This window comes from Hypanus sabinus, chromosome 9 (genome assembly GCF_030144855.1).
Source record: "Hypanus sabinus isolate sHypSab1 chromosome 9, sHypSab1.hap1, whole genome shotgun sequence".
In the NCBI taxonomy this organism is placed as follows: domain Eukaryota; kingdom Metazoa; phylum Chordata; class Chondrichthyes; order Myliobatiformes; family Dasyatidae; genus Hypanus; species Hypanus sabinus.
This window is the reverse complement of record NC_082714.1, coordinates 45,373,593-45,517,771: the sequence shown is the minus strand read 5'-3', so window position 1 is coordinate 45,517,771 and position 144,179 is coordinate 45,373,593. Positions and strand designations below refer to the sequence as shown.

The 144,179-nt window shown below is 42.8% G+C and overlaps 2 protein-coding genes across 2 annotated transcripts; one reads left to right on the top strand and one right to left on the bottom strand.

The window, feature by feature from the left end:
- Window positions 1-30,135: 30,135 nt before the first annotated feature.
- On the bottom strand, window positions 30,136-46,690 carry mrps34 (mitochondrial ribosomal protein S34). The gene is made up of 3 exons (XM_059979596.1): window positions 46,236-46,690; window positions 32,724-32,766; window positions 30,136-30,507 (listed from the first exon to the last, which is right to left on the bottom strand). Exons 1-3 carry the CDS (start codon window positions 46,551-46,553, stop codon window positions 30,212-30,214), a joined length of 657 nt encoding a protein of 218 aa, XP_059835579.1. The 5' UTR covers window positions 46,554-46,690; the 3' UTR covers window positions 30,136-30,211.
- Window positions 46,691-46,741: 51 nt separating this feature from the next.
- pla2g10 (phospholipase A2 group X) lies at window positions 46,742-96,856 on the top strand. Its single transcript, XM_059979597.1, has 5 exons — window positions 46,742-46,819; window positions 79,902-80,055; window positions 82,728-82,890; window positions 90,741-90,847; window positions 94,885-96,856. The coding sequence occupies exons 2-5, from the start codon at window positions 79,965-79,967 to the stop codon at window positions 95,043-95,045; spliced, it is 522 nt and encodes a 173-aa protein (XP_059835580.1). The 5' UTR covers window positions 46,742-46,819; window positions 79,902-79,964; the 3' UTR covers window positions 95,046-96,856.
- Window positions 96,857-144,179: the final 47,323 nt, after the last annotated feature.

Below are 144,179 nucleotides of genomic sequence, written 5' to 3'. Positions count from 1 at the left end.
GGCCTGACAGACTCAATGAGCCCCCTGATGCCCTATCCCGGGGAACGTGTGCTAGCACACAGCTCGACCAGCTGTACGCCCTTCATGCAGATCTTTGCCATCCGGGGGTCACCCGATTTTACCATTTCGTGAAAGCCTGGAACCTGCCGTACTCCCTGAGGGACATCAGGACAATGACCAGGGACTGCCAAATTTGCGCTGAGTGCAAACCACACTTCTACCGTCTTGACACGGCGCAACTTGTCAAGGCCACCCGCCTTTTTGAGCGACTGAGTGTTGACTTTAAGGGCCCCCTTCCCTCCACCGACCGCAATGTCTATTTTCTCAATGTTATCGACGAGTACTCACGGTTCCCCTTTGCCATTCCCTGCCCCGACACCACTGCCACGTCCGTCATAAAAGCCCTGCGCCAGCTCTTCACTCTGTTCGGGTATCCCTGCTATATCCACAGTGATAGAGGGTCCTCGTGTATGAGTGACGAGCTGCGCCAGTACCTGCTAGCTAGGGGCATTGCGACTAGTAGGACCACGAGCTATAATCCCCGGGGAAATGGACAGGTGGAGAGGGAGAACGCCACAGTGTGGAAGGCCACACTTTTAGCCCTTAAGTCAAAAGGGTTGCCGGTCTCTCGATGGCAGGAGGTCCTCCCTGAGGCACTCCACTCTATCCACTCTCTATTGTGTACGTCCACCAATGCCACCCCTCATGAACGCCTATTCTCTTTTCCCAGGAAGTCTGTCACTGGGACCACTCTACCAGTTTGGCTGACGTCCCCGGGGCCAGTGCTGCTCCGGAAACATGTGAGGAGTAATAAATACTCCCCGCTGGTCGAGAGGGTTCACCTTCTACAAGCGAACCCCCAGTATGCCTACGTGGTCTTACCTGATGGACGGGAGGACACGGTCCCCGTCCGCGACCTGGCGCCCGCAGGTGCAGCAGACCACTACCCTGAACACTCTCCGGTAACTATGAACCCTGTACCCGAGGTGACAGCGCACTCACCAGGCCCTACACAGCCTCCTCATGACACTCATATACCGGGCATTTTGTACGCATATATACCAGGCACCTCGCACATGCATGAGGGATCACTGGCGCCTAGTGGGCTGGAACCAGCACAACCTCCATCTCCTGTGCAATCACCGCCACCGCCAGTGCTTCGTAGATGGCAGCGACAGATTCGACCACCTGATAGACTTAACCTGTAAGAAACTTCGCCACATAGGGACTCTTTTAAACAAAGTGGGGGTGAATGTGGTGAACTACGTGTGCCTGTCTGGACACGCCCCCTGCTGACTGCTCCTGTGGCTCCTCCCACAGACCCCTGTATAAAGGCGATTGAGGCCTGTGCCCGGCCTCTCAGTCTCCAGGATGTAGTATGGTGGTCACTCACTGTGGTTCCTTCTTCCAGTCAATAAAAGCCGATATCTCGCCTTACGTCTCAGAGTGAGTTATTGATGGTGCATCAGGATGGTAGCACTGTTCAACAGTAGAGGGCAGGTTAGAGGCTGGATGGTGATGCAGTAAGACCGTGGGAAGATGAACACGTTCTATGTGGACTGTATCGACAACGACTGAGGAAAGCAGATATGACAGCAATAATCAGATAAAGATTAGCTTTGTCTGTCACATGTGCTCGAAACATACTGTGAAATGCCTGACTTATGTTGGGGATGTGCTGGGGTCAGCCCACAAGTGTGTCCAAGCTTCCGGAGCTAACCTAGCATGCCCACAACTCCTTAACTCCAACTCATGAGTCTTTGGACTGTGGGAGGAAACCCATGTGGTCATGGGGACAATATACAAACTCTCCACAGACTGTGGCAGGAATTGAACCCTGATTGTACAGCTGGTGTGCTCTAAAGCATTGCGCAAACTGCTACACTATTGTACCACCCCACTACTGCATGCTGTCATGCCATCCTATTGTCATAGGATGTTGGCCAAAGAGAGACAACTGAAAGAACCTTGAAACTGCATTGTGTAGTAATATATTTTGATGTTCTGGTTTCAGTGAAGAATGAAGTATGATTGAGAACTTTGGTCTTTAGACCTGTTGCACAAGGTTTGTGTTCTCTGTCCACAGGACTGACTGGCTAAGGAGTGGAGAGCTCCAGACATGGTCAGCGGTGTCCAATGTTGTATACGTATCACACACACACTTTCATAGTTTTAAATGTCCACTCATGTCCTATGCCACCCATGGGAACTCATTGTGGTTGTAGCCTTGTGTAGGCCTTATGGGACCTTTTTCTGCATGATTTCAAGTGACCATGAGGAATTTCCCAGAACCCAGCTAGGCAAAGTTCTCTTCATGGTAGACAATTACCTAGTTCTTGTTCAACACACTAACATAGAAACATAGAAAATAGGTGCAGGAGTAGGCCATTCGGCCATTCGGCACCGCCATTCAATATGATTATGGCTGATCATCCAACTCAGAACCCTGTACCTACTTTCTCTCCATACCCCCAATCCCTTTAGCCACAAGGGCCATATCTAACTTCCTATTAAATATAGCCAATGAACCGGCCTCAACTGTTTCCTGTGGCAGAGAATTCCAGATCTATTGTCTAGATCTACTCCTACATTCATTTAATACTCCATTCAAAACTTGCAGTTCTTGCCAGCTCAATTCTCTACCCACCACTCTGTCAGTCTAAGTACAAATTACACCATCTAACAACCACAAACTCTGATATCCATCTCTCCAATTACTATTTCCCCTGATCCTACCCTATTTTGAATAAAATAGCTCAGTCACATTGAGCGAACTACTCTCTCCCACAACTTCTACAACTAATTGTAAGTAACAAGAGAATCACTGATGGACTAAAGCTATCAAGGTAAACGTTGCCACCCTATAACAGACATTTAATTAGTTCTTTTCACTCTATCTCTTGACCTGAGAATGAAAGGGTTAACATAGGAATCCTGTACTTGCTGGAATTTAAAAGAATGATGTGGGATCTCATTGAAACCTATTGAATTTTGAATGGCCTAGATTGAGTGGACATGGAGAGGATGTTTCCTATAGTGGGTGAGTCTAGGACCAGAGGGCACAGCATTAGAATAGAGGGACATCCCTTTAGAACAAGGATTATTTACCCAGGGAGTGGCGGATCTGTGAAATTCATTGCCCCATACAGCTGTGGAGGCCAGATCATTGCGTATATTTCATGAGGAGAGTAATAGGTTGTTGATTAGTTAGGGCATCAAAAGCTACAGGGAGAAAGCAGAAGAATGGGGTTAAGAGGAATGATAAATCAACCCTGATGGAATAGCAGAGCAGATTCAATGTGCAGAGTGGTCTAATTTTGCTCCTATGTCTTATAAGCTTATGGTCTCTTTTCTAATGCTTAAAATTAAAGCCACTTGAGTCTCACGTGTACAGTTCTGATAGAGGGCGCTGGCCATTTTTCCTTTACTGAAGGAGTAATGATTAACTTGCTGAGCAATCCAGCACTTTCTGGTTTTGCTTTAGACTTCCGACATCTGCAATTTTTTTTTCACTAATACAGGAGGATACACCTGTAATATTTTGAATCAATACCTAACATAAGAAACTGAAATTTCAGGGATATGGCATGTAATGTCTACTGTTGTACATTACTGTTTACAGATCAGCTGGTTTGAGCAGCCATGTTTAAGCTAATTTTATTAAATATTTAGTATCAGTCAAATAAGAGTGTCAATTATGTAAAATCTCTCTCTTTACATCAGTCTTTTGAGGTTTTGTACAAGTATTTCATGTGACACACTACAAGATATTCATTGATGAAGTTACTTCCCCTGATGTGTGGGTGACTGCCAGAAGGGAGGTGGTCTGAAATGGTACACAGGCTTCACCTTGTCTGGAAACACACTGGAAATTTGAAGTGTGGATCAGAGGTGCCAAAAACACAGATGGACTTGTTTGTACATCTACCATTCATGCCAGCATATATTAATTTCTTTTTAAGTCTGTAAATCAACGCCACAAGCTGTTGACCATTCAACTTCCAACATTTCTGACAATAACTAGACTGGACCTGGCTGTTGTCGCTTTTGAAAATTATGCTTATAGTTTTTTCTCATTAGGTTTTTTTTAGAACAAGTCTGCAGAATTTAAGTGAACAGTATCAAAGTGATGGTTTCCCCTACAGTTGTCTGTTCATTAACTTTACTGGAATTGGGGGGGAAAAAGAGGCTCCATCTGCAACAATGTTACTTTCATACTTTATCAATGTGTAAATTGAAACCTTAGCTCAAATCAATTTTAAAGCAATACTAAAACATTCGTTTTGGAAGGGAGGAGTCGTGCAAGGAGTGTTTGATTCATTAATATATGCTGTTTTGTGTGGAAATAATGTAAGTGTAGATATGGGGATGTCAGTCATAACACTGTGTGTTTCTTTGAGCTATGTATCTGAAAGAACATCGGAAAATTATTTAATGTTACCTTGAACCTGATCCATTCAACAATATTGTGTCTAATCTTCACCATCCATTTTCTTATCCTGCCCAACATTGTTTACAATCTAAACATCTATAAAATCCAAGAAAATAAAGTAGGAGGAGGTCATTTATCTTGTCAAGCCTACTCTTCCTTTCATTAGGGTTATGGCTGACCTTCTAATTCAAAATAATACGCACGAGGTGTTTCAGTGCCATCTCCGGCTCTATAACCATGATTTGTCTAGAAATCTAATGACCACAGCTACACGTCCAAAGAGAGCAAATGTTTGATTTATATAACTGTTAATACTCTGAAGTAGGGTCCGCTAAAGGAACCAAAAGAAAAATAGCAACACTTATGTGGTATGTTAACTAAATTCTCAGAAATATCTCAAAATAGTTCACAATAAATTAATTGTATTGCGGTTTAGACTTACAGACCTTGGCGAAATGGCCCTTTTTCCCGCAGCTGGAGCAGGTCACTTCTTGAGCCGGGCAGCGTTTTCGGGGGTGCTTTTCGAATCCGCAGAAGTAACACAGTTCGGGCTTTCGCTTGGCCGCAGCCGTGGTCAGGTTCGGGGAGTTCGTGGAATCGCGACTGGCAGCAGCGTTGGCGAATTCGCTCGAGGGAACCGGTGGCGGCGGGGTCTGAGGTGTCAACGGAACCGGCGCGGAATCGCACAGCTGGACAGCATCAGCGTTGTGCAGAGCAGCCTCCAGCATGTCGGCTATCTCGATCGCCGAGCATAAGGTAGGATTGGCATATTCCAGCAGTCACTGGCGCACATACACTGACCTCATTCCTGTAACAAAGGCATCTCGTACTAGCAGCTCCGCATGCTGTTCCGCCCATGAGCGTTTTGCAGTCACAAGTTCAGACGAGTGTCTGTAGGGCTCGGAGAAACTCGGTGCTCGACTCTGCAGGCCACTGTCGTCGCGTAGCTAAGCGATGTCTTGCGTAGACGGTGTTCACCGGCCGCAGGTACTGTCTTTTGAGGGCTATACATTACTATACATTGTTGTTAAGGACCTTTGGATCATTTCTGTTATTGAGGCTCTGTGTTGTGCACTTTACAACTCCTTCAGGATGTTATTCCTTGCTTTCAGGAATTGGCTAAAAGTGGCAAGGCCATTCAAGTTGTGGCAAGGGCATGATTGGAAGCATGCAAGCCAGAGTTCAAAGGCAAGAGCTGCTTCAGGGTCTTGCGGGTCCAAATCCAATCTTTCTGGATGTAAAATGGTTTCCATGTTTTAAAACTTCCAGTCAATAAAATTGATGCACCATCAATAGCTCACTCTGAGACGTAAAGGCGAGATATCGGCTTTTATTGACTGGAAGAAGGAACCAGCAGTGAGTGACCACCATACTACATCCTGGAGACAGAGAGGCCGGGCTCAGGCCTCGATCGCCTTTATACAGGGGTCTGTGGGAGGAGCCACAGGAGCAGTCAGCAGGGGGCATGTCCAGACAGGTATATGGAGTTCACCACATGACCGTTGTTATATAATTTGCATGCTACATCATCACATCAAGAGAAGGCAAAATGTTGACTGACAAACAAGAGAACATCTGCGGATGCTGGAAATCCAAGCAACATGCACAAGATGCTGGAAGAACTCAGCAGGCCTCCACATCTTTTTCTCTCCAGTCCTGATGAAGGGTCTTGGTCCAAAATGTTGACTGTACTCTTTTCCATGGATGCTGCCTGGCCTGCTGAGTTCCTCCAGCATTTTGCGTGTGTTTCCAAAATGTCGTCTGTTTATTCCCCTCCATAGATGCTACCTGACTTGCTGAGTTCCTTCAGCATTTTGTGTTTGTGGGTGTTGTTCAAGATTTCCAGCATCTGCAGAATTTTTTGCTTCTGAAAGTGGCTTATTGCCCCTTTGTTAATTGATGGATGTGAGATTTGATTGGAAATGACACTATGATCATTTTTCTTTCTTTTTGTTACAAGTCCTTCAATACTTTATGTTTATTTTGCAGAAACTTTCTTTATTACAACCCTTATATTTAACTGTTTTTTTCCTTTAACTCTGTGGCCCAACTTATCTCTGTTGATAATATAGTCCCATTCAATGTATCTAACCAACCTTACTATACATTGTTGTTAAGGACCTTTGGATCATTTCTGTTATTGAGGCTCTGTGTTGTGCACTTTACAACTCCTTCAGGATGTTATTCCTTGCTTTCAGGAATTGGCTAAAAGTGGCAAGGCCATTCAAGTTGTGGCAAGGCCTGTAAAAGTTAACCACATCATGTGACAGGTACATATCAGACAGGGAAAAGTTGGATGTTGTTATCCCTAAGTTTGCATATTGAAATATATGCTATTTACAGCACTACATCAGGCCAACCAGATCAACTGGTTAATGCCTTCTCCCACCCTGATTGGACATTCAATTTACTCCTCCCTCATCAAGCCTGACCCCAAGTTTTTCAAATCAACTTTATGCAATCACAACTTTCTGAGCCTGAGTTCTATATTTTCAACACAGTGCAAAGAAATTCGTCAAGCCTTTTTGGCACTTTCTTAATTAATCCAGTTTTCAGTTCACTTTTACATATTGCATTGCTTCTTTTAGTGATTTTAATGAGCAGAATAAGAATCAGAATCAAGTTTAATGTCATTGGCATATGTTGTGAAACTTGTTATGTGGCTGCAGTACATTATAATATAAATAATAAAAATTGTAAATTATAGTAAGAATTATATATATAAAGTTAAACACGAAGAGCAAAAAGAGAGAAAAAAAATTACTGAGATAATGTTCATGGGTTCAATGTCCATTCAGAGATCTAACGGCAGAGGAGAAGAGGTATCCCTGAAACACTGGCGTGTGCACCTTCAGGTTCCTGTACCTCCTCTCTGATAGTTGCAATGAGAAGAGGGGATGTTCTGGGTGAACAGGGGTCTTTAAGGATGAATGCTGCCTTTTTTGAGGCATCACTCCATGAAGATGTCCTGATGCTGGGGAGCCCATGATGGGGCTGATTGTGTTCACAACTTTCTGCAGCTTATGTAGTGCCCCCCCACCCCCATACCAGATGGCGTTGCAGCCAATTTGAATGCTCTGCACGGTACACGTGTAGAAACTTGCGAGAGTTTTTGGTGACATAGCAAGCCTGCTAAAATTCCTAACAAAATATAGCTGCTGTGGTACCTTCTTTGTAACTGCATTGATATGTTGGACCCTGGATAGATCCTCAGAGATGTTGACACCCAGGAACTTGAAACTGCTCACCCTTTCCACCTCTGAAGATTAATGTGAGTTTCATCATCTTACCCTTTCTGAAGTCCGTAATCAATTCCTTGGCCTTACTGACATTGAGTGTGAGGTTGTGCTGTGACACCGCTCAACCAGCTGATTATATCTCACTCCTGCACGCCTTCTTGTCACCATCAGAAATTCTGCCAACGACAGTTGTGTCACCAGTAAACTTATAGATGGCTTTTGAACCATGCCTAGCCACACAGTCATAGGTGTAGAGAGAATAGAGCAACGGGCTAAGCACACATCCTTGAAGTGTGTCAGTGTGGATTATCAGTGATGTGGAGATGTTATTTCCAATCTGCACAGACTGTTAGGAAGTCCAGGATCCAGTTGCAGAGGAAGGTACAAAGATCCAGGTTTTGGAGCTTTTTGATCATAACTGTAGGAATGATTGTGCTAAACACCGAACTGCAGTCAGTAAGCAGCAGCATTGATAATTTTGTAATTTGGCACCTTGCCCTTTCCACATACTTAAGTGTTACTTGATCTACAGAAACAATGCTTTAACAATAAACTATCCTACAATATTTCGTATCTGACACCAAAAACAAGATGTGATACCAAGCCACCAAGCAAAAGAAGATGATTTGAGCTAGAATACTAGTGCACAGGGCCCAGGCAATTAAAGTTCATAAACCTAGCTCAGCCTGAGTGCAATCAGCAGCCAGTGATTGACTGAGAGCTGACTCCTTTCTTTTAGGAAAGGCTGTATTGATTGGCCAAGAACTCCAGAGCCAGCAGTGAATGGATGAATTACCAGCTCCCAAACACCAGTGGGTGGATGGTAGGGGAAGAGATGCCACATCAAGGTTGGAGAAAGTGTGTTTGGGTGCAAACTCCATCTGAAGATGTGCTTTTGACTCTCTTCCTTTGACAGTCATGTCCTCATGCTTTTCACACCCTCCCTGGCTCCCAAGCTGAGGGAACAGTGAGCACACTCCAGAAATCAACTTATTGACACCCAAACACAACCCAGGAGAAACAAGCAAACCCAACACTCCCCCACAGCACCCAAGGGGACAACCAGGTGAGTTTCAAATGCCACCTTACCTGAAGAATGAAGAGGAGCTCACAAAGAGATAGTGAGGAAAGGACCAGCTTACGAAGGATCTTCACCCCAGGAATTCTCCACACGATGTTATTGACTAACCAAGAGGCACAGAGGATGAGGAGTGAGAGGGACCCTGCTGGGAAGAGAAGCAAAAAGTGTTCTGGACAGACATGATCAAATTCAGCATTCCCCATGAATACCATGTGACAGACATGCCCTAATCTGAAGGGCACACCATCTTAAAACAGCCAGAGCATCAGTCAGAAGCTGGAAGGTATAGTAATCGTTCAACTCCTGTTTGGCTCTGGCGGTAATGTCTGGGAAGACCCCTCACTTTAAACAACTTGTTTCAAGAGTCAGAATCTATTCCCTCACCAGGTTCGTCCATGTCACCCTGAGGTCCAGTGGAGAGAATCCTTGCAGAAGGTAGGCTCATTTTTATATGTCAGAGTTCTTGGCACTCTCCTGTAGGCTCTTAAGCCAACTTGGCAGTACTGAAAGACAAGGGTGTATGAGGAAGACAATTCGGGAGGCCAGGAAAGGGTTAACCATAACCACCATCCACTGCAACTATTGGAAGCATCCTAGAAATTAGGCTACTCCAAGCAACAGCTGGTGAAGAAGATCCACAGAGTGTGGAGCTCCCACCCTGCACACCTGAGGTCCAAGCAGAACGATGATTGTTGGCGGATGCGAACAGGTTGCTCAGCCTGGTATCCCCTGCTAAGTCTAGAAGGTATTCCAGACTGCCTGGGTGTGGGTTATCCACTTATGAGGATGGAGCTTAGAGCAGCTGAGGGGTCAGATGTTGGATTGTCCGACTCAAGCAGATGTGGCCAAGAGTGTCACGTTGTTGCTCAGGCAGGGAGAGAGCCTCAGCCTATCTCCAATCTCCCAGACTCTGGCCATACTCTCTGTCTGGAGGTACACTGACTTAACCCTGCACCCCGTCTGGAATTGGACAACATCCCACTCCCTGAGCCTGTGGAGATGATATGTGAACACATCCATGTCCAAAGGCCCTGAGGTCGTTAGCTCTCACTCAGGTGCTAGAGCAGCTGAAGAGCTTGAAGGCCGCAGCTCCAAGCCTGGAGTAAACAGTGCTCCCTAGACCTCGACTCAATCACCTCCGCTGAGGGTTGGTTTTGTCGTGGTTTCTCGTGCCCCACAAATGATGACGTGATGCAGAAGATTCTTCAAGAAGGGTTAAACTTTAATTTGCAAATCAAAGCTGAGACAGTCATTGAGCTAGTCGCTGATTGCCCAACGATCCCCGGACACAGCACTTTTTATAGCAATCTCCTGGTTTAGTTGCATTAGCATATGCAATCTGTCTACAGTTGCGTACCACGCGTACATCCGCCACTATTGTTTCTACCCATTGACTTAATCATGTTCTAATCTACATCTCTTAGCTACCTCTCATTAACACAATGTCTTCTACATTCTTAGGATTTTATTCTCCTACTAAATTGGGTACATACATAGCAAGTAGCAAACTCAGATTTTCTAATCTACATCTCTTAGCTTCCTCTTATTAAAACAACATTGTCTTCTACATTCTTAGGATTTCATTCTCTAGCAAATAGCAAGTTGCAACTTTTATACTCCACTATTGGTCAGAAATCATGATACCACTTGCTAGTGAGTCCACCAGCGGAAGGTTCCACTTAGGGCCCAACCAGTCCATATTGTGAGCAACATGGGGCTAGGAGCATGAAAGCAAAGGATTCTCATTATTTTGGCTCTCCTGGACCGAAGCACTGGACTGACCCACCCCTAGTGCTTCACCTTGGGATCACTCAGCCTGCTCTGTGCTAGGCTACCAAAGCAGCATCCGTGCCTGGGAAGGTAGAGCTGGACAGGTTACAGGTTAATCTGGAATGAGAAACCAGAATGGCTCAAAGGATATGAAGATCTGGACACAGTGCCTGAAAGGCTGGTGGAGGGGAGGGGTCAAGGAGGGGGGGGAGGGTCAAAGCTACAATTGAGCAATGTTCCCACTCTTTGAGTGCCAGCAAGGGGGTTGCTGAAGGATCTGCAGCTGCAGCACAGGATCTGGAGTTGACCCAATGTGGAAGGGCAATTGAGGTGGTGATATCGTACAGACAGACCTTGCTCCTCCACGGAGGACACTCTCTGCCGTAGATGCTCTCAGAAGGTGGTCCTCACTCCAGCAGCAGTTGCTCCCTCAATTTACCCACAGGACCTGAGCCTCTAGAGGGCTTTGATCAGGAGGGGACATTGGGAGGAAAAATGAAGGGACTTCTATATTCTCAATTCCAGACTCCCGTGACCCATGTGTTCAGTACATCAGCTGAAACAACTGGAACTTGTGATTGATTTGAGCTCCCATTGGGAATCCAAAGGCAAGGGGCCCCTCTGAAAGTTTCCTTGGGGGTGAACCAGGAGGGAGGGAAGGGTGAGAGGGAACAGGCATGAGGGTGGCTATCCAGCTCTAAGCTCATGACTACAGGGCAGGAATGCACTCAACCCATGCCATGAGCCCTGGTACTCAGAGAAGGTGAAACTCCCTGGGTGTGTCAGTCCCAGGGGCCCAGATGTCCCCAGTAGGAATTTTGGAGTGTGCTATGGCGGGTCCACAGTGGGGAGGAGGGTGTCACAGGTCCTTTAAGGGGCCATTTGAGATCTGTGACTGCCCTCACTAAAGTGGAACCCACCCACAATGTGGGTAGCTCTGAGTTGGGTCAGGTCTGATAGGGTGGTTTCCCCGCAAGTGAACTGGTGCCAACAAGGCCCCAAGCTGAGATGGTGCCACCAGAGAGCACGATGAATGCTCTTGGTGAAGGACACACCGAATTCTAGCACCGGTGGGAACAGGTTCCTCAGATTTAGCTAGTGCCAGACAGATCTGTTAAAAACACTGATGCTGTTGCAAATTGGGCAATTGGGGACTCTCAGGAACTGTGAGGAAAAACAGTGTCCCTGTTATAGGGGTCTGAGGCTGCTTCTTTCTCTTCCCAGTTCCCCTCTGGTATTCCAAAATGCTTTCATCTTATCACAAATATTAACTGAAGATTTTTAAATGAAGCCTCATTGTTCTGAATATCAATATAGAGTACCAATAACCAGCAAAGACCTTTAGAATGTTTGATCTGGTCGTCCCCCTGTGTTTCCACACAGAAGTAAGTAGTATTTGGTTTATCATTGGCACGTACACTGAGGTACAGTGAAAAACTTTGCTTTGCATCATCTCATCAGAACATGTACAGTATATATTACAAAGGTAAAGCAATAACAATACAGTTACAGAGAAAGTGCAGGCAGACAATAAGGTGAAAGGTCATGACAAGGTAAATCATGAGGTTAAGAGACCATCTTAACATACAAGAAGTCTGCTCAAAGACAAAGGCATACAGAATTTATTCAAGAAACACAATAAAAGGTGAAGAAAAAAACACGAAATGCTGGCAGAACTCAGCAGGACAGACTGCATCTATGGGAGGAGGTAATAACGACATTTCGGGCCGAAACCCTTCATCAGGAGTGAAGCACTTATTGTTGCCGTGGACCTACAGTAAGTGACACAATGACACAGCTAGTCAAGACTCTGCGTCACAGCATCAGAGACATGGGTTCTGTTCTGACCTTGTGTGAAGTTTGAATGCTCTTCTTGGGATTGTATGGGGTTCAGCTGGAGCTCTGTTTTCCTGCAACAATCCAAAGATGTGTGGCTTAGTAGGTTAATTAATCTCTGTAAGTTGCCCCTTGTTTGTAAGTGTAATCTAAGGAAAAATGATGCGTGTAGGAAAAGCAGCCATCCAGAACAGTGGATGCTCCTAACTCCTGCCTGTAGAAAGTGGAAAAGCCTTGTAATGTAAGGAGGTGATCCACATCCTGCCCGATCTCAAACCACCAATCAATATGTAATTAATATGTTCACGTGGCCACTCCAACCAAACTTCCAATCAATGACGACCTCTTGGATGTTACTGACAGGATACTCGGTGATGTTTATACCATTGACTATCAGGAGTCGGTATTTATTTTTTGGAGATAGTAATAGTGCATGAATATAAATTGATACTTGTCAGCCTGTGCCTGAATGTTGGCCAAGTCTGGCTGCATGCAGGCGTAGGGTGGTTCATTGGCTGACGACTGAGGAGTGGAATTAAACATGTTTCAAACTGTATATCTCACCTTACGATAGACGTTTTCCAAATAAGATTAATAAATCCGTTTCCCCATTGCAGTTCTGGATAATCCCAGCATGATTGAGCTCTGTTATTAGACTCCAGGAGTGGAGCAACAGATGTGCCAGTAGTTATCACTCAGTTCATACAAACTTTAAGGCAAGTAATTCAAGTCCCCTTTCCTGTTAACTGTTAAGCGCCATCAGCTCCCTAAGGAACCACTGGCCTCAGCCAGCTTAATTGGTTTTAATATTGCATAATTAACTTTGTCTGAAAATATTATACAACTTTTTCTTTAAAATGAGATGCATATTATTCAAAATGACTGTTGCTCTCTTCAATTCAGAATCTGGAAACTTCAACAAATGACTCAATCCGTTTGAAAAATCTTTAAGAAAATTAAGTCAAGGAGAAGGATTCTAGATAAAGTAACAGTGTAATGTTTAAATATAATTTACAAAGGATTGGCTTAGATTTTTTCATGTTCCAATCTTACGAGGAGTTAACACTAATGATTATCTGCTTCTTCAGCATTTTCCAAAGAAACTCTCAATACTTTAAAGACAGTCCTGATGCTTTTGAAGACTGCAGAGAGATGAGGTGGAAACATAAAAATTCAGTGACTCAGATGAATTAACAAACGCATTACCAAAAGTCCAATCTAGATCCCAAATCAAGATGTAATGTCTGAAAAGGATTAGGAAATTGAGACTCATTCAAAACCAAGATCTAAGATAAGGCATGTTAGATAATTCAGAGAAGTCAGGTTAGAAATCTCAAAAACACTTAAATTGTACCTTAGCACTGAGGACTTCTTTGGAAGACTGCCCCGCCTTTGAGGTTATGAAAAGTTTTTCCTTCTTGCTTGGCCATGGAATATTTTTGTTTCTCTGGTGAATTTATTTCATCCAAATTGTAACAACTTAGAATTGGTCTCTATTTTAGAACTGCAAGTTATAATTCCAGTCTGTCTGTGTAGATTTCTGGCCCTTATAGTCTGAGTCTAGGCAGATTAAGTTCAGTTCTGGAGATAGTGTTTCCTGATTGTGATCTAATGTAATCCTGGCTGTGATTTAATCAGCATGAGCAGCTGAATTTTATTATGGAACAGAAACAAATATCCTTTACATTGGAAAAGACTGAATATTCTCCAATATCCACTGACCAAAACCTTTTGGCTAGATGGATACAGGTACTTCAGTCATTCTAACACAAGAAAATGTGAAATGGAGTATTGCTTCATTTGCACTTCTCTAAGTTTGTTTTTTTTTCATTAACGTATCATAACTCCACTAATACTATAAGACTATGGTACCAATACTCTTGAATTACTGTATTTTTTTATTCAGTAGATAATTCAGAAAAGAATGTTCCACTTAGTAAGAGGTTCTACACCCTATTCATTTATTACTGGAGTATTAGAACATATGGAAGGCAAATTATCTTAACAGTTTCTGATCCGCATACATCACGTTAGTGTTTAAAATCAAGGGTAAAATTGCATTATAGTTCACCTTTTTTAGTTTTTCCTCCTAAATAACATTTAGTTTACCAGTGACATATTTATGGTATAGAACAAAATGTTGTGGTAATACAGTATGTAACGGAAGGCTTCTCGTGAATTATTCAAAATAGAGTACACATTACTGATGTTGAAACTCAAAGTTCTCCCAATATGCCTCGTTTTATCAAATGGTGCAAGTTTCCCATTATAGGGATTTTTATCTTCTTATACATTAGACCTAAATGGCTAAAAGTAAATCAACATTTCATTTAAGGTTTCTCGTGAAGTTCATTTCCATTGATTCAAGATTCAAGCACACTTATTACCAAAGAATGTACATATAAGTCAAATAACCTTGAGATTTGTTTGCTCATAGGTAGCCACAAAACAAGAGACCTAAAAGAACCCCAATTAAAGAAAAAAGGAAGTTCAGAATCAGAATCAGGTTTATTATCACCGGCATGTGACATGAAATTCATTAACATAGCAGCAGCAGTTCAATGCAATACATAATCTAGCATAGAGGAAAAAAATATAAAATAATAATAATAATAATAAATAAACAAGTAAATCAATTATGTATATTAAATAGATTTTTTTAAATGTACAAAACCAGAAATACTGTATTTAAAAAAAAGTGATATAGTGTCCAAAGATTCAATGTCCATTTAGGAATCAGATAGCGGAGGTGAAGAAGCTGTTTCTGAATCACTGAGTGTGTGCCTTCAGGCTTCTGTATCTCCTACCTGATGGTAACAGTGAGAAAAAGACATGCCCTGGGTGCTGGAGGGCCTTAATAATGGACACTGCCTTTCTGAGACACCACTCCCTAAAGATGCCCTGGGTACTTTGTAGGCCAGTGCCCAAGATGGAACTGACTAGATTTATATCCTTCTGCAGCTTCTTTTGGTCCTGTGCAGTAGCCCCTCCATACCAGACAGTGTTGCAACCTGTCAGGATGCTCTCCATGGTATAACTACCGAAATTTTTGAGTATATTTGTTGACATGCCAAATCTCTTCAAACTCCTTATAAGGTATAGCCGCTGTCTTGCCTTCTTTATTACTACATCGATATGTTGGGACCAGGTTAAATCCTCAGAGATCTTGACAACCAGGAACTTGAAGCTGCTCACTCTCTCCACTTCTGACCCCACCATGAGGATTGGTATGTGTTCCTTCATCTTACCCTTCCTTTCTTTCTAAATCTTTTTATTAATATTAATAATATGGACAGAATACAGATGATATATTGATAAAGAAATTACCAACATACACATTCCATTACATATGAAAAAAAAACATACATAATAGTTACAATATAAATGAGTTTACCAAGACATAAGCCATAAGATATATGTATGGACATAGTAAATCTAAATATTTCATAATGTATAATATAAAAAAACAGAAAAAAGAAAGAAAAAAAAAACAAAAAAAAAATTTATATAATGCAGAACTAACTAATCTAATCTAATAACTATAGCTAATAAGTAATATAAAAGAAAAAAAAACAAACAAAAGAGAAGGAAAAAAAAAGTGGGCTGTTTATAATATCTCACAAAAATAAGTATTCATCAATGCCGTCACTTCCGGTCCTCTCAAAATCCATAAGCTAAAAGCTAAAAGATATTTTTGATATTATATCTGCGGTTTTGAATATTGATTTACAACCTCATCCTTTTACCGCAATTTTTGGTTTACCAATGTTAGATTCACAGCATTTATCTTCTTCAGCCCATCGAATGATTGCATTTCTAACTTTGATGGCTAGAAGATCTATATTGTTGAATTGGAAAGAAATTGATCCTCCCACTGTATTTAATTGGTTCTCTCAAACTATGTTATGTTTAAATTTAGAAAAAATTAGAAGTGGTACTTTTGAGACTTCTATTAAATTTGAAAAGTTATGGAGACCATTTATTCAACATTTTCATATGATGTAATATGACCCTTCGCCAAGTACATTTGATTTCCCGTCTTACCCTTCCTGAAGTCCACAATCAGCTCTTTTGTCTTACTAACGTTGAGTGCCAGGTTGTTGCTGTGGCACCACTCCACTAGTTGGCATATCTTGCTCCTGTACGCTCTCTCGTCACCACCTGAGATTCTACCAACAATGGCTGTATCGTCAGCAAATTTATAGATAGTATTTGATCTATGCCTAGCCACACAGTAATGTGTATATAGAGTTTAGAGCAGTGGGCACCAGTGTTGATTGTCAGTGAGGAGGTTATGTCATCCCCGATCCACACAGATTGTGATCTTCCAGTTAGGGAGTCGAGGATCCAAATACAGAAGGAATTACAGAGGCCCAGGTTCTGCAACTTCTCAATCAGGATTGTGGGAATGATGGTATTAAATGCTGAGCTATAGTCGATGAACAGCATCCTGACATAGGTGTTTGTGTTGTCCAGGTGGTCTAAAGGTGTGGACAGCCATTGAGATTGCGTCTGCTGTTGACCTATTGTGGCAATAGGCAAATTGTAATGGGTTCAAGGCTCAGACGAATGGTTACTTTATTTCAAATAACGATTCCTAAAGTAGATAATACTAAACAAGAAACAGAAGGAAAGCCTGGTATTATGAGCCAGCTGGGTGAAAGCAACAAGCATATAGCAAGCTGAAACATCTTGGAAAATAGCCAAACTTCCAAAGCAAGTCAAACTGAGAATGCCAGATCTCTAATGCAGGATCCGAGTGTAATGCCTAGGGTAAAGATATGGATTATAACACAGGATACAAAAAGAGAGAGACTGAGAGCAAAAAAATTGACTGTGTCTTTCAAGTGGGTCATAAACTGTGATCTTCAAACAGAGGTTAGAGCAACTGTACAGGAAAATGAAATCTGCAGGAGGAAAGGTGAGGTGAGTAGAGGTTAATTACAAAAATGTACTAGTCAAATTAGCACGGTACTTCATGCAAATTCACTTAAACGAAAAAGTGCGCAAAATTGATTCTGAAATTGTTTATTTGATAAAAATTTAACGTCCATCTACTTTACTTAGTTAGGGCAAACTATCCAATTACATTTTTAAAAAATTCCCTAAGAGAATCCAGTTTATATACAATTACTAGTCAACTAAAACACAGCCATCATTCAACGGCAACTTGTGGAGTCAGTTAGTGGGGGGTCTTCCCTCAGCAAACTTCATTTGACGGAACACCATCGTGTAAATGATAGGAGCTTTGGGAGAAAAAGAAAGAAATTGAGCTCAGTATGAGCAATGCATGGTCACCAGATGTGGTGATGTGAACGATCTTACTTGAAGATAAATACTGATTGTTCACTCAAGATTATAATAATGTATTCAGCCTGGAAAAAAATTAAGTCAGTTAATCAGAAAGTCACCAACAAATATAAAGATTGCATTTAACTAAGAATTACTTAGGTAGTATTATCAGTTAATATCTTGATTAAAGTCCCTTGAGCAATTATGTCAGTAGCTAGAATTATTTTCTTTCTTCTCTGGTACACTTGAGAATAGTATCAGTTCAAAAATAACTTGCAGAAGAACAAACTTGCTGCATACTGAGTTAGTGATTCTTAGCACGACTGGTAGTAAGGTGGTATATCTGAGTTCAATGAAGCATCAAGAATTTAAAAACTTAGCAATCAAGCTCATTAGATTATTAGGCGATGCATGTTGAGATGTAAATACAAGTAGAAGTCAATCAAACTTACCAAAATGAAATAATCTAACATTAGGTCATGGTTCTCATCAACTGAATTTGGCCACTTGGATGGGTTATGCAGCTGTTAATCTGATGATGGGGATAATTTTTGTATATGGGCAGAACCATTTAGTGAGAGCAATTTGAATGAAAAATGAGCTGACTCTCGCAGAGATGCTGCATGAATTCAAATTAGAAGCTTGAACTTCAGCCGGCCATTTGGCTCCAACATTCTTATTAACTCTGCGAGTGTTTTCAGCTCAGATAGTATTCTTCACATACATACATTGTAACTTTGTTTCTTTTTTAAATCTATTTTGGAATTCTCCTTTAAGGTTATTTTGGATTCTGCTTCCATTATTTTTCCTGGTAGATTATTCCTTATTCCAACAACATTTTGTACACATGTGCTGAAATATTACTCATCAGGCTCATCCATCATTCTTTCAATGTCCATGAATAGACGGCATCGACTCTACAGACCCACTTATAGTGGAAATACATACTTTATTGTCGTTTTTAATGCTGAAATGTTTTGTAATCTCAATTGAAACATCTTTGTTGTAATTAATCCTTGCTTATGCAATCTCTCCACCACTAAGTATACTTTATACCTGAATTATCTTACAAAGTGAAGCATCTTCACATTTCAAGAATTTGAAATTTGCTGAAATAAATTACTCAGATTTCCAGTGGTTAACTGTTGCCTAACCAGTGAAGTGCAAGCAGACAACTTTCAACATCTACAAGTCATATATCGCTAAGCCAAACATCATGTTTGCTCATTCATTCAATATTTGGAATGTGCACCGTTACTTCTAAAGATATCTGATTTTCAAAACACAAGCTTATGTGCTTTGAAAGGTTTTTCCATGTATATGTTGTATTATTATCACCTGCAAAACTAGTAGATGCAAAATTACAGGATTACTCATTTAATTGCCTTCTATTGGAAATATTCCAGAGTTCAGTCCTGTGAAAAATCTGACCATTTTCTTAGAAAATAAAGGAAACTAGATAGATATTGTGGAAAAAGGTTGAAAATAATCTTTAATGTCATGGAAATTCTGAATTGATCCCTGGAGAAGGATCTGGCCATAATCTTGAGAAGACCTCTCACAACTACCATTGGTCTGTTAGTTAGCTGTATAAGGGGCAAATCTGATGGAGATTGTGGGTTCACGTTGGATGCCTGTTCATCTGATCAAGATATCATTAATTACAACAGTTAGATGGGGTGGAACATAGGCAGCCCAAAATGAATCTACTGGGAGGTTAATGGTATCTAACTAGCCCTAATTTCCTCACTGATCTGAAACACTTTATCAGCTGTGGCATATTAAGCTCTTTGCAATACAAATATGGATGAAACATCAGTGGGGCTTCACTCAACAGAGTCAATGAATGGAAATTCAAACTCTATTTCCTGTTTCCTAATTTGCCTAAAGTCCCATTTACTCATCACCTGGCCTTTACTGAGCTACACTGTCTTCAAGCAGAGTGCTACTGTGACTCTAGAGTTCTGATCTCCATTCTCTCAACCCTCCCTATCTTTCATCTCCTCTAATCTGATAACCTCTGAAAACTCTGCAATACTCAAATTTATCCTCTTCAAACTCTCAATCTTAATCATACCATTGATTAGGTGGTAGGTTGGAGATACATCTCTACCAAAGGAGGTATAAGGCTTTCGTTCCCTCCACCAGCCTGCAGGTCACCCTTGGGCATGGTGTGGCACCTGCTTAGAACACCCACCCACCCCACTCTGATCAGTGTCAATAAGATCAAGGAACTGTTTGTAGGCTTCAGGAGAGGGAAACCAGACGTCTATAAGCAAGTAATCAACAGAGGATCAGAGATGGAATGGGTCAGGTAACTTTAAATTCCTGGACGTTACTATCTTAGAGGACCTGTCCTGGACCCATCATATAAATATAATTGCAAAGGAAGCAAGGCAGCACCTCTACTTCCTCAGGAGCCTGCGGAATTTCAGCAGGTCATCAAAAACCCTGGCAAACTTCTATCGATGTGTGGTGGAAAGTGTGCTGACTGGCTGCATTACAGCCTGGTATGGTAACACCAATGCCTTTGAGTGTAAAATCCTTCAAAATGTAGTGGATTTGGTCCAGTACGTCATAGGTAAAACCCTCCCAACCATTGATCACATCTACATGAAACATTGTTGTAAAAAATCATCATCATCATCAAAGATCCTCACCCCCATCCCAGGCCATGATCTTTTCTCACTGCTGCCAACAGGTAGAAGGTACAAGTGTCTCAGGACTTGCACCACCAGATTCAAGAACAGTTACTAACCCCTCAACCATCAAGCTCTTGAATAAAAGGAAATAACTACATCTATTTAAAGACTCCGTTATATTGTCGTTCCATGCTTTTTAAAAATTTATATCTGTACTTGCACAGTTTGTTTACAGTTTACAGATCCCGATGTTTACAGTTTACAGTTACTGTTCAATAGACTTGCTCGGTATGCCTGCAGAAAAAGAACCTTGGGGTTGTATGTGGTGACATGTATGTTCTCTGATAATAAATTTTACTTTGAACTTTGAAATGTTCTGTAACTGCCAGTTCAGTTACTTGCCCTACATTATTTCCCAAGAGGGGGTCCTCTAATGCGCCCTCACAAGTAAGGCCATATTGACTCAGGAAACTTTCATAGACATTTCACAAATTCCACTCCATCCAGTCCCTTAACATTCCAGGTAGTCAAGTCAATACTGTGAAAATAAAAATCTCCCACTAATACAATCCTATTATTTCTATAAACCATTAGCAATTTTTCTAAACACCTGCTCTTCAAGTTCCTGCTGATTACTGGTGTGAGCAGTGGTAGAATTGGGAGGGCAGAGATCTATAATACAACCCCTCTGAAGTTATATATCCCTTCATGTTTATAGGTTCTGCCCATATGGCCTCACCGGGCAATTCCCCAAGAATGTTATCTAAGTACTGCTGTCTCATTTTCCCTTATCAAAAAGGTTACAGTTCAACATTGCTTGCCTGTACCACTGTCACACTTGCAGCTTCTGTACCCTGAAATACTGAAGGTCCAGTCCTTCTCTCAGCCATGTTGCTATGCAGATTTCACGTCTGACCTGTTAAACCTCATGTGTTGAATTAAATACAGTTTATCGGAGTGTTCCTTTCCCTCCTTTTACTGTGCCCTTGGTTATCCTGATGACTGAATTTGATTTCACTGGCTATTGCTTCAGCCCATGCTCCTGCTTAGAGTTCAAACACTCTGCCAATTTAGTTTAAATCCTTCCGCATATCATCAGTAATTTTCCCTGAAAGGATATTGGTCCTTCTCTGGTTCAAGTGCAACCCAGCCCTCTTGTACAGGTTGCCTGTACCCCAGAAGAGTTTCAGTAGTCCAAGAACCTGAATTTCTGCTGCCTGCATCAGCTCCTTAAACAGAAATTCATCTGGTCTCTCCTGTTATTTCTGACCCGAATAGTACATGGCAATGGGAGTAATTCAGAGATCACTACCCTCAAGGTCCTGCTTCATTTCTTATCCAACCCCCTAATACTCATTCTGCAGGGCCTCATCCCTTGTTCTACCTAAAGAGACCATAGGACTAGAAAAGCTAGGAGAAGAATTAGGCCATTTGGCCCATTGAGTCTGTTCTGACATTTCATCATGGCTGATCCATTTTCCCTGTCAGTCTCATTCTCCTGCCTTATCCCCATAACCTTTCATGCCCTGACTTATCGAGAACCTAGCAACCTCTGACTTAACTACATCCAATTATCTGGCCTCCACAGTTCCTGTTGCAACAAATTCCACAGATTCACCATCCCCCGGTTAAAGAAGTTCTTCCTCATCTCTGTTCTATATGCACATCCCTCTATTGTGAGGCTGTGCCCTCTGCTCCTAGACTCCCTTACTATAGGGAACATATCTACTCTATCTAGGCCTTTCAACATTTGATAGGTTTCAATGATATTTCCCCACCACCCCCCCCAGCAAGTAGAATTCCAGCAATTAAATTCCAGCAAGAACAGGCCCAAGAGCTATCAAACACCCCTCATATAGTAATCCTTTCATTCTCCAGAATCATTCTTCTGAACCCCCTCTTAACCTTTCTTCACTAAGGGGCCCAAAACTGCTCACAGTACTTCAAGTGGAGCCTCATCAGTGCCTTATAAAGCCTGAGCATTACATCCTTGCTTTCATATTCTAGTCCTCTTGAAATGACTGCTAACATTGCATTTGCCTTCCTCACCACCAATTCAACCTCCGAGTTAACCTTAAGGCTATGCTACACAAGGACTCCCAAGTCCCTTTACTGCAAACATGGCCACAAAGCCATCAATTCTGTCATCCAACTCATTGACATACAATGTAAAAAGAAGAGGACCCCCAATACCAACCCCTGCAGAACACCATACGTCAACAATGGCCAACCAGAAAATTACTATCTTTATTCCCACTCTTTGCCTCCTGCCAATCAGCCAATCCTATACCTATGCTAGTATCTTTCATGTAATACCATGGGCACTTTTCTTGTTAAGCAACCTCATGTGAGGCAACTTGTTAATCATCTTCTGAAAATCCAAGTACACAACGTTCACCGATTCTCCTTTGTCTATCCTGCTTGTTATTTCCTCAAATAATTCCAACAGACTTGTCACTCAAGATTATTTCTTAAGAAAACCATATTAAGTTTGGCCTATTTGATCATGTGCCTCCAAGTACCCTGAGACCTCATCCTTAATCATCGACTCGAAAGAGTGGAATGACTTCGGCAATGTTCCAGTCCCCTGGAACTATGCCATAATCTAGTGATTTTTGAAAGATTATTGCCAATGCCTCCACAGTCTCCCTAGCCACCTCTTTCAGAATCCTGTGGTGTAGGCAATCTGGACCAGCTAACTTATCCACCTTCAGACCTTTCAGCTTCCTGAGCATCTTCTCCCTGGTAATAGCAATTGCACTCTCTTCTGCCCTCTTGAACTTCTGACATACTGGTAGTGTCTTCCACAGTGAAGACAGATGCAAAATACTTATTTAGGTTGTCTGCCATTTCCTTGTCCTCCCATTGCTATCTCTCCGACATAATTTTCCAGTAGTCCGATATCTACTCTCGCCTCTTTTTATAGATTTGAAAAAACATTTGGTATCCTCTTTAATATTATTGGCTTGCTTACCTTCATATTTCATCTTTTCCTTCCTTTTGGCTTTTTTAGTTGCTTTCTGTTCATTTTTAAAAGCTTCTCAATCTAACTTCTCTCTAATGTTTCCTCTATTATATACACTCTCTTCTGCTTTTATGTTGTGTTTGACTTCTCTTGTCAGCCACAGCTGCATCATCCAGCCTTTAGAATATTTCTTCTTTGGAACAAACTGCACCTATCTTGGACCTTTTGAATTTCTCCCAGAAACTCTAGCCATTGCTGTTCTGCCATCATCTCTGCTGGTGTTCCCTTCCAATCAACTTTGAACAGCTCCTCGCTCATGCCTCTACTCCACTGTAATGCTGATGCATCTAACTTTAGCTTCTCCCTCTCAAATTTCAGGGTGAAGACTATCATATTACGATCACTGCCTCCTAAGGGTTTCTTTACTTTAAGCTCTCTTATCAAATCTGGTTCATTACATAACACCCAATCCAGAATAACCTTTCCCCTGGTGGGCTCAACCATAAATTGCTCTAAAAAGCCATCTCACAGGCATTCTATGAAATCCCCCTCTTGGGATCCAGCACAAACCTGATTTTCCCAATCTATCTGCATATTGAAATCCACTAGGAATGTCATGACATTGCCCTTTGGACATGTATTTTCCATCTCCTGTTGTAGTTTATAGCCCATATCCTGGGACTCTTCGGAGGCCTGTATATAACTCCCACTAGGGTCATTTTACCCTTGCAGTTCCTTAATTCTAGTCAAGGATTCTACATCTTTCGATCTTATGTCGTCTCTTTCTAAGGATTTGATTTCATTTTTGTTTACAACAGAGCCTTCCTCTGCCTTCCTGCCTGTCCTTTTGATACAATGTGTACCCTTGGATATTAAGCTCCTAGCTATAACCTTCTTACAGCTATGACTCAGTGATGCCCATAACATTATACCTACCAATCTCTAACGATGCTATAAGACCTACCTTATTTTAAATACTACATGCGTTCAAATATAACACCTTCAGTCCTAAATTCATCGCTCTTTTTGATCTTGTCCCCATGTTACTCTGTAACTCATCCCACTTACTGCAGTGTTGCCCCTGTCATCTGCCTGTCCTTCCTGACACACTGCACACTGCACCTAGTTGTATACTAACTGCCCCATCCTCAGGTTAATTTACGTTCTATGAGTTATATCGCTTGAGTCTATGTTCCACCCCATCTGAGATATTTTCAGTGATTGTTGTCACTTTCATGGCAGATGTGGTAAATTGTACAGCACAAACTAAATGTGGAACAGAAATCATCAATGCAAGTAGATTTCCTGATCATTTGCTTTTGGAGCATAGTGAGTTGAGTAATAATACTTTGTGCTCTGTACTCAACCAAAAAGCTAAGAAATCAGGGAAAGTTGATCCCTGGTGGATGGATGAATGTAAAAGAGCTGAAAAGAAAGAGCGGAGTAAAGCATTTAGGAAAGTTAGGCAGTTTGGAAATTTTGGTAGGAAAGTTTGGAATCGGATTTTCTTTGATGTAGAGAAAGTTTATGATATGTTATGGACACACTGGTTGCTGCTTAAACTTGAAAAAAATGGGAATAGGTAGTAGAACTGGATTCGAGATTTTTTATGCGACAGGAAGTTATAAGGGTGGGAACAACATTTGCCAAGGATCATAATAGGCAATGGGACTCCCTACAGACTGTGTGTAGCCCACTCCTTCTTAACATTACAATTAAAGATATTTTCTTAAATGTTCACTCAGACATTTCCAAATCCTTATCTGCTGATGATGATGCAGTGGGGAAGAGAAACAGGAATATAAAGATCAGAAAAGGAAAAGAAAGGATGGCATTTGTATAAAATTCAGAGGATGGTGGGAACTTAACTAGAAGAGGATTATAAAGTTATAGTTATGTTTACGTATTGGTCATACTAAGTTGAGTAATTGTTCAGAACTAATGTGCATGATACGGGCATTTGTAGGAAGTGCACTTGCCAAGAAACGGTGCAGCATATATTGTCTGAATGCAGTTATGAGGTGCAAAGGAAACATCTAATTACTAAATTGGGACAGACAGGATTTAACATGGAAAGTTTGTTAGGCTATTAGTCTTTGTAATGTATATGTGCATTTTTGACTTCCTGAAAGCCATTAGACTTTTTGATATTATTTGAGTTTTTTATGGGGAGGGTGGAATTTAATGGGCATTTTGCATGTCTCTTTGCCCCACACTCCAACTCATAGCTGGTTGTAATGCACTTTATGTTGATCTGCCAACTACCATTAAATGTTACATCAAGAAGCTCTGCTGTTCGTTTTGCTTATTAGTTCAGATTCTTCTGATAACCGATAGTAGATTAGGACACCCATAAAAACATGTTCAAAGTCCTGAGTATCTGATGGGGTGCTTTCCAGGGTGTTGCAGATTTTACTCCACCGTTGACCTTCTTGTGGCAGTTTCAACTTCCCCAAAATGTGGGAGTGCTAGCTAATGCTGCAGCTTTATAAATCTCTAGTTACGCTGCCTCTGGAATATTGTATACAGTACTGGTCACCTCATTATAGGAAAGACATTGACGCTTTGGAATGGTGCAGAAGAAGTTTACCAGGATGTTGCCCAGACTAGAGGGCACGTGCTATAACAAGCGGCTGAACAAACGGTTTGTTTTCCCTGGAGCAGTGGAGGCTAAGAGGAGATCTGATAGAAGTTTATAAGATTGTGAGAGACATAGATGGAGTAGAGACAATATCTTTTTCCCAGTGTTGAGATGTCTAATACCAGAGAGCATACATTTAAGGTGAGAGGGGGTAATGTCAAAGAGATGTGAGGGATAAGTTTTTTTACACAGAGTGGTGGGTGCCTGGACTGTGCTGCCTGGGATGGTGGTAGAGGCAGAGACATTAAATATGGACATTGTGCAGGCAGAAGAGATCAGTTTCGTTAGCAATTTGATTACTAATTTGATTGGTTTGGCGCAGCATTGCAATTTATTATTTCCTGTGCTCTATTGTTCTATGCTCTAATGAGAAAACTGCATTCACATCAATGGAGGTGCACAGCTACAAGCAAACAAGTAGAGAATAATTAGCATTCTTTTAATTAATTGAGTTGATTTAAGTAATTTAAATAGTACTCCGTAACTTCCGCCACCTCCTACGGTATCTCACCACAAGACACATCTTCCCCTCCCCCCCCCCCCCCCAATCTCGGCTTTCCACAGGGATCGCTCCCTACGTGACTCCCTTGTCCATTCGTCCCCCCTCACCCCTCCCTACCGACCTCCCTCCAGGCACTTATCTCTGCAAACAGAAGAAGTGCTACATCTGCCCCCACACTTCTTCCCTCACCACCATCCTAGGCCCCAGACAGTCCTTTCAGGTGAGGCACCACTTCACCTGCGAGTCAACTGGGGTGATGTACTGTATCCGGTGCTCCCGATGTGGCCATTTATACATTGGGGAGATCTGCCGCAGACTGGGAGACCGTTTCGCCGAACACCGGCGGTCAGTCCTCCAGCAGTGGCGGGATCTCCCTGTGGCCACACACTTCAATTCCACAGACCACTCCCACTCCGATATGTCTGTCTATGGCCGCTTCTACCGTCAAGATGAGGCCACACGCAGGTCGATGGAGCAATACCTTATATCCCGCCTAGGTAGCCTCCTACCTGCCGGCATGAACATTCAACTCACAGACCTCCATTGATACTCCTGCCCCCCCCCCCCACCCCATCCCTATCTATAATTTTAGTCTGGTTCTCTTTCTCTCTCTTTTTCCCCCTTCACTATAATCTCCCCCCAGCCCTACCTTTCTTTCTCTTTTATTTCCCATAATTTTCCACCTTCTCCCTAGCACATTTCCCTTCAGCCTATCACTTCCCAGCTCTCTACTTCATCCCTCCCCCCACTTCTTATCCCCCTTCGACTATCCCATTTTACTTCACTCCTGATGAAGGGTTTTGGCCCGAAACATCGTTACTACCTCCTCCCAAAGATGCAGTCTGGCCTGCTGAGTTCTGCCAGCATTTTGTGTTATTAAATAGTTTAGTAGCTATTTTGCAATTTATTATTTTTCAAAACAGTAACTCGATTATTTTATGTTTAGTTAATTTTAATAGTGCCTTTAGTTTTCAATATTTCTTAAAGTCAAAGGCAGCACAGGGCTGCATTGAGTAGAGTTACTGCTTCATTAGCTCCAGTGACACAGGTTCAAATCTGACTTCAGATACTGTCAGTGTAAAGTTTGCCCAAACCCCCTGTGACTGCATTTTCCAGGGAGCTTTGCTTTATTTCCACATCCTAGAGACAAATTGGTTGTTGAATTAATTGGCAACAATAAATTGCTCCATTTTGAATTTGTGAGGGGTAGAATTTTGCGCATTTGCTGGAAATCTGGGGAGAATAAAATGGGATTAGTGAAATGAGTGCTTGATAGTTGGTGTAGACTTGGTGGTCTAGTAAGCCCGTTCCTGTAATGCATGACTCTGTAAGTGGAGATGTCCATGCATTCAGAAACTCCCACATATTATTGACATGCTTGACAGCTGGCTGATGAGCCTTGATGCAGCATTTCAACCTGAAACATCCATGATTCCTTTCCTCCCACGGATGCTGCTAGACCTAAGTTGCTCCAGCACATCGCTGCTCCAGTTCCAGCATCTGCAGTCTGTTGTATCTCCAGTTATTCTGAATATGTGGCTTGGACAATTGTCAGTTGTCCTGCAGTGAATAGTGCTTGTTTAATCTTGCTTCTTAATGAGATATGCTCTGCAATGAGAGCTAAAATGGTTTTGCAAAGACCAATTGCTGTAGTACGTAGTGAGTGCAAAAGGCATGCTACATTAGGAAATTCTGGGCTGTTATTGTCTTCTGTTGGGAAATATTGTGGAAAAAATATATAGTTCAATTCATCAGAAGTGGAAACTGCAAAAGTTCAGGTTGGTCACTGTAGTCTAAAACTGTTCTCAGATTAGATTTAAAACTGACTTCATGGAGAAACAGACATTTTAATTTATGAGACAGCTAGGCTGTAATTTTTTTCTTTTCAATCCATTCACGTATCCCTAGGATGTCCAATGCTTAATATACTTGAGCTTTGCTTTCTTGAATATTGTTATCTCTGTAGTCAATATATTCCCACAGGTAGAGAGTTTCAGGATACTGACTGAAGGAACAATGATATATTTCTAAGCCTGACTTTGACCAAAGCATCAACGATGGAGCCAGATTGTACATGGCTTGGGAGGAATTTTGACATTACTATGCACTTTCTGCCTGTGTCTTCCTACTTTTTCAAAGTTCAAAGTATTTAGTTGTATCTTTTCCTTTGAGAACCACCAGCAAGTTGCCACTCGTCCTCAGTAGCGCCATCTTAAACTTGGAAGAACCCACAGATTCAGGTGCGGTTATAAAATTTTCAGGGAGTAACTGCAGTGCACAGCAATAGCCGGCAGCCATGAGGCACTGGTAATGAAGTGAATGGTGATCTAATTAAGTAAGCTGTTTTGTTCTGGATGTTTTCGAGTTTCTTTTATGTTATAAGGATGCATTCAATGAAGTAAGTGGACAGTATTCTACTGCTTTCTTAAGGTTTGTAGATGATGAAAAGACTTGAGTGAGTCAGTGATTTGTCACAGAACTTCCAGAACCTTACTTGCTATAGATATTTGACTTGTCCAGTTACAATTCTGATCAATGGTGATACACAAGATGCCTATCATAAGGTGAAGGGTGGCGATGATAATGCTGTTGAAGGCATTGAAAAGGTGAATAGATACACTTTTATTGAAGATGGGTTATTGGCCCACCTTCACCCCCACCCCCACCATCTGAGCTGAATTTTATAGGAGCACCATTGAGAGCGTACTGATAAGTTACATCTCCATCTGGTATGAGAGCAATTGAGCATTGGACTGGAAATCCCTACAAAGCACTGTGAGAACAACTCAGAGGGTCATAGGGGTCTCCCTACCATCCATCGGGACATTTATTAGGAGCGCTGTGTCTGCAAGCCCCTTAGTATTATTAAGGATCCCACCCATCCATCCAGCATTCTCTTTGACTTTCTACCATCAGGCAGAAGACAGACGCATAAAAACAAGAACAGTTAGAATGAGAAACAGTTATTTCCCCCAGGCCGTCAGAGTTCTGAACTCCCTGCCACATCGTATTTGAAGTGTCACTGGCTAATCTGTTCTGTACCTTACGATATTTAATATTAATGCACTTTTGTTTGCTTTTTATGCACAATTCATCTGTAGATTTTATCCTTACCTTCATAAGTTATCATGTACTATGTGTGTTGTGTATGACTGTGCTTTACATCCTGGTTTAAAGAAATGTCTTGTTTCTATATACATTATATGGTTATATAATGTATATATTTAAATAACAAGAACCATGACTTCATTTTTGGTGCATAGGGTTACAAACTGGTTTCTTATTTGAAATAAAGAATGAAACCATACATTGCAAGTATTACCAGATATCCCAATTTCCTGATGTTATGATGCAGTTATTGTTCAATGTCCTGTATGACTAACATTGTTAAAAACATTACCATTTTTTAATATTATAGGTTCCAGCTTTTGGACAGCTGGAACAGAGTTATAGCTCCATCTAGTGGAATCCAAAACCTATGACTACACATGTAGAAAATTCCTCCCAATTCTTGAAATGGCAAATACACTGCTTTCCAACTTCATTACAAATCTTACTTCCCAGTCACTGGTTTCATCGTTGCAACCATCATAAACTGAACCAAATTGTTTTCCCATAAGTAAGTATCTAATTCCAATGTTCTAGGCATATTGTGTGTGGTGACTGTTTGGTGATACACTTGTCCCTTTCCTGCTTTCAATGTCATGCATTCCATTTAGAACTTACACCTTGACACAAAATTTAAACTTTATTAAACATTACTAGCATGTCCATTAGCAAAAAAAAATTGGCATTTTAGTCCATTAATATCTCAGAGTGATATAGTTTTATTAGGTTGTTTCTTCAAGTCCAAAGTTTTAAAATAGTCCTTTGGAAAGTGACGAGTTCTCTGCAGGTCAATCATGGGCTCCTCTCCTGTAGGTTCCCCCATTTTCTCTCTCTGAGCTAGTATCATGGCACGGAGCAAGGGAGGATAAGGGACATAGCGGACAGTCACCTCAGGAGTTGGGATGAAGCTCTTGAAAGCTTCTTCCTCGTGTTTCGGTATCAAACGCCAATCATGATACATGACTTTGTCCATTTCTTTAACGGTGTCCTCAGTCTTCCCTAGATGTAAGAGAACAAGAGATTTAATCCACTTCACTGAACACAAGAATCTTAATAGGATAAGTTGCTCAAGCCCAAAAATTAAACACTGACTCTATCAGCTATAATATTAAAAATAAGTATATTAACGTAATTCTTCATGTTTTCTGAAACACTGCTTTTGTCCTTTAAGAAAGTTACTGCTTTGATGTCTTTACACTTTTCCATCCAACAAATAACTCCACTCAAAATACGAACATAGAATAGTACAGCACGGGAGCAGGCCATTCAGCCCACGCCATTGTGCCAAATCCCCTAAAAAAACAGATTTTTAAAACTTCCAAACACTAATCCTTCCTACCCACACAACATCCATCTTCCTCACATTCATGCGCCTAGCTAAACATCTCTTAAAATCCTCTAACGTATTTGCCTCTACACCATATCAAGCAGCGCATTCCAGGCATCCACCACCCTCTAAGTAAAAACAACTTACCCCTCACATCCCCTTTGAACCTACTCCCTCTCACCTTCAATGTATGCCCTCTGGTATTACCCATTTCAAACCCAGGAAACAGATGACTTTTGTCTACTCTATTGATGCCTTTCATAATCTTGTAAATCTGTATCAGATCTTCCCTCAGACTCTGGTGCTCCAGAGAAAACTATCCAAGTTCATCAAACCTCTCATGGTAGCACCTGCCCTCTACACCAGGCAGCATCCTGGTAAACCTTTTCTGCACCCTCTCCAAAGCCTCAACATCCTTCCTATAGTGGGGTGACCAGAACTGTACGCGATACTCCAGATGTGGCCTAACTGAAGTTTATAAAGTTACAACATGACCTTGTAACTTTTGAACTCATTGCATCAACTAATAAAAATAAGCATTCCATCAGCCTTCTTAATCATGTCATCAACCTGCGCAGCCACTTTCAAGAAGCTATGAACTTCGATCCCAAGATCCCTCTGTTCAGCAACACAGTTAAGGATCTTGCCCTAAACAGTGTACTGTCTCTTGTCATTTGTTCTACCAAGGTGCATTACCTCACATTTATTTGGGTTAAACTCAATCTACCATTTCTTTGCCCATATCTGCAACTGATCTGAATTGTGCTATATTCATTGCCGGTCTTCTACACTATCCATAACTCCACCAATTTTGGTATCATCCAGGTTATTTATATTCATCACAAACAGCACAAGTTCCAGCACAGATCCCTGCAGAACACCACTAATTACAGACCTGCGGCTTAAATAAGTCCCTTCAACCATTACCCTGTTTTCTATGTGCAAGCCAGTTCTGAATCAAAACAGCTAATTTGACATGGACAGCATGCATCTTAATCTTTTAAGTTAGTCTCCCATGAGGGGTTTTGTCAAATGACTTACTAAAATCCATGTAGACTACATCCACTGCCCTACCCTCATCAATCTCTCTCATCGCTTTGTCAAATAACTCAGTCAAGTTGGTAAGATATGACCTGCCCCGATCAAAGCCATGCTGGCTCTCCCTAATTAGGCTAAGGGTTTACAAATGCTCACATCTTATCCCCAAGAATTTCCTCCAGCAATTTCCCTACAACTGATGTGAGACTCGCCGATTTCCCCTCATACCCACCTTAGATTAAGCACTCATCTGTCCGCTGGGACCTCACCTGTGGCTAGACAGGACATGAAGATACTGCATAAGCCTCCGGCAATCTCATCTCTTGCCTCCTTCAATAACCTAAGGTAAATCCCATCAGGCCCTGGGGACTTAAACACCTTAATAATCAATAGGAGGCCCAACACTTCCTCCTCATTGACCTCTAATCACTCTCTTGATTTGCTCAAAGGTAAATACTTTACATGCCCCCCTCATCAGTGTCTCACAATGTGCAGCCCACATCTCAACCAGGAGACTTCTCATTAATCCACACCAAAGATTCTGAAGATGCTGGAAATCTTGAGCAACACACACAAAATGCTGGAAGAAATCAGGTGACTAGCCAGTATCTATGAAGAGGATAAACAGTTGACGTCTTGACCCAGAATGGTGACTGTTTATTTGCTTCATAGGTGCTGCCAGACTTGCCAAGTTTCTCCAGTATTTTGCCCTTCTCATTCAACTCTCTCCCTTTTTGTATCTTTTGCATAAATCCCTCCCTCTGTCCGTCCGCTCAATCTGCATCTTCCTGTACATAGTTGCAGAATAACATGGTTTTACAGTTCTCATTAAAATGTGTCAAAATTTTACCTCTGAATGTTAACACTCCCCATGCTTTTCCATGGTCCAGATCCTGTAGGGAGAAACAAAACTTAATTGCAGTAACAGCAACAGTTTTAATTCTTTATTATTAGAATATCTTCACAATTATTTGCAAGGCACCAGGTAGTAAGAGTTATGTCAGTGGAAATATTAATTAAAAACTAGGAAATAAAATCCAACAAGGCAGAGGGAGATTAGCAGAAATAAGTGTCGTCAATCACCCTTTTCACTTTCTATAATTTACTCTCAGGTTCTGCTTGTTTTGTTCAATATATCTATCCCCCATGCTTGCATGCACATAATATGAAAACGAATCTAAAACTTACAGTAAAAAGTGTGATTTGGTTTTCAGTTGAAATACCATCTCAGTAATAACTGAAACTTGGAGATCAAATATTCTGAAGAAATACTACTGACCCAAGACATCAACTTTTCTTCGCAGCTACTTGCTGACCTGTAAAATCCATCTTTAGTAGTCTATTTCTGTTTAAATGCTTAATTGTATCCTTTCATAAATAATAGCTGGAAATACTTGGCAAGTTAGGCATTATGTGCAGAGTGATAGACAGTAATGTTCTTCCATTAGAACATCCAGCAATTTTGCTGAATAGGGTCACTTTAAATATTTTTATAAATGGAAGTAAAATATGCTGACTGTACATTCTGACAAAATAAGTTATTCTTGAAGTATACAACATTTTTTTTTCACTGCAGTATAGAAAACTCTTCAGGAAGATCTTATCTGCTAAGAGTTCATTCCATTAACACTGTTAGTCACAGCGTGTATATTTTCTGACTATATACTGAAATAAATTCAATGACATTGCCGGATAATAGTTTATCAAACAGAAATCTGAGGAAGCTAGGTTTCCAGTCGTTGGAAATGAACAAACAGGATGTGAGAGGAATGCTACATCAATTCTACCAACTACATGTTGATGTATTTGTTGACTTATGTTATTATATGCAAATATATCAATATATAGAAGATAGAATTGATAAAGCATTCCTCCCACATCCTTCTTTTAGCTGCTCTATCTTGAAAAGATGTTTACAATTACATAAATCAGTGTTTCAAGATCGAGCTCTGCTGAAATGTTAATTCATGAAAATGTTGAAAAATTATTAATTTACAAAAATGACTTTACTTCATTAATCATGATAACCAATATGGCAAGATCCTTGCTAGGAAAAGCTTATAGCAGGGGTCGGCAACCTTTTTGCCTCCGTGGGCTGGATCGCGTATTAATGAGCGGACAGTGGGCCAGATAAATGCCATAAAAAATTTGAAATATGGGAATTATCCATTTAAATACAAATGTTTAAATGTTTTCCCTCAAATTAATGAATAACACATGCTAGAAAATCATTTGTGCTTAAGGTTGCCTACCCCTGGATTTTAGATATGGGCTCTCAGGTAGGAATCTTGGTCAGCATGGACCCAACGGATACTCTTAATGCTCTGTGTAACTTTATGACTATCACTATTCAAAGGGGATGGTTGAAGATGAATGGGAACGATCAACACCACCAGTGCTATTGTACTAATTCTCAAGCTCAGATTCTGCTAGCATGGAATTTATAGGAAACAATCACCTTGGCCTATGTGGAGACAAGCACTTGGGCATTACAACTCCTAGATAAACAATGAAGGAAAAAAGTCTGGGTCTCTCTCAAGAGAAAGCTGAGGAACAACTTACGAGTTCATGAAATTATAAAACCCTTTTAAAAGAATGGACAATGCAAGTTTCTATTTGCAAAGATGGGAAAGGAGGAAAAGTATACTTGAAACACATCCATAGAAGACAATAGTCACAAAATCTAATGAAATGCATAAGAAAATTATCTACTCATGCTAGTGAGAAAATTAAACCTGCAGCTGAAACAAAGGAACAATAAGTTAAACTGATAGAGTTACATGTTGAAGATGGGAGGTGATTTCCACTAAATTTGTTGATGCGTGCTTGGTGTACTAAAATTTCATTTTTGCATAGAGTATCATACATATTCTATGTTTTAAACAACTTTTACCCCATTCAAAATCTTATTGTTATGGTTAACTAATGAAAACATAAAATGGATTTCTCCATGTTTGCACCCTTACAGGTGGACAGCAAAAACAATTAGGTCATTGAGACACAGTTCAAGTTGTTCAGAAGGGAATTTATGTCAGATTCTTGAGAGAAACCATCATTCATTTTGCAGGTACTGAGAAAACACTTCAGATTCTAACAAATTTTGTGATTGGCAATGTATCACCATGTTAATTATAACCACTGCAAAATCATGATGGAATGAGTAGTTCTGTTAAAATGCACAATTACTGCACATCATTTCAACAAGGTTAAGCAGTTAATAATGTAACAGAACAAAGATGTGAATACCTCAACTCAGTTTTATCCTCCCCGGTTTAGTCCCTTCCTACCTACTTCTGTGATATTTCACACGCTCTTGATCTATTAATGATTTCAAGTCCCTGGCCCTGATCGTCTCATTTTCACTATGGATGTCCAGACCCTATACACCTCCATCCCCCATCAGAAAGCCCTCCAAGCTCTCCATTTCTTTCAGTTTCCCTTCACCACCACTCTCCTCTGCCTGGCGGAACTGGTCCTCACTCTGAATAATTTCTCCTTTGGCTCCACCCACTTCCTTCAAACAAAAGGTGTAGCTACTGGCAAGGGTCCCAGCTGTGTCTGCCTTTTTGTTGGCCACGTGGAACAAAATATGTTCCAAGCCTACACTGGTATCACTCCTCAGCTGTACCGGGCAGGAAGATCTCAGGCAGCCTCGCGCTGCTGAGGGACACCATCGCCTACGTGCAGGACAGGGGGGTGGATGCCTGCCTGGTCAGCATGGACCAGGAGAAAGCCTTCGACAGGATATCGCACAAGTACATGGTGGATGTACTCTCCAAAATGGGATTAGGGGAGGGAATCCGGAATTGGATCAAACTCCTCTACACAGACATCTGTAGCGCAGTCCAGGTCAACGGGTGGGAAACAGACAGCTTCCCCATCGGGTCTGGAGTCAGGCAGGGCTACCCTCTCTCCCCTGTCTTGTTCATGTGCTGCATAGAACCCTTTGCTGAAGCCATCGGGAGGGATGGGGGCATAAGATGGGTGACGCTGCCCGGCAATGGAGGGACCCAAGTCAAAACCTGTACATGAATGACGTCACCATCTTCTGCTCTGATCCGAGGTCAGTTTGCAGGCTGATCAGCATCTGCGAACAGTTTGAGCTGGCGTTGGGGACCAGGGTCAACCGCACGAAGAGCGAAGCCATGCTCTTCGGCAACTGGCCCAACCGACCCAGCGTCCCCTTCACCATCAGGGCTGATCACCTGAAGGTGTTGAGGATCTGGTTCGGAGGGGCCGAGGCATGCAACAAGAACTGGCAGGAGCGGACTGCCAAGGTCAAACTGAAACTAGGTCTGTGGGGAGGGCGCTCCCTATCAATAGCGGGCAAGAACCTGGTCATCAGGTGTGAGGTGCTCTCAGTGCTGCTGTACTTGGCGCAGGTGTGGCCAGTTTCCCGCTCCTTCAGCTCGGGAATCACCCGAGCCGTCTTCAGATTCGTCTGGAGATCCAAGCTGGAGCAGGTCAGATGGACCTCCATGCACAAGTCCCTGGACAACGGGGGCAAAAACGTCCCCAATGTCACCCTCACCCTGATGGCCAGCTTCATGTGTGGCTGCATCAGGTTGTGTGTGGATCCCAGGTATGTGGGCACCAAGTACCACTACGTGCCCAGGTTCTACCTATCGCCCTGGATACGAAGGATGGGTCAGGCCCCTTTCCCGCACAACACTCCTGTCAGCTGGTTGTTGCCGCTATACCTGTCCTTTGTAGAGAAGTTCTTTCAGGTTAACGCCTTTGACCACAGGGCCATCAGGCAGTGGTGAGCACGTAATGTCCTGCAGGCACTACAGGAGAAGGATGAGATGGACACAGTGGGGTGGTTCCCTGAGCAGACTGTCCAGTTCATCTGGCAAAATGCCTCATCGCCAGACCTCACCAACAGGCACCAAGACCTCGCCTGGCTGGCGGTGAGAGGGGCCCTCCCAGTCCGATCCCTCCTGTATACCCGGAACGACGTCTCTACATCCCTCTGCCCACGGGAGGACTGCAGTGAGGAGGAGTCGGTGACCCATCTCTTTGCACACTGTGGGTTCGTGGAGAAGGTGTGGAGGAGGATGGAAGGGACAGTGTCGAGGTTCATCCCAGCAGCTGCGTAACAGAGGACTCTCTGATCTACGGGCTGTTCCCGGGGTCGCACACCAAGACCAACATCCGGTGCTGCTATCAACTCCGTCAAAGACGCTCTTTGGTCAGCTCGAAACTTGATGGTCTACCAGCACTCAGAGATGTCAGTAGGGGAATGCTGCCGACTGGCACACTCTCGGCTGTAGGAGTACGTGCTGAGGGATGCACTCAAACACAGTGCAGCCTCAGCAAGGACCCGGTGGGGAAGGACCACAGTCTACCCCCGTGGGAGTTGAGGGGTCGGGGTTGGGGATATACCCCCTGAAAGTAAATATGAAAGAACAAAGTGCCACGTGGGTGGCAAAACTTTTGAACTTTGAAAACGTAAAGACAGTAATGGCACCAACTGTAAAGAATTGAAAGTCTTTGAATGGTTATTGTATATAATTTTATTCTTGAATAAAGTATATTTTGTTTAATAAAAAAAAATCACTGCTCAGCTTTCCAACGCTACATTGACAACTGCATTGGTGCTGCTTCCTGCATCCATGCTGAGCTTGTCAACTTCACCTCCAACTTCCACCCTGCCCCTACACCTCCTCCCTCACTACCATTCAGGGCCCCAAACAGTCCTTCCAGGTGAGGCGACACTTCACCAGTGAAGTCATCTGAAGCATCTAGTGCTCCCGGTGCGGCCGCCTGTGTATCGGTGAGGCACAATGTAGACTGGGAGACCGCTTCACTGAGCACCCTAACCTCCATCCACCAGAAAAAGCAGGATCTCCCAGTGAATACCACTTCCCATTTCAACATGCCAGTCCATGGCTTCCTCCACTGCTGCGATGAGGCCACACTCAGGTTGGAGGAGCAACACCTTGGGAAGCCCCCAACCAGATGACATGAATATTGATTTTTTTTTGAACTTCCGGTAATTGCGTCCTGCTACTCTCCTTCACCATTCCTCATTCCCCTCCCCTTACCTGCCCATCAGCACCCTTTGGTGCTCCTCTCACATTTCTTTCATCCACAGCCTTCTGTCCTCTCCTGAGTTCCCATTCTCCAGCCCTTTATCTCTTTCACCAATCGACTTCACAGCTCTTCACTTCATCCCTCCCCCAGTTTTTCCCCATCACCTTGTACTTCTTTGTCCCCTCCCCCCACCTTCTTACTCTGACATCTTTTTTTTCCAGTCCTGATGAAGAGTCTCAGCCTGAAATGTCAACCGTTTACTCTTTTCCACAGATGCTGCCTCTCCTGCCGAGTTCCTCCAGCATTGTGTGTGCATTGCAAAAATGTGAATATATAAAATTACAGCAAAGTATGTCCATACAAACTCTATAACCTGCATGTTCACCAATCTTTTGGACTTTGACCATTTATCTGCTTGAAACAAATAACAGGAACTTAATTATGTGTCAGGACATCAATTTTGTATTCTGTTATGATCCCAGCCCCCTCCTTTCTGAGAATCGCAAGAGCACCCGTCGAGGGGGGGGGGGGGGTCAGTAGACCCAGTAGGGGAGGGGGAGGGGGGAAGAGAGAGAGAGAGAAAAGTGCCAAATTGCACGTCCCACCCGGGATGCAGAATAAGACGACAGCGACTATTGTCTCATGGAGAACACGTGAAAAGCCCTCGGGCAAGGTGGGTGGTTGAGAGAGAGATTGCATCATCCCAACCTGATTGACACCTGCGACCCCGTGAGGAAGTATAAAGGAGAGACTCAGGGGGACAGCCCCCTCAGACGCACCAAGAAGACACGAGAGAGTGTTCCCGCAGCAGCGGGAAGCCATTCTGAAGGAAGTCATGTGCGTTAGATTCCGGGATTGGAATTTGTGGCTGGAATCACGGAAAACCGCTTTTAACTAACATTGGGGAGAGGGAACCAAACAGTGGGGTGTTGATTGTTTGCGTGACACAGAGTGGTGTTGATTCTGTGCGTGAAACAGCGGGGTGTTGATTTCACGGAAGCCTCATCAAGACTCGGCAAGTTCTTTCTCTTCTCCCCAATCTCTCTCTCTCTCGGTCGCCCCACGTGAAACCCAGCGATTTTCAAAAGGCTGAGGCCTGCAGACTTCTGAATAACTTTTTATATTTCCAATGGACAAAAAAATATTATCCCCTAGACAACAGCCGAGATTACTTCTTAATGATGATTATGACTATACCTGCGCTTTAGATTGCATATTGGTGATGTGCATTATCTGAATGTCTGCGTTAACCTTACTTTTGTGCCCCTTTATAAATAAAAAAGTTTGAAAGTAGTGACATCAGACTTCAACGGACCTCTCTATCTTTGCTGGTAAGTTCTCCAGTTACAGGATTTCGTAACATTTGGGGTTCTCGACTCGGGATTTGACACCAAATTGGGAGGCCAGTGAATCGGGCTTGTAAATCAAAAACTTGAATCTGGTTACGCAGGTAGCCAGACGGGAAACCAGCAAAGATGGACGTGGGTGAATTTATGGAAAACCCGACGGTGGGGGCGCTAGAAGCAGCCACCAAATCAGACTTGTTAAATTTAGCGAAGGGGTTGAACCTCACAGAAGTGAGTTCGTCCATGAAAAAGCGGGAGGTATGAAGGGCCATAACTCAGTATTACATTGGGAAGAAGGTGTTTGAAGCTGAGGTATTGGGAGATATCCCTGAAAAGGTACCATCAAGTGGGACGGTTCAGTTAGAGGTGGAGAAATTAAAGTTGGAACGTGAAATTAAGTTAAAAGAGTTGGAAGCGGCTGAGAGAGAGAGAGAAAGGGTTGAGAGAGAGAGAGAAAGGGAGAGGCAAAGACAGCATGAAATTCACCTAAAGGAGCTAGAAGCAAAAGAGAAAGAGGAACAGAGGCAACATGACCGGGAAATTGAGAAGATGAAAAACGAGCGAAGAGATCAAGGGTTAGACCAAGCAGAGCGGTTTAATGTTAGTAGGGAGTTGAGGTTGGTGCCACCGTTCGAGGAGAAAGATGTCGATAGTTATTTCTTGCTTTTTGAAAAGGTGGCAGTAAATCAGAAGTGGCCAAAAGAGCAGTGGGTGGCGTTGTTACAAAGTGTGTTAAAGGGGAAGGCCCAACAAGCATATGCGGCTTTGTCCCTGGAGGAGGGAGGAGCGGAGAATTATAATGAGGTAAAAAAGGTCATTCTCCGGACTTACGAATTGGTACCTGAGGCCTATAGACAAAAGTTTAGAAATTTAAGGAAAGGGTGGAATCAAACGTATACCGAGCTAGCCCATGAGAAGGGGGTGCTCTTGGACCGTTGGTGCACCGCGGAAAGGGTGGACGAAGATTATGGGCGTCTCAGGGAGTTATTTTTGATTGAGGAATTTAAAATTTGTGTCCCGGAGGAGATCCGGATGTATTTGAATGAGAAGCCGGATAAGTCTATCTCAGAATTTGCCAGGTTTGCGGACGAATATGTCCTAACCCACAAGACAAAGACTTCCTCGAATAAAGGTCCACAGAGAGACCGTGGGAACGATCGAGAAAGTCTGACGAGTGAGGCAGAGGTCCCACCGGGAGCTAATGGTAAGGTTGAGGGGGAAAGGCAAGACGGCCAGAGGGTTCCGGGTTTGACCTGTTTTAATTGTGGAAAGGAGGGGCACATTGCATCTCGATGCTTTGCTCCGAGAAGGGAGATAGGAAGAGGGAAAGCCGCAGTCCCTATCGGGTGTGCCGTGGTAATCAGTAAATCGACCAGAGAGCCGAGGGTAGACAGAGTACGAGAAGGCTCTGGGAGTTGTCTGTCACACGGGACCATGTCTGTGACGGAGGGAGACACACCAGTTCCCGTATGAATCTGGAGGGACACGGGAGCTGAACTGTCTCTTGTTAGCCGTAAGGTACTAGAATTTGGTCGGGAAACGGGCATGGTAAAGGTGGAAGGAATAAATAAACGGATAGAAATGGTGCCCTTATATAAGGTCATTCTGGATTGTGAGCTGGTGTATGGATCAGTTGAAATGGGGGTGCCCTCAGAATTCCCGAGAGCTGACGTGGACATCCTGCTGGGAAACGACTTAGCAGGGGGTAAGGTTTGGTCAGCAATGCTGCCGACTTGGCGACCGGAGAGTGTGGTGGCCCTGCCCCTAGCGCTCAAGGACCATCTCGCCGGTGCGGTCACTCGCAGCATGTCAAGAGAGACAGCTGTGAACGAGAGCAGTTTAAATCTGGCCAGTTTTGATTTGGCCGAGACGTCTTTGCTGACCCTGTGCCATGAGGGTTTAGAGGGTGGTAAGACGAAGAGTAGTAAAGTGAAAGGGCATAAGGGACAGGAGATAGATCTGCCCTTAGCGAAGAGAAAGGTCCTAAAGGTAGGAAATAAAGATGAGAAACAGATAAAGCTGTTAAAAGGTCCAGAGTTGGACATGGATGATCTGTCTGGTTTGGCAGAATTGTTTGAAGAACTCGAGAGTTCTAAAGGTGTTCCCGATAATGAGAGGAGGGCAGTCCTAGATGGAAAAGATACCCTTGACTCGAAGGAGTCTGCTTAAAGGGCCGAGGAGGTTGTTTCAGCTCGCAGGGTTGCGCCTTCCCCAGGTGGGAGCTGCCCAGAGAGTAACTGGGAGGATCGGGGGAAGTTAGAATTTGAAAAAGGTACGGGTGTTGAAAGCCTAGAAGAGGCCAATGTCCCGTTTGAGTGTGCCCGAGATGGGGATGCACGTGGTGCTGAACCTGGTAACGGAGCTCAGAAGAAGTCTGAGGTATCTGATTCAGTGGAACGGGGCGGCCGTCCTTGTGGGTCAGATAGACTTGGTTCAGTGGGAAAAGGGTTAACCTTGGTAACCGGGGGAAGTGTGAGTTCCCCGGTGTTTGTACTCGAAGGTGGGTTCAAAGTTAACGCCGAATTTAAGAATGGGGGGGGGGGGGGTGAGGATTGTTAGTGAAGGAAACGGAAAGTCTGTAGTTTCCAAATCGAAGGAAGAAATCTTAAACCTGGCAGATCGCTCACAGAGTGAGCCGGGGGATAGTGGGGCCCCCCACTCTACTGTTATGCCAGGATGGGGTGTGAAAAGGCTGCCTTCGACATGCTACTTGAGCGAAGAGTTCGAATCAAACACCAATAGCCTGAAGGGGACTGATAAAAGGGCCAGCCACCTGGGTAAAATCGAAGAATTGGGTGAAAAGGGTCTAAGTTTGGGGCATGGTGTTGCAAAAATAATCCCGATGAACGGGGCGGGTGGGAGTTCCACGCAAAAATACTCAAGTTCCCCACGGGGGGGGCTCGCCGAAAAAGAGGCGACGGTTAATGGGGATGCCATTGTTAGACAGCCAAGCAGGTTGAACGGGTTTGCGCCAAAGCCTGTGAATAATAAAGACAGCCCTTTGGAGACCTGCTGGTTAAGTTAAACGACTGAAACGATTAGTATTCACATAAACTTTTGTCAATGCACCTAAGCTAAGGTCACACCTCCTTAGTTTTGAAAAAAAATAAATAGGTGGTTATTGAATTGAAGTCTGATGTACGGTTCACAATGTTAAGATATTAAAGAAAGGGACACTGTAATTGTTAACTATTTAGATACTGACTTGAATGTATAACGGTAGTACTCTGCGAAAAGAAAAACGTGTATTGTGTTAGATTCAAAACTCCTGTAAGACTGTGTACCACTCCGTTTTAACCGCTGGTAAAAACGTTTTAAGAGGGGAGGTGTTATGATCCCAGCCCCCTCCTTTGTGAGAATTGCAAGAGCACCCGTCGGGGGGGGGGGGGGGGGGGGGGTCAGTAGACCCAGGAGAGGGAGAGAGGGAGAGAGGGAGAGAGGGAGAGAGGGAGAGAGGGAGAGAGGGAGAGAGGGAGAGAGGGAGAGAGGGAGAGAGGGAGAGAGGGAGAGAGGGAGAGAGGGAGAGAGGGAGAGAGGGAGAGAGGGAGAGAGGGAGAGAGGGAGAGAGGGAGAGAGGGAGAGAGGGAGAGAGGGAGAGAGGGAGAGAGGGAGAGAGGGAGAGAGGGAGAGAGGGAGAGAGGGAGAGAGGGAGAGAGGGAGAGAGGGAGAGAGGGAGAGAGGGAGAGAGGGAGAGAGGGAGAGAGGGAGAGAGGGAGAGAGGGAGAGAGGGAGAGAGGGAGAGGTGCCAAATTGCACGTCCCACACGGGATGCAGAATAAGACGACAGCAACTATTGTCTCATGGAGAACACGTGAAAAGCCCTCGGGCAAGGTGGGCTGGTTAAGAGACAGATTGCATCATCCCAACCTGATTGACACCTGCGACCCCGTGAGGAAGTATAAAGGAGAGTCTCAGGGGGACAGCCCCCTCAGACACACCAAGAAGACACGAGAGAGTGTTCCCGCAGCAGCGGGAAGCCATTCTGAAGGAAGTCACGTGCGTTAGATTCCGGGATTGGAATTTGTGGCTGGAATCACGGAAAACCGCTTTTAACTAACATTGGGGAGAGGGAACCAACGCTCCCCCCCGATTTCACGGAAGCCTCATCAAGACTCGGCAAGTTCTTTCTCTTCTCCCCAATCTCTCTCTCTTTCGGTCGCCCCACGTGAAACCCAGCGATTTTCAAAAGGCTGAGGCCTGCAGACTTCTGAATGACTTTTTATATTTCCAATGGGACAAAAAAATATTATCCCCTAGACAACAGTCGAGATTACTTCTTAATGATGATTATGACTTTACCCGCGCTTTAGATTGCGTATTGGTGATGTGCATTATCTGAATGTTTGCATTAACCTTACTTTTGTGTCGCTTTATAAATAAAAAAGTTTGAAAATAGTGACATCAGACTTCAACGGACCTCTCTATCTTTGCTGGTAAATTCTCCAGTTACGGGATTTCGTAACAATTCTAACTGTGCATATGCTTTATGTTGATTTTGATTTAGTTCAGTCAAAACTACCTTTGTGGAATAGATAAGTGACATTTTCATTGCCCCTACTCTTTTGACCAAGCTTATGTTCACTCACTCCAAAACCTGGGGATTGGTATTAAATTTTGGTGATTTGTTTGAAAAGCTTTAGGATATTTTATAGTTAAAAGAATACAATACAACTTCAATAATCCATCTCCTGTCCGTTCAGAAATCCCAATGGTTGTCATCTGATTCATTAGGTGATGTCTCTCTCATACTTGCCTGCAACTCACTATGGTTCAGGCTCCCACACCTTCTTTAAACTAACTGGACTCACCCTGTACTTTACTAGAATACCACTAAACATCTCAAAAAGGTGAATTGAAAATGTGTTGTGGTATTATTAGGAATAATATCCAATATCTTAGATTTTTTTTTCTTGTTCCATGCCAAAGTGATGAGTGTTCCACATTATCAGATTGCTATTGCATATAAATAACTTCTAGTTCTTTCAGTTTTGAATCCTCTTTGACGTATTTATTGTTCAACAGGATTTACAAGTGTTAAAATGTGTTATCATTTCCTAAAACAATTACTGAACACCTCCTAATGAACAGAAAAGGAAACATCCCAAAATAGAAACATCATAAGCACATAGGGAAGATCGAAGAGTACAACCAGCAAAAGATAGACATCCTGTTATTGGTTTGTCAATATAGTAACACTGTCAGAAAACACAACCAAAATCACACAAACGCTAACATTGTGTCAAAGGAGGAAATTGCTGGACACCTGATCAACAGCTGCTCAATGGTGAGTCTTTGGGAATACAGATGTTAAAGGTTAAATCCTAGATGACTGATAAACTAAATACAAATGATGAAATGAAAGCTGTAGACGTCAATGCTACTGGCCTCAAAAAGGAAATGTAGAAGGGAAAGGCCATTTAGCAATCAAATTTAGGTTAAGAATTTGACGATTAAGATCAGTTAGACTGGGGGAGAGGGGAGAGGGAGTCAATGAAATGGATCGATTTGTTCACCAAGGTTGTGAACTGTCTGGTTCACAAAATCATTTATTATGATTTTGCCAAAAACATGTAGAGATGAAACAGAAGGCAAGGTCTCTCGAGCAGGAGAAGGAATAATTATACAAGATTTCTGATCACAATCAGATGGACATGAGTGAACACTCTTTCTCTCAGCTGGACAGTGGGAGCTACCAAGACATTTAGTATGATGAAGGGGTAAGGTGCCATTTAATCATCATAGTTGAAGTCATCTGGACTTAGATTCAAGCTGTTTCCACATTGTGGCATGGGAAGAAAATTTATTGAAGATACTCAGATGGAATTCTAGAAATGATAGGTGTGGATTTGTACAATATATTTGCATGTTTATTAGGAAAGGTACTGAGATAGAGGTGCTGTGGCAGCTTTGTTGAGATATTAGGTATGGGTAACAAACTTGAAAGGTTCATCATCCAAGGTAAGGGATGCCTAAATGTCAACAGCTCATTGAGAAATAAATTGAGTGAAGGAAGGGAATCAGCAAAAACAGTTGAAAGATATCAATAATTAGTGATGATGAAAGTTCCTGCCTGCTGCTCTTCATGGTAAACTTGATTATTATTTGGTGCCCCTCGCACTTCCCTTTCTTCCATGGTCTTCTACCCTTTTCTATCAAACTTGCCCTTCATCTCTTTCACCAACCAATTTCCCAGTTCCTTACTTCACCGCTCCACTTCTCCTGGTTTCACCTATCACCTTGTCCTTCTTCCTCTTCCTCCTCCCCATCCCACCATCTTACTCTAACCTTATTTTTCCCCAGTCCTGATGAAGGATCTTGGCGTGAAACTTTGACTGTTCTTTGACTTTGTCTTTTCCATAGATGCTGCCTGGCCTGCTGAGTTCCTCCAGCATTTTGTGTGTTTCTCATGTTGTGTATCACCTTTAATTTCCAAGTTAATCTTTGGGAGTAATAAACTGCTTTGACAGAGCAGAGCAAGGCTCGATGATGGCCCAATCTGACTAGACATTTACAATTCCAATTATTCCACTCAAACCCAAATACCTGATTCTTGATTGAACCTAAGTCACAGGCTCCAGACAGAATTGCAACCAGCAGACCAGGGCAAAGCTAGACTAAGCTGGGGAAACAGTATTAAAAATAGGGTGACTGGAAAAGGGAGGCAGGTGAGTCAAAGTAAATGGAGATGTGTGTGAATGAAGTAGGAGGGAAAGAAAATGGAGGTAAATAGGGATAGACCGATTACAACAGGCAAGGTAGGGGTTATGTGGGTGCGTCCCACATAAAGAGAGTGGAAAGGTTAAAGGATTGACTGACCTGTGCAATGTAATCAACTTTCACCATATTGATGCGGTAGCTGGGCTTATCATGAACCTGGGGAAGCAGGGGGCGGAGGAAAGGATAGGAGGCTGGAAATGAGAGGACAGTAGATCAGAGGCAAGGGAGAGGAGAGGTGACAGGCGGGGTAGGGATCAGCTGACCTGAGCGGTGTAATCCACCTTGACCTTGTTGATGACCCAGTAGCAGGGCTCGTCGTAAGCATGGAGCCAAGACTTCTTCGTGACGAGGCGGCCGATGCCGAAGAGGGGCAGGCGGTTGAGGATCTGGAAGAGGCGGCTCTCGGTGCGGATGTCACGATGCGCCAGCACCGGCAGCTTCTTGCCGCTGTACGGCCGCCTCATGTTCTCGTAGTCCAGGGCATAGCGCTCACTGTCCCGCGGCTGCGACTTGAGCGCCCAGTACTCGCGTACTTTGCGGGCCATAGCGGCGATGGCGCGGAACTTCTTCTTGCGGGCCATGGCTCGACGATGTGGCCGGCAACTTTCGCCAAATCCACCGCCACCTTCCTACCGGCACCCGGACTCTGAAAAAGGGAACACCGGGCGCCCCTTGTAACACTCAAACTGGTCCCCCATCCCCGCCACTCCTGTAGAATAGTTCCACCGCCCGGTGTTGTGCTCTCGCGTCCTGGCGAGGATTTATCTGGGGCAGAAACAGCTGCAAGGGAACATAAAATCGGAGGAGGTGGTAGCCATAAGGTCCCTGAAACTTGTTTTGCAAATCAGTAAGTTTATCGTTGATCTATACTACCCTCTGTAGTTATCCCATGCCAGTTCCCCATAGATTTCAATTCCCTAAACGTTATCCCTACCTCCATCCTTGTATATCTAATAATCTGCCTCCACAACCCGCTGGGGTAGCAAACTCCAGCGATTCACCAGCATCTACAAATATAAATTTCAACCATCTGTTCTAAATGACCAGTCCCTTGCAACTATGACCCTAGTTCGTACTGTCCTGGTGAAAACATCTGAACCCTGCCTCAAATTACTCAACATGGTTATTCTCTCATTACTGAAGTACAAGGAATACAGTCGTAACTTTCTTGGTCATTCTTACTTTAGGATTATCTTGGTTAATCTATTTTGGACTGCTTTCAATGCTACTATCCTTTTTTTAGGTTAAGGGAAAGATTATGCAATACTGCAGGGGTGGGCTCATCTTGTGCAATTGAAAAATAAAACCTTACCTATTTCTAAATTCCAACCCCTTTCAAATAAATGACTCGGTTTTATTTGCCTTCTTAATGATCTGCCTGCTAATATTTCATGATTCATGCACTTGAATACATATATCCCTCTTCTTCATTCGGAAGTTTCAATGTCAGTCTGCCCTGTGGGTGCAAACACAGGTACCTGTCAGAAAATTCTGAACACAACCGAAATTGCTTGAATTCCTCTGTAGGACAAGGATATCCAAAATATGGAGAAATGGTCAGGATTGAAAACAGGTCGAACAGCATCTCTAGAAATACAGAAGCAGAGTTAAAATGCTGTAACATTAAACAAAACCTAAAACAATACAGCAGAGGAGCAGGCTCCTTGTCCCACCATGTCTGGAGTGACCATGATGCCAATCTAAACTAATCCCATCTACCTACATATGGTGGGTATCCCTCTTTTACCTGCCTGCTCATGTACCTGTCTAAATGCCTCTTAAATTTGCTATCTGTTTCTTCCATATTCCCTGGCAGAGTTTTTCTGACCCCTAAAGCTTGCCTCACAAATTTTCACCTTAAACCTAGTATTTGATATTTCAATCCCATAAAGACTCAGTCTAACCTATCTAATTTTACATACTTCTGTCTGGTCACCCCACAACTTTCACTGTTCCAGAGAAGCTTGTAGTTAATATACTCCATTCCAAACCTCTTCTGCTGCATCCTCCACACCTATCTTTACTGTGACACACAGTACTCCAAATGTGCCATGGTGAAAGTTTTACACATCTGCAACATGGCCTCCCAGCTTTTGTACTCAACGTTCCAAATAATGAAGGCAAGTTTGTCACACACCTTCTTTACCAGTCTGCCCACTTGTGTTCCCACTTTCACGGAGCTTTGGACTTGCAGCTTACGAATTCGGTGTATATCGTTGCTCCTAAGGATCGTTCCATTTACTACATGATGGTCCATGGCCTTCAGTATTGCACGATAAGGCCAGATTTCTGTCTGGTAGCCTCCAACTTAGCATGAACATTGATTTCTCAAAATTCTGGTAATTTCACCCTTCTCTCTTTTTTCCATTCTCTGTTCTATGTTCCCCTCTCACCTCTTTCTCTTCTCAACTACCCATCACCGCCCTCTGATGCCCATCCTCCTTCTATTTTTTCTGTGGTTCACTGCCCTCTCCTTTAAGATTCCTTCCTTCTTCAGTCATTCACTTATTTCACCCTCTTGATTTCATCCATCATCTACCACCTGGTACTCCTTCCCCTCCTCAACCTTCTTATCCTGCCTCTTTCTCCTTCCTTTCCAGCCCTGATGAACATCGACTGTTGATTTCACTCTATAGATGCTGCTTGACCTGCTGAGTCACTCCAGAACTTGTTTCTCATTTCTCATTTCCAGCATCTTCAGAATCTCTTATGCTCATGTTTCACTTACTTTCTTCTTTCACTTGACCTCCAAAAATGCATCACCTCACACTTACCTGAATTAAACTGCAGCTGCCATTTCACTGCCCAGATTTTCAACTGATCCATAGATTGCTGAACTTCTGTCAGAACATTTTAAACAAAGAGATGAGTTCATCTGGGTTTCTATACCTGCAGTTTTGATTTAGTTTAGATTTGCAGGATTTGTGTTGGTACTGATGGACCTCTGCAGTACCTTGAAGTGCCCACTTGTCTTAGTGTCAGGTGCAAAAGGGAGGACAGCTATTATCAGAAGGTGGTTTGTATAGCAGGGGCAGGCTGATTAAAGGACCTTTGCCTTGTGGATGTTAAGTTTGAAACCCAATCTCATCTATTATTTAGTGAACAGGTCTATAAGGACATGGATTTCACCCTTCCAATCTGTGCATTTGCAAGCTTCATCCAGAGGGCCAGCGCCTCCCAGGAGCTTCTGATAGTTCATAACTGAAATATATTTCATCTTGGTAGAGGGTTGGGTCGATCCTTGGCAAGGGAATGATTGAAAAATGCACAGGAGTAGTAATAGCAGACAAGATTGAATGCCTGAGGAAGGAGGGCTGTGGATGGAATGTTAAGTGTGGGAGCGGCAGTATTTGTGAAAGAGCAGAGGGAGGAAGGGAGTGACTGGCATCCATTAACCTCTCCAAAGATTCATTTTCCTCACCATTTGCACAGAGTGGCTCTAGACTAGAGTGTATGATCTGCAGAAGTTGTTGCTCAGACTATTGTGACAGCACTTCTCTAACTTGTGAACTCCACAAGCAAAGATCAGGGGAGTGGGTGCCTGACACCACTATGGACTGCTGTTTCCAATGTGGCTTGGAATTATCTGTATATCACTAGTCCTTCAAAGTTGCTGGGTCTAAGTCCTGGTACTCCCTCTTCAACAACACTATGAAAGTACCTTCATCAGAAGGACTGCTATGTTTTAAGAAGCTCAGCACCACCTTGTCAAAGAAAATTAGAGATGTTCAATAAATGGTGGTCATTCCAGAAATTAATAAAATTCATCTATACTCAACAATAGGAGATTTTGTTTGTGTTCTTGTCAGCTGATGTCAGGAGAGTATCTAATCTACATAGGTGATATTGTTTAGTTGTGTGAAGTGTTTGGTTCATAATCTCTTGTTACACGAGCCTTTTGTCAGAGATCTTTTTTGCCTCTGTATCTTGAAGTGTGATAATGGTTGCAGACAACTCAATTGCAGATGCTGCTGTATTAAATAAACCTTTAGCTTTCTCAGCACATCTCTCATTAGTAGGAAACACATCCTAAATTATATTCTGCATGGCTGGAGACAAGCTGTAGAAATTTGCCTTAAAAAGTAGATGCACTTTGAGTACCCCTCTCTGTGTACCACTTCTCAAGTGCCAGGGATAAGCTCTGAGTCACACATTGATTTAGAAAGCAATTTTAGAAGTGCTATTTTTAACATGCCAAGACTACCATCGATTTCAGAGTCTTGATAGTTAAAATTTGTTTATTAGTAATCTGCTTGTTCCCACGATCCCAAGTTAACAGTAAGATTAATAGAAATCAATATTACAGCTTTGCGCACTTCAGAATATTTATTTTTATATAACCAAATTGTCTGATTCAATGAAATTGATCCAGTGTGTTTGAAAAACTTGATGAATCACAGTTTGAGAGTGATTTTCATTTTAATGGCTGACTGAATCAGAAAGGAATTGTAGCAGGAATAGAAACAAAGCTGTCTGATTTTCCTTCCACTGAAACGAATCCAGTTAATGCTGGGTTAATGGTATAGTTATTGTGATAACTCTGTGAAGTGGCACACAAGCTTCCCCACTTTTCCCCAGTGTGGAATCATGAAAGGACATCCCTCACACAGTCCTGGCTGCACGTTCGTTTCCAGCACACCTGGCAATGATGAGGGAGAGGATGGAACACGGAAATCAACATGTTAAAACCCAATAAATCCTACTCCATGATCAATTACCACAAACCTCACAATTTCACTCTTAGAGACTTAAAGCAATATCACGCAAATACGGACCCTTTGTCCCCATGAGCCTTTGCTGGTCAAGATGCCCACCCAACATCCCAATTTCCTGCATATGGCCCATATTCTTCTAAGCCCCACAGAGGGTTTATGATTGTTTTAGTTCAACTTTAGGATTGTTTTTCTGATACTGAAGTAGATAGTTAACTATGGATGTAAATTTGAGCAGCTCACTGAACACCAGAGAGAACCAGGATACCAGGGTTGATATCCGTGGAGAATTACCCCTTTCGAGTGCTGCCTGGTAAACTCTTGGCTGTAACACTAGATGATCTCAGTGCTGCCCTTGGACAAGCAACTTGTCTTCTGTCGATTCTGTTTTATACTAGTCCATCCAGGATTCTCCGAGAACTTGGGAGCACTCTCCTCTCCCGCCTGCCTCCTCCAGCATAGCAGCTAACCTCTTTAGCATCAAGGAATCTTCAAAAGGCGATGCCTCAGAAAGGTGGCATTCATCATTAAGGGCCTCCATCACCCAAGACATGCCCTCTTCTCATTGTTACCATCAAGCAACTGCAGAAGCCTGAAGACACACACTCTATGCTAAAGGAACAGCTTCTTCCCCATCATCAGATTTCTGAATAACTGCTGTACACTACCTCAGTATGGATTTTCCCTTTCTTTTTGTTCTATGTATTTAATTATATTTACATAAACATGAGAAAGTCTGCAGCTGCACACAAAATGCTGGAGGAACTCAGTAGGTTAGACAGCATCCTTGGAAATGGATAAGCAGTTGACATTCTGGACTGAGACCCTTCTTCAGTACTGGAAAGGAAGGGGGGAAAATGCCAGAGTAAAAAGTTTGATGGAGGGGAAAAAGGATAGTTAGAAGGTGATAGGTGAAGCCAGGTGTGTTGGAGAGATAAATGGTTGGAGAAGAAGGAATCGGATAGGAGAGGACAGTGGACCATCAGAGAAAGGGGAGGAGGAGGGGACCCAGGGGGAGGTGATAGGCAGATGAGAAGAGATAAGAGTGAGTAGAAGAGGAGAGATGGAGGGAATTTTTTTTAACAGGAGGGAGAAATTGATACTCATGCCATCAGGTTAGAGCTTACCCAGATGGAATATGAGGGTGGCCTCAGAGAATGGGAACTGGAATTAAGATGTTTATCCACCAGAAAGTTCTGCTTATGACCTCACCCGCATCTCCCCCATTTCCTGAACATCTGCTCTCACCCTATCTTTCTGCCGCCTTAATAGAAATAGAGTTTCTCATCCTTACCTACCAACTCACCAGCTTCTGCACCCAACACATAATTCTCGGCAACTTCCACCATCTTCAACAGAATCCTACCACCAAACATCTTTACCCCCCGCGTTCCACAGGGATCACTCTCTCCATGATTCCCTTGTCCATTTGTCCCTCCCCACTCCTGGCACTTAACATTTCAAGTGGCCTAAGTGGTACACCTGCCCATTCACCTCCATTCAGTCCTCCCAAGTGAGGCGATACTTTACCTGTGAATCTGCTGGGGTCATCCGGTGTGTCTGGTGCTCCTGATGTGGCCTCCTCTACATTGTTCAGGCCCATCGTAAATTGGGGGACTGCTTCATTGAGCATCCCTGCTCGTTCCTCAAAGTGGAACTTCCCAGTGGCCAAACATTTTATTTCCCATTCCCATTTTCCAATATGTTGGTCCATGGCCTCCACTTGTGCCAAGAAGAAGTCACCCTCAGTGTGGATGAGCGTTATATTCCATCTGGATAACCTCCAACCTGGAGGCATGAATATCGATTACTCCTTCAAGTAAAAAAGTGATTCACTCACTCCCTCCCCTCTTCTTATCTGCCTTATGGTCCCTCCTCCTTCCCTTTCTCCCACTCTCCTCTCCTATCAGGTTCTTTCTGTTCCAGCCCTTTATCTTTCCTACTCATCTGACTTCGCCTTACATCTTCTCACTATCCTCCTCCTCGCCACATCTTTCTATCTTGGAGTCTTGCCTCTTCCTTTCCAATCCTGGGGATGGGTCTCAGCCCAAAGCATCAACTTTTTGTTCATCGCCCCAGCTGCTGCCTGACCTGCTGAGTTCCTGCAGCATTTTTATAATTACATATTGCAATGTACTGCCACTACAAAGCAATGAATTTCACAATGTATGCCAGTGATGCTAAACCCGGTTCTGTTTCTGATCTGGTTCCTGAAGTCGCAGCTGCATGGCTCTGTGCCGGCATGTGAGATCAACAGAACAGTATATGCTGGAAATGACTAAGCACAAAACATTACAGGAATATTTCATGCGATCTTTAAATATGTGATTTTTTTTTTAATAACCGAGTTAGGCTGACACAGAACATTGTTTTAGTGTAATAGCTTTCGGCTGTCATGTTTGTTAGTTACAAGGGTGGTGTTAGCTAGTGAAATACACACCATTTCACAAAGTTCTTAAGAAAATGTTTGCATTGTAAGTGGAATGTAGAGGGAGTTGTGTATAACCCCTGGGATTTTAAAAACTCCCTCAATCTTTATTAGCCATCCTTCTACCTCTTCCATTGTAAATATTGCACAGATATATGTGTAATTACCATCCTTTCTGCTTAACTGCTTTCCCTTGGGTGAGAGTGCTGCTTTGTGGAGAGACCATTTTTCAGTGATCTCTCACAGATAATCAGGAACAAATTTAAGGACAAAAAGATTGGTGTGAAACACCCTTCCCTGTGGTAGCATTTAACAACTGAGCTGTCAGTGCACATGTATCTTAGCAACAGGCATACTTTCTCCTAGGATACTGCTGGTTTGAGAGTGCACTTACATATACTTTAATAGACAGTAGGCAGGTCCTTTGGGGGAGGAATGCATGCTGAGAAATTTAGGTGGATTGAATTTGGAGCAGATATATCGCAAAATTGGCTTCCACTGAAATTGTGGCCAGAAATGCCTTGCCCTGATGTAGTACACAAGGTTTACTGAAAGCCTCAGGGAATTTCATAGCTAAATCCTTTATTACAGCTGCATAGTTCATTCCTATTATAAAGTTTTATAAGGTGCAGTCACTTCGGAGCTGAAGTTAATTCACACGATGATAAATGAAGTCTTTCATGCTAACTCAAGCTTGTCCCCATTACGTTGACGCTTTTTGTTCCACTGCTTGTTTAGTTACAGACAATCCAGCAGGTACTGTAAATAGGCCACCGGACCCAAAAAAACTTCTCAATAGCACTTATGGTCCATTTGAAGCACATCCCTTTTCATCTACATCAATCTGCATCAATAACCAGTCCTCATCTCTTCAAATGTTTATCTCAGCATTGATAGCTCTCCATATTCTCAACACTCTCTGAATGAAGATCTTTTTCTCCCTCTATCTTACTCAGCCATGAAATTCCATTTAAGCCAAATTTTACAGTTAAACTTTTGTAATTTGATTGCTGCATTTTTCTTTCCATATTTTTCGTCTTTCCTTATGGCATAGAAAGTGGCCATTCAGCTCATTGAGTCAATGCCAGTTCAAAGAATAATCCTATTTCAAACCTCTCCCCACCCCCACTACTAATTTCCCTGTAACTTATTCTTCTAGGCAGGCAATAACATGTAAAGTTCTCTCATCATCGGAGCATATGGTGGGGTTTGGCTCGTGCCATGTTTCATCAGAATGCATTTCAGGCATTGGACTATGATGTACGAGTCTGCAAAGGGAGAGAAGAGTGCACAACATAAACCTCATCCTGATGCGAGTGGCTGCATCAAGTTGCTGTTGTATTCATTTTACACCTATGACTGTGAGGCTAAGCACAGCTCCAATGCCATATTTAAGTCACTGACAACACCACTGTCACTGGTTGAGTTAAAGGTGGTGGCGAATCAGCCTATAGGAGGGACTTTGAAAATCTGGCTGAGTGGTGCCACAGCAGAAACCTCTCACTCAATACCAGCAAGGTCAAGAAGATGATTATTGACTTCGGTAGGAAGAAGTCAAAGGTCCATGAACCAGTCCTCGTTCAGGGATCAGGGGTGTAGAAAGTCAGCGGCTTCAAATCCCTCAGTGTTATCATTTCAGAGTTGTATGGAAAGGTAATGAATACGGCCCAGTCCATCACTGGTAAAGCCTCACCATTGAGCACACCTATACAGAGTGATGCTGCAGGAAGACAGCATCTATTATCAAGGCCACCCACAATCCAGGTCATGCTCTCATCACACTGCTGCCATCAGGAAGAAGGTACAGGTGCCTCGGATCAGCACCATCAGCTCCAGGAACAGTTATTACCCCTTGTAACACCCTGGGTCGCCTCAGGCTCGCTCAGCTTGTTCTCGTCTAGGGGGAGCAGCCTTCAGCCCCGCCAAACTGGGTAATCAGCTGGTGTGGATGCTGTGTGATGTCCCCGCCTCGCCCAAAAACAGACAGTACACCATATGCGATTAAATGAGTACAATTTATAAAGGTTACTATAACTAAGTGATTAATAACGATACAGTATATATGAAGAGAAAATTAAAGAAAAGGCGCCAAACTTATCAAAGTCCAAACCACTTCATGCACAGCCGTTGGAGCTCAATTACTGAAGTCTTCTGGCCACCATTCGATCCCCTCCGAACTCCTCGACTCGCAGCTCAGGACCCTCCGAACTCCTCGACTCTCCAAACAGCTCAGGACCCTCCGAGTGGTCAACCAAGCACATCTAGCTTCATCCCCCCCTCCTCGGAGAATCTCCCGGCCTCGGACCCCCCTTTGGTCCTCGCCCAGCTTAGAGCATTGCGTCCTCTCTCTCGACCCCCTCGCGCCGATCTCCCCAAAAGCCCGTCAACAAAAGCTTACAGACTCAGAAGAAAGAACATTAATCCCCATTTGGTTTACAAAGGAATACCATTCTTGTTATCAGTAAATTAGCATTCCTGCTAGTTAACAAAAGAAAACCCTTTCCCAACAGTAACAAAGAAAAAAGAAGAAACCCCCTTTACACTCTCCCCCCACCAAATAAAGGTCATGTCCTCATGACTACTAAATAACTCGCCACCTTTCCTGCCAACAAACACACCATAACCCAAGCACAAACAGTGACATCTCCTCCCCACACAGTAAACCTCACACCCTTTTCCTCAGGCGCTACTTAGGCCAACTATGTGGGAGTTCCCTAAACCTTCTGAGGCCTCCGTACCCCCTCACATAAACCCTTCAGGCTCGGACACAACTGGGGATACCTTGGGCCCACTACCAACTCCTCTCTCAACCTCTCACTCATGCCCCACACTGCACACAGCTAACCCTCCCCGCTACACCTGACTCAATGGGAGAAGGGCCAAAGGTCTCTTCCTCAATCGAGGGAAAGTCAGCAAAAGGCAGCATGTACCACACATCCAGCACATCATCCATCGAATCTGTATTCTTCCTCATTCCTGTGATCAGTAGCTGCTGTTTGATCTTCTCCAAACGGAAACACGTGGCCTGCACTGCTCCCGCAGTCTCTTCAACCTCCTGTTCAGTATTCACTGCACTTCTCTCCAGCTTTTTCTTCCTCATGACTTCTTCCAGATCAACTTTCAGGTTTTGCACTTCATTTGAACTGTCGATGGTCATCTTCAGGTTCCCTTCAAGCTTCCGCTTCTCTCTTCTGAGATTTGTCTGTAATTTCTTCACCTCCGCAAACTCCCCTCTCCGGGTTCTCAGTTTGCTATTCCCCTCAGTCAGACAACTTTCTTCATTTTCTCCAACTTGTAAGTCTTCCGAATGGTTCCAGATCACTTTCTCCAGTCTCTCCGTCTTCATTTCAAACTTGATTCTGTAGAGACAGTCACTCACGAGCTGCAACCTTCGCCAGCCCTGGCACGTGTCCCGAAAACACTTTAACTCGGTAGTTCTCAGCTGCTCCTGCAACAACCTCACTTCATATTCTTCTGAGGCAAATCCATACACCAAGAGATCATCCACATACACCAAAACTCCAAACGCCTCCACATCCTCTATGGTCTTCCACCTGCCCAGCAGGAAGGTTGCAAGGGCTCCAGATATGCCCTGTGGCATCTTTTCGGACCCGAAGACTCCTAGGGAATTTATAACGGCCGTCTTCTCCTTGTCGGCCCCGCTCATCGGGATCTGGCAACATCCACTCCTCAGATCCAGCACCTTAAACCATTTCGCACCACTCAGACAGGCCATCGCCTCTCCGGCCCTCAGGGCCATATTCTGGTCACTGACAGTGCGCCTCTTCAATGCAATATAATCCACACACACGCTGCCTACGTCTTCCACGGCTTCAGGGGCCAGTCGCCGCAACCTCTCTCTCTCCGAGGTGTCTTCAGCAGTCAACTCCGCTCCCTTGTGGTATTTCGCAGCGTCCACTAAGAGGGTCTCACCCTCAGCTACGTCCCCCAGGCCGTACCACCACTGGCTCTTGTTTGAATTCGGAATCAGCCCAATGCTGCTACACACGTCCACACAAGCAGCTCGAAACTCTGGGTGCATTGACAATGCCTCCAAACAACGCTCACCCGCCTCCTCTGGGCAGGCCCCCAAGCACACCAGCAGGATATTGGTTCTCTCTAGAACAGAAACGCTGCCCGTCTCAACAGGGTCCGGACACATCAGCATTAACGATTCCTGAACCTCAGTCTCCTCCACATTTGCCTCCAAGAACTCCATTTTCACTGACCAACAACCGTCGTCTGGATAATCACCGGCACTGGTACCCCGAATCTCCAGTGTCCTCAATGTTGTCAAGGGTAAATGCTTCCAATAACGGTTATGAAACAAACTGTACAGCAACTTCACCAGCGCCCCGTTGCCGAGGATGGCTTTAACTTGACTTCCATCCATCCGTAACAACACCTGTACGCATGGCCCCTCTAAGCCTTCAGGAATAGGTTCTGTTCCTTTCGGGAGTTCCTTGGTACATTGCTGGGAACGTGCTCCCCCAGAGACCCCAAGCCGTTCCCCCACTGGGCCTCCTCTAAGTTTCCTGACACCTCTCGAATCAACGGAACAACTGATCCCCTTGACAGATCCCCTTGGCACCACAAGCAATTTATCTGCCCCCCTAGGCAAAAAGGGATACCCTAAAAACTTCCCACCAATCTCCTGCCACGGATATGATAAGCCCCCCAGCTGCGGCATTTGACTTCCAGTCGAACCACACGCATTTTCCCACACTTTCCCAGAACTGGCAGCGGTCACTTCGAGGTAATTGCGCCCGACGGTTCTAACAAAGTCACCAGCCTGCCTACTCAAACTTTCAACCCGTCCCTGTCGCTCTCCCTCAGCCAAGCACTGCCACTCACCCAATAACTGAGGGGTCCGCTCCGCCCACGCCTCCACCCCTTTAGGGCTGGACGTTATTCCAACAACCGGGCGGAGCCCACCACTGCTGAAACATCCCAACCTGTCACTCCTCACTCTCCAAACAGTACGGACAACCCATGGTCCCACCACCATTTCGTCAGCACTAGTCGGAACTCGAACAACAACCTCCAGGCTAGCAACAGCAGCCACCCCACCCAACACACACGTAGCGATAACCAGCAATCGCACACCCACAAAGGCACACCAGCTCTTCGCCGCAGACACAATTTAAAGAGGGTGATCACACAGCTTCCACAGAAATCAACCCCGGACGAGCACCCCACAATGTAACACCCTGGGTCGCCTCAGGCTCGCTCAGCTCGTTCTCGTCTAGGGGGAGCAGCCTTCAGCCCCGCCAAACTGGGTAATCAGCTGGTGTGGATGCTGTGTGATGTCCCCGCCTCGCCCAAAAACAGACAGTACACCATATGCGATTAAATGAGTACAATTTATAAAGGTTACTATAACTAAGTGATTAATAACGATACAGTATATATGAAGAGAAAATTAAAGAAAAGGCGCCAAACTTATCAAAGTCCAAACCACTTCGTGCACAGCCGTTGGAGCTCAATTACTGAAGTCTTCTGGCCACCATTCGATCCCCTCCGAACTCCTCGACTCGCAGCTCAGGACCCTCCGAACTCCTCGACTCTCCAAACAGCTCAGGACCCTCCGAGTGGTCAACCAAGCACATCTAGCTTCATCCCCCCCTCCTCGGAGAATCTCCCGGCCTCGGACCCCCTTTGGTCCTCGCCCAGCTTAGAGCATTGCATCCTCTCTCTCGACCCCCTCGCGCCGATCTCCCCAAAAGCCCGTCAACAAAAGCTTACAGACTCAGAAGAAAGAACATAAATCCCCATTTGGTTTACAAAGGAATACCATTCTCGTTATCAGTAAATTAGCATTCCTGCTAGTTAACAAAAGAAAACCCTTTCCCAACAGTAACAAAGAAAAAAAAAGAAACCCCCTTTACACCCTCAACCATCAGGGTCTTGAACCAGAGGGGATAACTTCACTTGCCCCATCACTAAACTGTTCCCACAACTTATGGACTCACTTTCAAGGACTTTTCATCTCATGCTTTTGATGTTTATTGTTTAGTCATTATTATTATTTCTCTTTTTCTCTACCATTTTGTATTTGCACACTGATTCTTCGTCCACCTTATTTCATTGCTTATATTGTTTCTTGTGATTACTGTGTTTGCCCGCAAGAAAATGAATCTCAAGGTTGTATATGATGACACATATGTAATTTGATAATAAATTTACTTTGGACCCTGAGTACACAAATACCAGTGCATTCTACCTGTCCCTGCTGTTGCAAAAGATGGTGGAGAAACAGGTTGCGGGGTGGGGGCGTTAGTAGAGGAATACCCCCTGGATTTAGCACACCATTGTTAGTAATGAGGTAGATCCTGTACGGCTGTGCAAATATGCTTCACATTGAGTTGTCCATCACAGGTTGTAGTGAGCCATTCCGGTCATTGACACATTATGATTAGGGTAGGTGGTCCTGTAAAATAGAATGTGAGAGTTTATTTTATGAAATCCAGGCTCTCTTAGCTGATTGTTGGTGAACTAAAGTACATTGGCTTAGTGCTGTAAGGCTGGAGGAGGTTGCTGTGTCTGTATTGGAGACAAGGATTTAGCAGGCAGCGTATTAAAACCTTACATCAGGAGAGTATGATGGACTTTGAAATCATAGCACTCAGCACCACATTGCTGGAAGTTGAAGTTGATGATGTTCTTTTGAACATCCCCCAGAATCTTGTGTCATAAGGGGACAGGAGGCTGGACCCAAGTGCAGGACACAGGCACTGAAGTACTAGGGACAGAACAGGAACAACTAAACGATAGACAAGATGTGGTGTCTGTGGTGTGCGTGAGGGACGTGACGTTCAAGGTGATTCTGGGGTTCCAGGAGAGTCTTGGAGTTCAGGTGAGGCAGGATCTTGGAGTTTACTGGGCAGGCCGCTGAACTCCTAGGCAGAGCCCGGACCTCCCAGGCAGGAACACGGGGGCCTGAGCAGGTCACAGGGCACCTTGGTAGGTTGCAGGGCACAACGCATTGTCAGTGAGGGATAGGAAGGGGCAGAGTCCCCTGCCAAGCAACAGCAGTCCAGCCAGGCTTGCCGAACAGAGGCAAGGGATAGGAAAGGAATTAGGTCCAGGTTGACTGCCAGACTTACTCGAAGAACTCGTCTTTAACGAGGGGAACTCCAAGCCAGAGGAACAGGATAGGCAGGACGACAACCCCCACCCCAGTCCCAGAGCCCCTTATATACACCGCCAGCCGATGGGCATCAGATGCACCTCCTTGAGTCCAAACAAGCCACGATGATCCACAGGTGTGACTACTTGGGCTGAAGGGTGAAAGGAGGGACGGCTACAAGACCCGGAGTCCGGGGTCCGTGGATCGGATCAAGAACCGGAATGTGGGCTCCGGACCAGATCATAACATTTTTTCTCATTCTCCTCTTTATGTTCCTGCATTTCTTAAGAAACTTAGTATCTATCACTGTAACCCTCAAAATTATCTGCACTTCACCAATTCACCCCAAATTAATTTACTGTACAATTAACAACAATGTGGATAATCCACAATTACTATGTGGATTGGTACTAAATTTCTTGCAGCATTGTTCCAGTGAAGAATTTTTGCCTTTAATTGTAGTATGTACTGTAACTGCAATTGATTCTTATTGAGTCACTCATTGTCTGGCCACTTCTAGACCGTGAATATTACCCAGGTTTTGCTGAATGGGAATGCAAACTGCTTTATTATCTGAGGAGCTGTGAATGGAACTGAAGACTAATATTATTAAGTGTCCTTATTTCCTACTTGAAGATAAATAGAAGGCTATTGTTGAACCAGATTAGTGTCTGTCTTCAGGAAATCCATGGCTCTCAATGTCCTTGCCTCCATCAGTCATCAAGTATTCTGCACAAGCTTTGAAGGGTTCAGTGTACCTGGGAAAATTAAGAAGTGTAACACGTTTAGGGAGTTGAATATGTATTACAAATATTATAATATAATTAATCTTAAATTTTAACTCTGTAATAGGTAATGTGAAGTACTAAGTACAACTGAGAACAAGGAATATAAATTGTAGGTATTTGAACTGATACCTTGACCGGTCAAGTACACAGGACACAGCTTTAACTTGTTTTCTACTTCCTGGGTAAATCTCACACAATTCTGTAAGTTTTGCTGTTCAATCTGTATTTAATTATCATTAATAATAGTTATTACAGTATATTTAATAAATCTGTGGAAGTCTACAATCAATATTAATCATTGCTATTTTAAGGAGTGTTCAATCAATAAGAACACCTATTCAAACAACTGGGGCTCTAGGAAGGCAGTATTTCTGCTAACCCTGTGATCTTTAAAATTCATATGGGTTTTGATAGGCTAGATCAGAACATAAGAACATAAAAAATCAGAGCAGGGATAGGCTATCTGGCCTGTCGAGCCTGCTCTGCCATTCAATAAGATCATGGCTGATTTGGCCATGCACTCATCTCCACCTTCCTGCCTTTCCCCCAAAGCCCTTAATTCCCCTACTATGCAAAAATCTATCCAACCTTGTCTTAAATATATTCACTGAGGAGGCCTCCACTGCTTCACTGGGCAGAGAATTACACAGATTCACCCCCTTTGGGAAAAGCAGTTCCTCTTCATCTCTGTCCTAACTCTATTCCCCTGAATCTTGAGGCAATGACCCCTAGTTCTTGTCCCACCTACCACTGGAAACAACTTTCCTGCTTTTATCTTATTTATCCCTTTCATACTTTTATATGCTTCTTCCAGATCTCCTCTCATTCTTCTGAATTCCAGTGAGTACAGTCCCAGGCAACTCAATCTCTCCTCATAGTCTAACCCCCTCATCTCTGAAATCAACCTGGTGAACCTACTCTGCACCATCTCCAAAGCCAGTATATCCTTCCTCAAGTAAGGAGACCAGAACCGTATGCAGTACTCCAAGTGTGACCTCACCAATACCCTGTACAGTTGCAGTATAACTTCCCCACTCTTAAATTCAATCTCTCCAGCAATGAAGGCCAGCATTCTATTTGCCTTCTTGATAGCCTGCTGCACCTGCAAACCAACCTTTTGCACTTCATGCATAGATACAGTGAAGTTTCAAAATCTGTCATTTTAAGGGTAAGATAAATACAAAAAAGAATTCAGGAAAACTATCGTTACCATGGAGTGAGAAGAATGTGAAAGTTGCTACTGCATAGGACAATTGAAAATAAATTTATTTTCTGTAATACATAGAACTAACCTGACTGGAAAAAGACTGACAGGCCTGTGATATGCTCCACATGACCACCTTTCCATTCCATGTCATCTAGCCCAGTAAGAATACCCTTTTATTTATTATTCATTTCTCTCATATTTACATGTCTAGTTCTCCAGTAAATTATTTAGGCCATCAATCTGAATCATTGCCCTCTGCACAGATGCAAACCAACCGGTTGATTATTTCAGCATTTTCTGTTTTCATTCAAGAGTTTCAAGGATTCTTAAAGTTGAAAGTGATATACGCACACAAAGATGTGTTTGAGTATTCTTTATAATGAGATGTCTTACACTGAAAAGAACTTCATAGTGGAAACATTATACAGAGGTACAGCATAGAAACACCCCTTTGCTGCATCAAGTCAATTCCAACGATCAAAAACCCATTTGCCCTAATCCTACACTATTTCCAACTCTCTTCACTTCCTTATCAGCTCCTTCCTGGTTCTACTATTCTCAGACACAATGGGAGCAATTTGCAATGGCCAATTAAACTACCCCTTGGTATGTGGGAGGAAACTGGAGCACCAGGAGGAAACCCATGTCGTCACCAGGAGAACATGCAAACTGTCATTAATTCAGTGAGAAAGTATTTGAGAGAGTGTAGTTATTTATAACTTGAAAGAATATGGAGGAATGCTTGGTTAAAATGATGCCAACAGTGAAAATGGAGATTATAAATTGAGTTTTCCATTTGGATCCCAGTGCCCCAAACTCTCCCTTTGCAATGCACTTTCTCTGTAAGTATAACACCCTACTCTGTATTCTGTTGTTGCTTTCTTGTGGACTTATGAAGTGACTGATCTGTCCAGGTGGTTTATAAACTAAAGTGTTTCACTATCTCATACATGTGAAAATAATAAACTCATTACTAATTATTAATGTCCGGCTCCTTTCTAAGTGACGAAATATTAAATATAACTGAAAAAATCAGCTTCTGCAGTTAAACCCAAAATACAATCATTATGAAGTTCTTAATTTTGCCCAACAAAAAGTTTAAAGAAAGGATTAAAAGCTGCTGCTGGTTGGAAGGGAATAGAGCTTCAGGTGCAATGGGTGTAAACAAGTGAAAAGTGCTGCAGTACATGGACATCAAGATACTGAGCTCTTTTCCAATGGTACGACCTTCATCTCTCTCAGCAATTGAAAATGTTGATAAATTCAATGAGATGTTAATAACTGTTCTAACTTTAGAGAAAGGAGGAGCAGAAGAGATACAAAAGAGAGAGCTTGGGGCATAGGAGCCCCAATGGAAAAACGAAATAAGGTGCAACAGCCATGACAAGTGATATCATGGATTGTGATATCAGGAGTTCATCTTTATCATTCAAGTGTATTATAACAACAGGATAGAAGCTGACAAGCCTAGTGTAACGTGTTCTCAAGCTTTTGCTATCAACAGTGTGATGGAAGGCGGAGAAGAGAGAATGACTGGATTCTTTGATTATTTTGTAGACAGAGCAAGGGGAAGGAAGGGCATTTTTTTGTGATGAAGTGGATTGTGTTGCCAACTCTGCAATTCCTTGTAATCTTTGGCAGCGCAGTTGCCATTACAAGCTCTGATACATCTGGATAGGATGCATTCTATGGTACATCTGTAAAATTTGGAGAGGAGAGGGACATGCCAAATTTCCTTAGCCTTTTGAGGCAGTAGATGCACTGGTATGTCTTCTTGGCCATAGCATCTCTGTAGACAAGCTATGTTATATTAACCTGAAAATTATTGTGTAGTCTTAAGTCCAAGTTATTCTATAATTTATAAGATGTATGTACTTAGGATATTGGAAAATGTTAGTCCCCAAAAATGTGAGGGATGTTTGTCCCTCTAAGGTTTTGTTCTCCTCCAGGGTATATAAATGCCCCAACTTTCCCATGCTGAATTAGCTCCATACCTGCCCCCTGCTGCCTGTTAATCCAGTGTATTGTTAGTATGAATACTTCAAAACATGTCATTAAATTTAGCAAGATATGGAGGGAATTGTAACCTCCTTTTCTCAACAACCCCATTCTCTGCTTGGGTTGAACTAAGCATCATTGCCAATGAATCCTGCTTTTTGGTCTGAGCAGAATTGCAATAATTCAGGTCCACTAAGTCTATACTGCAGAATAAACCTAGATCAGCCATGGTAGCCTGGGGGGTTAGCACAACACTATTACAGCTCAGGATGCTCCAGAGTTTGGAGTTCAATTCTGGCATTTTCCTGTAAGGAGTCTGTGGAATGCATAGGTTTTCCCCCAGTGCTCCGGTTTCCCTCCAGAGTCTAAAGACCTACCAGGTAAGTTGTATGTTTAGGGATTAGTTTAGGGTTAATCAGGTTGGTCAGGTGTTGCTGGGGGGCGTGGCTCAAAGGACCAAGAGGGCCTACTTCATGCTGTATTGCTAAATAAATAAATAGATAGATAGGTAAATAAATATATAGACAGATAGATAAATAAATAGATAAATAAATAAAGTAAGTATGTAAGTAAAATGAGGTGTTGTACAGGTAAATCATCTCAGCCCAGAATAGAACAATATTACCCCACTTCCTGGCATCTCAGCATGTGTTGGAAATACAATTCTAAATTTCCAATTGTATTTACGTTTGCACGTCTTCTCTGGCAGAAAAATTTCTTAACTAATGTCATCAAGTGACACAACACCCAAACTTTGTGACAACATTGATTGTCAACATCACTTTTCTGATGGCTGGTTCGTAGAGCAATGTGTTTTTAACCATATAAGAACAGAAAAACCAGGGGAAACTCAGCAACTCAGATAGTATCTGTAGAGGGAGAAACAGAGTTATTGTTCCAAGTCATTGAACAGGAAAAGCAAGAAAGCCCTGCTTTTATGAAAATTGATAGCCCTAAATCATGCTTTTTAGAAAGAAAAAGGTTTTCATCAAATTGGTCATTGAAGTCTTTTAAAAATATTAAAATATTTTTTGGTCTCTCTGCCATTTCAAGGACACAGTCAGGCAGGAAGCATCTGCATCAGAGAAACTAAGTGTCTATGGATAAGAAAAGTTAGCAGCAAGTCTACACAGTGAGCTAGGTATAGTATAATTCAGTTAATATTCTTGAAAATTTCAGCTAAGTGGCACCAAATGGGTCATGCCATTTTCTTGCAGCCAGCACTGGGCAGGAGCTACAGAAGCCTGAAATGGCTCTTGAACCAAATGGTAAAGCCCTAATAATTATAATTTAGCAACACTGACAATTGGAGCACTTTGCACTAAAATTGCCTTTTTTGAGTCTAATTATATTTTTAATTGTAAAAATTATGTATATTTTATTTTTTCTTGTGAATGCTGCTTATATGATGCTATGTTACTGTAATGCTTCTGCAAGTAAATTTTTCACTGCATACGTGTACATATGATAAACTTGATTTTGACTCTTGCTTTTGATTTTGAGCACAGCTTTCTACTGTATATTATCTCTTCTGGTGACCCAACTACCAGAATTCACAAGTAATTAGGCATTGTGTTCTTTCCATATACATATATCTTTTCTAAAGTGGAACTGTCTGCTGTATTCCAGATGTGAGCTGCCTAGATTTAATTTATTTCCCATCTGCTTCCTTATGTTCCAGGCCTCTGGATACAAAGCCCAGCATTACATTAAATGTTTTGATCATTGTTTTGCAAGCTCTATATAGCATTCTAACAATCTATATATACAGGCCTCTAATTCTCTTTGGATCACCACCATTAATAATTGAGAAAATGTTGTGTTCTGACAGATAATGTGTGGTTAACCATTTAAAGTTTAAAAGAACAGTTAGATTCATTTAATTAATGTATTAGTAAGTTCTTGTAATTTAATTTAATGTTCCCAGGTATATTGCACACAATGGTGAGCACACAATTGGTGAGCTTTGACAAACCCAGACTTCCTGTAACATTACTGGTAAATAGTTTCAGTTTACTGTGGACAGACTCTTGCTTCACTGCTTCATCAAAATGGCAAACGTGGAGTAGCTATTTTGCACTTCTCCCTTTTGGCACTTCTTCAGCAGTCCCTCAGGATGGTGGATGGATGACTTCCACTCCATTTTGTGAGGATTAGGATGGCCAATGGGAACACTGTGGGGCTTATTAGCCACATTTTGACATCATAATGAACCCAATTATATTATGATGACAATTCAATAAATGGAAATGGAACACTGGAATGAAAGCTAAATCTTGCACATTTATTACAGCTAAATCTATTATGACCTACTCCTAGCTAGTTTTAGGATGTGTTATTACAGTAACCTACCCTGAACAAACCCTAGAAATTCTCTAGCATTTAGATACGAGTTAGTGTACTTGTCCAAACTAAATTAAAATTATAATACACCATTAAAACTACCCTTCTTGGTTATACACAAAAGGTGGAGGAACCCAACTGATCAGGCAGCATCCATGGAGGGAAAATGGACAGTTGACATTTGGGGTTGACGCCCTTCATCAAGAATGAGAAATAGAAGGGAGATAGCCAATGTAAGAAAGTGGAGGAAAGAGATGGAACAAGAGTTAGCAGGTGATATGGATCTGGATGAGAGGGCAGGGGGTGGGGGGTGGGGTGGTGTTGTGGTCGAAAGGCAGATGGACGAAGTCTACTTGAATAATTACTCCATTTTTGTAATCCTTCACTTCATTACAACTGCTAATGAGACATACTCATAACTTCTTGAGTCTTGAATCCTTTTCGATCCATTAGTTTGATAATATTACCAACTCCTGCATACCCCTTGATACGTTCTGTTTCATCATTAAATTCATCTCCCTCTTGTAGTGTCTTTTGACTCTTTTCTGCTGCTGCTCATTAAGACAAGAACAGAGCTATCAATCACACAAAATAAAATCCTTTCCTTAATATTGCCAACACCCAACAAAATGATAATGGCTGGAACAACCAAAGACATTCCACACAGTACATACCAGTTCTTGAAGTTGGACTTTTGTGTACATTAAATTCCACCAGTGATTAACTATTTACGTGTGTGACATTATGCTGCCAAAAACTGGTAATAAACCTATATATTAGCTACACAGTTCCAAAACTTAAGCACACGTAAATTTATGCATCTCTTTAGTTCTTTCTATGAGAAAATCTACTTAATAAACTAAAATAACACACTAACAATATCTGTCAATTTCTGATCATTTCCATAAATTATTTATAAAAAATATTATGCATAATTAATCTCACATTCCATACTATTATTACTTTCTTGAAGTCCTGAATCGCAAGTGTAGGGAGCAAGGAAAGAAGCAAAAGAGCAGGACCTCAGTGCCAGTAATCTCAGGATTGCTCTCAGCGTCATGTGCCATTGAGGGTAGGGATAGGATGATATGGCAGATGCATATGTGGCTGAAGAATTGAAACGGGGGCAATGTTTCAAATTTGAGGATATTGCGATCTCTTCTGGGAAAGGTACCAGTACAAAAGATACATATTACACCTGAACATGTGAGGGACCAACGTCCTTGAGGGCAAGTTTGCTAGCACTGCTGGGGCGAGTTTAAACAAGGTTGGCAGGGGTATGGGAACCAGAGTGGTATGTCAGATAATGGAGTTTGTATAAAGATGGATGCAATGTTTAGAGATTCTGTGAAGATTCAAGATTTAAGATTGTTTAAATCATTTTCTGTGCACAAGTATAAAGGAGGACATAACAATTGCTAAACCAGATCTGATGCAGCACAAAAAAAAACACAATAAGATAAAGAGCACAATAATAATAATAATAATAATAATAATAATACTGTAAATATAAATACATAAGCTGACTTGTATACATAGATTAATTGTATGTCCATAAGGTGATACTTAGGCCCAGAACTGTCTGTACATAAGGTGGCTGATGGAAAGTGATAAAATGATAGTGGTTGAGTGTGTGAAAGGGTTGGTTAATGGGTGGAGGTGTTGATCAGCCATACTGCTCGGGGAAAGTAACTGCTTTGAGTCTGACAACCCTGGCATGGATGCTACATAGCCTCCTTCCTGATGGGAGTGAGACAGAGAGTCCATGGGTAAGGAGGGTGGGGTCCTTCATCATGTTACTGGCCCTTTTCTGGCACCCTTCTGTGTATATGTCCTTGATGATTAGGCTGGTGCTGGTGATGCATTAGACAGTTTTTACTAGCCATTGTAGAAGCTTCTACACAACTGTAGAATGATGTGACTATGGATGTGCATAGTCCCATTCTCTTCAGCCTCTGCAGAAAGTACAGTAGAGGCATTGGTGAGATTTTCTTGTGGACATACTTAGTAAATCTAAGAACCATAATTAATGAGCAAAAGACAAATTGTGCAAATTCAAAAGAGAAAAAAATAAGCAATAAATATTGAGAACATGAGATGAAGATTCCTTGAAAGTAAGACCATAGGGAAGGTGGGAACAGTTCAAAGATGCCTAAGGTGAGGTTTCTCCTGACTGTTCTGTCACCGGATTTGAAGGCTTAGGGAGTGCACTTCTGTGTTCAGCCAGGGCTTCTGGTTGGGCCATCAAATGACCATTCTTAAGGTACCAATGCCATCTACACACTTACTGATGTAGCTTGTGAAAGATGAGGCATATTCCTCGAGGTCAGTGTCTTCTCCGTTTGTGGCCACTTCCTGGGACAGAAGGATAGGCAGTGGATAGGGCATAAATGTAGTCATTTGGATGGGTTGAAATGCGTTTACTGATATACACTGTGGCCATTACAGAGACGTGGCTGTCACATGGGCAGGAATAGCTACTGGATGTTTCAGAGTTAAGCAGGATTCTTAGTAATGTGGAGGAACAGAGGAATATTCGGGTCCAAGTCCATAGGTCCCTCAATGTTGTCATGCAAGTTGATAGAGTAGTTAAGAAGGTATATGGTGTGTTGGCCTTTGTTAGTTTAAAGATTAAGTTCAAGAGCCATGAGGTAATGTTGCAGCTTTATAATACCTGGTCAGACCACACTTGGAGTATTCTGCTTCAGTTCTGGTCTCCTCTTTATAGGAAGGATGTAGAAGCTTTAGAGAGGGTGCAGAGGTGATTTACCAGAATGCTACTGGATTAGAGAGCATGTCTTATGAGCAATGGCTTTTCTCTTTGGACGGAAAGATGATAAGAAAGGACTTGATAGAGACATATAAGATAATAAGGGGCATAGATAGATTGGATGGACAGCACCTTTTCCCCAGGGTGGCAATGGCTAAAACGAGAAGACATACTTTTAAGGTGATTAGAGGAAATTATAGGATAGATGTCAGAAGTAGGTTTTTTTACAGAGAATGGTAAGTACATGGAACGCAGTGCTGGAGGTGGTGGGAGATCAAGTCAAGTCAAGTCACTTTTAATGTCATTTCGACCGTAACTGCTGGTACAGTACATAGCAAAAATGAGACAATGTTTTTCAGGACCATGGTGTTACATGAAACTAGACTGAACAACGTAATAAAAAAAAACAGAGAAAGCTACACTAGACTACAGACCTACACTGGACTGCATAAAGTGCACAAAAACATTGCAGGCATTACAATAAATAATAAACAGGACAATAGGGCAAGGTGTCAGTCCAGGCTCTGGGTGTTGAGGAGTCCGATAGCTTGGGGGAAGAAACTGTTACATAGTCTGGTCGTGAGAGCCCGAATGCTTCGGAGCCTTTTCCTAGATGGCAGGAGGAAGAAGAGATTGTATGAGGGGTCCTTCATAATGATGTTTCCTTTGCAGAAGCAGCGTGTAGTGTAAATGTCCGAGAGACCTCGATGATCTTCTCAGCTGACCTCACTATCCACTGCAGGGTCTTGCGATGGGAGATGGTGCAATTTCTGAACCAGGCAGTGATTCAGCTGCTCAGGATGCTCTCAATACAACCCCTGTAGAATGTGATGAGGATGGGGGTGTGGGAGATGGACTTTCCTCAGCTTTCGCAGAAAGCAGAGACACTGCTGGGCTTTCTTTGCTATGAAGCTGGTGTTGAGGAATCAGGTGAGATTCTCCGCCAGGTGAACACCAAGAAATTTGGTGCTCTTTATGATCCCTACCGAGGAGCCGTCGATGTTCACCGGGGAGTGGTCGCTCCATGCCCTCCTGAAGTCAACAACCATCTCTTTTGATGCGGATACATTTAAGAATCTCTTAGGCAGGCACATGGATGAGAAAAAAATGGAAGGTTATATGGGAGGGCTCCAAGGGTAGTCATAGCTGAAGGGTGGTAGTGGGGACGAGTTCCCATTGCTAAACAAATGCTGTTCATGGCGTGCGTCTCAAACAACCTCTGACAACCAAGTCCAACTCCAGGCCTTCACGTGTGGCGTAGTTCTCACGCCTGGCGGAGCTGTTCTCACTGACAGGAGAAGGGGCAAAGGTGGGCCACTGGCACCTTAAAAACCAGTTACTCTGGGCAGATGGGGCTCATTAACCACGGATGGTAGCTCATCTAGGAGAGGGAAAACTCCAATTTCAAACCTCTGCTGCCTTGTGGCTATACCCACTCATGGGAGAGGCTTTGGGAGTAAACCCCGAGGAAAAATCCGGAGTCGGAGTCCCGAAGTCCGCTGACTGCTGTACCCAGCACCGGCACGGCAACTCCTGCGATGCTGCTGGTGCCAAACTGTACCGACTTTCATCGTTCCTTTGGACCTGTCATCAGCGTGGGGGGGCGGGGGGCGAGACTGCATGGGCAACAGACGGATCTCCATATCGACTCTGCCCTGGCTTGCACCCTGGAAAAGCCACTCCCAATGACTACCAGAAGCGCAGTACCCATAGTTGACCATGACTGACGGAGGCTACATATGGAAGGGAATGCTTAGATTGATCTAAAAGGTCAGCACAACATCATGGGCTGAAGTGCCTAATACTTTGCTGTACTGTTCTAAGTTCTCTGATTAACTGCATATAACCTTCAGCTTTTTTATTCTGTGCTGTTTGATTTGAAGTTAGAAAGATGTTGTCTTTGACTTTCCCTTTCTGGAATGCTTCCACTGTTCACCCTGGTCTTAACTCTTTTCAGCCTATCCTGCCATGCTTGAGCTCTATCTGGCGTAACATCATTCATGGGAGCTTCAGAATCTTTGATTCACTTCCACAGCACAACACAGTCATCGATCAGTCTGAATTTGATTTAAGCCTAGTACGTCCTGTCTACTGCAGCGACATCATCAGATTTGATTGATGTCAACATCCCATGCTGAGCTTTTACCTTCCACCTTATCAAAGATCTTTGTTAATGGAACAATTATCATCCCAAAAGCTCTGCAAAACGGCTGTCTTGTATCATCCAAACAAGTCACAGGCTCATCCTGTTACCAAGAACTGCAAACATTCCCATTGTTCTAATAAAGACTCCGCCATAGCTCAGACACAAACTGATAAACAGGGACGGTTCAATTGTCCATCTTACTCTGGGATTCTGGCTCATTTCATGCTACTTTCCTTTATTTGGCCTTCCAATTTACCTCAGCTGAAGTGTCTTCATTATGTACCTCCTGGCCCCAGATCTCACAGTCCTGAACTGCGGTACTTGCTAAACTTGCTGCTCTTGTTCTTAAATAAATGTGTGCACAGCTTTCTCCTAAGTACCTAAACAGCCTCAGGGTGGAGGAGCAAAACTTTATATTCTGCTTGGGTAGCCTCCAACCTGTTAGCATGAATATTGATTTCTCGTTCTGGTAAAGAAATTTTCCCACCCACTCCCCCCTTCTTCTATTCCCCACTCTGGCCTCTTACCTTTTCTCACCTGCTGATCACCCATCCCTCATATCCCTCCTCCTTCCCTTTCTCCTGTGGTTCACTCCTATCAGATTCCTTCCTCTCCAACCCTTTACCTTTCCCACCCACCTGGCTTCACCAATTACCTTCCGGCTATCCTCCTCCCCTTCCTCTCACCTTTTATTCTAATGTTTCACCCTTCCATTCCTGTCTTGAAAAAGGGCCTCGGTCTGAAATATCGACTGTTTGTTCATTTCCATAGATGCTGCCTGACCTGCTGAGTTCCTCCAGCACTTTGTCTCTGTTGCTTTGGATTTCCAGCACTTGCAGAATCTCTTGTGTTTATGCATATGGATAAAATGCTTCCTATGGTGTGTCTATAAAAGTTAGTGTTGGTCAATGGGGACAGGCCAAATCTCTTTAGTCTCCAAGGACGTAGAGGCACTGGTGTACTTGGTCATGTTATTTATGTGTTTGGACCAGGACAGGCTATTGGCTTTGATCTCTCCTACAAACTTAAAGCACTGAATCCCCTCAACTTAAGCACTCTGGTTAAGTCTCCTGACCATTGAGCCATCTTCAAAAGGCGATGCTCAAGAAGGCAGCATCCATCATTAAGGATCTCGCATGTAGGACGTGCCCTCTTCACATTACTATCATCAATGATGAGGTACAAGAATTTGAATACACACACTCAATGTTTTAAGAACAGCTTCTTTTACATCTATCATCTGATTTCTGAACAGTCCAGCCATGAATACTCCCTCACTGTTTTTGCTCCCTTTCTGCACTATTTAGTTATTTTGCACAGTGCTGTCTTTGTCAACGTGGACCAGACAGTGAATTTGTAATCCGGAGGGAGCAAACGATGTTGGGACTAGTGAGGGTGGAGCGAAGCGGGAGAGTGTGGGACAGGTGGCAGAGAAGAAATGCCAAGGTGGCAGGGCTGGTGGCGTGGGTCCAGACACTAGGCAGGGTCATTTGAATCCAAACAAATGGTTATTTGATCATTACAGAGCGTCTCTCTGGTCTTTCCTGCTCCCTCCCCTCTTTTCCAACTATGATTCCCCTCTCTCTGCTGCCTTCCCACCAGTGTTGAGGACAATTGTGGCTGTTTATCCTCAGCGATAGTGGCTTGTTGGTCAGGGAATCAGAAATCCTATTTAAGAACTGTATCAGATTCAGATTTACATTCAGATTTATTTATCACATGTATGTGGAAACATACAGTGAAATGTGTCTTGTGTTAACAACCAGCACTCTCAAGGATGTGCTGGGGGCAGCCGGCAAGTGATGCCTCACATTCCAGTGCCAACATAGCATGCTCATCATACTTGGCAGCACAACACAGAACACAACAAAACACAAAACACCAAGTAACAAGGCAACCACAGAGAAACAAATCCTGTTCCTCCCCTGGCCATCGGGCCTCCACTCCACGGGACCCCGATAATGGGGTCTCAAACTTCATTCTTGTCGATGACAGGACCCTGAATGTCCTCATTGGTCTGACCTTGCCTTCGTCACTGGCTTTTGAATGTGGAGTGGAGGCTTACATTCCAGCTTGTCCTCTAATTTTGTCACATCTCTGTCCCTAAACCCTAACCTGACCCCTAACTCCCTTCGCTGTCACCAAAACCATACCTACAAACCTAAAATAAAGCTAAAAAACTACCTAGGTCTAGCCAATGACCTCAACAGAGACTGCAGCTGAGTGCCATCTTGAAAAAAAATGTTTTGATTGGAACAGAAGCAGTAGCTCAGTCTGAGCAACAATATGTGTGCTTAATCACTAAGAAACTAAATCATCGGAGTTTATGGCAGCAAACAATCTGCTGGAGGAATTCAGTAGGTTGAGCAGCATTTGTAGGGATGAAGAAAGTGAGATGATCTTGGTTGAGACCCCACATAGGGACTGAGGTTTGAGAGGAGTCTTTATGCCAGAGTTTGACCTGAACCAAAGAGTAATCTTCCTCCCCATTGATGCTGCTGAATGCTTTTAGCAGATATTTTTTGTTGCTCCAGCTACCAGCACCTGTGGCCTCTTGTGTTTCCAGTGTTGATGGTAATAGTCAGCACAATATGTTTGACAGGAACCAATATAAAATGAGTTTGGGGAATTTCAATCTACTTCCCAGAAGATGTGGTTTCACAGAATTAAACTTCCTCTAATCAAAGTGATGCTGTCACTCAGAAACTAAGTCAGAAGAATAGCTGATGAGGTGTGTTACCAACCCCATAACTGGGTGTCTTACCAGCAAAGATAGGAGTATCCGTTGAAGTCTGATGATACTATTTTTAACAGTATTTATTAGTAAAAATACACAAAAATAATATCAATGCAAATATACAGATAATATACGTCATCAATACTAAACCTGAAAGTGCGAGTATAATAATAATCAATAAGAAATAAGCTCTATCGTTGTCTAGGGGATAATGAATTGTCCGACGGAAATATAAAGTTCAGTTCAGTTCATGCAGGCTGCGTTAGTTGCTGATCACTGTGTTGCAATTGTTGGAGAGAGAGAGAGAGAGAGAGAGTAACTTGCCGACTTTCCTTTTTACGATCTTGTTCCGTCGATGCGTTGTTATTGTGGCCATTCACGTATGACCTCTCCGTCCTTTAGCTAGACCGTTCTGTGGAGGACTCATCACCCAGGCAAATGGTGGACACACACACAAGCCCCCACCGGTCTCGTAGCATCTCTCCTGGTGCGTCTGAGGGGTGTTTCCCAGACCCTACTTTTATCCCCACTCACAGGGTCTCAGGTGTCAATCAGGTTGGGATGATGCAATCCCTCAACCAGACCACTCTGGTTGCCCCCTGAGGGGTTTCAATGAATATAACAGTACTCAATACACAATACCTTCTCCAAGAGACAATAGCAGTAATCTCTCTCTTTGTCAATAGGAGACATTCCAACCTGTGCTGTGCCTCTCTCTCATAAATTTGTATGAGCTGTTTATCTCTCTCATTTCCTTGGTATCAGAACTGAAATAATAGCGATTTTGCGATTCTCAAAAAGGGGGGGGGGGCGATTTTGCACCCTTCTGCCCATCAGAGTTGCTCTTCATTCGTAACGCCCCCATCCTTCTAAGAATTTTTACCACAGGGAAAAATTAACTAATACAGAGTCTTACAGAATTTCAGAATCTAACATAATACAAAAGAGTTTTTCACTACAAAGTAATAGTTATACATTCAATTCAGCATCTAAATGGTTAGCGATTACATCGTCACTTCCTTTAATATCTTATACCTTAATAAATTCCTGTAGCATCAGACTCCAATTTAATAACCACTTTTTTTTTTAATTCCTTTTCTTCAGCAAAACAAAACTAAAGGGTTGTGATCTTAAGTATATAATACAAAATGTGAACCAATACATGTGTGATTATTCTGTAGTACATTACAATAGTTTATGCAAATACTAATCTTTATTTTACTTTTAAACTTAACAGTCAATCTTCCATGGTGTTGTTTTTATTAGTTACATGCTTTGTCGAAATCCCTTAAAACCAGATGTTATTTAAAGTGGCATTTTTTCAACCTACGCCCTTTTTCCACTTAACTCTCACGTGGTTAGCTTGCTCACCAGTGTGGAATAGGCTTTCGCATACTCCTTTCATACGAGTTATTTTATCAACAATGTTTTCCAAACTTAGCCCATCTTCTGAACTTCCACACAATTCTTTATTTTTAAGCAAGTCGTTAGTTTTATCTTCAGGACTCTTCATTCTATTAGTTTTCAGGTTAACATCTGCAAGCGATCCCTCTTTGTCCAAACAACATTTCAAATTCTGCCTCTTCACAGCACACCCTTGAATAGCATTAGCGAGTGGGGTACCTTTACATTCCAAATCAAACTGTAATTGATTCGCAGGCACCTTGTTAACAAGCCATTGTTCCTTCAGCCTGGTTACTGCTTCTGACCCCAATCCAGACTTTAAATTTTCTTCATTCAATTTAGGAGCTACACTTTTCCCTTCTCCTTCAATAATAATATTCACATCACCAGCCTTCTCCTCACTAACTTTTAACACACCTTCTAACACAAACAACTGAGAATTCTCACTTCCCATTAGTACCAAGGTTAACCCTTTCTTCACTGAACCATCTGACCCAAAAGGACTGCATTCCTTTTCAACCAAATCAGATATCTCAGACTTTTCCTGAGTTTCGTTACTAGGTTCAGTACCATGTGCATCCACATCTTGAACACACTCAGATGGGACATCTGCCTCTTCCAGGCTTTCAATACCCGTCCCCTTTTCAAATTCTAAGTTCCCCTGATCCTCCCAGTTACTCTCTGGGCAACTCCCTTCCAGAGTAAACTCAACCCCGTGGGCTGAAACAACCTCATCTGCTAACCCAGCAGACTCCTTCAAGGTAATGGCATCCTTTTCATCTAGGTCTGCCCTTATTTCATTATCGGGAACACATTTAAATTCTTCAACTTCTTCAAACAATTCTGTCAAGGCAGACAGATCATCCATGTCCAACCCTGGACCTTCTAACAGCCTTATCTGTTTCTCATTTTTACTCCATGCCTCTATAAATTTCCTCCTGGCTAAGGTCTACCTCCTCTCCTTTACTCTCTTTCACCTCCCTATTCTCCATTTTACCACCCTCTAACCCCTCCTGTTACAGGGTCGGTAAAAACGTCTTGGCCAAATCAACACAGGACTCACTTAAACTGGTCTCTTGCTCAGCTGCCTTTCTCGACATGTTGCGAATGATCGCGCATGCGGGATAGATCTTGGAGCCTAGGGGCGGGTCCTCAACACTTACAGGCTGGCTCGTCAGCTTCACCGCTGAACATACGTCACCACCTGCTAAATTGTTACCAAGAAGGACGTCCACGCCTTTTCTCGGGAATTCTGATCCCACCCCTATTTCAACTGGTCCAGATAGCAGATCACAATTTATAATGATCCTATGCAAAGGCACAGCTTCTGTCCCTTTTCCTATTCCTCTCAAGACTGCCTCTCCCGTCTCAGGACCAAAATCTACTACCTTACCGAGAATCAATGACTGCTCAGCTCCAGTATCTCTCCAGATCCGCACTGGAACTGGTGCTTCTCCCTCTTTCACAGACACAGTCCCTTCCGAAATAAATTTCTCATGCCCCTCTCGTATTTTATCTACCTGGGGCTTTCTCGTCGATTTGCTGATCGACACAATACACCCTGTAGGGACCGCTGTGTTCCCTTTTCCTGTCTCCTTCCTCGGAGCAAAGCACTTAGATGCAATATGACCAACCTTTCCACAATTAAAACAGGTCAAGCCAGGAACCCTCCTGCCATCTTGCCTTTCCTCCTCCTTATTTTCACCACTAGCTCCCGGCTGAATCTCTGCCTCAGCCGGCGGGCCTTCTCTACCATTCCCACGGTCTCTCTGGTAACTGTTATTCAAGGAAAACTTTGTCTTGTGGGTTAGGGCATATTCATCTGTGAACCTGGCAAATTCAGATATGGACTTATTCGGCTTCTCATTCAAATTCATCCGGATATCATCCGAAACACAACCTTTAAATTCCTCAATCAGAATTAACTCCCTGAAACGCCGCAAATCCTCTTCCATCCTTTCTGCTGCACACCAACGATCCAAGAGCACACCCTTCTCATAGGCAAACTCTGCATACGTCTGATTCCACACTTTCTTTAAATCTCTGAACTTTTGCCTATAGGCCTCAGGTACCAATTCGTAGGCCTGAAGAATGGCCTGTTTTACTTCCTCGTAATTCTCAGACTCCTCCTCCTCCACAGACAACGTCGCATATGCCCATTGTGCCTTTCCTTTTAACATACTTTGTAACAATGCAACCCACTGATCTCTGGGCCACTTCTGATTCACTGCCACCTTTTCAAAATGCAAGAAATAACTATCAACATCCGTCTCCTCGAACGGAGGTACTAACCTAAACTCCCGACTAACATTAAACTGCTCCTCTGAGTCTGCCTCTTGAGCTCTTCGCTCTTGCCTTAACTTCTCCATGTCCAGCTCATGCTGCCTCTGTTTCTCCTCCCTTTCAGCTCTTTCCTTCTCCTTTTCAGCTGCTTCCAGCTCTTTTAACCTAATTTCATGCTCCCTCGTCGCCTCTGATTCCTTTAGCTGGAGCTCATACTCCCTTTTTTTCTGTTCCAACCTTAATTTTTCCAACTCTAACAGAGCCGTCCCAGTAGCTGGTACCTTTTCAGGGGTAGGTTCCACTACCTCAGCCGCAAACACCTCCTTATTAAAATGATACTGAGCTATGGCCCTCTGTATCTCCCACTTTTTCATTGACAACTTCACCTCTGTGAGTTTTAATCTTTTCACAATATTTACCTAGTCCGACTCTGTGGCACCCTCTAGCGCCTCCGGAGTCGGGTTTTTTGTAAATTCGTCTACGTTCATCTTTGCTGGTTTCCTGTCTGGTTACCCGTGCAACCAGATCCAAGTCTGGACTTAAAAGCCCAATTCACTGGCCCTCCAATTTGGTATCAAATCTCAAGACGAGGCCCCAAGTTGTTATGAATCCCGTAACTGGGTATGTTACCAGCAAAGATAGGAGTATCCGTTGAAGTCTGATTATACTATTTTAACAGTATTTATTAATAAAAGTACACAAAAATAATATCAATGCAAATATACAGATAATATACGTCATCAATACTAAACCTAAAAGTGCAGGTATAATTATAATCAATAAGAAATAAGCTCTATCGTTGTCTAGGGGATAATGAATTGTCCGATGGAAATATAAAGTTCAGTTCAGTTCATGCAGGCTGCGGTAGTTGCTGATCACTGTGTTGCAATTGTTGGAGAGAGAGAGAGAGAGAGAGAGAGAGAGTAACTTGCTGACTTTTCTTTTTACGATCTTGTTCCGTCGATGCGATATTATTGTGGCCATTCATGTATGACCTCTCTGTCCTTTAGCTAGACATTTCCGTGGCGGACTCATCACCCAGGCAAGGGTGGACACACACACAAGCCCCCACCGGTCTCGTAGCGTCTCTCCTGGTGCGTCTGAGGGGTGTTACCCCAGACCCTACTTTTATCCCCAGTCACGGGGTCTCAGGTGTCAATCAGGTTGGGATGATGCAATCCCTCAACCAAACCACTCTGGTTGCCCCCTGAGGGGTTTCAATTAATAGAACATTACTCAATACACAATTCCTTCTCCAAGAGACAATAGCAGTAATCTCTCTCTTTGTCAATTGGAGATGTTCCTACCTGTGTTGTGCCTCTCTCTCATAAATTTGTATGAGCTGTTAATCTCTCTCATTTCCTTGGTATCAGAGCTGAAATAATAGCGATTTTGCAATTCTCAAAAAGGGGGGGCGACTTTGCACCCTTCTGCCTATCAGAGTTGCTTCTCATTCGTAACAGGTGAAAACTGCTTGCACCAGTGCAGCGATCATTGCTGTTACCAGGTGGGCATGTTAACTACACAACTGAAATGTAGCATGCTTCATGGTGCTGTTGGCGAGGAATACATGTTGCTGAATCTATGGCTAAGACTTTCCATTCCTCACAGTAACTACCCAAACTTCACAAACTATTTATTATTATTTCTGGGATACCAATACATCAGTGCTAATGGTTATTATTGCAGGGAAGTGTTAAGTTGGGTCCTAAAGGGTAATTTTACCTTATTGTAAAATTTTGGAAACATCATACCATATGGGTGCTGACAGAGATAATCTTTTACATCAGTTAAGTAGATAAGTTAAAATCATCTTGTATCGCACAATTTGGAATTTTAAAAACACTTTGGAAGTTTTCCCACAACTTGACCACTAGGATATTTGTGGCTACAGTTATTCTGTGATTTGTGAAATTGCCATTTAGTTTCACTGTGGAAATGGTAGAAGTGCTGAAATTGCTGTTATTATATGCTTGCTTTCAAGAAGTGAGATCCAGAAGAGTTTTAAGCGGATATTAGCTTCAAGACACTTGAAGAAGCCAGATATATGACAACTACTTATTCTGAGTCTGTAACTGGAGCAGCTTCAATTTCATCTATGCATTCCATAATCTTTTGGCTATTTTTACTGCTATCAGGTAAACTGAATTATCATTTGTATGTTTTGTTAAAATATTATTTGGAGACAATTAAGGACAAAGACTGCTATGAGAAATATTTTTACTTATACAATATTATTACGTGTACTGCATTTGAAGTTCTAAAAGAAACATGAAGATAATAACTAAGAAAAGAAGAGTGCATTTCACAGAAAATCTAGGCAGGAATTTTACCACAGTTCTCAACAATAGTCGAGGAATCCACAGAGATGTGGATAATTCAGTGTTCCTGAATTCTGATCTGAAATATGGGGAATGAAAAGTAACATATTGAACTTGATTTTTCAGAGGAGTGAAATGGCTGAATCTTTTTGGAGAATCCAACAATGCATCATTCTGTGAAAATGTCAAGGTATAATTAGGAAGGCAATAGGAAGAAACAAAAAAATGAATTCATTTTAGCATGCTGGCAAGATTAGCATTTTCAGTTTCCATGCATTCACCAATATTTATCTCTAAACAGTTAAATATGTTCCGCAGAGACAGTCAGATATGCAGGTGAGTGTTCTGAAATGAAGGGTTTATCAGCATACTGCCCCTTAACTTTGACTTTTTTTGTTTTTGCTTTAATTAGGATTCATTATGTATACTTTAATTGCATATGCTTTCCCCAAGCTACCTTTGTTTCGTAACTGTTTAATTATGTATCGCCAGTTATGCTAAGCAGCTTAAATTCACTGAAATGCACTTAATTTCGTCAGTGAGATTCCAAACTGCACTAGAATATCTTATTTTTTTTATTTGGGGTCAGATTTCAGTGGTTAAATTGTACAACTAGCTGGACAGAATCTATGACCTTGTGTATTCAAGAGAGGTTTCCTGATGTTGAAAGCACTGCTGTTAGAACACAGTGAAATGTGAAACACAGGCGGGTGGGGTGCAAGATCAGGAAGGAAAAATGTCTATAGAGTTACAAAATCTAATGCTTAATAACATGGGTTTGTCACTCAGCTCCTCTTGTCTATTCCACCATTCAATGAGATTGTACTTGATCTGTATCCATTCCACCACCCTTGTCTAGGAAAAAAATCTATCACTAACAGAGTTAACATAAGTAGTTGGACTAATATGCCCTGCTTGTTGTTGGTGAATTTCAGACTTCTACCACCCTTTGAATGATGAAGAATTCCCAAATTTGACATCTAAGTCTGTTATCCTACATCTCAATACAGCCAAACAGCTGTCAATTTTTAAGTAATGCATCCACATTCTTACAGGTCCTTTTATTCTACCCTTAGTGTGTAAAGTGCACTTTATTCTGTCTGCGATTCAGATTTCTTTGCCCAGTATTCTGTAAACTCCTTGAAGTTCAAATGAATTCAAAAACTGCCATGAGTTTGCATGCTGTCCATTTATGAATTAGGCTTTTTATGAGTGGGAAGAAAGTTTTCTCTCTCTGCCAGCTGAAAGGTTTCCTCCCAAATAATATAAGCATGTCTCCCAGCAGTAAGTTTAGCAAAACTGGGCATGAAATGCTTTGTACTAACACTGGGTAAAAATACTGAAACAAGGAAAATCCAACCAGCAAACTCCAACCTAAGAAAAGCATTTTTGAGAAATTCCTATTAACCTTTATGCTGCTGAATCTGAAAATCAGTTATGTCCTATCTAGTTAGCTCTTTAATTTTGTTTTGTGTCAATGCTCACTTAAGAAATTCGAATCTTGGTTGAAAAATAAATATGTTTGAAAAAAGATGATATTTATCAAATTTCAACTTTTGGAGAGAGACTTTATGCAGCTGTATTTTTGCATGTTACATGCTGGTAATAGTTAACATTTAATCATCTGTCTAAAAGCCAAAGACAGATTAATGTTCTGAGAACTTTATGAGTACTTTCCTTAAAACATTCAGATTTCTTACCTGACTTTTAACTGAGCCATAGGCGAAGTATGGAATGCAAACACTTTATGTTTGGCTGTTTTAATTGAAGAGCTTCATTTGCAGCAGCCACATGCTGACCAAAACAATTGGTGAAAAGGAATTGTTTATTGGCTTCAGGCAGGCTCAAATCAAAAGGTGCAGAAACCATTCCCAGCAGGAAAGGCAGATATGGACAGGAGAGATCAAAGTGAGGTTGAGTAGATCGGAAAGAAGGAAGTGAGGGTGGGTGTGAGTCATATGAGGTAACATTGTGAAAACTTGTGCACCCTGTGCTATTACCCTTATTTATCTTAATCGAACTCATAAAAAATGTTTTGATTTAAATAAGGGAATCCACATCTGTCACACCATTTGTGTACTGGTCCAGTATTCAATTCCGTTTCAATGGAATTAAAAATTAATTGTGGCATTCAATGGTAGGCAAATGTAATTTTACCTGTTTTGTATGCCCAGTTTCATTCCCATTGTCAATGGGAGTGGGGATTATGATCTGATGCAGGGGCAGCTTAATTCTAATATACATTAAAAATATTGGATTATTTGTGGTTTAAATTTAATAGTGTTATTTAAGCCACAAAAATACAATATTTTGCACATAAAATTTGGGATGTAGACAAGAGACTTCTAAAGCTAGGATATGGAGCAGAGGCAGAGTGGCAGAGGCACTCAACAAGACAAATAACACCAACAGAGGCAGAGGGATAGTTGATGTTTCGGGTCAAGAACAGGATGTGTTAGGATGTAACCATGTTTGTGATTTTGATCCAGTGTTTGCTACAACTGTGAAAGGACATAACAGACTGAAAAAGAGAAGTATTTTGAACCTGACCAGTATGATTAAGTGCAGCACAGGCCGCTCCATATCGTACGTGGTGTACGGTTGTTACTGTGGACTTGGAGGGAAAGGCTGGCCACGGGATAGTACAGACTGGTAAGGAAGATTACTGTACTTTAACTTTATAACTACAGTCACTATATTTGTTATCTTTGGATTTAGCCTTCAGAGTTATTTATTGAATCAAAACCAAATATTTGAGCTGACAGTGTAAGTAATCTGACAAAAACAGCATTATACACGAACATCCAGCCTCCTGGATCACCAAATGCTTGCCACATACCTAACTACCACTAGTACCTCCTCCCAGATGGTTCACCCTTCCAAAATCAATACTGCCTACAAGCACTTCAGTGTCAGCACTGGCTCTGCTGGTGGTGGTATCACCAATGACTCAGAAGATTCTAGGTTAAAGACCCTCAGTGCCTTCAGCATAAAACGAGATCCTGTCTGCTGAAGAAAGGATCTGAAAGATTCTATGGATCTTTTACTCTATGCACTGATTGTTTTTCTCACTATTTCAGGATTGAGCAGGAGAGTTATCCCCAATACCTTGAATAACAGTTATCCCATAAAGAACATAACATAATTAATAAATAACAGATTATTACACACGAGAGATTGCTGTCTGCCAATATTGAGGAACAGATATGTAATCAGATTAAGGAAATGTGTAAAAATAATAGGTTGTTGTCATGGGGGATTTCAGCTTCCCAAATATAAACCGGGACTTTCTTAGTGGAAGGGGTTTAGATGGGGCAGAGTTTGTTAAGTGTATCCAGGAGGGTTTCTTAAATCAATATGTGGATGGTCCAACAAGAGGAGGGGCAGTACAAGACTTGGTGTTGGGTAATGAGCCTGAGTGGGTGAGCAGTTAGGGGACAGTGACCACAGCTCCTCAACTTTCAGGATAGCCAGTTACGGTCCTTGCAGGAGAGTTTTAAATTGGAGTAGAGCAAATTACGAGGGCATTAAGCAGAAACTAAGAAGAGCTAATTAGGAACACCTTTTTTTCTGGCAAGTCCACATCAGACATGTGGAGGGTGTTAAAAGATCAATTGCGCAGAGTACAGGGAAGTTAAGTTCCTGTCTGAAGAAAGAACAGGGATGGAAAGATAAGAGAACCTTGGATATGCAGAGAGATGATGAATTTTTAAAAAGGAAAAAAAAAAGTGTGTAAAGCTTTGGAAGTTAGGATCAAACAAAGCACATGAGGAGATGGGAATCCGGAAAGCCAGGAGGGACCATGGAAGTCCTTGGCAAGTAGGATCAAGGCATTCTACACTTACATCAAAAGCAGGAGGGTAACTAGGGACAGGGTAAGACAACTCAACAATAAAGAGAGGAGCATTTGCTTGGATTTGAAGAATATGAGTGAGGTACTTAATGAGTACTCTGCTTCAGTAGTTACCAAGGAAAAGGATATGGAGGACTAGGAGTTCAGTCCTGAGTGTATAAATTTGTTAGGGCATTTAGAGGTCAAGGAGGAGGAATTGTTGGGCCTCCTAATGAGTAAAAGGTGATTAAGTCCCCAGGGCTTGATGGGATTTACCACAAGTTATTGAAGGAAGTTTTGACCAGTATCTTCGTGAACACTCTAGGCACCAGAGGACTGGTGAGTGGCTAATATTGTACCTCTATTTACAAGGAAAAATCCTGGGAACTATAGACCAGTGAGTCTCATGTCAGTTGGAGGGAAATTGCTGGAGAATATTCTTCGGGATAGGATATATGAGTATTGGAAACCCTTGGCCTATCTAGGGAGAGCCAGCATAGCTTTGTGTGGGGCAGGTCGGGTCTTAGCAACTTGATTGAGTTTTTTAACAAGAGAGATTGATGAAGGTAGGGTATTGGATGTTGTCTACATGGATTTTAGTAAGGCTAATCCAAAAGATAAAGAAGTATGGGGTCCACAGCGAATTGGCTGTTTGGATTCAGAACTGGCTTGCACTTAGAAGACAAAGGGTAGTGGTTGAAGGGAATTATTCGAGCTGGAGGTCTGTTCCTCAGGGATCTGTGCTGCGACCTCTGCTGTTTGTGATGTATATAAATAACCTGGATGAAAATGTGGATGGGTGAGTGTAACCAGACAGCTGTGCCTAGCACGTGACAACACTGCCCTCACCTCTCACCTGGTTGGAGGTCACACCACCTGTAAGTCAACATTTCACCCCTCCCAACTAATCAATGCACGCTTAACCATTGGCCACCTTAATTGGATTAACCTGTCTAGCACCAAGCCGTTGGCCCCCTGACCTATAAAAGGTGCTACATGTGCTTGGCTCACTCTTTTTTGCCATCCTCGAGGGACCACCCTGCTTCACTCCAGGCTGAAGACTGCAGAACAGTGCTGGAGACACGTGGTAAGGTGTGCATTGAACAGGGTTGTGGGAGCGTTCATTGTTGTCCCTTTAGCAAAGAGCCGTGCTTGCCCATAGCCAAGGGGGGCAATTATTGTAGTTACTTTTCCCTTGCTTGTATGTGTACCTGTACTCCGTCCCCACACCATTTTCCTATGTATTGTACTGCAGACCCGACTTTTCCCACACTCCTCTTTTCTAAGAACGTTTGTATGAATACTGTAGCCACTTGTGTTGTTCCCAAGCTTTTTCTCCCCTTGTAAATAAACTCCTTATTATTAAAACTGTGTGTCCAGAACTCTTGCCTTTGAGACCCAAAGAATCTTTCTACTTTCCATCACAACGGTGGGTTAGTAAGTTTGAAGATTAAAGCAAGATTGGTGGAGTTGTGGATAGTGTAGAAGGCTGGCAAAGAATATAGCAAGATATAGATCAGTTTCAGATATGGACAGAGAAATGGCAGATGGAGTAGACAACATCCAATACCCTACCTTCGCAAATGTGAGGTGTTGCACCTTGGTAGGGCAAATGCAAGGAGGAAGTACACTGCTAGGGACAAGATCCTTAACAGTGTTGCTGAGCAGAGAGATCTTGAGATCCAAGTTCATAGGTCCTTGAAAGTGGCTACACAGGTCGATCTGGCGGTTGAGAAGTGTTATGGAATGCTTGCTGTTATTAGTCGAGGCACTGAGTTCAAAAGTCAAGCCATTAGGCCAAGATTTTTACTCCTCATGTATATGAAGGTTGTAAGAAATAAAGTCAATTCAATTCAATCTGGAGCATTGCATACAGCATTGGTCACCCCAGTATATGAAGGAAGTTGGGGCTTCGGAGAGGTTTACCAGGATGCTGCCTAGTTTAGAGGGCATGTGCCATCACCAGAGGCTGGATAAACGTAGGTTGTTGTCTGGAGTGCCGGAAGCTGATAAATCTGATAGAGGTTGATAAGATTATGTGAGGCATAGGTAGAGTAGACAGGGAGTACCTGTATCTGTTTCCCAGGGTTGAAATGTCTAATGCCAGAGGCCATGCATCAAAGGTGAGAGAGGGTAGGTCCAAAGGGGATGTGAGGGGTAAGTGTTTTACTCTGAGAGTGGTGGATTCCTGGAATATGCACCATGGTATGGTGGTAAAGGCAAATACATTAGACGTTTTAAAAGACATTTACATTGGCACATGGTAGGAAGATGGATGGATACGGACATTGTGTAGGTAGGTGGGGTTATTGTGTGGGGGCTTTTGATTTGATTTTTAGCTAGTTCAGCAGACCATTGTGGGTTGAAGGGCCGGTTCCTGTGCTGTACTGTTCTGTGTTCTGTGTTCTAATATGATGTTTTATTCTGATGTACCATAGTTGAAACATACTTATTTTGATATATTTGGCTCTTATTTTGAGTAGACATTCTGCCCATGGGGAAATAGACTCCACACATCTGAATAGAGTTGTCAATAGTCATGTATCCCATGGTACATATAGTATTTGGAAGGAAAATAATTTGTCATGTTCGGCATTAATATAGGACATTGGTTGGTTGGCATCCATCTGTCTCAAGGGACAAATAGAGATGATGACCATCATCACAAGCCAGGGCAGAAGGTATGGAGATCCTGAGATGCCCAGTCATCAAGATCCCCCTCTCAGCTTCACCAGAGTAGCCCAAAGGAAAGCTGTGAAACAATACGTTTGACACCAGCTTGGCTGCAGAAGCTGCTGGAAGGATGTTCAATGACGTCCAGCTGCCTTAGGCATTTGCTGTCTAGGTTTACTCCTGTAGCCGTCGTCTCTCCCGATGCTGCCCACAAGGCAGTGGGTCTATTTACCCCTAGCTGGAGATGTGGTTCATGAGCACCAGGGCACATCCAGACACCTGTGGGCCTGCGTGCTGTGTGTGCAGGGGCCAGACCTCCTCCCTGTCCTCTGTAGTTCACCCTGAGTCCAAAATGAGTTCAGTTTCCTTGTGTTGCCAGTGAGGAGACACTACATGAGGCTTGCTGTTGGGGATGCTGTGTACTGGCAGGGAGACACTTACACGTTCAGCTCTCCTTTTCGCAAGATGGCTTGCCAGTGGTGGAAGCTGAAAATGAGAGTGACAGGCACCACCCACTACACTACCACACTAGACGTGTCACAATGACCATTTTGACATTTTAATAAAGGATATTCATTTCCCCATCAAACCAGAAGAGATCATGGGGGTGGTCTGAATTCCCCCAGCACATTCACTATTCTTTTAAAAGGAGTGAATAGTGATATCATGTCCTCAGTAACCTTGGTGACCTGAACGGACACTGTGGAGGCTACAGCTGAACACTCGGGGCTGGGCTCACCTCCTGCTCAGTTCTCAGCATTGTAAGACATGGCATCCACCCAGCGCCAGACCCAGACATCATGGACCATCCTTACCTGCTCCTCAGAGATCGACCAGGGTTGAGGCAGTAGCAACCTGCATTGCAGCAAAGAACAGCCAAGGAACGGTGGACTAGATTGGGTCAGAATACTAGGGATCAGCCTGAGCACTTAGGATTGTCTCCAATGTTACTATAACGGCGTACTGCCTCCTCACCCCTTTACTTCCCTGTACCTCTTCAATATTCTGTCTCACGCTTGCCCATCATCATCCCTTGATACTCTTTTTACTGTTACCCTACACTGAGAGATAATTTATAATGGCCTGTCAGTTTACCAGCATGAGCTTGGGAGAAAACCAGAGCACCTGGTGAAAACCCATATAGTCATGGAGACAGCATCTAAACTCCATGTGGGTCTGGATCAAATCTGGGTTCCTGAAGCTGTGAGGCAGACTTTTATGAGAAATAAAAATTGATGCTGGCTAGCCTTTGTGAAATTCGAGGCTTCTGTGAATCAATAAATGTATTTCACAAACTTCTTAATTTGTAGTTTCCACATCCACCATTGATAGTGGGGGCTGTGTTTATCCTTGGACATAGGGTACCATCAGGTCTATTCCACATCAAGGACAGTCTCCCTGGGAGATTGTTGTACTGCTCTCTCCTTCCTTCTCTTTTGTCCAGTTTACTCCTCCCTGCCTACATTTTCTACACCTGTGTCTCATGATTTACCCTTAAGTTTGTGGCAGTAAGGAGAAATCCCTTTCCATTTGGTCATTGTAAAAAATATCAAGGAACCTGCCATCTATGAAGCACACAGATTGTGTTGCAATGCCCTTAATAGTAATAATTACTTATAATGAGGATTTCTGAATTTTCAGATTTTGCATTTTTTAATATTTACACTATATGCTGCATGCATTATTATCCATCAGAAGTGCCTGAAATCAATTCTAGAAACACAGAAAACCTACAGAACAATACAGGCCCTTTGGGCCACAGTGCTGTGCCAAACATGTACTTACTTTAGAAATTACCCAGGGATACCCTTAGCCCTCTTTTTTTCTAAGTTCTATATACCTATCCAAGAATATCTTAAAAGACCCTATTGTATCCGCAATTTTTTACGCCATTCTCTGGACTTTCAGCAATGTGACAACTTTCTCCATCCTAACTTTTAATCCAGAAAGAAATTTTCAAAAGGAGGTTGAAAGCAGGGTATAATAACCAAACATTTTATGCGTGTTCTTAAAAATGTCAGCACTGTTTACCCTATTCCCTCCCATTCCTCAGGGATCAGCTGTTCCAAAAATGGTCTAAGGTGACCTAATCTTTTTCTCCTGGCAATAAAAGTGAAAATACATAATTTCTTTCAAAAATAATATTTTACTTGTTACCAGAAAAAAATTAGTATTGAGACAGTTACTGCTGGCAAAACTAATTCATTTGAGTTAATCTTGACACTTAATTGAAATTCAGCTGGAATTTCAACCGTCTTCTGCCGATATAGTATGATTTTCTCGGGTCCAGCTTAAAAATAACTTTAAATCAATGTTTAAAGTAATCACTACATTGAAGAATTTCCTCATGACCCAGCAAATTAAAGCACTTCATTTCTGATTCATAGAGAACATATGAATATATGAAATAGGAACAGTAGAAGGCTATTTTGCTCCATAATGCTATATGACAATAAAATGAAACTCTGTCAGCTCAACTTTACTGCCGCTTAATTAACTTTGTACCAAAAATCTATGGTATTAGTTTTGAATACACTCAGACAATGAGAATCCATAAGATCTCATGGAGGATTCAGCACAGCCCTCAGTGAAGAAACATCTCATTTCAGTTTTAAGTGACGGTTCCAATTTCTAGTTTCTGCACTTAAGGTAAACAGCCTTTAAAAATCACTAATTGGCTGTGAATAAGAAAGTGTTGTATTCCCATGCACTTGCTAGCTTTGTTCTTTGAAAAGCAAAATGTACTGGGTTGGGACATTTCTCAAAGAAGCATTGGCAAACTTGCTGTACATCTAATATATGCAGAAATGGTGCACCACAGTTGTGGGAGTCATTTTTGTAATGTGGTGAATGGAAGGCCAATCAAACAATGTATAATGACAACTGTGTTGGAGAATTATTGGAGTTGCAGAGAGTATCACATCATACTCCTGACTTGTACCTTGTAGATGGTAGAATGTTTCTCGGAAGCCTAGATATGCTGCTAAACACAACTCCTCCAACCTCTTCCTAAAGCCACAGCATTTACAGTTGGTCAAATTGAGTCTGTGGTCAATGATGGCCCTTAGAACATTGGTGAATTTGTTGTATTGAATGACATGATTTCTAAAGGTCGTCACTACTTCTGTCACTATTGCAGGGCTTCTATGTGATCAACTGGAGCAGCTTCAGGTTCTCAATAGAATCGCAAATCCTTCTCTAATTTGAAAGTCATGTTAGAGGAAGCAATGGGAATATTGGGCACCTTCAAGGAAACTTTGGGTAGATCCTTCAATCTTTTCCTCTGTCCACCTGATAATATTTTTCCATTTCCGAATAGGAAATGAAGAGCCTGTTATATGACTGACTTCAGGCAAGTGAATGGCTTGGCCTGCTCAACAGAGAGTGATACTGGCTCTGGGAGAGGAAGTTAATGTTGATTCATTTGTCCTTCCAATGAATTTAGAAGATTTTGCAAGAACAGTATTAGTATTTTTTTTAGTGATTTTAGATGGTCCATGGTTCAGAAATGTGTAGAAAAGCCAGGATCACTGCTACCGGATAGACAAGGAGTTTTGTATCAGGTTGAAGTTTTGATCTTCAGTCCTCCCCATATCTGTCAAAGTCTGTGCTGGGACATTGAAGGCAAAGATGTCTGCAAGTAAATATGAAATACCCTACATTTTATTAATTGCTTTGCCTGAGAGTTCTTCTGCTCAGTGCTTGGTATGAGGACGTTGATTGAGATCTGTATTTGTCAATACTGTTGCATTGGGGTTCACACAAACGAGTGTGGAATTTAAGGTACTAGTCAAACTTCACCCAGAGGGAATGAAAGTGTTGAGGAACAAAACATCACTTCTCATTTGCTTCCATTGGCAGATACTAGCATTTGTGGAAAGAAATAATTTAAAGTGTCTCTAATAATGTATTTTGCACCTCCCCCCACCCCCATGTTAACTGAGCACCCAGAAAATTACTCAGTTACTCACTCAGTTATTCCTTCTTTTCTTTTAAGGTGCTGCTTTGCTCATGACTGCTGTTATGAGAGAGCTGAGCAGGCTGGTTGTCAGCCCAAGTTTGATCAATATGATTGGTATTGCCAAAATGGTACACCTGGATGTGGTGAGTATTTCAAGAAGAGGTAGTTCTTAACATCTCCAGAAAACATCATCAGGAGGCAAGGACGGGGGAGGCTTGAAGTGTGCAGTGCACCTGGAAGTTAAGAACTAAGCAAAGCCGGTCCATTCACGTGTGGAAATTTTTGCTTTCTAGTGAACCCATTATTCAATAGTTTTGGGAGCAATATTTTTTTTTAGGAGCCTCCATTGACCTCTACCAAAACAGCTGATGGATAGTCAGGAGAAGCCCAAGGCAGAGAAGGTAACATGTATCTGCTGACAACAGCTGTGGGCACATTACACACCTAGCCCATCTAGTTCAAGAAATGTCATATTCATCTGAGCAACTTCTGAACGTTGATTCACAAGCTTGTTCAGGTAAGAAGTGACCAGTATTCCCCACTGGTCACATTGGAGGAAAGTGGAAGAAATCATAGCAATAGGAATAAAAATATACTGATTGGAAAACATAATTATCAACAAACATGTTGCATACAGTGTATTCATTTAGTATAATAAATAAAACAGAGTTAAAATGTGTTCCAGATTTCACTATTAATAAGCAAAATATGCTAATGAATATTTCATTCTGAAAACAGAAACATTTTAACATCCTGAATGTTGCTGCATGAACTTACCTTACTGCCTGTTACGCTGCTGGCGTTTAAAGCAGCAATGAAGGTCCTCCATCTCTGGTGGTGTTCAGGGTTTCCTTCATCCTGTCAGTAGCTTCCTCTTGGTTTTCACTACTGTCAGTCACACAAGTCCTGGGTGGAGACTCAGGAATACTGTCGTACTCAGATGTAGAAGGACTCCTCATTGCTGATTCTGGGGCAGTTTTGTTTTACCAGTCAGGTTTGTTAGCCTTGAGCTGAAACCCTGAACCCGGAGATCCAGTGGATCACTTTTAGTCTGACCTCTGCCCTTTGACCTTTTTGGCATGGGTGACCCTACCGAGATCAAAAGCATAAAGCCCTGACTCCAGTGAAAATAGCTCTGAACATATTTCCTGCCTCTCTTGTCCAAATCTTGTCCAATCCCTTAATGATCTTGTATGTTTCAATCAGATCCCCTCTCAATCTCCTTAATTCCAGCGTGTATAAGCCCAGTCTCTCTAACCTCTCTGTGTAAGACAGTCCAGACATCCCAGGAATTAACCTTGTGAATATACGCTGCACTTCCTCAACAGCCAGGATGTCCTTCCTTAACCCTGGAGACCAAAACTGTACACAATACTCCAGGTGTGGTCTCACCAGGGCTCTGTACAAATGCAAGAGGATTTCCTTGCTCTTGTACTCAATTCCCTTGTAATAAAGGCCAACATTCCATTAGCCTTCTTCACTGCCTGCTGCACCTGCTCATTCACCTTCAGTGACTGATGAACATGGACTCCGAGGTCTCTTTGTATTTCTCCCTTATCTAACTCTACACCGTTCAGATAATAATCTGCCTTCCAGTTCTTACTCCCAAAGTGGGTAACCTCACACTTATGGTGGAGAACATGATGAGTATTGAACAGGGCATTCAGTACCCAAGAGAAACATATCAGAAACATATTCATACTAGGGTGGTGTCCTCTAATGAACATAACACTTGGAAGTAATTGCTGAGAATTCCCAAATGTTTGAACAATGCAGTATTTTCAAAAATGATATTTTTGAATACTTCCTACTAGCTGAATTTGCAGGCAATTTAACCATAAAAGAATTATTTTTAAATCTTAGTTTGTAAGCTTCTTAAGAACATACATGCTTCATTAATTTATTTCTTCTAACCTTCTGATTGTTATTGAACATAAAGTACTAATGGTATAAAAGGAACTGGTTTGTGTACGCTGGAGCACAAAACAGTTAAATTAATATTAAAAGATATGTTCACTGACCCAAAATACTCCAGAATTATTTTTGGTTTTGTATTTAATATTTATTTCTACAAGCCAATTTACAGAGGTCCATTACATTCACATCTATTAGTAAAATATTCTAAACTTGCTTTTATTTCTTGTACAAGATTTGAAAGAACAAAGAAATATGGATTTGATCATAAATTCTTTGACCTGTAATCAAGAACACATGCTGATCTCTAAATATGTAAGAAAATAAGTTATGTCTTGTACACCCATGTTTGTTCTGCAGATTAACTGATACGGATAAAGTTTAAAGTGGGTGTCATAAAATAAAAATGTCCTGTAGAATTAAGTCGTTATTTTCCAGGCAGTGATATTGAGTGCTTGAGATCAGATTACCCAGCTGGGTCTCGCCATTATTTTGCTTTCTTACCAGAAAGCGAGATCCCACTCGGAATGTTTGAATTATTACAGCTCAGACGGAGTGCTGGGCAAGCATGAAAAGAACCAATCTTTCCACTGGAAGTTAATGCTCAATTCTTCAAAGTAAGCTTCTTTTTAATGAGATTGCTGGAAATGAAACCCTGTTGCTTCCTTTTGTCTCTCTGCAGAACAATTATGGAAGCACTGTTTAAATAACTTCTACCTTGAAAGTATCAGACTGAAACACAGCACCACTTAATCAGCCATTTACATATGAGTCTTATTGCTGGTATTTTAACTTTATTCAACATCCATTTCCCTTAACTACTGAGTGATCAGCAATATATTGATGTTACATAGATTGATATATCTCTTTCAACCAATCTAATTCCCAAATCCTTTGTTTCATGTTAGATTTTATAAGAAGATCTCTTAGTATAGATTGTTGAAGTAAATCAACTGAGCTTGCAAAATACACCAATCAGACCATTTAAAAAATGAGAACTCATAATAATTTTAATTTTATTTGATCTCATTTGTAAGATAGTGCTTGTGAAAGTAAAGAAATGGTATCAAAGGTATATTTATTGAGTTATGCACTGAGGTACATTGCATTTATCATTTCCAAAGGTACAGTCTAAAACACTAAGAGTTTCTTCTACATTAAGAACAATGGTGCCTAAAACTTGCAGAACAGCCAGTTTTTTGTGTAAACAGGAATTGAGTGAAGTACTCATGACCAGATGGGTGACCTGAAAGGAAGCCAAAAGCTGGTGAAAGACCTGGTTAACTTCCATTAAGGCACTTTAAACCTTGAATCGTGCACAAACATTTTACTGGCACATTTCCTAACAGCAGGTGACTGCAGAGTTTTCAGTCACTGTATTTTTGGCATGCTGACTAATAAGAAACAAGTTGACTCTTAGTAAACCCTATCCATGGCAGCCACAGTACAGAGCACAAAGGAAAGACGGGAGAAACGTGACACTCCCCTCTGTAATTCCTGGCACCATCTATGGATTTATTACTTCTTTGGTGCAAGAAGAAAACTCTCTAAGGAAACAGTAGTTGCAGTGTCTTGTCCTGGGATCCAAGATACTTTGCATTTGCTATGAATGCAAAGCCCAGGTGATAGGCTGCACCATTAATGGACAACCTGTGCAGTTAAACATGAAAGCACTATCACATGCCAGGTGATGGCATTAAATGTGTATCAAATATTGGGCGTAGATCAAGCACACCAAGGTGAATCGTCCCCGACAGTACCCGAGCAAACTTCCTGATTGTCATGAAATGAACTGGAAATAATCCCAAGTGTAATCTGATATGCAGAAGACAGCATGAATCACAAATTTCAGTGGGTTCACCTTATAGACATATAAATCTTAAGTATTCATGCCAGAATCTTCCACCTGCAGCCAAGGCAAATTCATAGATAAGTTCTTGAATCAAATGAAGAAGCAAAACAAGTTGCATTTTAAAGCATATTACCCTTATCCAGGACATCCCAAAATATTGACTGAGCTGTGGTTGTTGGCTTGGTTATCAAAATAACCAAGTGATTGATTACATCTACCCAACCAACAGGAGGCAATTGTGTTTAATACCTCAACAGATATTATCACATCTTCGACTTTACAGCACTGATGAACTGGTGTGAGTTGTGCACTCAGATCTTTGCATGAGAGTTTGCTGAGACTATCACTGAAGTTTAGAACATAAATTATCTAGCATTCAAGTATTGATCTTTTAACTTCTTTTTCTGACTCCAGAAAGACTGTATAACAATTGTGAGAAGATGATTTGTGACTGTGACGTACGATTGTCAAGATGTTTAAAGAAGGCGGTATATCAGTACCGATTTGCTCTGTGGCCCAATTTCCTTTGCGGGAAAAGAAGACCAAGTTGTTCCAAAACCTGGGGCATATTCTGAGAAGTTAACCTTACACGATCATGAAACTAGCTTTGATTTGATTTTGTATTCAAGGAATCAGTAATTGTAATGCTAAAAATGATTAAAATTTGCAATCTTTAAAGAAGGGCAATTCAAAATTGTAGTCAAGCTGCCACCAACAATCCAAAATTTAAATTTAATCAATAGCAAATCACAAGCTGCATTGCCATGATATGCTTCTTTTACGTAAATCTAACTGAAGGAGTACAGGGTTGTGGATTCTGGCCCATCCCTGTGAAATTGATTATGAAGTCAGAGTGTATTTGGACTTCTAAATTCTAGCATTTAACACATCCAAAGAAAGGGAGGGCATCTTTGCAGAAATGGAGTATCCTTAACATAGCAAAATATCCCAAGTCATGATTACAATTCTATGTTTCAAGATGTTGAGACTGACAAGAAAAATCTTGCGTTTAAAAGGGAAAAGAGAGAGATAAATTTAGGAAGAGACCTCCAGAGCATTGGCCCAGGCAGCTGAAGCTGGGTCCACTGATTGAGCAATGATTATCATCAGGGATTGAAGCATCATGAAGATCTCAGAGGGTTAAGGACTGTAGATAATCAGAAAGGGTCAGCATCTCTTCTAGGTTTAATGATAGTTAGACCTGGGCTTTGGGAAACATAATAGTAGAAGGGAGATAAGGTCTTTGAGTAGAGGAAATAAGCTTTGTTTTCAAACGTTGCTTGTTGCTTGTGGCTGAAAACAAGCAAGAGTGTTTCCTCCTAACATTTCCAAGCTAGCTAGTTTTCCATCCTGGGATCAGACTCAAACTATTTACAACCTATCTCTCCTCCTGGATTTGAATCTCCCCTAAAGATATACTCCTCATCATGTGATCAGTCCTACCGCTCAGTGATCAGGCCTTCCTCCATGCAGAGTGTCTCCTATAGTTAGAACATCTCCTGATGGTTACTCACCACTATCCAATCCCCCTCATCATTAGAAACTCCAAGACACCTTGATCCCTTGTCATATAGCTCAACAACACCCCAATAATCAGCCCACCATTTTTTTTTCAACCACATGGCATTCATCCACCCTCTCATTTATCTACTCAAGCGGCAAGCCATCTGTATCCTCCCAGCATGTGACCACTATTGCAATGTTCCCCATTTACAACAGAGACTGAACTGTCTACCTCCAAGTGAAAAATCATTTGAAAAAAAAATATAAGCCCTATAAATTTATTAGCAGATTTCAGCTTAGCCCATTGCCCACACCCTCTCTCCTTGTTTGGAAACTCAAAAACCATGCTGCTGGAAGAATTGGGGTCTATGGATTCTGCCAACACAACATAAATAAACATGTTTTAATATTTCTCGATGCTAAGTAGTTTAAGTCAGTAGCCTGAAGGTGTAATGCATGAACAATAGTAAAAAAAAGAGCTGCAGATTAAGTTAATAAATGGCATGACCATAAAATTCAACTAATGCCTGGACTCAAAATATGGGAGCTACAAGAGTGATTGACAACTTGAGTTTGATGGTGGGAACTGCTTGCCATGTAGTGTAAGCTGGAGTAATGGGCTATGTGATTTGCACAAGGCCATTATGCCCTTTTACGCTGAATGACTTGTATATCATAATCAAAGATACAATTAGAACAAGAACTTATTAGGAAAACAAATCTTAAATGTCATTCTATTTTGTTCAGATTGTAAAAGGAATTGCTGCCTGTCTGTTCTTTCTGTTAAGTACTACTTAGTTCTAATTATTTTCTCTGTTCCAATGTACTTTCAGATCTCAAGTTATGATGTGACTCAACAGCCATATTTTGTTTTGCAAAATAAATTTACCCATGATTTACTATTGAACATGTAATCTGAGTTAAATTGCACAGAAAGTGTACAAACAGTTATTTGTTCTGGATTATTTTTGGAGCTGTTTAAAATAAGAAAAAGCTATTGTGCTAAAATTAGAGTGACGGAACACATATGATCAATGTTTGAGAGGTAGAGTACATATGAGAATGGGACACTATATTTATAGTTGTCTTATTATGTCTCTCATTAAGTTTTCACGTTTTTGGTGATAGTGTTTATTTAGTTTTGTTACCTGGGAGCATTAATTGTTATAAAATATGTATATTTTCCATAATCATTTGGGAATTGGAGATGTCATGAATTGCTAGCATTGATTCAGTTTTCTGGTTTTCCTTTACCTCGCCACTGTGGAAACGTGCCATTTATTAAAATATTCCCATTCCCATAGCATGGAACACATGTAAACAAAGGGCAAAGATTTTGCCCCATAGACTCAGTAACACTGAGGTTTGTGTCTTTAATTGTTTTTCAAGGTATTTGTCCATGAGCATTTGTGTTTTTCCTTTAAAAGTTAATGTTTCCAGTTTTTACTTTTATCTTCGTAGGTAGCAATCCTTGTCCAATCAAATTTACCATTCTAAGTCATAAGAAAAAGTGTAAATTATCACAGAGCTGATGAATGAAACTATAAAAAAAATCCCGCAGATGCTGAAAATCTGAAATAAATACAGAGAACAATGAGAACACTCTGCAGATCAGTTAGGATCTGTGGGAAAAGTTAATATTAAGGTCAACATTTATTATTTATGCCTAATTGCCCTTGAGAAAGTGATGTGGAGCAACTGCTTTGAATTGCTGCAATCTTTTGTGTGAAGGTGGTCACAGATTATTGCTGGGGAGGGATTTCCAACATGTATGGCAAGAAGTAATGAAAGTGATGGAGATGTGTTTCCAGGGTGGGGGGTACATAGTTTGGAGAGGAGCCAAATAGATTTCAATACAGATAAATGTGAAATGATGTATTTTGGAATGTCAAACTAGCATTGGACTTAAACTATGAATGGTAGGGCACTAGGAAGTTCAATGGAACACAGGGACATAGGAATGGAATTGCACGGTTCACTGAAAACAACATCACAGGTAAACAGGGTAAAAGATGTTAGATCAATTACCTTCATTTATCAGGGCACTGAGTATAGGAGTTGGGACATTTTGTTGCAATTGTAAAAGTTGAGGCCACAGTTGAATTACCGAGTAGAGTTTTGGTCAGCTTGTTATAAGAAATGTATGGTTAAACTGGAAAGGGAGCAGAAAAGACTTAAATGGAATCACCAGGACTAGAGGGTATAAATTAGAGAAGTTAGCTTGCCTAGGTTTTCATTCCTTGGAGTGTAAGAGAATAAGAGGTGACCTTACAGAGTGTTATAAAATCACAAAGTGTGTAGATAAGGTGGATGTTAACAGTCTTTTCCAAAGGTAGGGGGTTCAAAATTGGGGGGATATTTTTAGGGTGAGAGGGCAAAGAGACTTGAGGGGCAATTTTTTTCGTGCAGAGAGGGTAAATGGAATATACTGCCAGAGGAAGTGGTTGAGGCAGTTACAATAGTATCAATTGAGAAACACTTGGGTAGGTTCATGCAGGGGCAGGGTTTAGAGGGATATTGGCCAAACACAGGAAATTGGGACTAGGTGGACACTCTCTCTTTAGGCCAAAGTACCTGTAGTAGTTTTGTATTACTCTATAACTCTAAGGTGATGTTGCTATGTATTATGTATCCTTAGAGACACAGGAAAGCACAGATGACGGAAAGTAAAGCAATCACAAACTGCTGGAGCAATTCAACAGCATCAATGAAGGGAAATCAACAGTTGAATTCGATCCAGACTGCCCTTTTGTTAACTGGATAGACTGGGCAATTTTCCAGATCTTCTATTTAATATAAATAATCAGAGACTGAAATCCTGAGGATTCTATCTGCTGGCACTATAGCTAATTATGAACACCATTATGTGCATTAGCTTAAATTACTGCCTCACTTAGAGTTTACTATGCTGGTTAATTGGGAGGAAATCCTTAACTCTTTGAATAATTTGATAACAACTAGAAATTGGAATTGCTCAGTATCTTGGCATGGCCGAAAGTAAACCTAATGATACTGTAAATGCAGACAGTAAAAGCTATACCTACTTTCATAGCCTTGATATTTAAGAGAAGTATTGCAGATTGCTGGAGGCAATGGTAGTACAGATGCCCTGAGCACGTCAAATGCTGCCTACAGATCACTGGCATTCTACCCTCTTCCTTCTTGGTCCTGGATGTAGCTTTCCATTGCTGGGCTCATTGCCTGTCCCAGTGCTAGTAGGCAGAACGTTTTGACATGGTGAGGCCTGGCCCCATATTCACTGGTTGTCAATGCTGTCATTGTTGATGAATCCAGAAACTAACATCTGCAAACCAGGGAAACTGGGAATAGAACAGAAAATGTTGTAGATATTAAACAAGTAAGGCAGCATTTGGTAAATTGGTTTAATTATTGTCACATGTATTGAAGAACTGTGAAAATCTTAGCTTTTATGCCAGTCCATACAAATCATACATCACATCAGTGAATTAAGGTAGCATAATGACAAAATGCAGATCAAAGTGTTACAGTTCTAGAGAAAGCAGTTCAGATAGACGATAATAAGCCAAGTCATTACAAGGTCAAGGGTTCATCTTATTGTATTAAGGGACCATTCAATAGTCTTAAAACAGTGGGGTAGAAGATATTTTTGACCCTGGTGGTACGTATTTTCAGGCATTTGTATCTTCTACCAGGGGAAAGGGAGAGAACAGAGGATGTCTGGGCTGGGTGGGGTCTTCAATTCTGTTGGTTGCTTCACTGAGGCAGCAAGAAGTGGAGGGGAGGCTGGTTTCCATATTTACAACAATGTTTGGAGAATGAAGTTGAGTTAATTCAGGTGATGACTTTTGATCAGAATCTCTTTGAAATTCATTAACGTTCAATGCTGATTGAATGCTATCGAAAAACTAAAAGTAATTTTAAAGCATTGCCTATTATTTTAAAAATAGACTAAAAACAAAATTCACTCATATGAAAATCACTAAAAATGTTAACAATAATTAATGAAACAGAAATAAAAAGCTCTGCCACTTCTCAGCCCAGTTTTGCATCCTATCAATGTCCTGCTGTAACCTCTGACAGCCCTCCACACTATCCACAACACCTCCAACCTTTGTGTCATCAGCAAACTTACTAACCCATCGCTCCACTTCCTCATCCAAGTCATTTATAAAAATCACAAAGAGTAGGGGTCCCAGAACAGATCCCTGAGGCACTCCACTCGTCACCGACCTCCATGCTGAATATGACCCATCTACAACCACTCTTTGCCTTCTGTGGGCAAGCCAGTTCTGGATCCACAAAGCAAGGTCCCCTTGGATCCCATGCCTCCTTAATTTCTCAATAAGTGTTGCATAGGGTACCTTGTCAAATGCCTTGCTGAAATCCACCTACTACTCTACATCAACTGCTCTACCTTCATCAATGTGTTGTCACATCCTCAAAAAATTCTATCAGGCTCCATAAGGCACAAGCTGCCTTTGACAAAGTCACACTGACTATTCCTAATCACATTATCCCTCTCCAAATGTTCATAAATCCTGCCTCTCAGGATCTTCTTCATCAATTTACCAACCACTGAGGTAGGACTCACTGGTCTATAATTTCCTGGGCTATCTCTACTCCCTTTCTTGAATAATGGAAGAACATCCGCAACCCTCCAATCCTCCGGAACCTCTCCCGTCCTCATTGATAATGCAAAGATCATCGTCAGAGTCTTAGCAATCTCGTCCCTCACCTCCCACAGTAACCTGGGGTACATCGCATCCGGTCCTGGAGACTTATCCAACTTGATGCTTTCCAAAAGCTCCAGCACATCCTCTACCTTAATACCTACATGCTCAAGCTTTTCAGTCTGCTGAGCTGTTTGACAAGAAAACCTGTTGCACAAAGGTGTAGCAGGATGACAGACAACATATTAGAAGGGATAAAGGGATCACCAGAGGAGATGATGTTAGGAGTGAGCTGCTTAGCTATCTCAGTATGGTGCAGAGAAAATTCCATAACAGAGAGAGGGAGATTGTAACTGAGGGTTTCAGAGGGTGAAGGGGCAGGGACATACCACAGCTAGGTTACCATAGCTGAGATTGAGAGAGATAACAGCACTGGAGCTGGTAAAAAGTAAATAGGGCCAATCAGAGTGAGGAACATTCTCATTCTTCCTGGCCCTTGAGCATTGCTGTAAATGCCCCTTTTGCCTTCTTTTATTTGCTGGATTCCCAGAACAAAGGAAATACACAGAGAATGAAGATCAAAATAAAAATCTTATCCAAATTCTGTCATTCAGCCATCGTAGCTCTCTTACCTATTGAGTCACCTTCTGAGGGCAGATTAGTCTCTGTCTAATGCAAAATTAGGTAGCTTGGTCAGCCCCAAAATTTCAACTTCTTATCCAATACATACCAGGTATTTTTGAGAACTGAAAGCAGATCTTTCTAAATTTAGAGCTTAGAGGTTTACATAAATTCCATTCAAATCATAGTAAAATAACAGGGACCGTAGTTTATTGAAAAAAGAATAATTAAGAAAAATGATTTAAACTCCTTTTGAAGCTATTAACCTGGAGGCCAATTACATACATACTAATGTGTAATTATGGCTCTGCTTCCAGAACAATGGGATAAAAAGTCATAGGGATGAACAATTATAGAATCAAAAAACAGATTTAAAAGAACCATCTACGTAGAAAAACATTGTTCGCTTTGTACAATAGACCCAAGTACATATGGTGGAATGTAAAAGCACTTGGGCATTATTGAATGTATGATAATAATCTGATGTTCATCCTCAGAAAAGTTGTTCATCTCTTTTTGTCAGCTTGCCTGAAAACAGGAGATGGAGTAATGAATGTGGATGCTAATGTTAATATAAACATTTTAATGATAAGCTTGTGTAAAGTCAGAATGTTCCTGTTGTAGTAATGGATTGAAGAGAAACTGGTCAGGATATGCTCTTGAACTGAACTGAACTGAATCCAGTCTCATATGACCAAAGCTCTGGATGCATAGTAACACTGCACAACCAAACTGAACCAGTCCTGACCACCATGTTATTCAGTAGCAAGACACAGCCAATATGAATAACTTCTCCCAACCTAAACTCTCTGAACCAAATCTGCATCATTGACATGTTAACCGCTCCAATGTTAGTCAGAATGTGTCCATTGTTTCTTTTCTGGTTTCTGCTTTGCCTATTAAGTTGTGGCCAAAGGGCTCCCTTAGCTTTGCTTACGTTGCCTTAGACCCTCCCTTTTGCCCTTTTTACTTCTTTATGTCCTCATTGTGATTTGCCTGTGCCAGCATCTCCAGACATTAGTCAGAGAATCATAGAGAACTAGAGCACTACAACACAGAAATGTGCACTTTGGCCCATCTAATCCATGCCAGCCTCGTCTTCTGCCTAGACCCATCTACCTCCACCTGGGCCATAGCCCTCCATACTTCTCTCATCCATGTACCTAATGAAACTTCCTTTAACTATCACAACTGAACCCACATCTACCACCTCCCTTGGCAGTTTGATTCACACTAGCACCACCCTCAGTGAAATAATTTTCTCTCAGATTCCCCATAAATATTTCAGCTTTCACCCTAAACTTATGACCTCTGGTTCTAGTCTAATTCAACTTGAGTTGATGACTCCCATCTCGACTTTACCATCACCGATCTCAAATCCATCCAAATTAATTTAGCACAATTGTACATTTCAAAATTGAGTTTGAACAAAGCTGGTCAGGCTCAGGTGATTGAAGTTGCATGCAGTAGAGGTTATGAAACAGTGATAGTCTAGGGTCAAAGGATTGAACGGCATATTCAAAGGTTAATATCAGAGAATGTATACAGTATACAACCTGAAATTCATACTCTCCACAGACATCCACTAAACAAGAATCCCTTAAAATGAATGATAGAAGCATAGACCTGAAGACCCCCTCCCCTCCCTTTGCACAAGCAGTATCAAAAGCATCAACCACCCCCCCCCCCCCCATCATGCAAACAACAGCAGAGGCCCCCTAAAGAGTCCTTGATCCAGAGTCCATCAAAACTACAGTCCATAACCCAGCACTTTGATATCTCAGACAGGCTCTCTCTTTCCATCAACGGAGAGAGAGATCGCTCCTGTAACAAGAGTGGAGACCGGCAACTTGCTGTCCAATGTTACAATCTTCCGCATTGCTCCTCCAAGTACCTCCCCCCACCCCATCTTGAGGACCGACAGGCTCTCACTCTTCGTCAAAAGAGCGAGAGAAGGATTGGGTTGGGTTGAGGGGACTGGCTCTGACAGCAGCCCATGATTAGTAAACTCACCACTTGCTGCTCACTGTTTCACTCTTGATGTTTCGGTCTCCCACAACGCTTCAGTTGACAAAATTGGGAAGAGACTGGGTCATCAACCTGAGGGTACGTGTCTTCCTGGAGATAGTGAAGTGCTGGGCCCCACAGTAGGTCTGAAAACTCATTGTCTGCGAAGAACCGCAGTTTGAAATGTAGATCATGGACTCCAACAGCACCCCAACCACCTTGAAAAGGAAAGAGAGACATAAGAGAAGAAAAATAAGCTGTTTCATGGACAAAACTGAATTTGAAGACATAGGTCTTCAAATTCTGCTGGTGCCATCTTGCCTTGCTCCTCCCAGTTCTACTTTGATATTCAGGTGGTACTTAATCAAACGTGGCTCTTGTTTGGATGAATTAGGAGAAAATATTCCAGTAGATTGGTGCCATAGATAACATGGCACCAACTATCTCATCCCTGGGATATTTCTACAAAAGTTCCTCAATTTTTTAGCTCTATAATATTCAGCAATTTCATTAATGATTAGTGTTCTAGTCCACTTGTCTACATGAAAAAAAACAAGATAATGTTCTGATAAATAGCAAATGACTCTCATACCAAACAAGTCCACTATCAGCCACCAAGCATGGATTTAACAGGTCTATAGGATAGCAAATTCCTAGGATCAACTGACTCAGAAGGGTCACGCACATACTTACCACAACTACAACAGCAATTCACAAACACAAGGAAATCTGCAGATGCTGGAAATCCAAGCAACACACACACAAAATGCTGGAGGAACTCAGCAGGCCAGACAGCATCTATGGAAAAAATGTATTGGACCTGCCTCAACCTGAAACTTGGACTGTACTTCTATCCATCGATGCTGTCTGGCCAGCTTAGTTCCTCCATCATTTTGTGTGTGTTTCAACAGCAGTTCTGAGATTTTTATGATTGCCCACAGAATCTCCAGCATACTTAAATAGTCACAGTTTATCTGTATGTGTATCTTCATTGACTGACAAGATACTCAACTACTTGTGCACTTGATCAATCAGCTTGAATAGCCATCACACTTCCACCACTGTCATCCATACTAACCTCACTGTGCATTGCCAGCTTTGGTCATACTCCACAGAACTGTGCCCCTCACAGCTTTGAACATGAAAACCCTGGGTTTCCTGTCTTTTTCCTCCAGACCTTACATTGACACAGGATCAAAATCCTAGAGCTACTTGCCTAATCTTATTGTAGGGACACCTTTGGTGTACTACTTCAGTAGCTTAATACAATCACCTGGCTTAGACAGATTCATAGCACCAGACAGCAAACCTCCTACCTCCCAGACTTTACCTGTAGTAGGGGTTCCCAACATGGGGTCCACGGACCTTTCGGTTAATGGTAGGGGTCCATGGCATAAAAGAAGTTGGGAACCCCTGATCTATAACATCTTCTTTTGGACACTCACTATGGGGAAAAGAATTTTACTGTGTTATCTATATCTGTCATAATTTTGATTACCTCTGTTGGGGATTATTCTAGAGTTACAAAATTATGGACAACAGAGAGTAATTCAAATGAGAACTAGTTTTCAAGAAATAAAAGCTGTTCCCAATTTAGTTTCAATTGATACGTTAAAGCCAATGAAACCAGTCACTGGATGCGGGACATTCTAATTCTGTACCATTGAAACTGCGCAGAGGAAAACAATAGATCAAATGCCCATGTTAATTGATGATCAGGGAGCCATCCTTCAACACTGCAACAAAAGAGGCAGAGGTTCTGCCTGGAAGCATTTAGACCAGCCATTGGTATTTGAACATTCAAATGGTTCTTCCAGTTGAAATGTGTTCCCATTGTAAAGCTACACACAAAATGCTGGAGGAACGCAGCAGGTCAAGCAGCATCTCTGGAAATCATTCAGGATGTTGGCCTGAAACATTAACTGTTTACCCTTTCCAATAGATACCCTTAGCCTGCTGAGTTCCACAAGCATTTTGTGTGTGTTGCTCTGGATTTCCAGCATCTGCAGATTTTCTCATGTCCTATTGTAAATATGTAATTCACAAAGCTAGCTATTTACACTTAAAAAAAAGCAGGTAATTATAGCCATTGAAAATGTCGTTAATGGTTTATTATTGTCTTTGTGTGCAAAAAGTATGAAACATTGTGCTGGGAAAGAGCTAGATTCTCCAGAAGATCTGCTGAGTTGAATAAAGACCTTTTATATCTCTCAGCTATAGCTTCTGTGTGGTTCAGATCAGCAGTTACAACAAGCTCCATCAGATGATCATCATGCCCCTCTCCAGGGAAAACAAATGCAGCCTATCTAATCTCTTCTAAAATGCTCCCACAGAGGCTCATCCTTGTCAACAACAGCTATGGATGAATTGCTAATGAATAATATTTTTTTAAAAAATTGGGTTAAAATGTTTTTACACTTAGGACTGATTAAAATAATGTGGTGTTTAATATTTATTTTTATCTGCACCTAACATATTCAATATTTTAGCAGCAACTAGGAACAGCAATAAACTGTTGTTGATATTTTTCCTAAGCTACAAAAGGACTGAATGAAAATTCATAAAAATGGTAAATACAGCTATTAGAGCCTCAACTAGCACACAAAGATAAACACAGCCCTTGCTTTCGTAGCAAATGACTCCTACCATTTAAATCTCCTCTGTGGCTGGGACACAGAAGCAGAAAATGGAGGAACTCCCATTTACTGAATTCAGCATTATCTTATTTTGACAAAGCTGCAATGCAGCGTTGCGTTATTTACAGGTGTCAGCTTATGGCTGAACTGCAAAATCAGTATAACATATTTCTATAAACACAAATTCTTGTATATAGCATGTGCGCAGAGAAAACCAATTATTTGTCCCAAAACAAAATAATGCACGTCAGTAAGTACGTCCTTTATTTCTGTGGATTTTGCATTCACTGAGAAACATTTCTCCTGGGAATTATTGTTCCTGCGAAGTGTGCAAATGCTGAGCTCTTTGATGCTCACAGTTCTGTGGAAGGAAATAAAAGATGTCACTTGTAACTTAGTCATCAAGGTTTAATTACCGTCTTTTTCAGAGTTTTTAATCACAGATCTGCTGAACAAAGTTGCACTGTCCCTCCAAATCATTGTCCCTATTTTGCAGCTAGGATAATTGAAATGTGTAAAACTGTTCCCAGATCATAGACTTTTCCAGCATACTGGCTATGTTAATCATCCTAGAGAAGTGGGAATTTGCTTGCCAAGGTATAAAACAAAATGAATCCAACCAAGTTGTTCTTTGTGGAAGAGATTGTCAGTCAAATGCACTATAAACTCACAGGCTCCCACTGCTTTCTGTGTTCCCTTTTCCAGTAAGGAATTCCATTTTTCCAATTCTTACCTTCTGTGCATCTGCTCTGACATTGCCATCTTTCATACCCATACTTACTTCCTCACCCAGGACTTCCCTTCAGCAAGATTGGAAGGACCCTCATTTAATGCTACTCTGCCTTCATCCCTTCCACTTTCTACCGAACACAGCAACACTTCTTTCTCTCATGCCCACTTCATCAACCTCCACTTTCAATGAGTTACCCTTTGGTTTATTGTTTCTCCTTATTATTTCTACCAAAGTGTATCACCTATCACTTCTCTATATTAAACATCATCTGCAATATGTTTGCCCATTCAGCCAATTTGTTCATGACTTTCTGCACGACTCACCTCTACCAATATTCTCCTCACTTTTGACCACACTGCCAAGATTTGTCTCAGCTAGAAGCTTGGAAATTTAACCCAGCAATACCATGTCCAAATCTTTGAAATTCTTGTATATAAAAAAGAGCAATGTTTGTTTCTCTCTCTCTTTCTCCCCCTCTCTGTAAATCTGTGTGTCTTTCACTGTCTCATTCTCCCTCTCATTTCTCTCTCTCTCTTGATTTCTCTCATTATTTCATGAACTCATGTATACCCTAAGCTAGTTTGTCAATTTTCTTCATGCTTCCCATGTCTAACAAATGGATTCAGTACCTATACTGTCTATATTGATTCTATCCCTATACAGAGGTCTACAACGTACACTGCTCAGATCAACTCATTGTGTCTGCCTGCTCTTGTTCTACTTAACTCATTTCTTCATACCTAGAAAATATCTTGTCTCCTCTCATCCAGTCCCTCTCCACTTGCATCCAAGACAATTCTCATACCCTCCTCCATTATGAAAGCTTTCATTTTCCTGTTCTCAAGTGGTTCATCTTTATCATAGATGTCCAGTCTTTATACACCTACATCCCTAGCAAGAAGATCTTAGTACACTCTTTATCTTTGTTGAACAAAGATGCAACCAGTTCCTCTCCAATAACACTCATCTGCTGTCCTTGCACTTAAAAATTGTTCGTTCAATTTCTCACACCTTCTGAGATCTTCGTTGGAGCCAAAGGCATTGGCACAGACCTTAACTATGTTTGTCTTTTTGTTGGCTCCACGGAACATTTCTGTTCCAAATCTATTCTGGCACACCTGTACTCCCAACTCTTACCTTTGCTCCATCATTGCTGCTTCTGGCACTCATGCAGATTCCATCATTTTCATCAACTTTGCTATTAACTTCCATCCTGTCCTCAAGTTCTCACCTAGATTTTTTCCATATCAGGATCTCTCTGAGGCCATTTCAGGAAATAAGTTTGCACTAATAACTTCTATAAGCCCACTGACTCCCACAATCAATATGACTGTATCTCCTTTTGCCCTAAGGATATCATCCAATTTTTTCAGCTTCTCTCTCTTAGCCATATCTGTTCTTTAGATGAGGTCTTCTGCTCTGGCTACTGAAATGTCTTCATTCTTCTGGAAACATGGCTACATGAACAGAATGTAAGACCATAATAAACCAACTCCAATTCCACTTGAATTGTCAACCTGCATCTTTTACCTCCACAAGTACTGCTTGACCCATTGAGTTCTTCCAATGTTGTCTTTGGTTAAACTGATCACACATATGTCCCAAAAAAACTTTTTCTTTAAATGGGCAATTAATCCCATTCTCCAGCTTAGGAACTGAAAATTCCTCCAGTCTATCAGCTGTTAAATTTATAATACAGTCTTTATCTTCTTATTCACTTTGATAAAACAGACCCAGTTTTAACTCTCATTCTTAGCTTAGACTATTTTGGCTTCTCACCAGTCCTGTACCACTTTTACTGCTACCATCAATCTGAAAAGTTATATACAACATGAGTTAACACTTACTTCCAAGCACCATTCCTTCAAGCATTTCACTCTCCAACATCTTTGAGTCAGAAAGCTGATGGTTTCAGATAAAGGTTTAAGCAATCAAGTACAGTACTGAGAAATGTCTGCCTTTCTCTCCTTTTAAATTATGGCATGAGATAATTTACATCAGGCCTTTACATAGAGAGTAGTCAGGACTTTGATTTATCATCCCATCCAATGGACTGAACTTCAATGCTGTCTTGGATGTTGTCAATTGGACGGGATGATAAATCTAAGTTATGACTACACTGTATGTAAAGGCCTGATATAAATGATCTTATCCAATAATTTGAAAGGCAGGAATTTCTATGATCCTGGCCAATACCCGTTTCCTTCTGAACATTACCAAGAGATTATTTGACTAATGAAGAGACTATTTTGCTCTTTAAGAGAATTTACTGAGATCAGATGTTTCCCGCATCATATCTATTAGTCATACTTCATAGGATCTCACTTTGCAAAAGGAAAACATTGTATAAGCCCAAAGTCTTTCTTCTATTAAATATAGAACAAAGAGCAGTACAGCCTAGTATGGGCCCTTCAGTCCATGATGTGCTGAATTCTTTACCTACTCTAAAATCAACATAACCCTTCTCTCCCATGTGCCTTTATAAGAGACTCGTAAATGTTCCTATTGTTTCTGACTTTACTACAAACCCAGGCAGTGTATTCCACACATTTACCACTCTCTGTGCAAAAAAAAATACAGCTTCTGGCCTCCCCTATACTTTCCTCCAATCACCTTAACTTTATATCCTCTCATATTGTCAGGATCGCGGCCGGATGGACCCAAACGCAAGACGCAGACACTGAAGTACTAGGGGGAGGACAGGATGGGGATGCCATGGCATTTAAGGGTAGAGCTGGGGTTCAGGTAGATAGAGTGTCAGGCAGGCAGAGCGGAGCGGGCTCCCGGAGTTCAGGCAGGCAGAGCGGAGCAGGCTCCCGGAGTACAGGTAGACAGGCTCCCGGGGTTCAGGCAAGCAGGCAGACAGGTCTAGGTGGCTAAATAGGCTGGCAGAAAGCCCTCCCTCGGCAGGCCGCATATATCCCGGGAAGGGCCACCTCCTAGGTGGAAACACCGGAGGCCTGGGCACGACGCGGATCCCTAGGTGGGTGCGGGGCATAATCCCAGGGTTCAGGCAGAGGAGGAGGGCGGGGAAGAACCCCTGCCGGGCAGCAGCAGGTCAGCCGGGCCTGCCCGACGGAGGCAAGGGATAGGAATGGGCATAGGTCCAGGGTGACCAACACAACAGTCATGATAACGGGAAAATCAGGAACGGCTGGCAGACAGCGCGACCGCGTGAACAAAACAAACGAGTGGAGAAGCGGGACCAGCGCATGGGGAGAAAGGCGGGGGAGCGGACCAATCTGACAGTACTGGTACGGGGCAGAGAAGCATGATGAGGAGTGGATCTGAGCCCGGGCAGGATAACAGAATGCAGAGAAGAGTTCAGAGCCGGCAGAGAAACAGAACAAAACAACCACCCGCCTGGTCCCAGTCCCAAGGCCCCTTATAAACACCTGCAGCTCAGGTGTGCCTCCTTGAGCCAGGAGGGTCCTAACTAGATCACGGGTGACGGGAGAGACAACTGCAGGACCCGGAGTCCGGAGCCCTCAGATCGGATCGAGACCCGGAACGCGTATTCCGGACCGGACCGGACCCTGACACATATTAGTCATTGTTGCACTGGAAAAAGCCATTGGCTGTACACTCTGTCTGTACTTCTATTATCTTATATGCCTCTGTCAAGTCACCCCTCATTCTCCAACACTTCAAAGAGAAAAGCCTTAGCTTGCTCAACCTATCCTCATTAGATTTACCCTATAATCCAGGTGTTCCTGATAACAGAAGGTGTTCCTCTGCACCATCCCTAAAGCTTCCAATCTTTCCTATAATGAGGTGACCAGAACAGAATGCAATACTCCAAGTTTCGTCTAACCAATGTTTTACAGAGCCACAATGTTACCTCATGGCTCTTGAACTTAATCCCCTGACGAAAGGAGGCCAACACACCATATGCCTTCGTGACCACCCTATCAACGTGCATGGCAACTTTGAGGGATCTATGGATCTCTCCCATCTCTTCAAGATTTCTCTGTTCCACAGAACAAGCTCCTTCCAAGAACATATCTCTCTCTCTCCAAAACCATTGGCCTCAGTTCATACCCGTCTTTGTCTTGAACAAAGTTTTCTTCAATTTTTGCAGTAGCCTAGTATATCACTTCATTTGGGGAAGTTTCCACTCAACCCAGTTTGTGGCAATGTGGTTCCAGGTCCAATAACTAGCGCTCCTTGTTCCAGTGCAGGATGATAAAAGTGGATGCTTCAGAAGTTTGGAGCCTTGGTATATCTGCATCATGGTGCAATGTAACACCCCTCTCTTCACAAGCATTGATCCTCTCAAAATCAGTAGAACTAATCCACAGCTCTGGCTCATTCTGGTCGTGCAATGGCCCTTGTTGACCTGACATTGCCTCACAGGTTATTATCTTAAGTAAGTACTGAATGCAATAAATAATAATTAAAAGGATAAACTGTTTCTGATTCAATCCTGTTTATACACCCTTTCCAAAAGTTCACCTAGATAAGCCAATTAGTCACAAGATCCCACCCCACTGCTTAATCCTTGCTTAGATAATTAATTTAACTAGAGGAAGAAGCTACAAAGAAATCAATCTCACTATTCGGAGACAAGTGAGCAAAAAATCAAGCCAGGTTCCCATTTCTCATCAATAAACATTGATTCATATTAAAATTCTATGAAATATTCACATAATCGTGCTATTTCTCTCTCAGAATAAATCAACTGAAAGTTGCGAAAATATCTCTTTATTCACATAACATAGAAATCTACAGCATATTACAGGCCCTTCGGCCCATAATGTTGTGCCGACCTTGGAACCTACTTTAGGAACTGCCTAGAATTATCCTACCACATAGCCCTCTATTTTGCTAAACTCCATGTACCTATCTAAGAGTCTCTTAAAAGACCCTATTGTATCCGCCTCCACCACCGTCACCGACAGTGACCATGCATCCACAATGTGAAAAACTTACCCCTGACATCCTCCCTGTACCTACTTCCAAGCAGCTTAAAACTATGCCAGCCCTGGGAAAAAGCCTCTGGCTATCTACATGGTCGATGCCTCTCATCATCCTGTACACCTCTATCAGATCACCTGTCATCCTCCGTCACTCCAAGTAGTAAAGGTCAAGTTCACTCAACCTATTCTCATAAGGCATGCTCCCCAATCCAGGCAACATCCTTGTAAATCTCCTCTGCACTCTCTCTATAGTATCCACATCCTTCCTGTAGTGAGGTGACCAGAACTGAACACAGTACTCCAAGTGGGGTCTAACCAAGGTCTTATATAAATGTAACATTACCTTATGCCCCTTGAACTCATAACTCAGAACACATAAGAGGGGATTCCACAATGTTTGCGGGCTGGCTTAACAGTTTGATTCTGGGAGCACTTCCAGGGACTGAAAAATCTGAATTATTTCCTACAACCTTCATTATCCTGAACCATTGTTTAGCACCCTAACTTTCCCTCAGTAGCAGAACATTATGAAATATCTCTTGCACTAACATGGATATATCTCAGGCTGTGTTTTGTTTTGCGCAGTCTCCTTCTTCACAGTCTTATGTAGTTTCTGCATAAATTATGTTTAATTGTCTGAAACGACATGCCAGAATCACGCAATTTTCATTGTAGCTGTACCTCACTGTACTTCTTTATGCAGCAATAATCTCAACTTGATTTTAATGTCAAAACTACACTACCAGACACAACCACCAGGGGGTGCCCAATCATTGCACTGAGAAGAGAAAAAACTTCAAGATTCTGCAAGTTCAATCCGTCATTTCTCCTTATATCGTTGTCCACCTCTTTCAACAGTCTCATAGCTTTGACATATGTTTTTCTAATCTTCCTCGTCTATTTTCCCCAGATTTATAAATCAAATCCTTGCTTTGGATTTTGCATATACAAATCAATCATAAAGTAACTTTGCAGTTTGGTGCTCCGGAACTGCAGTGGTAAAAGGCACTGGAAAGTCATTACTTGATGGGACTGCATTCTGTGGGACAAAAACAAGATGGCAAAATGATATGAGCTTGGCTGGGTGATGGATATTGATATCAGAGAAAACAGATTTAGAAGCACTTTGCCTTTGGCACTTTGGCATCAAATACAGGTGATGCCAACAGGATCTGTAAACTGACTAGGAAGGCTGGCTCTGTTTTCGGAGTCAAACTGGACACACTGGAGGCTGAGGAAGAACAGAGCTCTTCAGAAAATCCTGGCAATTCTGGACAATGTTTCTCACCCTCTGCGTGCCACCTTGGCTGAACAGAGGAGCAATTTTGTTATTGACTAAGATGACTGAGCTGCTCCAAAGAGCTCATTTGCACTTTCGGTCATTAGGCTCTATCAACCTACAGCCTGGGAAGTGATGAACCCCTCTTGTTAGACTGTTTGTGGTGACTTATTTTTTACTCTTTCTACATCTCTGTGCACAGGTTTTGTAACAGTGACAGTGTAATTTCCTTTGGGATCAATAAATTATCCATCTATTGTTGCCTGTGCAGGAACACAGGTGAGATTAGCAAGTAGTAGAGAGGTGTACATCAAGATAAGTAATCCTTCAAGGCCAGAAAATTAAAATTTTGAAGTGTTAATATCACTCTGACTTTGCTGTCAAATTTAGAAGCTAGTCTGGACCGATACTAATTTCTCTGTTCAGTGAAGAGTGGGAGAAGGCCAAGAAACAGTGTCTAAAGTAGGTGTGTGTCAGAAGTACTTGTCTGTTCAATGGGGAAAGAGTTATATATTATGGATAGAACATATAATTTATATAATAATGAACCAATAATTTATCACTCCATGTAAACTATTAGTTGTAGATCAAACAAAATTAATTCACTTCATAAACCATGTCTATTTTAATTAAACATAGAAGAACATAGAATACCTACAGCACAATACAGGCCCTTTGGTCCACGAAGCTGTGCCGAACATGTCCTTACCTTAGAAATTACTACGCTTACCTATAGCCCTCTATTTTTCTAAGCTCCATGTACCTATTCAAAAGTCTCTTAAAAGACCCTATCGTATCCACCTCCACCATTGCCGGCAGCCCATTCCACGCACTCACTACTCTCTGAGTAAGAAACTTCCCCCTGACATCTCCTCTGTACCTGCACCCCAGCACCTAAACCTGTGTCCTCTTGTGGCGACCATTTCAGCCCTGGGAAAAAGCTTCTGACTATCCTGTAGCCTTAGCAAACCTCCCTGCCAGGATATTGGTGCCCCTGGGATTCGAGTGCAACCTGTCCTTTTTGTACCGATCACACCTGCCCCAAAAGGGGTCTCAATGATCCAGAAATCTGAAGCCCTGCTCCCTGCTCCAATCCCTCAGCCACACATTTATCCTCCACCTCATCCTATTCCTATCCTCACTGTTGCATGGCACAGGCAGTAATTCCAAGATCACTACCTTTGTGGCCCTGCTTCTCAACTTCCTTCCTAACTCCCTGTAGTCTTTTGTCAGGAGCGCTTCCCTTTTCCTACCTATGTCATTGGTACCAATATGTACCACGGCCTCTGGCTGTTCTCCCTCCCACTGCAGGATATCTTGGACATGATTTGAAACATCCCGGACCCTGGCACCTGGGAGGCAAACTACCATCCAAGTTTCTTTCCTGCATTCACAGAATCGCCTGTCTGACCTCCTAACTATCGAGTCCCCTATCACTACTGCCTTCCTCTTCCTTTCCCTACCTTTCTGAGCCACAGGGCCGGACTCTGTGCCAGAGGCACGGCCACTGTTGCTTCCCCCAGGTAGGCCGTCTCCACGCCAACAGTACTCAAACAGGAGTACTGATTGTGAAGTGGTACAGCCACAGAAGTACTCTCTAGTACCTGACTCTTCCGCTTCCCCCACCTGACTATGACACACTTGTCTGTCTCCTGTGGCCCCGGTGTGACCACTTGCCTATAACTCCTTTTTATCACCTCCTCGCTCTCCCTGACCAGACATAGGTCATCGAGCTGCATCTCCAGTTCCCTAACTCAGGAGCTGCAGCTTGACGCACCGGGTGCAGATATGGCCGTCCGGGAGACTGGGAGACTCCAGGACCTCCCACATCTGACACCAAGCACAGAACATCGGCCTCACACACATATTACTTCCTCTCCACAAATAACACAGGTAAACCTACCTCGCCTCGTCCCGTTACCACCTAAGCCCATTGAGCCAAAGCCCTATCACTCTGCTGCCAATTAAGATGAAAAAAAGGAATTTATAGGAATTACTCTCATTAAAATCAAACAGATAGTGCAGAAAACTGCAGTGTGTAGAGGATGTTTACATGCAATTGTATGCATTAAAGCAGTCTAGACCACGAAAGGCACTATGCAGAGTCAAATACTTACCAACATATGCAGCCGAATTATAAGCTTTGATAATGCCTGCTTCTGATGCATGTTGCATGACTAGATGATAGAGGACTGTAATCACGAGGAAATCTGCAGATGCTGGAATTTCAAGCAACATACACAAAATGCTGGTGGAACACAGCAGGCCAGGCAGCATCTATAGGGAGAAGCACTGTCGACGTTTCGGGCCGAGACCCTTCGTCAGGACTAACCGAAAGGAAAGATAGTAAGAGATTTGAAAGTAGTGGGGGGAGGGGGAAATACAAAATGATAGGAGAAGACCGGAGGGGGTGGGATGAAGCTAAGAGCTGGAAAGGTGATTGGCGAAAGTGATACAGAGCTGGAGAAGGGAAAGGATCATGGGACGGGAGGCCTCAGGAGAAAGAAAGGAGGGGCGGGGAGAGCACCAGAAGGAGATGGAGAACAGGCAAACAGCTAAATATGTCAGGGATGGGGTAAGAAGAGGAGGAGGGGCATTAACGGAAGTTAGAGAAGTCAATATTCATGCCACCAAGTTGGAGGCTACCCAGCCAGTATATAAGGTGTTGTTCCTCCAACCTGAGTTTGGAATCATTTTGACAGTAGAGGAGGCCATGGATAGACATATCAGAATGGGAATGGGACGTGGAATTAAAATGTATGGCCACTGGGAGATCCTGCTCTCTCTGGCAGACCGAGCGTGGGTGTTCAGCGAAACAGTCTCCCAGTCTGCGTCGGGTCTCACCAATATATAAAAGGCCACACTGGGAACACTGGACACAGTATACCACACCAGCCGACTCACAGGTGAAGTGTCGCCTCACCTGGAAGGACTGTCTGGGGCCCTGAATGGTGGTGAGGGAGGAAGTGAAAGGGCAGGTGTAGCACTTGTTCCGCTTGCAAGGATAAGTGCCAAGAGGGAGATCGGTGGGAAGGGATGGGGAGGGGGGGGGCGAGTGGACGAGGGAGTGGCGTAGGGAGCGATCCCTGCAAAAAGCAGAAAGAGGAGGGGAGGGAAAAATGTTCTTGGTAGTGGGATCCCGTTGGAGGTGGCGGAAGTTACGGAGAATTATACGTTGGACCTGGAGGCTGGTGGGGTGGTAGGTAAGAACAAGGGGAACCCTATCCCGAGTGGGGTGGCGAGTGGATGGGGTGAAGGCAGATGTGCGGGAAATGGGAGAGATGCGTTTGAGAGCAGAGTTGATGGTGGATGACCTGAAGCCCTTTTGTTTAAAAAAGGAAGACACCTCCTTTGTCCTGGAATAAAAAGCCTCATCCTGAGAGCGGATGCGGTGGAGACGGAGGAATTGTGAGAAGGGGATGGCATTTTTGCAAGAGACAGGGTGGGAAGAGGAATAGTCCAGGTAGCTGTGAGAGTCTGTAGGTTTATAGTAGATATCAGTAGATAGGCTGTCTCCAGAGATGGGGACAGAAAGATCAAGAAAAGGGAGGGAGGTGTCGGAAATGGGTCAGGTAAATTTGAGGGCAGAGTGAAAGTTGGAGGCAAAGTTAATGAAGTCGACGAGCTCAGCATGCGTGCAAGAGGCAGCGCCAATGCAGTCGTCGATGTAGTGAAGGAGAAGAGGGGGATGGATCCGGTATAGACTTGGAACATGGACTGTTCCACAAAGCCAACAAAAAGGCAGGCATAACTGGGACCCATATGGGTGCCCATGGCTACACCCTTGGTTTGGAGGAAGTGGGAGCAGCCAAAGGAGAAATTATTGAGAGTAAGAACTAATTCCGCTAGACGGAGGAGAGTGGTGGTAGAGGGGAATTGGTTAGGTCTGGAATCCAAAAAAAAGCAAAGAGCTTCGAGACCATCTCGGTGGGGGATGGAGGTATATAGGGACTGGACGTCCATGGTGAAAATAAGACGGTGGGGGCCAGGGAACTTAAAATCATTGAAAAAATTCAAAGCATGAGAAGTGTCACGAACATAGGTGGGAAGAGATTGAACAAGGGGGGATAAGACAAGTGTCAAGGTATGCAGAAATGAGTTCACTGAACCAGCGTCAGTGATGGATCCTGCAGGGTCTGGAGAAGCTCACTGCTTGGGCAAGGATGGGCTTCAATCCTAAGAAATCAAAGTCTATGGTACTTATGATAGGAAAGGTGGTTGACAAATTCTGCATTCATCTGGGAGGTGCCTAAATTACAAGCCTAACAGAGAAGTTGGTGAAGAGCTTGGCAAGCTGTTTAACAGCTCACTGAAGGACACAGCATCCATCAAAGCATCTGGGGAAGAGCTGCAGCAATGTTGACTGCTGTGGACACGTCAAGGACACTGGGCAAATTCAAGGCTTGAATTTACCAGCTTGGTATTCTCCCTTGGATCCTGTGGCCTCTCCTAGACTGTGATGTCTGGCTATCAACAGTTGGGACGTTTGAGAGAAACATCAGCCAGCACCTACGGAGGTGGCTGGGTGTGCCAAGGACCCTAAGCAGCGTCGCCTTGTCTGGGGAGGAAAACAGACTGAAACTCCCCATCAGCAGTGTGAGTAAGGAGTTCATGGTCACCCGTGCAAAAGTAGCGGTGCAATACAGAGATTCCAGCAACCCAAATGTCTCACACACCGGCACTGAGGGGAGGACGGCCAGGAGGTGGAGGGTGCAGGATGCAGTTGATCAGGCCGAAGCATGGCTGTGCCATAGGGTGCTGCTGGGCGCAGTGACATCGAGATGGGTGGGTTTGGGTTGTTTCCCAATGGTCTGCTACGATAAGAGCGAGGCGCCAGCCAGTCCAGCAGGAGGTGCGAGCTACTGCGGAGGAGCTACAGTAAGTGCCCGCATGATTACTGGCTTGTGGCAACAGGCACGTGGACAAGATGGGACCAGGTAATGGGTGGGGGGGAAATGTTGCTGAACCCCACCACATCAAGTTCCTGATCCATTCAGCCTACAATGTCTTACCAAGCCCAGCGAGCGTCAACTGCTGGGGCAAGGTCGAAATACCAGCATACTCCCTGTCCCGAGGGAAAGGGACACTAGAGCACATCCTCAGCTGCTGCCCAAAAGCCCTGGGGGTGGGGTGTTATTGTTGGTGCCACAATCAGGTGCTGAAGACAGTGGCAGACACCTTGTGCACAGCCACCTCCCAGGCCAAACGCCATTGCCCAGCAAAGCAAGCAATTGTTTATAAAGGCATGGGAGAAGGCTCAAACCCAACCCTAGGTGCCTGCCGGCCTTCGAGGAACAGCAAAAGATAGGCAGGTGCATTGCCTAGGGAAACTGCTCACATTCCCTGAGCACAACTCCATGACCATGCTTAGGCCGGGCATAGTGGTGCAGTCAGAGTTATCTGGACAGGCGGTCATGTTGGAGCTGGCTGTTCCCTGGAAAGACAGGATGGAGGAGGCCCATGAAAGGAAAAATGAAAAAGTACTGAGACTTGGTGGAGGAGCACTGCATCAGAGGGTGGTGGGCGCGCTCTATGACCATAGAAGTCTTGCTAGTCAATCCCTCTGCCAAGCCTACAGCCAGATGGACATCTCGGGAGCCCAGAAGAAGAAAGGCATCGAGAATAACACAGAGTCAGCAGAGCGACCCTCGAGGTGCTGTGGATCAGGAGGAGTGATCCATGGCAGAATGCTGCTCAGACACAAGTTGGGGCTTGGTCACCAGGGCGAGGGTGTCTGATGCTGGAAGACCCAGAAAAATCCCTGTGATCCTGAGTTATTTCACTGATGACGTGCGCGAGTGCATCGCCATTCTATCACCAATTTAGGTCTGGAGTTTTATATGGTTTTTTTGTGAATTCTGTACTGTTGAGTATTGTACCTGTGCTAATCAAGGGACGCATTTCTTGTGTCTTTTTCATTGTCGTATCCACCTATCCTGCAAGATCCCTTTGTTTCCCTTCATTTCGTAGTCTTACCTTTTATTACTATGAATATATCAACTCAATTATTTCCCACTGACCTAGTTTTCCCATTGACCAGCTCATAGCTCATATGACTGATAAAACTTGTGCTTTTTTTAACACTAGACTTCTTTGGAACCTCTGTGCCGAAGGTTGTAGTTGATCTGCTTTCCATGACAACCTAACACAGTGGTTCAGCGCTGTCACAATAAATCATCAGTGTGGCTTAAGGGAAGTAGCTTTCTACACATGATTAACAACTCTTTACATTTCAAACAGTCTGTTTCTTCTGCAAACATTTCTCCTGTTTGCAAAATAAATGCATCAATTTTTACCTTTTTCTTTACAATATAGATGCCCTTTCTATCTAATAGATTTGTTTTTCATAGGGATAATTGACATGTAACTTTTCAATAAGTTGCATTGATATAGAGCTTTTAAAATAGAAATATGTCCTGAAAGAGTTCACAAGAACATAAATAAACGTAATTTACATTAGGCAACAGGAGGAGAGGGTGTCTGCTGATGAACTGAGTGACCTCACAGGGAGGTGTGAAATGGAGTGCTTTGCAAACAGCAGGGATTTTGTGTGGTAGAGGCAGGAGGTGCTGTCATTTGAGTTACACTTGCAAACCTGACATGGTAATTACATCAGATGCACCTGCCCATCCACTAATCCTTTTCAAGTATCAGCAAGGAAGGAAATAACACCAGGTTGCCCTTGAACTGCCCATTGCTGGGCGCTCCTTTCTATCAATAATAACTCTAAAGTTTGGGATCCAATTTACGTGATTCTCCCCAGTTCAAAGTTACACTCATAGAAATTGGATCTTTGGCCCAGTGGTTGTTAACCACCCAATTATACTGATCCTACGTTAATACCATTTTTAATTTTTTGACATTCTCATCAACTTCCTTGGGATTCTACCACTTACCTATTTAGAAGGGCTAATCCATCTACCAGCCAAAAGGTCTTTGATGTATGAGGAGAACCAGAGGAAACCATTACAGTCAAAAGGTTTCAATCGGTACGTTTAATGTCAGAGAAATGTATGCAATACACATCCTGAAATTCTTTTTCGTCACAAACATCCATGAAAACAGAGGAGTGCCCCAAAGAATGAATAACAGTTAAATGTTAGAACCCCAAAGCAACCCCAACTCCCCCCTCCCACACATAAGCAGTAGCAAAGCAACGACCCCCCCCCCCACCAGCAAAAAAGCAACGGCACCACCACCGAGCATTCAACGTGCAGCAAAGCATCAATAAATACACAGACTTGCAGTACTCCAAAGACTACTCGTTCACGTGGTAATTCGACATTTGCCTCTCTCTCTCTCTCCCTCTCTCTCTCTCTCTCTCTCTCTCTCTCTCAAGAAGTGTCCCCATGTCACAGTGAGAATGTGCCGATTCTAAAATGGCTTTACTCGAGGTTAGGATTGAACCTCTATTCTGACAATGCCTATAAAATGCATTTACCCCCCCGCCCCCAGAAGTTTTTACGTTTCATTGTTTTACAACATTGAATCACAATGGAGTTAATTTGGCTTTTTTGACACTGTTCAACAGAAAAAGACCCATGGCAAAGTGAAAACAGATCTCTACAAAGTGATCTAAATTAATTACAAATATAAAACACAGAATAATTGATAACGCAGGTATTCACCCCCCCCCCCCCCCCCGCCTTTAATCATGCACCGGTGATGAAATTGTGTGAGATATTAAAGTGTGGGAGGGGAAGAGTATAACGGAATTTTCAATATCCAACCGAAGTGACAGAGTTTTCAATTTATATGTAGGAAGCACCACGTACAATGCAGCACATCCTCAGTACTGCACGGAAGGTCACCATTCTAGGCTTATGCTTAGGCTTATGTCCGGTAAGAAACTACAGACGCATTGCCAATATTTAAGTTTGTTTTGTTAGTTTCTGGTAAATGACAGGAGCACTGAAGTACAGTGGGATATTGGGATGCTCCCTGAAATTGGCAGCACAAATGTATAGGGTGGTCATAGAATATTCGTATCTCTATTGCCGTGGCAGTGAGTATCAGCATGGGAGGCAATGATGGCACTGGAATCAAATTCGGTTTGGCCACATTTGGAATAATATGTTCTGATCACTGCACTACAGGAAGGGTTGGGGGCTTTGGAGAGAGTGCTGAAGAGGTTCTCCAGGATGCTTACATTGTAAAGTATGATCTACATTGCTGAGATAAGGCAGAGATACTTTGTTATCATTGGAGGCCCAGAGACTGAGGTGCAACTTGTAGAACTATATAAAATTATGAGAGACATACATCATGTAGGCAGCCAGAATCCTTTCAAATACCAGAGGGCATATGTTTAGACGTTTAAAGTTTACAGTAGTTTAGCAAGGCAAGTTTTATTTATACAGAGAGTAGTATGTGCCTAGAACACACTGGCAGGGTAGGTGATGGAAGCAGATATGCCAGCAAGCCTTAAGGTGAGTTTACAAGTGGAGAAATAGAGAGATATAGAGCAGGTGCAGACAAATTAGTTAATTAGAATGGTCAGCAGAAATGTGATGGGCTGAAGGGTCTGGTTCTGTTCTGTACTGTTCTATGCTATAATTGGGATACAAGGCCAGAGATTTTACAACAGCACGGACTTAATACACTCACTACTGAGTCATTCAGTGTCCGTTAAAGAGCTAAGTAGACATCAGTTTTGACTTGTACATAGTGACCTTAAGGATTTGTGAAGCCAAATCCAGCTCTTTAGATACTTGCAATTTAATGAAGCTGAAAACAATTAAATTGCGTTCTCAATTACCACACGGTGACCTGTCTTAATCTGCTTTCTGAAAGGACCATGTTAGCGTGTATCAGGTCACCTGTACTGCATAACGGCCTTAAGGAGACCGTGGTTAATGATTAATAAATGCAATAGATGTTGCAATGAGTAACGTGTTTAGTTATTATTAGAGAAGAGAACTTGCAAAGATATTCCATTTGAGGTGATGAGGTGATTCACCGCTGTGTACAGGGGTTACAATTTCAGTCATGTACAAGCGTTTGTACTTGACGCTTGTGAAGTTGGCTAAACATCACTTCCAGGTATGAATTAATAAACACCGGAGCTGATACGATTTCCAAGCATGGAGCTACAAACTTCACTATAGGAAGTATTATAATTCCTTTAATATATATTAATATATTCTGTCCAATTCAATTTCTACGAAAAAAAAATACATGCTTGTCGTAACGTGCAGGCTTTCTGAAGTCTGTGTGACTGATTCTCATTGGTCTTCATAGTGCGTCATATTTTATTCATCTGTGTGTGATTGATTTTTTTTAACTTTAATTATACTTTAACTTGAAGATCATTCCTTGTTCATTTTAAGAGCAGGCAAAAATTAAAACTTTTACCACATTTTTTTTTAAAAATCTGGAAAAATGAATTTGTTATAAGATAAAAACAAATTTTAATGAGAATAATTTTTCAAGATGGTTTTTTTCTTTTTCTTCTTTCTCCATGGAGGGAATTCTCCAAAATGGAGGGTTATGGGATAGTGTGGGTTTAGTACTTTTTGTTTAGGATTATATGGGTCAGCACAACATGGAGGGCTGAAGGGCCTGTACTGTGCTGTAGTGTTCTATGGTTCTATGATTACTAAATGTGAACTTCTGCCCTAATCTTTATCAGCTATAAAATAAATGCAAAAGTTTGCAATACCTTATGAGCTAAGTAAATTTCCCTCTAGTAAAGTTACTGCATATAATTATTTAAAATTAGTTCATTATTATTGGCTTTGAAGTAAAGTGTGGGAATAAGATTTCTTTCTTAGAATCTACCTCAAAGCTTATCTCTCACCTTAAAACTATGTCATCTAGTCTTTAGTTCCCCCTCCCTGGGAAAAAGTTATGTGCATCCACCCTATCAGTGATCCTCAATCTCCCATGCTCCAAAGAATAAAGTATTAGTTTGTCCAACCTCTCCCTGGAACTCAGGCCTTGAGTTCTCACAGAATCCATGTAAATCTCTGTGCTCTTTTCAGTTTAATGATGTTTATTCTATAATAGGGTTTATCCTATAAATTTATACACAATACTGCTAGTATGGTCTCGCCAATGCCTCGTAGAGCTGTGGCATAATGTCCCTGCTCCTACACACAGTGCCCTGAAAGATGGTCTAGTGTGACAGATACTGTTTTCCCTACCGCATCTGGCTGTGAGGCCACTTTCAGCAAACTGTGTACTTGTACTCTGTTCCATAGTACTTACCAGAGCCCAATCGTTCATTGTTATGTCCCATCCAGGTTTGAATTCACAGCACTGTAGTTTGAATTCCCATTACCCTGGCTAGGTTTTCTCCCTGCTTCTCTTCTTCCAGCACTGGCTGCTGCTGCGATTTTTGACTTTGCATATGGAAATGCCGCAGGTCTCCACAGCTGACTTGACGTGGTCTGCAAGACTGGTGCAGGCAACAGAGTTTGATCTTCACTAGATCTTTCACATTTCCCACTACTGTATTCTGCTTGTCATTTGGTGGTTCTTATTGTATCCACTACCAAGAGGCGTCTGTGAACAGCATCAAAGTACCATGTGGCATTGGCGCCCAGGATTCCGTACTCAGAGTACTGTCAGTCTAGTGTGGCAGGTGGAGATTACCTCTAGCAAAGGAGGTCTATGTTGCTCTTTCCCTCTGCTGACCTGCAGGTCACCCTTGGTCAAGGTGTAACCTACTTAGCTACAATCAGGGTCATGTGAAGCCATGGTAGCAGGTGGTGAATGGTCGTGTGAACAGCTGGCGTATATCACAAGTCCTGGTTATACGACCACAGACACCAGGCAGACAATCTCTGAAGAGTATTGATAATAGCTGGTGTCACCCGTCTTGTAAAGGCCCTGCCCAGAAGAATGCAATCGCAAACCACTTTGGTAGGGAAGTTTGCCAAAAACAATCATGGCCATGGAAAGACCGTGATCGCCCATGTCATATGACACCGCACATAATGAGCAAATGAACTGCCAGTCGGTGAAAGTATCAGGCAGTGCTAAATTCCTTATGACGAAGGAGGAATGCTTCCTGGAAACATGAGATTCACCATTGGGATATATACTTCCTGACCAATCTGCACAACTAAAGAACTTTATCTTTATGAAGTGGACAAGACTATTAAGGAGAGCCTTGTAATGCTGTTATTGCTGTGTTGGAACATTTCCCTTCCAGGAACCTAATCTGCATATTGTGTTTGCATCTGTCGAGGGCCAGAACCTTGTGCAAGGTAACAAATCCAGCAGTCACCGTGGTAGTGCCGTAATGGGTTTGTCTAATTAGTGATGGATCTCAGAGGCTTACCATTGCAGGGTATACTAGAGCCGAGGATAAACAAGCTGAAAGGGCACTTGCTAATATGTTGAACATTTTTATTACTTAATGAGCTAGCAGAAGGTACTTTCACTGGTGATTTTTAATTCTGTTTGTAGGATCCCTTGCATGCTGTACCCATAGCCGAATCAATCCAACTAGTCCTGCAGCATCAGAGGATTCCAGCACCTACTGCAACTTACTGAAGGTTATATAGCCAAGTAAATGGAAAATGTATGTTTGTGTAAGCAGTAGTGCCTGTAGATTTATGCAACTTTTGCTGTGGTGCTGGCAGACTTGCATAACCTCATGAAATTGGCTATGTGTTCATTGGTTCTGAAGGGACATAGAGAGTGCAGATGCTGGAATGTGGAGCAAAAAGCTGCTGGAGGAACTCAGCAGGACAATCAGCAGCTGTAGAGGGTAAGTGTGCGGATGACACTTCACATTGAAACCCCTCATCTAAATCACTGACTATTCATTTCCCTCCGCCGATACTGCTAAACCTGCTGAATTAAAAGATTCAAAATACATCTATTATCAAAGTGAATGCAGTATACAGCCCTGAGATTTGTCTTCCTACAGACACCACCAAACAAAAGAACACCATGGAACCTGTTCAGAGAAACACCAAACACGCAATGTGCAGAGAAAAAGGACTAATACCCAGAAGCTCACTTATTTCCTGGGAAGTATCTTGGCAGATTTGGAGGGGCAATGAATGGATTTGGGATAATAAAGGAAAAAGAAGGAAAAAAGGGAAAAAAGCCACAACTGTTGCACTGTAGTGTGACTTACAGTATTATCAGTGACAACTGCTAATTTCAGAGAAGTAGAATACTGACTAGTTGTATTCTTCCCTTTGCACAGAATATTACCTGCAAGACAATTGTGTTTCGTTTTTCAAGCAAGAAGTAAATACAAGAATCAATTAATATTGCATGTCTAAGGCAAATTGATGCAATCCATGAATTTTCTGAACTTTGTCCTGGTTTAAGTGCAATTGCAACTTAAAGCCTATGGAAAGCAAACAAAATTGTACAGGCTTCCAGTGCCGGATTAACATAGTAGCAAAAGTAGCATATGCTACAGGCCCCGCATTTTCGAGGGCCCCGCACTAAATGCATGCAAGCTGCAGTCTGCTGAAATCGGCATCTCACTGTATTCTCACGACGATCTATTGTTTTCATGTCGGGGGAGCTGCATGGTGTGTGTGTGCAGGCGCATGTCGGTTCCTTGCTGTGTCGTGGTGACCTTCGTGCTATCTCCCACACTCCCAAGCCGCTGCAGCGTGCACCGTTATGCCGCTGGAGGATGCGCCTGCGACTAGGGATGTGCGACTCAACAGTTTTTTGTGACCCAGTTCATGATTCCTCATTTTCTTCCTGATTTTAGGTAGTCCGAACCAGCACAGGAACATACAAGATCGGATTAAGTCTGCGAGTTTCAACCTGTATTTCCCAAATGAAATAAACTTCAATAAGCAACTAAACAGATAATTTTCAGAACACCATTCCCAGTTGGTTGTTGAGTGCATGGGATCCACACACACTCATAGCCACAACAGTCACATAAATTTGTTGTTGTTCACTAGTCTTTGTTGATACCGCTACTTAGCTTGTGTAACATAAACTATTTGTTTTTAAATGCATATTTCATTATTTTTTTCATTGCAGATAGCAATGAGCAATAGAGCCAGAGATATTGGACATTATTATGCTTCTGGAAGTGCAAAACATAAAGCAAATAAAGAAAAAGAAAGAAGAGATGAACTTGTGCTATCAAAAACACAATTTGACAGAATATTTTAGAAATGAACTAAGGATCACCATGGGTCAAAACAGATTGAACAATCTCACTCTAATGAGCACTGAATGTGAACTTCTGCATAAAATAGGCATTTCCAGTATCATCAACAAATTTGCTCATGCTAAATCTAGAAAGTGTAACTTTTAACTTGTAGTTTTGTTACTTTTGACATTTGAAATAGATGTAAGTAATACTAAAACTGAAGTTTCAGACATTTGTCATATTATCTGGCTGTATAGCAAATGAAAAAATTGAATTACTTTACTATGTAAGTAAGTAATTTATGTTTTAATACTTATGTGCATTTTAAAAATTTAGGGCCCCTTTATAACATATGCTACAGGCCCCGCACTAGCTTCATCAGCCCTGCATGCTCCTCAGATTGACACAAATGAGATCATTTACAGAGGGTAAGGAGGATAAGGTAGAACGACCTCAAGTTGCTGTTGTGAAGGATCAGAAGAAAAAATAATTACCAAGGCAGACAACTTCACTCGAATCCATCGACAGAGCTCAATTGTCAGCAGCATCAGGATAGGTGGAACGCACCTACCTTCAATCTCTGACAACTTCAGTCAACGGATCTCGCTGCTTCAACGTTCAAAGTTCAAAGTAAATTTATTATCAAGGTACATCTATGTACAACCCTGAGAATCATTTTCTTGCAGGCATATAAAGTTAATACAAGAAACATAATAGAATCAATGAAAGACTGCACCCAACAGGATGGACAACAACCAACATGCAAAAGACAACAAACAACAAACTTTGCGAATACAAAAGAGAGAAAATAATAATAATAATAATAATAATAATAAAATAAGCAATTACTATTGAGAACATGAAATGAAGACCCCTTGAAAGTGAGTCCAAAGGTTGTGGGAACAGTTCAGTGATGGAACAAGTTATCTCCTTTGGTTCTAGAGGCTGATGGTTGAACTTGGTGGTGTGTGTCCTCAGGCTCCTGTACCTTCTTCCTGATGCCAGCAGTGATAAGAGAGCTAAGAGAGCTTTGGCTGGATGGTGGGGATCCTTGACGATGGACTGGGCCATATCCAATACTTTTTGTAAGATTTTCCATTCAAATGTATTGGCGTTTCCATATCAGACTGTGATGTAACCAGTCAATATACTCTCCACCACACTATAGAAGTTTGTCAAAGCTTTAGATGTCATGCCAATTCTTTGTAAACTTCTAATGAAACAGTGGTACTGTGGTGACCCACTTCCCAGCGCACTCGAACCGGTTCACAAAGCGGCGCACGCCGGCATTGAGGCCGGTCCCAAAGAGGGCACCAAGCCTGCTTCACCAGCAAGGGGAAAAGCCCGCGCGCGGGATGGGACTGTGAATATGCGCCCTCTACAGCATTCTCGCCCGGGAAGGGTGGGATCAGGAAGGCTTTAAAGCGAGGTTGCGAAGTTTGAATAAACCTCTTTTTGCAACTGCAGCTCACCGACTCCGTGTCATTATTTCAGCGCAGCGTGTAGCACACCACCACAATTAGTGACCCCGACGGCCCAAACGATATTTGGACCGGAGCTGAACAACGCCGCATCTGTTCATGCAGTTTCATTAAAACTGCCAAGCTTCTGGAAGCTGCGACCTCACCTGTGGTTCCAGCAAGCAGAAGCCCAATTCCACGTTCAGCAGATAACCTCAGAGGACACTCCTTACTGCTACGTGGTGAGCTCCCTCGACCAGAAAACAATGGCCCAGGTTGAGGAGTTCATACAGTCGCCCCCAGCAGACGGCAAATACACAGAATTCAAAGCATTGCTCATAAGGACTTTCGGACTCTCACGGCACGAGCGAGCTGCCTGCTTACTGCACCTAGATGGTTTGGGGGACAGGCCACCGTCGGCTTTGATGAATGAGATGTTGTCTCTGGCCAGGGGTCACAAGCCCTGCCTCATGTTTGAGCAGGCATTCCTGGAGCAGCTGCCCGAGGACATACGCCTGCTGCTGTCCAACGCGGATTTCAGCAACCCCCGGAACGTGGCAGCCCGGGCGGACGTGCTGTGGAAAGCCAAGAAGGAGAGTGGGGCGTCCGTCACACAGATCACCAGGCCACGCTCCCAGCAGCAAACCAGACCAGGCCCGGCTGCAGAGCCCGCTAACCCCCGGCCCAATGAACACTGGTGCTTCTACCACCAGCGGTGGGGTACAGAAGCCCGCCGTTGTCGCCCGCCCTGCAAGTTCTCGGGAAACGCCAGGGCCAGCCGCCACTGATGGCTACGGCGGCTGGCCGTCGGGATAGCCTCCTGTATGTGTGGGACAAGCGGTCGGGACACCACTTTTTGGTCGACACCGGAGGCGAGATCAGCGTTTTAGCTCTGACGAGTTACGACACCCACAACAGAGGACCAGGTCCCACCCTGAGGGCCGCGAACGGCAGCACAGTAAGGACCTACAGCACCCGTATGGTGCGGCTACAGTTCGGCTCCAGCCGGTTCACGTGGGACTTCACACTGGCCGCCGTAGCCCAAACGCTCCTGGGTGCGGATTTTTTGCGAGCTCACAGCCTACTGGTCGACCTGCCAAGGAAGAGACTGGTCCACGCCGAGACCTTTCAGACGTTCTCCCTGGGTGAAGCCCAGTTGCCGGCCCCTCACCTAGACTCCATCACGTTGTTCGACAATGACTTCACTAGGGCCCTGGCGGATTTCCCAACGGTTCTGGCATCGCAGTTCACGGCAGCCATGCCCAGACAACGCATACAGCACCACATCCCGACACAAGGACCACCCCTCCATGCCCGTGCTCAAAGGCTTCCCCCGGAAAAGCTCCGACTGGCGAAGGAGGAGTTCAAGAGGATGGAGGAATCGGGGATCATCCGGTTGTCCGACAGCCCATGGGCCTCCCCCCTGCACATGGTGCCCAAAGCGACAGGGGGCTGGAGACAGTGCAGCAACTACCGCAGGCTGAACGAGGCTACCACATCGGACCGCTACCCTGTGCCGCAAACCTGCACGGCGCACGGATCTTCTCCAAGGTAGACCTCGTCCGGGGATACCATCAAATCCCGATGCATCCGGACGACGTCCCCGAAATGGCACTCATCACCCCTTTCAGCCTTTTCGAGTTCCTCCGCATGCCGTTCGGCCTAAAGAATGTCGCACAGACGTTTCAGCGGTTAATGGACGCGACCTGGACTTTGCTTTCATCTATTTGGACGACATCCTCATAGCCAGCAGCAGTCGTCAGGAGCATCTGTCCCACCTCCGTCAACTCTACGCCTGACTGAGTGAATACGGCCTGACAATCAACCCGGCCAAATGCCAGTTTGGGCTCGACACCATCGACTTCCTGGGCCACAGGATTACTAAAGACCGGACAACCCCTCTGCCCACTAAGGTAGACGCAGTCTGCCATTTCCCCCGACCCAACACAATCAAAGGCCTTCAGAAATTCGTGGGTATGGTGAATTTCTACCACCGCTTCCTCCCTTCAGCTGCCCGAATCATGCGCCCCCTGTTCACCCTGATGTCCGGTAAGGGCAAAGACATTACCTGGGACGAGGAGTCTGCCACCGTTTTCATTAAAACCAAAGAAGCCTTGGCGAACGCTGCGATGCTAGTGCACCCCAGAATGGACGTCCCTACCGCCCTCACAGTGGACACATCTAACACGGCAGTCGGTGGGGTGCTGGAACAACTCATTGAGGGTCGTTGGCAACCCCTGGTGTTTTTTGGCAAACACCTATGACCACCCAAGCTCAAATACGGTGCTTTCAACCAGGAACTGTTGGCGCTATACCTGGCAATCCGGCATTTCAGGTACTTCTTAGAAGGTAGTCCCTTCACCACGTTCACGGACCACAAACCTCTTACCTTTGCGTTCTCGAAAGCATCCGACCCTTGGTCGTCCCGCCAGCAGCGACATCTGTCCTACATCTCCGAATACACAACGGATGTCCGGCATGTCTCGGGAAAGGACCGTGTTGTGGCGGACGCCCTCTTCCGCCCTAACATCCAAGCCCTGTCCCAGGGGGTGGACTATGAAGCACTGGCGGAGGCGCAGCAGGCAGACGAGAAGATCCCTAGTAACAGGACTGCAGTCTCCAGTTTGCAGCTCCAGGACCTCCCCATAGGCCCAGGTGAGAGGACCCTTCTCTGTGATGTCTCCACCAGTCAACCCTGCCCCGTCGTTCCGGCAGCCTGGCGGCGGCGCGTTTTCGACTCCATTCACAACTTAGCGCACCCCTCCATCAGGTCAACCGTCCGGATGCTGACCAACAGGTTCGTTTGGCACGAACTCTGCAAGCAGGTCAGTGAATGGGCCAAAACGCGCATGCACTGCCAAACAGCCAAGGTGCAGCGGCACACCAAAGATCTGCCACAACAGTTCCATCCCACCCACCGGCATTTCAACCACATTCATGTGGATATCGTGAGCCCCCTGCCAGTGTTGCAAGGAGTGCGGCACCTCCTGACTATTGTGGACCGGTTCACAAGATGGCCAGAGGCGATCCCGCTCACCGACACCACCTCCGAATCTTGCGCCCGGGCACTGATAGCCACCTGGGTATCCCGCTTTGGTGTACCGGCCCACATTACCTCCGACAGAGGCGCCCAGTTCACCTCCAGCCTGTGGTCTGCTATGGCCAGCCTTTTGGGGACGCAGCTGCACCACACAACTGCCTACCACCCATAGTGGAACGGACTAGTGGAGCGTTTCCACCATCACCTGAAGTTGGCTCTGATGGCCCGCCTCAAAGGGCCTAACTGGGTGGATGAGCTTCCCTGGGTCCTGCTCAGAATCCGTACGGCGCCCAAAGAAGATCTGCACGCCTCGTCAGCCGAGTTGGTGTACGGCGCACCCCTGGTCGTCCCAGGAGAGTTCATACCAGCCCCAAAGGGGCAAGAGGAAGAACCCGCAGCGGTCCTGGGCAGTCTACGTGAGAGGCTCGGTAACCTGGCCCCCATACCCACTTCACAGCCTGGGCAGAACCCGACCTGCGTACCCAAAGACCTGTAAAACTGTAAGATTGTTTTTGTACGACGGGGCGGACACCGCTACAGAGGCCCTACGAGGGGCCGTTTACGGTGATCAGAAACAACGGGTCCACATTCCTGCTGAACATTGGGGGGAAGAGGAGGTTTTCACGGTGGACTGACTCAAATCGGCCCATGTGGACGTGGCGCAGCCGGTTGAGATTCCGGCACCGCGGTGCAGAGGCAGACCTCCCAAACAGAGTCCGGCCCAGACTGTGGACATTGGGGGGTGTATCGCCGGTTCTGTGGGGGGAGGGTTATGTGGTGACCCACTTCCCAGTGCACTCGAACCGGCTCACAAAGCAGCGCGCGCCGGCATTGAGGCCAGTCCCAAAGAGGGTGCCAAGCCCGCTTCACCAGCAAGGGGAAAAGCCCGCGCGCGGGACGGGACTGTGAATACGCGCCCCCTGCAGCATTCCTGCCCGGGGAGGGCGAGATCAGGAAGGCTTTAAAGCGAGGCCGCGAAGTTTGAATAAATCTCTTTTTGCAACAGCAGCTCATCGACTCCGTGTCATTATTTCAGCGCTGCGTGTAGCATACCGCTACAGTACCACCATGTTTTCTCTGTGATATCACTTACATGCAGGGCCTGGGACAGGTCCTCAAGGCTGTGTGCTTAGCCCCCTGCTCTACACTTATGATTGTGTGGCTAAGCACAGCTCCAATGCCATATTTAACTTTGTTGACGTCACCACTCTTGCGGACCGAATCAAAGCTGGAGATGAATCAGCAAATCGGAGGGGGATTGAAAGACTTGCTGAATGGTGTCACAGCAACCACTTACTCAATGTCAGGAAGACCAAGGAGCTGATTTTTAACTTCAGGAGGAAACCAGATGTCCATGTGCCAGTCCTCATCAGAGGTGGGTAGTGTCACCAATTTAAAATCCCTCTGTGTTTTATTTCAGAGGACCTGCCCTAGGTGGCCCAGCGATATTTGTTGCTCATATCACTCCTGGGAGAACTCCACCATGTCAAAAACAGTAACTCAGGGGTCAGTGTATAGGTCAATAAAAGTGCTTCTCTTGACATAATATTGGAGTATAAAAGTTGCATTGTTTGCTGTGTAACCAAAACTATGTAGTCAGCTTCGAACTTGCTATTTGCTATGCATGTATCCAACTTAGTAGGAGAATGAAATCTTAAGAATGTAGAAGATAATGGTGTGTTAATGAGAGGTAGCTAAGAGATGTAAATTAGAACATGATCAAGTCAATGGGTAGAAACAATAGTGGCGGGTGTACTGTAGACCGATTGGATATGCTAATGCAAGTAAACCAGGAGATTGCTATAAAAATACTATGTACAAGGATAGGTGGGCAATCAGCAACTAGCTCAATGACTGTCTCAGCTTTGATTTGCAAATTAAAGTTTAATACTTCTTGAAGAATCTTCTGCATCTCTTGGTCGTTTACGGGGCATGAGAAACCACAACAATAACAGCTGAAAAAAAATCCCCAATAGTCTTCACTGTAACTTACGCTAACTCAGTGAGGAAAAGCCCTTGGAACAGATTCAGTCTGAGGCTTCATTTTGCAGCCTGAGGATCAAGACACTGTGAAGCACAGTAATTATACAGGCAAGCAACCAACTTCATATGATGCACAGTGCTTTGTGGAGGGCCTGTGAAAGACTTTGACAGCTCTGGGAGTGTTGTCATCACAGGTGGCATTTAAATTGAAGAGAGTTTACACTGTGATTTATGTCATCTTAATTGCCTGTGATAGTCTTGAGTTTCAACATATAATCATCTCTTCACATGGCAGAATCTCATATCCCATAACCGACCAGACCAGTCGCGGATGAGAGGCTGCAGAACAACATATCAGTAATGTAGGTATGAGCTTGTTCAAAAGGACAAATCAGTCAGGGAGATGGCATCTGTTCATGGAAGATGGTGATGTTGTACATAATCTGCAAGATATGTATAAAGCACATATTTACCAAAGTAACAGCTGCCATCTTTATCAATTGCTGCATGACTAATATATACATACTGTACCTACTTTAGGGAAATATTGCATGACACAGGCACACAAAATTGACATGAGGCTGAGAAGGCCAGGAAGAACACAATGAAATCTACTGCAGGGAGACGTGTGAAATTCAGACCAACAATTTTGCAGCCTGAGGATCAAGATACTGTGAAGCACAGGAATTATACAGGCAAACAACCAACTTCATATGATGCACAGTGCTTTGCGGAGGGCCTGTGAAAGATTCCACAAAAGTACCTTTTGATGGATCGTACAAAATGTGTCATTTTTGAACGTGTTCACGGTGCCACCTCCGTTGCTGAAAATGAAATGGAACATCTCACAGCTGATGAAGAAACTGAGCTGCCTCCTTTATGTGAAACTCTATTACAAAGGTTAAGGCTGTAACTGGCTCTCTTAATGAAAATGGGAAGAAATGTAGTGTTGCTGTTGTTATGCAAGCACAAATCCTTTTTAAGAATAGGGTATTTCCTCTTCAGACATCTGCTTTGTTCTGAACATTTCCAGTTTCTTGAAAATGCTGATGAGAAGGAAGCCTCCAGCTGTTCTATATTATGCAGCAGCGAATATGTCTAATTAATTCAGATTAACTTCCTGGTCACACTGTGCACCTGAGTGGAGCCAATAACTTTGTGCACTCGTGGGAACACAGCTGTGCTGGCAAAAGACAGTGTCTGAGACATGACTTTTTAGTCACTAAAAATAAAGATATGTAAACTCATTTATTCGAAATTCCTCTTCTTTGTGACCTCTCTATGGTACTGAGAGACTTGCAGAGATTTCCCGCAAATGATCTAGAACATGGAATATAGAACAATACCACACAGAAACAGGCCTTTTGGCCCACGATATTGTACTGAATAAATTCGTAATTGAATGCCTGACTAGTCAGGTTCTTTGTCCATATCCTTCCATTTCCTCCACATTCTTGGCTCTATCTAAGAGCCTCTTGGTAGTGGTAGTTGCCTCCATCACTACCTCAGGTAGTGCATTCAAGGCACCCAACACTCTCTATGTAAAATCTGCCCTGCACCTTTGAACCTGCCTCCTTTCATGACCTGTAATATTTCACATTTCTACCATGGGAAAAAGATATGGGTTGTGTACTGTATCTAGGCCTCTCATGATTTTATAAACCTCTATCAGATTGCTACTCAGTATCTGCCCTCCCAAATTTGTCCAGCCTCTTGTTATAGCATGGATTTCCAAAAGTGCAGAACTTTGTATTTGGCTTAGTTAAACTCTGTCTTGTGGTGAGAAGCTTTAAGCTAAGGTGATCGTGACCACCAAGGAAAGAACACTTCATGCACAATAAAGAGCTTGAAGGCCTTCCCACAAAATGACACATACGTCTGAGATGAGTTTAGAAATCCTGAGCGCTTCTCCATCACAGAGATCCAGGAAGGATATGAGGTCTCTGTAGATTCTCTGGGCGTGCCCTAAGCTCCATAGCAGACTCTCTGAGAGGCCAGTTATTTTCATAACAACACTTGCAGAAGTGGAGTATTGCTCTTGGTGTGCCTGCTAAATGAATGCCTTAGCAGGGGTCTGCTGTGGAAAGCACACACTCCTAGCATCTCCACACCCGACAGAGTCTGGAAGCTGTTTGACAATATTGTTCTCAGTTCCAAAGCCGTCCTGTCAGATCACCCAAGTAAAATGTCCCCAAGTTCCACTTATCCTGTATCATATTGGTCATAATATGGAACTTTATGTAGAGCCTATGTCAGCAGGGGAAAAATAGATATGGTGTGAATTATGAAGTTGTCAGTTACAGATTAGGGAGGTGACTTCCATCATTAAGAATCCTTATCACCCAGAGATGCCCTCCTCTCATTTTTACCATTAGGAAAGAGGTACAGAAGTCCAAAGGCACACACTCAGTGACTCAGCTTCTCCCCCTCTGCCATCCAATTTCTAAATGGACATTGAACCCATGAACATTACCTCATTACTTTTTAATATCCATTTTTGCACTACTTGTTTAATTCAACTATTTAATATATATATACTTACTGTAATTATTATGTATTGCATTGTACTGCTGCCGCAAGGTCAACGAATTTCATGACATATGCCGTTGGCATTAAACCTGATTCTGACAATAAACCATAAACCAGTCAGCCTGCTGTTTGGTCTCCATGTGTTTCTGACCATCATTATGCTCTTCTGAGTTCTACCCAGAGGCTGCAGCATGGCTTGAGGAAGATCTACATGTTTTCTATGATCAATGGCAATTGGTCTGCATTGTAATTCTTCAATTTTAGGCATATGCTTCAAGTGCTGCGGAGCTCAACTTTGTAGTGTATCATATGCAAGCACAAAGATATTAAACCTGATATCTGATGTCTGACATTGGGAACATTGGGACAATGCGACAGCGTAATAGTTCATGACCAGAACTGACTAGTCAAAAGTGATCAGATTAGTGTGAGTTTATCCTGGAAATGATTGTTTGTATGATTAGTGCCTAATTGTGAAGGTTAATTGATCCGATGATAGGCTAAAGCAGTGGTCCCCAACCACCAAGCTAAAGGGACTGTAAAAGGAAGTGGACAGCACAGCCTCTGGAAAACTGGTGGCAAATGGGTCCAATTGTAGGAAAAATTGAGACTGAGCACTTTAGAAAGTGGAAAAAAGTATTTTTTGAAATGTGGAAAATATTGGTACACAGATGGATCTGAGGGTGATGGCTCATGCGACACAGGAAATAAATGATTAGATTAGCAAGCAATTTGAAAAGTGTTTGTTAAGTTGACATTTGCTGCAAGGAGGTTGAAATACAGAAGTTAAGAGTTTTTGCTGTTATTATGCAAGGCTTTGCTGAGACCTCATTATATGCAGTGTGCTCTCAGAATCAAAGAGAGAATGCACTTGGCCTTGACTAAGTGTGTACTTCACTAAATAGCTTCTTGGGATATCACATGAAGAGATACTGAGCTATACTCACAGAAGTTTAGACAAATAAGAAATTAGAAAAGGATTAACAATTCAGAAGATGAAATGTTCTTTCACTTAACTCAGTAGTCTAGAAAAGGGATTCCCAACCTTTTCTATGCCACACAGGGACCTGTGGTTCCCACATTGGGAACCCCTGGCCTAGAACCATGAGGCACACTTTGAGCAAAAGCATTTTGCCAATTAGGACTGACATGAGGTGAATTTTCTATGTGATTATAAGCCTTCAGCAATCTCTGCACTGGAGGGTTTTGGATACTCTGTCATCTCATTGATCCAAGGCTGAAATCACCTGGTCTTTGGACACAGGAGAGTATTTGGAACATCTAGTTGAGATCCACTAGCAGGTGTGATCCTACTGAATAATGTATTTCTAAAGTTTTCAGTTTTTTATTTCTCCAGTCTTTTTTTGTATTACGTGGTAGTCTCCTGGTGGAAGCTGCAATGATCCTCTCGAGTGTCTTGTTCCCCGTCCTTCCGTCAGAGGGCAACATAGATGTACTCATATTGAAGTTTTATATACTTTTATCTTCATGAATTAAGGTTTACAATACTTTACAGAAAAAAAAGCTATTTTTCATCTCTCTATAGATCTCAAGTTTTGCTTTTTATCAATACCCTCATGCAGCTTACTGCGGTCTCATGTTTATTATTTGAAGCCTTTTATTTTAGCATTAAGCATGGAACAGAGGACATTATAGTGCAGTACAGGCCCTTCAGCCCACAATGTTGTGCTGACCCTTTAAGCAACTCTAAAATCAATCTAACCCTTCCCTTCTATATAGCCCTCCATGTTTCTATCACCCATATGTTCATTATGTAGTGTTAGCTGCCACAAGGTCAGAAGTGGCTGCTGAATGTTCTGGGGTTTAGATGTTTCAAAGTGACAAGGTGGGAAGTAAAAGAGGTGGGGCAGTGGCATTACTTATCAGGGACAGTATCACAACTGCAGAAAGGGAGGATGTCAGGGAGGGATTGACTATTGAGTCACTGTCAGTGCATATCGAGTGCAGAGTTCACATGATTTTATCTTAGCTCTTAAATCCAGTTAATGAGGAACAGAGTAAACTGAGGCAGTGCCAAACCAAAACTTTGCAAAAATAAACTGTCCACCTCCAAATACAGAAACAAGTTACTCTCTTCCTTCTATCAGTTGGCAATCTATATTGCCTCTTCCTGTTAATTCCATTCTCTTTAATTTTCTCTCATATCTCCCTGAGTGGCCAAAAACTTTCTGGAATTCTATGTAGCTATCATTTTCTAGTTTTGCCACCAGTGCGCATCAGAGATTCAATAATAACCAAGCAGCTGGGACCGACACTTCAACTACCAATCAGTGAGTTGAAAGGGTGAAAACTTGAATTGCATAATTGCCATTATGAAGAAAGGACAGCAGTGCCTCTATTTTCTTAGAGATTTGCTTAGATTCAGCATGTCAGCTAAAACTTTGGCAAACTTCTATAGATGTGTGGTGGAGACCATATTGACTGCATCACGGCCTGGTATGGAAACACCAATGGCCTTGTGTGGAAAAGCCTACAAAAAGTAGTAGATATGGCCCAGACCATCCCAGTTAAAACCCTTCCCACCACAAGCAAATCTGTAGGGAGCGCTATTGCAAGAAAGCAGCACCCATCATCAAGGATCTCCACCGACCAGGCCATGGATGTTAGAATATAAAAGCAAGGATGTAAGGTTAAGACTTTTTAAAGCACTGGTGAAGCCTCACAGAGTATTGTGAGCAGTTTTGGGCCCCTTATCTTAGAAAGGATGTGCTAAAGCTGGAGAGGGTTCAAAGGACGTTTACAAAAATGATTCCAGGATTGAATGGCTCATCATATGAAGAGCGTCTGATGACTCAGTGCTGGTATTCATTGGAATTCAGAAGACTGAGGGTTGACCTCATTGAAACCAGAAATAGGAGGATCTTACAGTTCAACACATGGTGAAGGAGATGGCACATGAGGGAGGACTTCAGATTTTTGGGTCATTGTGCTCTCCTCCAGGGAAGGTGGGACCTGTACAGACAAGATGGTTTGCACCTGAACTGAAGGGGGACTAAGATCCTTGTTGGAAGATTTGCTACTGCTGATTTGGGGGTGGAGGGGTGTGTTTAAGCTAGAGGTGCAGGGAGATGGGAACCAAAGTGCCAGGGCAGATAGATGGTGTGATTGTGGGGAAAGATGTTGGTAAGCCTACATATAAAGGCATGAATGGAAAGGTTAAACACGGTGGGAACAATGTTCTCAGTTGCATCTATTTCAATGCAAGGAGTATTGTAGGTAAGGCAGATGAGCTTAGAGCTTGGCTCTGTACTTGGCACTGTGATATTGTAGCCATTAGTGAGACTTAGTTGCAGGGACAGAACTGGCAGCTCAGTAATCTGAGATTTCATTGCTTTAGACATGGCAGTACAGGAAGAATTAAAGTGGGGAGGGGTGGCATTACTACTCAGGGAAAATGTCACTGTGATGTTCATGCAGGATGGCCTTGAGGGCTCATCTACTGAGGCTGGACGGATAAAACTGAGGAATAAGAAAGGGATGACTATGTAGTGACCTCTGTGCCAAATAGAACAAGTAGCAGCTACCAAAAAACACAGCCACCACTTACTCAGGCCCTCACTGCACCAGAATATGTGGATCTCAGATCGGCCATCTGAGCACTCACCGATGGACAACTGCAATGACTGGGCATCAAAGGGTATGGGGAGAAGACAGGGGAGTGGGGATGACTGGAAGAGTTGGATCAGCCCATGGTTGAATGGTGGAGCAGACTCAATGGGCTGAATGGCTTACTTCTGCTTCTATATCTTATGGTCTTATGGTCTTAAACCTATCGAATGGTGAGAGGCCTTGATAGAGTGGATGTGGAGGGAATGTTTCCTATGGTGGGTGTATCTAAGACCAGAGGACACAGCATAACAGGGCACCCTTTTAGAATGGAGTTGAGGAGGAATATCTTTAACCATAGAATAGTGAACCTGTGGAATTCATTACCACAGGCAGCTATGGAGGCAAGGTCTTTATGGATATTTAAGGCAGAGGTTTTTAGACTCTTGATTCATCAGAGCATGAAGGAATATGGGGGAGAAGGCAGGAGATTGGTGCTGGGAGGGAAAATGGATCAGCCATGATGAAATGGTGGAGCAGACTCGATGGGCCAAATGGCTTAATTCTGCTCCTATATCTTATGGTCTTGTATATGTATTTTGTCAATAAATTTACTTTGAACTTTAGTAGAAAATATATAAAGTATAAATGGATACAATTTTGATAAATTAAAATGCCCAGTCATTCTGTCATTGAAGTATTTTTACATATATAGATAGTGACAGAGATTTTCCTTTTGATCAAACATGTGCTGTGCCCAGTGGAAAGCAATAGAGCAGTAGGAATACCAAATGGTTAAGGGACCTGCTCAATTTTCATTTTGTTTCAATGAATGGATAGAAATAAGTTTGAAAGCATTCAATCAATTCTATTGAGTTTCTACTATTTGGTGCACCTGTACCTGATGCAATCTAGTGCATTCAGATGCACTCAAAACAAAATATAACCTGTGACTTTGTGGCTAATTTTCACTGCAGAAGTCAATGCTACTTAAGAATTTTATGAAATTTCAATAAAACCAAATGAGTATTTTTTTTACATCAATCTCAGAAAAAGGCTATTAATAGTTTTTTTTGGTGTTATCATCATTAAAATACTGCTGCATGGTTATTGAGTTTCTTAGGTTATCAAGATAGTGTCAAGAAGGCGTACAGGAGCGAGACAGATCAGCTGGTTGAGTGGTGTTGCAACAAAAACCTTGCCCACAACGTCAGTAAAGCCAAAGGATTCAGGAAGGGGAAGCTGGAAGAACACACTCATCAAGGGTTTAGAAGAGAAAAGGGTGAGCAGCTTTAAGATTCTGGGCATCAGTAGCTGAGGATCAATCCTGGGTCCAACATATTGTTGCAATCATGAAGAATACATGCTAGCAGCTAAAAGACCGAAAGACCATAAGACATAAGAGCAGAATTAGGCCATTCAGCCCATCGAGTCTCCTCTGCCATTCCGTCATGGCTAAGCCCGAATCCCTCCCAACCCCATACACCTGCCTTCTCGCCATATCCTTTAACGCCCTGATCAATCAGGAAACTATCAACTTCCACCTTAAATATATGGACAGATCTGGTCTCCACCGCAGTCTGCGGCAGAGCATTCCACAGATTCACTACTCTCTGGCTAAAAAAAATTGCTCCTTACCTCTGTTCTAAAGGATCACCCCTCAAACTTGAGGCTGTGTCCTCCATTTCTGGATACCCCCACCATAGGAAACATTCTCTCCACATCCACCCTATCAGGTCCTTTCAACATTCGGTAGGTTTCAATGAGATTCCCCCCCCGCATACTTCTAAATTCCAGTGAGAACAGGCTCAAAGCTGCAAAATGTACCTCATATGTTAACCCCCTCACTCCCAGAATCATCCTTGTAAACCTCTGCTGCACTCCCTCAATGACAATATCTTTCTGAGATATGGTGCCCAAAACTGTTGTCAATACTCCAAGTGTGGCCTGACAGGTGTCTTATAAAGGCTCAGTTGTTATCTCCTTGCTTTTATATTCTATTCCCCTTGAAATAAATGGCAACATTGCACTTGCCTTCTTTACCACAGACTCACCCTGTAAGTTAATCTTCTGGGAGTCTTGCATGAGGATTACTAAGTCTCCCTGCGCCTCTCATGTTTGAACATTTTCCCCATTAGGATACTAGTTCTTTTACCAAAATGCATTATCATACATTTCCCAACACTATTCCATCTGTCACTTTTTTGCCCATTCTTCCAATTCGTCTAAGTTCTGCTGCAATCACATTGATTCCTCTGCATTACCTACCTATCCTTCCACCTATCTTCATATCATCTGCAAACTTTGCCAATAAGCCATCAATTCCATTATCTAAATCATTGACAAACAATGTGAAAAGTAGCAGTCCCAATGCTGAGCCCGGAGGAGCACCACTAGTCGCCAGCAGCCAACCAGAAAAGGCCATTTTTAGTCCCACTCGCTACCTCCTGCCTGTCTGCCATTCTGCTATCCGTGGCAGAATTTTTCCTGTAAAGCCATAGCATTTTATCTTGTTAAGCAGCATCATGTGTGGCACCTTATCAAATGCCTTCCGAAAATCCAAGTTTGTGACATCCACTGCCTCTCCTTTGTCCGCCCTGCTTGATACTTCCTTGAAGAACTCCAGCAGATTTGTCAGACAATACTTCCCTTTACAGAAACTATGCTGATTTTGACTTATTTTATCATTAGTCTCCAAGTACCTCGAAACCTCATCCTTAGTAATAGACTCCAACACTTGCCCAACCACTGAGGTCAGGCTAACTGCCCTATAATTCCCTTATTTTGCCTTACTCCCTTCTTAAAAAGTGGAATGACATTTGCAATCTTCCAATCCTCCAGGACCATGCCAGAATCATGTGATTCTTGAACAATCATGACCATTGCATGATCTATAGGTCATTAGGAGTTTGGGGAGATTTAGTATGTCACCAAGGACTTTATCCAATTTATCAGATTGAAGAACATGAAGAACATCCTGACTGTTTGCATCATCACTTGGTATGGAAGCCCCAATATACAGGACTGCAAGAAGCAGCAGATGGGCTGCAGACTCAGCCAGCTCCATCACAGGTACTAGCCTCTACTTCACTGAGAACATCTTCATAAGGTTATGCCTCAAGAAGCTGACATCCATCATTAAGGACCTTTCCCATCCAGGACTCACCCTCTTCTCATTCCTGCCATCAGGGAGGAGATACAAGAGCCTGAAGATGCACACTCAGCATTTCAGAAACTCTTTCTTCACTTCTAGCACCAGATTTCTGATTGTCCCAAAAATATCACCTCACTATTTTGCTCTCTTTTTCTCACTATTTATCTATTTACTATGTATTTCTTACTGTAGTTTATAGTCATTTTTTTCATGTATTGCTTTGTACTGCTGCTGCAAAACAACACATTTCACGACATATGTCAGTGATAATAGACCTGATTCTGCTTCTGATTAAATCTATCAGTAACACTGAATAAACATCTACTTACAATACTCCTTTATAATAGAGGTTAGAAAGCATCTGTGCTGCGTCTAATTATAGAACACAGGAGATTAGTTACCATAGACACTCTTTTGCAAAATTCAGAAGTTCCAGTTTAGAAAGCAACAGTGCACTTAACGAGAAAGCGAACAAAAATATTTAAATTATGGAAATGTACATTTTGTCAGTGAAGGTTTCCACCGGGACTGTGAGTTCTCAGAAAAGGTTTGAAATGAATGTGGATTTTGTAATACTTGACTGCTCTGTGGCAAGTGTAAAGGTTAAATGAGTATCCAAGCAGCAAACAAAATACATGATTTTTTTTTCACAAGAATGGACAAAAGCAGAACAGCCTGTTTCACAAACTGGCACAGTGCAAAACCTCATCAGATTGGACTGGTTTCCACCTGCCTTATTTATTTTGATCTCTGTTAGCAGTAAAAATTCGTCAATTCCCTTGGGATCCTCCTACCTTCCTAACTCAACTGAAACTATAAGTCATGCTAGATCTCAGCTCCACAAGTTTCCTTGGAATGTACTCTTTTAGCAAAAATGTCAACCATTCCCAAGGCAAAAATAGACTTAATCATGGCACCGTCATCTCTAGCAGGGTCCGCAGTAAAGATGACAAAGAATTCCAATCCATGTATCATATGCAAGCTTAACAAACCATTGGCCTGGCTCTATCAAAGTTTCTCTGTCAAAGATCAAAAGGCTTTGACAGGGGGAAAAGAATTGATGCTTTTTTAAAACAGCTGGGAACTAAAATATCCAAAATATACTAGCTAATCTGTGGCTAAGGATCCCATGGCTTGGTGGTACTAATACCTAGACCAAGCTATTTTCAAGGAGAGGTTGCAACACATCTTTCTGCCTAGTTGAGGGATGTTCATGGGACAATTATGCTAGATCAATAAACTGCTCATGAGGTCTGACAGGGCAGTGGAATCCCACAGATTTACCTGCTTTCAGTCTGAGCAAATCTGCATTCTGAATGCGTGCCATTTTAAGTAGGTACAAATACAATTGAAATGAATGGGACTAATTCCTTTGTCCAGAAGAATAATTACGTAAAGTTTTTTATTTGACTTAATTCAGTTGGGTTAAATGCATTCCGGGAATGTAGTGATAGCTTTGACATCACAATGTGCAGTGGTCAAACTTCCAGAGATCCAGGTTCATTCCTGACCAAGGGTGATGTCAGAATCAGAATCAGACTTTAATCGCCAAGTACCTGTGCACATACAAGGAATTTACTTCCGGCAGATGTTGTCTCTCTGCTCATAACAATAATAATGATAAATATAAATGAAAATATAGATTATACATACAAGTAGTGCAATCCAAGTAATAGTTAGCCGACAGTTAACCGGCAGTTAACTGTTCAGCAAAGTGAAAAAGGGAAAAAGGGAAAAAGTTTTCAGAAGGGAAAAAACTTCTCCAGTGCCTATTAGTCTTAGTCTGGAGGGATCTGAAGCGCCTACCAGACGGAAGCAGTTCAAACAGTCTGTGCGCAGGATGGAAGGAGTCCTTTATGATGTTCCCCGCCCTCTTCTTCAACCTGGAAGAGTACAGGTCCACAATAGAGGGCAGGGAGGCTCCAATGATGCGCTCGGCAGTCCTCACTGTGCGCTGTAGTCTGGTTCTATCCTGCTTGGTGGCGGCTCCAAACCACACAGTGATGGAGGTGCACAGGACAGACTCAATGACTGCAGTGTAGAACTGCAGCAGCAATTCCTGAGGCAGACCATATTTCCTCAAGAGCCGCAGGAAGTACATCCGCTGCTGGGCCTTCTTCAGGATGGAGCTGATGTTCTGCTCCCACTTCAGATCCTGAGAGATGGTGGTTCCCAGGAACCTGAAGCTCTCCACGGTGGACACAGGGCTGCCGAGGACTGTGAGGGGGGACATAATGTCTGTGTGAAGTTTGCATGATCACCTGTGATTGTGTGCGTTTCCCCGTGGTGCTCAGTATCCCAAAGATGTGCGGATTAGTAGGTTATTTGGTTACTGTTTATTGTTTCAAGTGTGCATGAGTGCCCGAGGAATCAGGAGGGGTGGATTGTTGCAATGGGAATACAAGAAAAATGTAGGGCTCCTATTGATGGGTTCTTGATGTGAATGTGGTGGAAGGAAGAATCTGTTTCCATAAAGTATGACTGTGTGACATGAGAAATATAACCAGTAATAAAAGTCATTCGATGAGTACAGTCAGCC

Excerpts from the sequence above, each read along its gene's own strand:
- mrps34 (XM_059979596.1), bottom strand. The coding sequence starts at position 46,553 with ATGGCCCGCAAGAAGAAGTTCCGCGCCATCGCCGCTATGGCCCGCAAA. Across the intron at positions 32,767-46,235 it reads AGGTGGATTACACCGCTCAG|GATCTGGACCATGGAAAAGC; the intron begins GTCAGCTGATCC and ends TTCTCCCTACAG. Across the intron at positions 30,508-32,723 it reads GGGAGTGTTAACATTCAGAG|GGAAGACTGAGGACACCGTT; the intron begins GTAAAATTTTGA and ends TCTTACATCTAG.
- pla2g10 (XM_059979597.1), top strand. The coding sequence starts at position 79,965 with ATGACAACTACTTATTCTGAGTCTGTAACTGGAGCAGCTTCAATTTCA. Across the intron at positions 80,056-82,727 it reads GCTATTTTTACTGCTATCAG|TGTTTGCTACAACTGTGAAA; the intron begins GTAAACTGAATT and ends ATTTTGATCCAG. Across the intron at positions 90,848-94,884 it reads AAATGGTACACCTGGATGTG|AAAGACTGTATAACAATTGT; the intron begins GTGAGTATTTCA and ends TTCTGACTCCAG.